At 42.7% G+C, this 135,864-nt stretch overlaps 3 protein-coding genes, 2 long non-coding RNA genes, 1 other non-coding gene and 1 pseudogene across 13 annotated transcripts in view; 4 read left to right on the top strand and 3 right to left on the bottom strand.

The window, feature by feature from the left end:
- The first annotated feature begins 2,836 nt into the window (after window positions 1–2,836).
- On the top strand, window positions 2,837–3,054 carry LOC118145845 (small nucleolar RNA U3). The gene has a single exon (XR_004731347.3). It is a non-coding gene; the product is annotated as a small nucleolar RNA U3 (small nucleolar RNA).
- A 13,379-nt stretch (window positions 3,055–16,433) lies between these two features.
- On the top strand, window positions 16,434–26,036 carry LOC118145746 (uncharacterized). The gene is made up of 3 exons (XR_004731123.3): window positions 16,434–21,917; window positions 23,381–23,517; window positions 23,722–26,036. It is a non-coding gene; the product is annotated as an uncharacterized LOC118145746 (long non-coding RNA).
- A 12,563-nt stretch (window positions 26,037–38,599) lies between these two features.
- Window positions 38,600–45,156, bottom strand: LOC118145635 (RNA exonuclease 1 homolog pseudogene; annotated as a pseudogene).
- On the bottom strand, window positions 45,153–68,564 carry LOC144576394 (uncharacterized). Of its 4 annotated transcripts, XM_078339225.1 has the most exons (7): window positions 68,163–68,564; window positions 66,408–66,536; window positions 64,314–64,375; window positions 63,806–63,889; window positions 62,272–62,345; window positions 60,394–60,519; window positions 45,153–59,724 (listed from the first exon to the last, which is right to left on the bottom strand). In XM_078339225.1, exons 2-6 carry the CDS (start codon window positions 66,497–66,499, stop codon window positions 60,487–60,489), a joined length of 345 nt encoding a protein of 114 aa, XP_078195351.1. In that variant the 5' UTR covers window positions 66,500–66,536; window positions 68,163–68,564; the 3' UTR covers window positions 45,153–59,724; window positions 60,394–60,486. The 4 variants fall into 4 exon arrangements, with proteins under 4 accessions (XP_078195351.1, XP_078195352.1, XP_078195350.1 ...); XM_078339226.1 differs by having other exon boundaries at window positions 45,153–60,519; window positions 62,272–62,342; XM_078339224.1 differs by lacking the exons at window positions 64,314–64,375; window positions 66,408–66,536; window positions 68,163–68,564 and having other exon boundaries at window positions 45,153–56,565; window positions 59,626–60,519; window positions 63,806–63,861.
- A 141-nt stretch (window positions 68,565–68,705) lies between these two features.
- On the bottom strand, window positions 68,706–92,952 carry LOC118145745 (uncharacterized). 3 transcript variants are annotated; one of them, XM_054241766.2, is made up of 11 exons: window positions 91,799–92,952; window positions 89,211–89,355; window positions 88,809–88,921; window positions 87,214–87,341; window positions 83,562–83,702; window positions 83,118–83,254; window positions 81,870–81,982; window positions 78,527–78,643; window positions 77,582–77,833; window positions 73,393–73,513; window positions 68,706–68,834 (listed from the first exon to the last, which is right to left on the bottom strand). In XM_054241766.2, the coding sequence occupies exons 4-7, from the start codon at window positions 87,236–87,238 to the stop codon at window positions 81,911–81,913; spliced, it is 375 nt and encodes a 124-aa protein (XP_054097741.2). In that variant the 5' UTR covers window positions 87,239–87,341; window positions 88,809–88,921; window positions 89,211–89,355; window positions 91,799–92,952; the 3' UTR covers window positions 68,706–68,834; window positions 73,393–73,513; window positions 77,582–77,833; window positions 78,527–78,643; window positions 81,870–81,910. The 3 variants fall into 3 exon arrangements, with proteins under 3 accessions (XP_054097741.2, XP_078195353.1, XP_078195354.1); XM_078339227.1 differs by having other exon boundaries at window positions 89,211–92,952; XM_078339228.1 differs by lacking the exon at window positions 78,527–78,643.
- A 2,906-nt stretch (window positions 92,953–95,858) lies between these two features.
- On the top strand, window positions 95,859–120,203 carry LOC144577974 (uncharacterized). Of its 3 annotated transcripts, none has more exons than XM_078339221.1 (4): window positions 95,859–98,234; window positions 114,717–114,877; window positions 115,132–115,306; window positions 119,156–120,203. In XM_078339221.1, the coding sequence occupies exon 1, from the start codon at window positions 96,647–96,649 to the stop codon at window positions 97,067–97,069; it is 423 nt and encodes a 140-aa protein (XP_078195347.1). In that variant the 5' UTR covers window positions 95,859–96,646; the 3' UTR covers window positions 97,070–98,234; window positions 114,717–114,877; window positions 115,132–115,306; window positions 119,156–120,203. The 3 variants fall into 3 exon arrangements, 2 of the variants coding, with proteins under 2 accessions (XP_078195347.1, XP_078195348.1); XR_013522845.1 differs by lacking the exon at window positions 95,859–98,234 and adding an exon at window positions 109,149–109,206 and having other exon boundaries at window positions 119,156–120,200; XM_078339222.1 differs by lacking the exon at window positions 119,156–120,203 and having other exon boundaries at window positions 115,132–116,414.
- An 8,794-nt stretch (window positions 120,204–128,997) lies between these two features.
- The window catches only part of LOC118145634 (uncharacterized), a 7,695-nt gene continuing 828 nt past the window's right edge, over window positions 128,998–135,864 (top strand). Inside the window, exons 1-2 of the long non-coding RNA XR_004730918.3 lie at window positions 128,998–129,047; window positions 129,158–129,262. This is a non-coding gene — a long non-coding RNA (uncharacterized LOC118145634). The remainder of the gene's footprint in view (window positions 129,048–129,157; window positions 129,263–135,864) is intronic.

Below are 135,864 nucleotides of genomic sequence, written 5' to 3'. Positions count from 1 at the left end.
TAAACTCCAACTTGGCTTCCCCCTCCTTACCACAGCCCTTTTGGGTACATAACTGGGTCATGCTGCACTTAAAAGCATTGAAGCTACTGTTCGTAACACTTGTAACCACTGTAACTGCATCCTGCTTCCCTCCCCCCTGCTACTGTATGGAAACCACCTGTGCCAGCAGCCCCTTCCTCTAACCTGCTTTTCTGCTTCTGTAAAATTCCACTTCAGCTAGGTATTCCACCCCCCACCAACCTAAATCAAGGTATAAAAGATAATCAGGCCCCTTCATCAGGGCTGAGAGAATTTTGAGCATTAGCGGGTTCTCGGTCACTGGCAAATTAATAAAGGACTCTTAATGTGGAACTCAGAGCATGGTGCGTTCTTTGGACTTGCTGAGTTACAACACATTTTTCAAATAATTATAAGATGGTTCTCATCTATAAAATCCTGATGTGACAATTAAAGATTTTCTTCTTCCTAGGTTTTCTCAAAAAAATGTATCACCAGAAGTCAAAATTTTAGTTAATATGTGATGTTACATATAAAACGTGCCAAAATAAGAAGTATTCTTATGAAAAAAGAAAAATTGTAAGAAATTAAAATGAAAATAATCATTCATTTCAAAGATTATTAAAAGATTACTTATGAAACAAGGTAAAGGAAACTAGTAAGTAAGAGATTTAAAGAAAGATATAAAGAGGTATTTTTGGAAAGAAAGATTACAAGGAAAATAACTTTGTATAAAAAAAACTCTTGTGTGATTGAGTTTTATCCTAAAATGAAATGGCTGGTTATTTAAGAAAGAGGATGTTTAGGACAAAACAGAAACTCCAAGCATGCTGTAATTGGTTTGTGTAATAATGAGCTTCATTTAAAGAAATAATTTTTTAAAATTTTTGTATGTAATTTAGTTGGCTAGAATGGAAAGAAAATTATTCACAATAGCCTTTCTAAAAGATTGGGCTTTGATTTTTAAACTACACTAAAAGAAAACCAAAAATTGGTTAGAACAACGAGATGTTATTAAGCATTGATTTAATGACGTTTTAAGCTGTTTTTAATGTTTAATTCTTTAATCTGTTTCTAAAAAGTTTCTCATATTAATATCTCAAAAGTTCACTTTCTGCTGTTACCTCACTTCTTCCAGCTTGCTCAGCTTATTCTTCCTTTGAAAAAGCCTAGGGTAATAACTCTCTTCTTTAACTTTTGTTGGCTCTAGTAGCATTTGTTTTTCATCCCTGTAATTCTAAATCAGTTCTTATGGCCTGATGATGAAATGTTTTATCTTGAAAGGTTTTTTTTTTATTTTTTTTATTTAAAGGCAATGTTTTCATCCAGTATAACTTAATTCTATACTCTTGGCTTTCCTTAATATGTTTAGGGGTCATGGGCCCCTTGAAGGTTTGCTTAAAAATCAACTCTCAAAAGACCAATTGATTAAAGACAAGATATGCAGATTTGTTTGGAATATATACATAAGAGTTTTCAAAACAAAGGCCCAATATATAGCAGAAATTGTCTGTTTTTAATTACTTAGGTTTAACAAAGTATGGACAGTCATGTAAAAAATATGCTTGAAAAAAAGTGTATAATGTAGTTCTGGTAGACTTTGAGGGACTAGTCAACAAGGCCTGTCTGTCTAGATTCTTCTTAACCTTACTGAGTAAGCATTTTGTTCCTTTTAGCTATGGGACACCTATAACCTACAGTACAACAAGAAAGGTCAGATAATTTCTTTATTGTCAGTTCTTAGAAAGAAATGTGGAGAAAAAATCAGATTAATACTTTTAAAGTTTTATGGATATTTCTAAACAAAAAGATATAGATTCTAGGGCCTACCTGGAAAAGGAAGATTTTGATTTCTATGGCCAGACTTGAGGGAGAATGGAACTGAGGAACACAAGGGCAGGAAAAGGCCAAATAAAAAGCTTTATTTCTGAGGGTGCTTCTGAGGCTTTTATTTTGGGGTATTATCGTTTTCAGCCCCAATATATGTTCAAAGTCTTCAGTATAATTAGGCAACTTCCCATACTGCGGCTAAGAGTCACATGTTCTCCTGCTCAAGACCTCTGTGATATAGTGTTCACATTACACTGGGGGTATTCTTTCTGTATCTGACTAGTTAGAGGTTTTTTTTAAAATCAGATTTGACTGTCAGGTTATCCAAATAGGCTTCCCATAAGGAAAAACAGTCACTGAAGAAGGTTCCTTTTTTTGGTCATTGATAACTAGAATAATCCACAAACATTTTAAGATAATTCCTGTCTTGTTTTAGTTAGTTTTTAAATATTATGACAAAACTGAACTTTAAAAGGTAAGGTTTGTATATCCACGTGACTTCCTATGTTGTTAAGGTCTTTTTATTTCACTCTGGTAAAATGAGGAACTTTTGTAATGGCCTGTGATTCTTTTGTAATCAAAGATTTTGAGCTTTCTAACATCTTTTGATGGACAGCCTCAAAAGTCAAATACTGAATAAAGTCTCTGACTTAGACTTATAGCTGGGGGCTTATCAGCACTATAAAAACTAAGCTCTGCAAGGTTGTAAAATCTTCCAGCTTCCAGGTAAGTCATGAACTTCAATATTACCCTCTCCAGATTGGTTATTGCACATCAGCTGAGAGACCCCTCCAGCCACATCCAAAAGGGTCTTTATCAAATAGTGTAAGTTAACCCTTGTGCTGTTAAGTTGCAGGGGTTTGACTCCTGAGTACTCCTATCTCATCTAAAAGATAGCACTGGCTCCTGATGAATTTTAAATGTTAATGCTGATATCTGGCACCAAATTCTAGTTAATGAAAGCCCCACCTTCACATCTGGGAGAAGATGACAGTCAAAACAAATTGGTAAGACTATACTTTTAGGGATTATTTCTATAGTGTGTTACTAGAGAAGTTTCTCTGAACGTGTAGAGCACCAGAAACCACTGAATGATGCAGCATTCACTCCTGAATGGGAAACCAGCTTGTGGTGTTGCTTTGCCTTGCCACAACTGCCGTTTGCTGTTGATGATAATTCCTCTCTTCCTCTGGGAGTATAAGAGGGAGAGGATGCATTTAGAGTGGTTTTTAAATTAAAAAAAGGAAAAAAAAAACCTGAGCTGGGCATGGTAGATCACACCTGAGAGCTCAGTAGTTCAAGATCAGCCTGTGGGCAACATGGCAAAAACCCATCTCTACAAATAATCCAAATTAGCTGGGTATGTTGGCATGTACCTGTAGTCCCAGTTACTTGGGGGGCCTTGCAGTAGGATTGCTTTATCCCAGAAGGTCGACGCTGCAGTGAGTGGATATGGCACCACTGCTCTCCAGCCTGGGTGACAAAGTGAGATCCTGTTTCAAAAAAAAAAAATGCCTTCATGTGACATTGGGCTAGGCCTGTATACAGACATAAAGACTACATACATTATTTATCCTCTCTTCTTAAAATAATTTATTCTATGCCGTAATACTAGATAATTTAAGTGTTAGTTACCTTAGAGTTCTTTTTCTGTCATTGTCAGAGCTAGGCAGGGCTTATGTCCTTTGTGTTTAAACACTTTTAATTCTGGGCTGGGCACGATAGCTCACATCTGCACCCCTTTGGGAGACCAAGGCAGGTGGACTGCTTGAGGCCAGGAGTTGAGACCAGCCTGGCCAAGGTGGTAAAACCCTGTCTCTACTAAAAAAAGAAAAATTAGTTGTGCATAGTGGCACATCCATGTAGCCCCAGCTACTTGGAAGGCAGAGGTAGGAAGATCACTTGAACTTGGGAGGTGGAAGTTGCAGGCAGCTGAGATTATGTCACTGCATTCCAGCCTAGGCAAAAAAGACATGGTTCCAAAAAATGCTATTTTTTTATATTGCTTATAAAATTGGGTAAAACAACTAAAATTACCTTTCTCTATTGGTATCTCCAAAATTTAAAGCTATTTTAAATCCCGCTGGTGCCAATCTGTTCTTGTGGCTAATATCCTACTGGTAAAGTTATATAAACACCTTTTCTCACAGGTGCAAGCACTCATGTAGAAAAGTTGAGCATGCGGGACTATAAGGGCAAATTTTGAGGGATAAAATTAGTTAAGCCTCTTCGATTAAGGAGAGGCACACATCCCCAGACAGCTGACAAAATAAGAAACTTTGCCTTCTGGGTTATTTCCATCCATCCCAACTATAAAGAATTTTCTACTCTCCATAAACTTAAAAGAAAATTACTGAGACGATATTAAGATACTTTAGTGACAAAGCCACCTGGGTAGAGTGCTCCAACTTCTGAAATATATACAGATAAATATAGAAAGCTGTTTTAAATCAGACAGTACAAATTACTAAAAAGACCACACAAAAAAAAAAACTTTGTGAAATAACAAGTCTCTAAATCGATTAGCTTAAATGGTTTCACGTAGCTATGCACTAGAGTCTGTAACTGAAAGCACAATTATGCTGGCTCAACAATAAAAGTTGTTTAAGAAAAACTTAAGCTAAATTAACTTAAAAGAATTCAATTGAGCAATGAATGTTTGCAAATTGGTCTGCCTCCTGAGCCAGAGTAGACTCAGAGACTCAGTGCAGCGATGTGGTGGAAGAAGGTTTATGGACAGAAAAAGGAAAGTGATATACAGAAAATTGAAGGGAGGTACAGAAACAGTTGGATTGGTTACAGTTCAACATTTTTCTTATTTGAACATGGTTTCTACATTTAGCCAAATCTCAGTGATTGGCAAAAATGTAGGCTACAGTCTGTTTACACATTTACTTGTTATAGTTCAAGGGAAACATTTGTAAGGAGGGAGCTTTAGGCTAAACTCTATTTAACAATTTTCCCCTTTTGGTCATCCTCTCCATTTTGAGGGATTGGCCAAACTAGTCTTTGATGTCCCTATTACTATGTACTTGTTTGGTCTTGAAACCCACTGGGACGTAGCAGAACAGTTGGTTTTATAAGTTGGGAACAACTTCAGATTATTTTAGTTTTGTAAGGGTTAGAGTAAAGGATACCTTCTTATGCCGGAACATCCTTTTTATAGGAGAAAAAAGCAAAACCTGGTCTGTTCAAGGATCTGTGTGTTTCCTTGAAGATCGTGTCACATTTAGCATGAGTGACTCCATTTTGGTTTGGTGTGGTCTCTTGGGCCTAGTGTATGAGATCAGTGTAAAACAGTGGCCTCTCATAATTTTGTTTAAAAATTCCCCCCTTTTGGTCAGGTTCTCACTTAGGTGATTGAGACTGTGGCCAAAATTTAGAGTCTTAGTGCCACTCTCGGTTACCATGACTTTGGGTTTCCAGTCTCAGCATGTCATTTATAGGTTACAGTGTATCATGATCACAGTTTTTTTTTTTTCCAGCTCTGTGATTCCAGCTAAAGAGAGACCATTTGACATTCCAGAGATGTCTGCATGGAAACATTTAAAATTTTAAAGAGAATACAGTGTACCAGGAAGACTATGATTACTATCAGGAAGATAATAACAAGACTTTGGAGTAGTTCCTTACTTAGTGTCCTCGTGAACCGTACCATCTAAAATCAAAAGAATGAGCTAAATAGTCTGCTCACTTAATTAAGCAGTCTTTTCATTAATGCAGTACAACTGTATATACTTGATGTGATGTATTTATCCATAGGCCACACATGTCAGCAACTGTCATCTAGTTTTATGTCCTCGGCAGCTTGACCTTATTACCACATGGTAGTACTTTCTCTTGGTCTCCACCATTTAGAGGATAGGACTTTTGGAGTTTGTGTCAGAGTTCTAAAATTTATCGTGAGCAGTTAAAAAGCCTTCACATGTTCGAAATCGGCTCCTCTAGGCTCCTTCTGGGAAGAGCAATGGAAACTGCTCAGTACTGTGGCCTAGTGGCTAAGGTTTTGCCTTTTTACAGTGGCAGCCTGGTTTCAATTCTTGGCTCAAAGAATGAGCTCTTTCTGATTTGATATCTGTGACCTTTGTCATCTGTTGATTCTCTTTGCCGCTATCAACAACTTCTGACTGCCATCGTGAAATTTTTTTCCTCTGGGCTAACTTTGGAGGTTCTAGATTTTGTAAAAATTGCTTACTACCTCTGAAATTATCCCATACACTAGTGGTTAAGTCATAACCTTAGTTAGGGCTTTTTAATTTCACCTGGGAGATTACTTTTGTAAAAGTTCAAAAGCCAGAAATATTGGCTATTTGGCCTAGCTAAAGTCAGTTAACAAGAGATTTAAATCACTTTTTTAAAAACAGTACTATAGTTAAAAGTCAGCTGATGTAAAATAGGATATCCAAGATATAGTTATATTTAAAACTCCATCATTTTTTTTCTCTTCTTGGATTGTATTTTTCTGGAAAAAAAAGTTTTCTTTTTCTCTCTTCAGTCAACTCAATTATTTTTCTCCATTTTGTCTTGCCATTCTTAATGCACACACGAGGGGACCTAAGATAACTTCTAACAGCCTGGGGCTCATTGGGTAAAACAGACAAGGCACCACAGACCCCGTTTTGGGAAAAACCTGTTTTCCTCATGAAACCCCAGGATTTGAAAGCAGGCAGATTCCTCGCTTGGCCATCTATGTTGTAACATGTATCAGTACTCAGTTTCCTCTGAAAGCTGAGTAATATTCCTGGGGGTTGTTAGAAGCTCTACTTCAGTTCCCACTTATGATGCCATCTGTTAAAAGAAAAACTTTAGCCAAATCAAATTTACAAAAATTTAATTAAGCAATGAATGATTCATGAATCAAGCAGCCTCTTGAGCCAGAGTAGGCTCAGAGAATCCAGCACAGCCACACGGTGGAAGATTTATGGATATAAAAAGTGACATGCTAAATACATAAGTGAGGTACAGTAACAGCTGGATTGGTTGCAGCTAGGCATTTGCCTTATTTGAACATGGCTTGAACAGTAGGCTATATTTGGCCAAAACCTGATGGTTGGCACAGGTGTAGGCTGTGGTCTGTTTACACTTCCACTTGTTGTAGTTCACAATGTACAGAGAGACTTTCAGGCTGAACTTAAAATATGTAAGGAGGCAGCTTTAGGATAAAATCTGATTTAACAAAGTAAAGTCAATTTTTTACCTCATCTTTGTATATCCAAAGTAGAGGATTAAGAAACGTATCTAGATCCTGCCATAGAAACAACTGTATCAATGTAGAATACAAATACGGTACAGTTGAACCATTTAAAATGTGCAATCATGGTCTCTTAGTATATGCATAGACTTGTATAGCCATCACCACCATCAATTTTAGAAGATTTTTATGATCCTGGAAAGAAAGTCTACATCATTTAGCCATTATCCACCAGTTTGCCCTTCCTCAGGTCTAGGGAAGCACCAGCCTACTTTGATTTTTTGTTTTGAGATGGAGTTTCGCTCTTGTTGCCTAGGTTGGAGTGAAGTGGCATGATCTCAGCTCACTCTAACCTTCATTTCCCGGGTTCAAGCAGTTCTTCTGCCTCAGCCTCTCGAGTAGCTGGGATTACAGGCATGTGCCATCACGGCCAGCTAGTTTTGTATTTTTAGTAGAGATGGGGTTTCTCCTTGTTGGTAAGGCTGGTCTCAAACACTCAACTTCAGGTGATCCACCTCCATTTGCCTCCGAAAGCACTGGGATTACAGACCTGAGTTACCCGACCCAGCCTCCTACTTTGTTTATATAGAGTTGCCTATTCTGGACATTTCATGTCACTGGAACCACACAACATGTGATGGTCTTTTGTGATTGGTTTATTTCACTTAGTATAACAGTTTCAGGCCCATCTTTGTTATAACATGTATCAGTACTCCATTTTCTCTCATTACTGAGTAATATTCCACTGTCTGAATATACCACTCATTTTATTTACCCATTCATCGGTTGTGGACCTTTGAGTTGTTTTTATTCTTTGGCTATTAATTATGTCCATTTTTGTGTTTTCATTTCTCTTGGGTGTATATTTACAAGTGGAATTGCTGGGTCATATCGTGACTCTATGTAACCTTTTGAGGAGGTGCCAATCTGTTTTCAAGAGTGACTGCACCATTTTACATCCCATCAGAATTGTAGAGGGTTCTGATTTCTTTGTATCTTTGCCAACATTTTTCACATTTTTTTATTTTAAAAAGATTTCATTTCTGGTAGTGTGAAGTGATACCTTATTCTGGTTCTATTTGCATTTCCCTAATGAGTAATTAAACATTTTTTTATATACTTAGGAGTGACTTGTGTATCTTCTTTGGAGAAATGTCTATTAAAATGCAGCCAATTTTTAAATGTGATTGGCTTTTTGCTTCTGAATTTTAAGGGTTCTTTATCTTAGGTGTAAGATTCTTAGCAGATCTAATTCTCAAATATTTTCTTTCACTTAATGTGTTGTTTTTTCATCTTGATGGTGTCTGTTCAAGTGCAGACATTTCAAATTTTGATAAAGTCTTGTTAATGTATTTTTTGCAACCACAAAGATTTATGTCTGTCTTTAAAATTTTTTATAGTTTTAGCTCATACATTTAGAGATTCTATTTTGAGTTAATTTTAGATATGACATATTCTCAGAGTCTATCTTTATTCTTTTGCATGTTGATCCAGTTGTCCCAGTGCCATTTGTTGAAAAAAACTATTCTTTTAAACAAATTAATATTCTAATTTAATTGTTGTTCTTTTTGGTACGCTTTCTAAAAAATCAGTTGACCATAAATGTTTATTTTTGGATTCTCAATTTTAATATGTTGGTTTATGTCTTCTGTTAGGCCAGTACCAAAGCAAATTTTAGAATCATTTTTCAGTCATGTTACTTACTAGTACCAGTTGTTTAAAGTAATAGAAGTTCAAGTACTAAGTTGCCCTTAATTTCACTGTTTGCTTCTTGAAGAAACATGTAATGAGCTTATATTATGGTAGCTTCATGCTTAACTTTTTGAGGAGCTGCCAGTTCATTTTTCAAAGTGGCTACAGCACTTTATAATCCCAGCAGCATTGTATAATGGTTTTAATTTCTTTACATTTTTGCTAATACTTATTTTTTGTCTTTTTTATAGAACAAAGATTTCATCCTATGGTGTAAAGTGGTTTTGATCTATATTTTCCTAATGACTAATTACATTAAGCATCTATGAATATACTTATTATTCATCTTTATATCTTCTTTGTGGAAAAGGTTATTCACAATTTTTGCCCATATTTTAATTGGCTTATCTTATTTATGAATTTTAAGGGTTCTTTATATATCCTAGATATAAGTTTCTTATCAGATCAGATATATGCTTTTCAAATATTTTCTTGTACTCAATGGCTTGCCTTTTTATTTTCTTAATACTGTCTTCTCACACATAGCGGTTTTCACTTTTGAAGTCCATTGAGTCTACTTTTTCCTTTGGAATCGCAGCTAAGAAAATACTGTCAAATGCAGCCACAAAGATGTTTGCCAATGTTTTCTTCTGATAAATGTATAGTTTTAGCTGTTATAGTTAGTTGTTTGAGTTAATTTTTGACTATGGTATTTGGTCAGAGTTTAACTTTATTTTTTGCATATGGATACTCAGATGTCCCAGCATCATTTGTTGAAAACACTGTTTTTCCCCATTTTGCTGTTTTGTTAACCTTGTAAAAAATCGGTTGCCTATAAATGTGCAGGTTTATTTTTTGATGATCAATTCTTAGCTTGTTTATCTCTAGTCTTATTTCAGGCCCAAACTGAATTCAGTGGGAGAGGTTTTTAAAATTATGTTGCATATTACCAGTTTACTAATGTCATAATAAAAATGAAATGTAGTGGAACATCTTTAACTTCATCTTTTGCATCTCGAAAGAGTCTGTGGCCTGCTTATATCTTACTCTAAGGCATGATGGGAAGTTAGGCTTACAAGACACAGTTCAATTTTTTTTTTCTGTTCAAACCTTTAGTCTTTTATTCGGTGCCTCCTTGTATAGTTTTATTTTCAGTCACTTTTGGTTGTACGATCTGCTGACATTGTCTGATATTTAGTGCATTATGTCCTATTGACTCATTATGTTTACCATCCAGGAAGGAGAAGTTTCAGCATTAGCTTTTGGGTGTTCTCAGTGGAAATCAGGTGAAGTCATCTTTCGGTTCACAGATTCTTTTTCCACTGGTAGCTGGTTCTCTAGGTGCAGATCCTGCATTCTCAGAAACCACAGTTCCCTGTACTAACCTTTTACTTAAATGGAGATGCATAGTTCTGCTTTTCAGCTCAGTAGAAGGTTCTTGGAATAAAAAGATTAACTCCTTTCAAGGAAAAGTTTTAGGAGTGCAGCACTTAAAAACCAGGTAATGTTCAGGCAATTTGCAAGAGACAAATAGTAGGTTAGCATTTTGAATTTCAAAATTTCAGAGCCAACTTGTGTGCTATAGAGAAGCAGTGTGATATAACAGAGATGGAATGGTCTTAACTTCTCCATACAAACAAGCTTGAAGTAAAGGAGAGATTGCATTTGATTTTTTAGCACTCAAAGCACACCTTAAGTTTTAAGTTTTTTTACTTCTGTGAAGATTAAAAATAATTCCATAATGTTCTCCTTATTTCTGATTTGAGAAAAGGAAAATCAAAATTAAATACTAGATTGATTAATAAATACTCAAAGCTGCTTATTTTTGTTTTAGAATTTTAGTTAATTGAAATCAAGTAAATCTCTGGTTTTGATTACTTAACCACGTATTTCGAATTGTTTTTCAAATCATATGTCTTCTTGCTTTTCAGTCTTATTTCCTAACCTGAGAAGAAATTCTAAAAAGACATTTACCTTGTTATCAGAGTTCATAATTGAAGGGAGTTGTAGGCAATGTTTTTCTTTTGAAACTAGTGTCTCTCTCTCAGTTATCTGCTGCTTCTCAATAATGTTTGTCATCAATAAATTAATGTCAACATTCATTAGAGTCTGCTTTAAGGGAGACTGTTTTCTGCTGCATAAGTTATGTTTCCTGTTGTCTCTTTTTAAAACTCACTTTTTCTAACAATTAACCAGAGTTTAATGGCTTAAAAGAACAACATTTATTTTGTTCATTAATCTGTTGTTTGGAAAAAGCTTGGCCAGGACAGCTTTTCTCTGCTCCCCTCAGCTTCCTAGGAACTGCTGGATGATCATCTGAAGCTTGGCTCACCCATGCCTTCAATGGTTGATGCTGGTTATTGGTTGGAACCTTGGTTAGAACAGGCAGTGTGAACACTGACACTAGCACTCCCAGGCTCTCTTTGTGACCCGAGCACTCTCAGAGTCTGGGAGCTGGGTTTGAAGGGAAAGCAGTCTGAGATAGAGAAGCCAAATGGTATCTTATTTACTGCATTCTATTGGTTAGAAGAAAGTTAGTAAGTCTAGCCCATATTCTGTTCTCTTAACGGAATGAATGCATCTTCTCTTTTTTTTTAATTGACATCTCTATACATAATTATGGGCTATAGAGTGATATTTTGGAACTCGTATATAGTGTGTAATGATCAAGCTAACTAGCATATTTAGTTCTTCAACCATGTTTCATTTCTTTGCATTATGAACATTCAGAATCTTCTAGCAGTTGGAAAATATGCAACAAATCATAGTTAAGAATTTTTACCCTACAATGGCACAGAACACCAGAACTCATTCCTCTTATCTAACTTTAATTTTGTATCCATTAACCAGCCTCTCCTCCCTTACTTCCATGAGCTTTTTTGTTGTTTTAAAGAGACTCAGTCTTGCTAGTCTAGTCTGGGCTCTGGGTAACTGTAGTCATCCAGACTAGAGACAGTGGTTTGATTATAGCTCACTGCAGCCTCAAACTCCTGGGCTCATGTGATCCTCCCACCTCAGTCTCCTGAGCAGCTAGGATTATGGGTGTACACCACTGCACCTGTTTGATTTTTCACTTTGTAGAGATGAGGTCTCACAGTGTTGCCCAGGCTGGTCCAGAACATTTGGCCTCAAATAATTCTCCTGCCTTGGCCTTTCAAAGTGCTGAAAAATTACAGGCATGAACCATAATGTCCAGCACTCAATTTTTCTTTAGGTCCCACACATGAGTGACATTGTGCAGTATTTATCTCTCTGTGTCTGCACTTATCCTCCAGACTCATCCACATGGCCGCAAATAACAGGATTTCATGCCGTTGTATGGTGAATGGTATTTCATTATGTGTGTGTACCAAGTTTTTTATTCATTTATTTATTGATGGACATGTAGGTTGATTCCATACGTTAGCTATTGTGAATAGTGCTGCAATAAACATATGAGTACAGGTATTCTTTGATCTATTGTTTTCTATTGCCTCAGTACCCAGTGGGGGGGTTGCTGGATCTCTCAGCAGTTCCATTACTATTTTTCTGAGAAAACCTCATGTTTTCTGTAGTGGCTACACTAATTTATCTTCCCAACAGCAGCATATAAGAGTTTACTCTTCTCTGAAACCTCACCAGTATTTGTTATTTCTTGTTTTTTTCAATGACAGCCATTTATTTGAATTGGAGTGAGATTAGATCACATTGTAGGTATGATTCATATTTCCCTGATGAATAATAACACTGAGCATTTTAAAATGTATTTATTGGCCACTTGAATTTCTTTTTTTAAAAAAATCTAATCAGATATTTCCCCCAATTTTAAACTCAGATTATTTTTTCACTGTCAAGTGGTTTGAATTCCTTGTATATTTTGAATATTAGTCCCTTATTGGATGAATAGCTTAACAGTATTTTCTCCCATTCTACAGGTTTTCTCTTCACTCAGTTGTCAGTTGTTTGCTGGGCAGAAGCTCTTTAGCTTAATATAGTGCCATGCGTCTATCATTTTTTTTCTGCCTCTGCTTATGTCTTTTCCATAAAAATCCTTGTGCGGACTAATGTTCTGAAGCATGTTCCCTATGTTTACTTCTGGTAGTTTGATAGTTTTGGGCCTTCCATTTCAGTCTTCAGTTGCATCTGAGTTTATTTTGCTATATGGTATTAGATAGAAATCTAGTATCATTCTTTTCCATATGGATATTTAGTTTTCCCAGTGCCATTGCTTTGAAGAGGGTTTCCTTTCCCCAGTGTGTGTTCTTGGCACCTTAGTCCAAAATCAGTTGGCTATAAATAGGTGTATTTATTTCTGGGTGATGTGTTCTATGACCTTTACCCCAAACATCATTACTTATTAAAATGCAATTTAAATTAGCATAAAATATTTGCAGCTTAGGGAAAGGCTTGTGGTATTAGAATCCTTATTTATAGGATTCATTATTTTGTGTATTTTTTTTTTTTTTTTGAGATATGGTCTGTGTCTGTCATCCAGGCGGAAATTCAGTGGTGTGGTTATAATTCACTGTAGCCCTGAACTCTGAGGTCAAGCCATCTTTTTGCCTTAGTCTCTCAACTAGCTGGGTCTACAGGCATGAGCCACCATACCTGGCTAATTTTTTTAATTTTTTTTTTTTCCTGGAGATGGAGGTCTCACTGTGCTATTCTGTCTAGTCTCAAATTTCTGGCTTCAAGTGATATTTCTAAAGTGCTTGGATTTCAAGCCAGAGCCACCATGCCTTGCATAGTGTATTATATTATTTTCAAAGTCTTATTCTGAGAGCCATTTATTGACTTTGGCCTAAATAACTCAATATAATATCTCTGAAACTTTTTTGTTGACAAATTTTGGGAAATGATGATGAGAAAATGGGGTTTGCAACTTTGTAGTAACAGGTAACTTAGAGCTATTTAAGGAAGAACAAAAATAAATTATCAGAAAAATAAAGTAAGATAAAGTGCAAAAATTCTGTAGCAAACATGATAGTCAAAAATGTATTTTTGTGACTCATTCTGCTTCCATTTTGTTCTGGAATTTCTGAGTAATTTGAGGGTTTAATATTGGAAAAATCTACACTATAGATAACATTTTCTTGCAAATAAATTTACCTCAAATTTTGTTATTAGTTTGTATGAGATTATTCTCAGCCTACTTCATTTCAAGCTATATTATTTTATTGATGTAGTTTGATGGTCTTACAGTGGAGCTGGAAGCTATATCTTCAAAATGTGTCTATTTGACTAAAAACAATCAAGTTATTCAACAGGAGTTATCATCTTTGAAAGAAGTACAACAGGAATGTGAAAAAATTGAGGAGGATAAAAAGATGTTGGAAAAAGAAATATCAAATCTTACGACACATGGAAAAATATGGTGGAACTTCAAGTACAAGAATATAATTGGAGCTAGAAGAAAGGGTAATGCAGGCAATAGGAAAATTAGAAGAAATCTATTTACAGGTTAGTTTAAAATCAGGTAAGTTTATCTATAATGTGCCTTCATTTATTTCACTGAAAATTGTATTTTGGTATGTATGTTGTGTTTCCTCTGCCTCTCTTAGAGTTGTAGATAAAAGGCAGCATCTGTTTTTTCCTTTAAATATTTAAATTTTTATTATTATGGTAACAAAATAGATCTTTCAGAGTAATGAGCATACTATGGAGCATTTGATCATTAAGACCTATTGACATAAGATTATTAGGAAAAGAGAAAATCATGCTTTAAAAATTATGTAATATTTTTGAATTGATCTTAAGCTGCATTGTTCAATTTTTACAATTATAAATGGATTCTGTTACTTTTAAATGATCAAATTACATTAATACTAACAATGATTTCAAACTTTTATAAGTCAGACAATTCTGAATTCAGTTATTAGTTTCATATTGCTGATAAATATTTTAAGCTTCAGCTTTTTTTTAAACACATTTAAAATTGCTCTCTGAATCACTGACTCAAAATCAAATGCAACATCTATATGATAATTAGGTTATAATTGTTTTAGAAGTACATTATTTTCATTTGTTTTAGGAACAAAAAAATATGAAAAACAATTAGAGTATTTAAAGAAGGGTAATATAGCTTCACTAAGTAAGATGAAACTCACACTTAAAGATATGGAATGTAAATTATCCAAAATAAAAAGTGCCTATGAAGAGATTAGAACCCAATTAGAAGAATATAAGGAAGTCTTTTCAGTAGCATTGAAAGCTAACAATTCCATGTCAAAATAATTAAGGAAGTAAGACAAAACATACACAAATAGAAAATGAATTAAGCTCCTTAATTCGTTTTGAAAGCATAATTTTTAGTGAGATGGCTTTAGGAGATTAGTAGGAAGTGAATGCTGACTTGATAAATTAATTTGGGGGACAATAATGTCAGTAAATAAGCTAACTTTTAAACTGTTAGTCAAGGACAGTCTCTCTCTCTCTCTCTCTCTCTCTCTCTCTCTCTCTCTCTCTCTCTCTTTCTCCCTCTCTCTTTTGCTTTTATATGAATTTTTGTTCCCTAAAAGTTCTCATGTAGTTAACCCGATCTATTAGTTTTTTACTAAGTATTGTTGAAGCTTTATAACTAATAAAATGATCTTGTTACAAAAATGCTTGTCAGAATTTCCCTACATAGAGATATTAATGAGTTTAATTTATCTTTTGATGGATCACAACTTAAACCCAAATTGTCAAGAGCTACTCTGGGTACATCCTGGCACTCAGGCACAGAACTGTCCTTGATTGTGATCTTTAGTATTACCGCTAGAGGATGCCTCTGGACAGACTACTTTTTCAGACTACAGAAAGGCATCTTTGAGAAATGGGGAATAATTATCACAGAAATGAAAAAGTCTAATTTACAAAGTGGTTTAAAAATAACACCTTATTCACGTTGAAGGAGTTGTGGGGAAGGCAGAAACAACAAGCCCTACCTCCAGTGCCTCCGTCACAGTGTTAGGGGCTGATTGCCTTCAGAGATGCTTTAGTTCTTTTTGATGACCAGCCCAGCCATCTAGTTCTCCCCTAGGAATTGCTGGTCTGAATTATCCATCAGTGCCAAATGCTTATTGTTCTTAGCTAATGGCTAAAAGGTACAAGGGTGAAACCTGAAGCTGGTTTTCTAAACATAAGTATTTCTAGCTTTTTTGGGGAGTTCATTTTAGTTTTCTTAATTGTGTATTATTTAAGGAGTACAACATGATGTTTTCATATAATGATTTACAATTAAGTGGTTCTTATATTCAAGCAAATCAACATATTCATTTCCCTATATAGTTACACTTTAAATACAAGTATTTCTTTTTTTTTTTTTAATTTTTTATTGGATTATAGGTTTTGGGGTACATGAGCAGAGCATGCAAGACAGTTGCGTAGGTACACACATGGCAGTGTGCTTTGCTTTTCTTCTCCCCTTCACCCACATTTGGCATTTCTCCCCAGGCTATCTCTCCCCACCTCCCCCTCCCACTGGCCCTCCCCTTTTCCCCCCAATAGACCCCACTGTTTAGTAGTCCCCTTTCTGTGTCCATGTGTTCTCATTTTTCATTACCCACCTATGAGTGAGAATATGCGGTGTTTCATTTTCTGTTCTTGTGTCAGTTTGCTGAGGATGATGTTTTCCAGATTCATCCATGTCCCTACAAACGACACAAACTCATCATTTCTGATTGCTGCATAATATTCCATGGTGTATATGTGCCACATTTTTCCAATCCAGTCTATTATCAATGGGCATTTGGGTTGATTCCAGGTCTTTGCTATTGTAAACAGTGCTGCAATGAACATTTGTGTACATGTGTCCTTATAGTAGAACGATTTATAGTCTTTTGGATATATACCCAGTAATGGGATTGCTGGGTCCAGATGGATTAAAGACTTAAACATAAGACCTGGCACCATAAAAACCCTAGAAGGAAATCTAGGCAAAACCATCCAGGACATAGGAGTAGGCAAGGACTTCATGAACAAAACACTTAAAGCATTGGCAACAAAAGCCAAAATAGATAAATGGGACCTAATGAAACTCCACAGCTTCTGCACGGCAAAAGAAACAGTCACTAGAGTGGATCGGCAACCAACAGAATGGGAAAAAATTGTTGCAGTCTACCCATCTGACAAAGGGCTGATATCCAGAATTTACAAAGAACTCAAACAGATTTACAGGAAAAAAACAAGCCCATTCAAAAGTGGGCAAAGGATATGAACAGATACTTTACGAAAGAAGACATATATGAGGCCAACAATCATATGAAAAAATGTTCATCGTCACTGGTCATCAGAGAGATGCAAATCAAAACCACATTGAGATACCATCTCACGCCAGTTAGAATGGCGATCATTAAATACAAGTATTTCTAATGGAATCTTCAGACCCTTACAAGTAAAGTCATTTTAGAAGGCAGCAAGTGTTACCTGCTGAGCCACACATCACTGATAGTTATTTCTCTTTCCTCTCTACTGTGTTTGAATTGCTTGTTCAGTAGAAATCACCTTAGAAGCACATGCACTCTTTAGAACAATTTGAAAATTATAATTGTTTACAACAGGTATGTGTTAAGGATAGGCGGCCCTAGAAAACCCCCTCCATGCAGCAGCTGACAGCCCCTTCTGATTGCACTGTAGCTACATTTCTAAACTCTTATCTAGGCACCACAGCAAGACTTCCAGACATGCTATGACTGAGCAAAGCCTGATTACAGCCAGCTGGGCAGCATAGGAGAGGTCATGGGAAACAAACTTTTGTTATACTTACTTGTAAATTTCTGTTTTACACATACCTGTAAAATCCTTTTTTTAAACTGTTGCCATGAAAGTCACAGGATGACATATTGTAAGTCTGTCACAGGCCAACAAACTATCTTTGTGCTTGTTACAAGCTGATAAATTATCTCAGTCCTGAAACTTCACTTATGCCTCTCTCACCCATATAAACCCATAGTTTTGTAAGCTCAGGGCTGCCTCCTCTGATTGTTATGGAGTAACCTTGCAGGTTAATAAAACTTGCTTACCTAACTTTGGGTCTATTCATTCTTTCTCTCTACTGACTTTACATTTTGGTGCCAAAACACAGGAAGGGGTAGGCTCTGGCTGGACATCCTTAAGGGACTCTCTCTTTCTCTCTTCCTCCCTCTCCTATCACCTCTCTTCCAGCCAACACACTGACAATGAATTTACGGTTAAGTCCTCAAAAGCAATTGCAAGAAAAATAAAAATTGACAGGTATGATTTAATTAAAGAGCTTCTGCATAACCTGAGAAACTATCAAGGTATTGAACAGACAGCCTACAGAATGGAAGAAAATATTCACAAACTATACATACAGCCAAGGCCTATTATCCAGAATTCATATGGGACCTAGACAAATCAACAAGCAAAAAGTAAATAACCCCGTTAAAAAATGGGCAAAGGAAATGAACAGACACTTTTCAAAAGAACACATATTTGGCCACCAAACATGTTAATAAATCCATACTATCACTAATCATCAGAGAAATGGAAAAGAAACATCAATGAGATACCATCTCACACCAGTTAGAAGGACTTCTGTTAAAACGTAAAAGCAAAGCAATTGTTGGGGAGGCTGTGGAGAAGAGGAACACTTACACACCATTGGTGGCAATGTAAATTCATTCAGCTGCTGTGGAGTGCAGTTTTGAAATTAAGGACTAAGAGTGACCATTGGATGCAGCAAGCCCATTACTATACTAGGTGTATACCTAAAGGCAAATAAATCATTGTAACAGGCCGGGCGTGGTGCCTCACACCTGTAATCCAAGCACTTTGGAGGCCAGTGCGGGCAGATCACCTGAGGTTGGGAGTTCAAGACAAGCCTGACCAGCATGGTGAAACCCTGTCTTTAAAAAAAAAAAAAATTCATTGTAACAAAAAGATGTGTGCACATGTATGTTCATTACAGCACTATTCACAATAGCAAAGACATGGAGTCAACCCAGGTACATCCAAGGTAGATTGAAAATCCAAGATAGATTGGAAAATGCCATGGACCGTGGAAAACTAAGCTGCTGTAAAAACGACAAAATCACGTCCTTTGCTGCAACATGGATATGGCTGCAATCCATTGTGCTAAGCAAACTAACACAGAAACAGAAAACCAAATATCTCTTGTTCTCACTCATGTGGGAGCTACACATCGGATGCACATTGTCATAAATATGGGCATAGTAGACACTGGAAAATAAGAACAGGGAGGGACAGAGTGGGGCAGGGTTGAAAAACTCCTTATTGGGTCCTATGATGACCAGCTAGGCAATGACTTTAAACCTCAGCATCCCTCAGTGTATCTTTGGAAAAAACCTACACAGGTATCACCTTAATTTAGAATGCAAACCAGAAAAAAAAAAGTTTACTGCAAGTGGAGAATAGAACTTTCCTTTTAAGGAGAACTTTACTGAAGTAAAAAATAGATGAAACTTTAATGAAGGGCAAAGTTTTGCTAAGAATTTCAAAACAATGCACTTATTGCAAATTTAATTGTTTAACCTTAGTACTAATAAAACACCTTTCTAAAGTTATATAATGCAATAGACCAATATTAATTGTATTTTTACCAGATTAATCTAGACAGCATTACACAGATACATATTCGTCTAAATTTAAAATACGTAGAAATTGTATTTTATGTGATTATTTTTCTATTTAAACAACTTCAAGTTATGTGTAGTTACTAAAAATACTAAAAGCTGCATTTTGTAAGTGATGCATTATTCTCATGATAATGTCTCATTTAAATTAAGCATTTTTAACTTATTTTAGATGGAGTTGGACTGTGTAGATGAAATAATTAGAGAAACAAGGAAAAATATGTTGTCAAAATTTATTAATTAAATTGAGGTTTATTTTAGAAATAAACCATAAATAGCAGATAGCATTTCTTTTCATTGTTGGGTTAGTAGATTCTACTACTTTTTTCTTACATCGAATGTGTGTATTTTTTCTTACACACATCTAATGAAAGATGTGAAAACAAAAGCTTTCACAATAAAGAGTGTACTTATGCACCATTAATTCATCAAGTTCCATAGCGTAAAACATTCCCAAGAAGTCATCAAGTTCTCAGGGTTTTGGTAGAGATTGAAGGCCAGCAGACCTCAGACTCATTTAAAATACTTAGCTAAGCAATAACTGATCATAAGCAGTCACTTCACAGGTGACATTTTAAATAATCTGTCATTTACTTTGTCATTGGTTTGCTTTTGTTTCAGAAAACGTTCCAAATTTTTCCTTATGGAATAAAAACACCCAGGTCAATGTGATTCTTGTCCAGTTATTCAGCCTTGTCTCTCACCACTTACCACACTCTGCCCTTTGCTCTAGCCCCATAGTGGGCAGAGTGGAACTCTGCGGGGCTCTTCCTCACCTCAGGGTCTTTGTCTTGGCCTCTTCCCTCTATCTGGCAAGCTTTTCCTTGTCCTTCAGGTCTCAATCTGTATATCTCCTCCACCAGAAAGCCTACAATACTGACACAAAACTGAGATATAGATGTCTCTTCTGTGTGTTCCAATTGTGCCCTGTTATATTCCTGTCAGAGTGTCTATAACTCTATATGGACATTGGCTGCTTCTCTGTTTTTTTTAGGTTATAGCATATTTGTTATGTTTGATTGTTGAGAGGTAGACCATACCATATTCATCTTGTAATTCCAGTACTGGTTCTAGTATCTTAAAATATGGCTGTTGAGTATATGAATGAAGAATGGAAAAAGCTCTGATATTTAACCACAATTATAATTAATGCCTGGTGTAAATAGAAGCACATTCTATTTAATATTAATTTTGTATTGTAATGGTACATACATAATTCTCATTCTTATTAACTCTGATAAAGTTCTCAACTTTTTAGTTTTTAAACTCACTGTTAGTTAACAGAAATGTTTTATGTAAAGAACATAATTCTTTTTCTTTTCAGCTGTTTCTGTGTTGGACATTTGCTCCCATCTACCTTCTTCTCTAGGGTCCACTGATGAGCCACATCTAATGAAGAGAATATCTAAACCAAAAAGTTTAAGGAAAAAGTTTATGATTTAAAAGATTATCAAACTTTATTACTGGGCTATTTACACGATGTTTTAATTGTTTCTCTTAAAATATATAACATCACAGTCTTTACTAAAGTAGAATATTTTTGTATCATATGTATGATGAAAATTTATTTGGTCTTTTAAATGATGTTATTTAGACTCTTTAATTTTTAAGTGGCTCTTGTAAAGGAAAACTAGTGTTACTGAATTTACATATCAAATTGCCCAAGTGTCAGCTGTTTAAACAGCCAAACAAGCAAATCATCATTGGTAGTTTAGTAGAGATCATTGATGGCTTATCTGCAATTTGCATGTTATTGTTATTAGTGTATGCAGTAGGAGACTTAAGGAGTAGCTACCCATTTTTCATGTGTATATTACTATTTCCTTTATTTAATTTAATCAATTTATTTATTTATGAGGTAGAGTTTTGCTCCTCATCCACGCTGGAGAACAATGATGCGGTCTCAGCTCACTGCAACCTCTGCCTCCTGGGTTCAGGTGTTCTCCTGCCTCAGCTTTCTAAGTAGCTGGGATTGCAGTTGCCTGCCACCACACCCAGCTAATTTTTGATAGAGATGGGGTTTCAGCATGTTGGTCCAGCTGGTCTTGAACTCCTGACCTCAGGTGATCTACCTGCCTTGGCCTGGCAAAGTGCTGGGATTACAGGTGTGAGCCACTGCATCTGACCACTAATGTTACTATTTCCTTTTTGCAGTTCAGCAGTTATTTTGTGAGAAGATACGTTGAGGCTTTGTAACTATCTTGTTACCCCTCAAAACCTACTAGATTTAGCATTTCATTGGTGATTTGTGTTTGAACAATTATTACTATGATGGTTGCCAAAAGATTACTTTCTGATTCTCTTTTTTGTTCCACATGGAAAAATAAAACCAATAAATAAGGGAGAAGGAAAAGCTCATGATTTTGGTGCTCAGATGCCCCAAGATTAGGCCAGTGGTAGACATTTCAAGCTGACTTTATGTCTTTTTAATTTGGCCCTTTTACTCTGTGAGTACTTTTTTACTTTCTGGCACATGATGTTACATGCTAATCTTGTATTTTCTCTCCCCCAGCCCTGGAGTGAGTAATTTTTCTTAGAAGCAGAGGTGGAGCCACCAAGGAATCGCAAGACAAGCCCTCCCAGCACACATTCACTGGTCTCCAACAGAAAGAACCACTGCCGCATGCACTGAGGTACCAAGAAACTAGCAAAAGGCCTTCTGTCTGTCTGGGAACAGTCTTCATGTGGTCTCTGGCTCAGCCTCAAACGTTCTGGATTAGTCTCTCTGCAGCCTCTGTGCTGTGTCTCTAGATTGGGGCTCTGCTGGAAGGGCTCTGGGAGACCCAGCAGCACAGGGTGTCTCCTCTGCCAAATGTTCCTCCCTTCCTCCCACTCTGACACTCAGGAATAGGCTAGATGGCATGTCCAGGCAGTGCCAGGCCACCTCAGTGTCTCCTTTGAGATGGACCCAGAGTGTGAAGCTGGCCACCTGGAGCCTGAGGCTGAGTATCCCTCCCTGTGTCTTGGAGGAGAAGTCTTGTCCCAAGAAAACTCCCAGGGCCTGACCTTTGGGCATACATGCAGGGCGGGAAGGTCTGTGGACTGAGGGGCTATTAGAATGAGACTTCCAGCACCGCTGCTCAGGGGCCTGGTCAGTGGACCATGGTTAGCGATGACCTGGTTCATGGAACCTGGCCAGTGGACCATGGTTAGCGATGACCTGGTTCATGGTACCTGGCCAGTTGGAACCTGATCAGCAGGGACCTGCTCACTGGCGGCCTCCTCAGTGAAGGCCTCATCAGGGGGACCTGGAGACCTAGTCATTGGAAGCCTGAGCAGTGGGGACCTGGTCAATGGTGGCCTTATTAGTGAAGCTTGATTGGGTGGAATATAAACAATGAAAAGCTTGAGTGGGTGGAACATAAACGATGTTTGGTGGGGTGTATACAGTATACTTGGGGCCTGGCCAGTGTGGAAACTTAATGGCCTGGGGCCTGGTCAGCTGGGAACAGAGTCATGGAGGATTGTTCAGTGGGGATGGGGTGGGTGGCAACATGGTAAATTGTGGTCTTATCAGTGGGGGGCCTGGCCAGTGGGATATTTATTAATCAGTGAGGTTTTGTCTGTGGAGCCTCTTAAGTGGGAGCCTACTTAACCAGGGTCAGTGGGCACTTGATGAATAGGACCTGGTCAGTAGAAATCCGGCCAGCTGGCCGCTTGGGCAAGGAGTTTGTCTGTGGAGTCTTTTTGCCTCCCATCTGTAGGGAAGGTGAGTCAGGGAACTCTGGAGGGTGGCAGGGAAGAGGACGTAGGAAGATGTGGTGAATCCAGCATTGCTGGGCATATCTAGGGCTTTACAATCTGGGTTTCACCTAGAGAGGGTGACAGCCCTCTCTGCCTTGCCTGGTGCCCTTTCTCTGTCTGCATCCCTTGGACCATTCTGGGTGCGGAAGGCAGAGATTTGGGAGCACCTGTGGAGGCTCAAATGCTGACCCTGGGCCCTGGTGGTAGCAGTGAGGACACAGGTGTACCCATGTGTGGAGGAGCTAGACCTGGTCAGAGAGGAACAAACACATGCATACACAAACACACTGCATGCACACATGTCAGTTCACGGGTAGAGGACACTGACTCTGGGCCCTGTTGACCCAAGCAGGTTCCTGTTGTGATGGGTTGTGTCACACATGATGTCATCCTTGCTGAGCCCTCCATTGTCTGTGTTGTGAAGCAGTTAGAGACGTACAACAGTGTCTGTCAGTGGCTCTGCCTGCAGGACTGTTTTCTTCATGAGAGGTACGTCTCAGCATGGCTGACTGATCAGACTCAAGTTAGTGGAACCTGCTATCTTGTCCTCCTCCTGGCTTGGGAACTGTTGCTACAGATGGGTGGTTTTGGCCTCTGGGCAGCTTCTGAGGGTAGTCCCTGAGCACTCACCAGGTGCCTGTTCTGGCTGACAGTCATTCATTCTCACAGCAATTTCCTTCTGCATCTCCTCAGATCATCCCCAGAACTGCCCATGACAACTCCATCAGGGCTCTGACACCAGGCTTAGTCCAACTCCATGGTAATCAAGATGAAGGTCCAGAGTCAAACCCCCAGCATGGTGCCTGCATCTGACCACCCTTGGTGGGTAGTGACCAGCTCAACATGGAAGAAGCCAGGGAAGCATGCAGCCAGCTGCCCTGCAGCCCCAGGGGCTCCTAGGCCTTGGGAAGTCATTCTCAAAGAAGAAACTGGCCACTTAGAGGTCCCGGAATGGAAGCGTGAACATAGCATCCCTACAACCCTGGTAGCCAGCAGCAGGCCATACATCTTCCCACCCAACCTGTAGGACAGAAGTTCCCTCCTAGGGCACAAGTTCTGTACCTTAAGGGTGCTGGCCCAGTTGGGCTTCATACTGAGCCCGGGGAAAGGAGGGGAACCATTGCAAGCCCACCAAGCAGCAGCCAGGATTACCACACATGGGATTCAGCCTTCTGCGGCCCTGGCCAAACTTTTTGCCCCAAGAGAACAAGCTCACTCAAAGTGGTGTGTCAGTACTGAGGGCCTGTGCATGCCAGGCAAGGTGCAGCTGGCTCAAAGAGCAATCATCCACCTCTGCAAGGGTATGCCAGGAGCAAGTGGGCCAGCCACCAACCTCACCCACTCAAGGAGGCAGGGATGGTTAGGTTCCCACAGCCTGAGTGGCTGCCACCTGACAGCTTATGGAGTGGAGACCTGCGAAAAAGCACATGGTACTCGGCTCTACCTTTAGGGCAGAATAACTTGTTTACCCTGACTGGCAGCAAGTGAGGTTGGTGGCTGGTCCACTGGTTCCTGGCACATGCTTGCAGAGGTGACTGGTTGCTCTTTGACCCAGCTTGGCCTTGCCCAGCATGCACAGACCTTAGTACAACAATTGCCACAAATGGAGTCACATTGAGGAAATGAGCAGCAAGGTCGGGAGCAGGGTATGTGCTGCCTTTGCGGTTCCAGTCCATGCATCAGGGCTCGTATGGGACTGAGGGCCTTTTGGGTGCCAAGAGGCAGATCACAGGCCATCTTGAGGAGGACTTTATGTTTAAGTGCAGAAAGGACACAATCTGGTGAATGAACCACGTGGCAAGTTTCTACATGAGGGCACAGTGCCACATCTTCTGCCACTTTATGATGTGTCTTATTAGCACTGAAGAGACAGCCTGGAGACAGGACAAGAGGAGGGCTGACAAGGATGAGATGGTGAGTTCCAGCTTCTTTCTGACCCTGAGCTCACCCCCAGGTAGTGGTTCTCATCCTTTAGGAGTAGGAGAGCAAGACTGATGGCTTTGAGTGCTTCACCAAGAAGGTGGACAACAGGGCACTCAGCTCAACTTCATAGCCAGTGAGTTGGTGACAGGCTTTAAGATGGTGGTGACAGGCTTTAAGAAGAAGGATCAGAAGGTGGCCAGTTATTCTTCAGCCTCAGCCAGCTCTTGGAGCTGGAACGGGCTCCCACTTCACCAGAGATGCCTGCAACACTGTCGGAGAGCTCTTTGCCAATCAGCTGAGGCAGAACCTGGACCCACTCATGGACATGTTAGTGCTGCTCAGGGCCACCAGACCAACATCCTGGACATCATCCACACACACAGGGAAGCTCTTTCCAGTGACACGGTGAGCAGGCAACATGTGGCGGAAAGGATGACATCAGGATCACAGGAATAGGATTTCTTTGGCCACTTTGATTGAAATTCAACACTTCCATCCAATTTGAGTGAGAGACTTAAAATCACAGATGCAGCATTTCTTGCAACAAGAGATACTATTTTTTAAAATGTCACCTAGGAATTGATAGTGTTGAATGACTAGATACTTGATTGTGGACTTTTTCTAGTTTAAGGACACCTTCTACAGCAGAATAATAACACCATCAGAGAGCTAGTGCCAGCTATCAGGGGTAGTACAGTGATGGCTTTGTGCTCAGCTGGAACCAAGCTGAATATAGAATTGTGTAGGAAACAGTTCATATGGTGATAGAATAGAAACAGTACCAAACGAACTAAATCATCCTACGAATGCCTACACGACCATTCGTATTGGAATAATAGTAATATTGGAATATTGGAAGAATAGTAATAGCATTTATTTTATTGCTTTTTGAAGTATAAATAGTTTAGTGTATGTGCTGTAGACCTCAAACCCTGTAAATAGTCTCGAAGCAGCTGGCTGGATAAAGCCTGCTGTGGATGTCTTTATACGGACACAAGAACAGAAAATGAAACACCGCATATTCTCACTCATAGGCGGGTGATGAAAAATGAGAACACATGGACACAGAAAGGGGAGTACTAAACACTGGGGTCTATTGGGGGGAAAAGGGGAGGGCCAGTGGGAGGGGGAGGTGGGGAGGGATAGCCTGGGGAGAAATGCCAAATGTGGGTGAAGGGGAGAAGGAAAGAAAAGCACACTGCCATGTGTGTTCCTACGCAACTGTCTTACATGCTCTGCTCATGTACCCCAAAACCTAAAATCCAATTAAAAAAAAAAAAAAGATTAATGCTACGATTCAAATATGTCCCCACCAAATCTCGTTACGGTCGTGGCCACCAGGGGGCAGAGGAGGTTCATGCAGATGCGGGGGGTGGGGTGGGGCGGGGTACAGGCGGGGATGGGGGTGCAGGAGGTGCAGGTGGGGACAGGTGTGGTGATGGGGGTGCAGGTGGGTGCAGGTGGGGACAGGTGCTGGCCATGTGTGTTCCTACGCAACTGTCTTACATGCTCTGCTCATGTACCCCAAAACCTAAAATCCAATAAAAAATTAAAAAAAAAAAAAGAACTCTAAAAAAAAAAACAAAACATATGACTTCATCCCAAATGTCTTCAATCCTGAGCCCCTCTTTGAGCTCTGCCACTACAGCCACCGCAGTTAGCTTGATACCTTCCTGCTTCAACACTGAGCACCAACCCCAGGTGAACCTGGGTGGTTAGCCATGCCCTGGGGCCCCCTGTGCACACACCTGGAGCCTCTCTATCCAAAACCAGAGGCGGTTCCTGGGCGTTGTGCCTGGGACGAGGCAGGAGGCACTGGCTCTGCTCCCCAGGAGTGGCCTTGAGGCAGTCAAGGAACTGCACCCCCAGAACACACCCCACCCTCGGGCATGCAGGTGTTGCAGAGCAGAGCTTGGACCAGAGAATAGAAGGCATAGTGTCCCTGCTGGGGTGGGTGGCCCTGGGGGAGTACATGGCCCTGCCATGGGAATCAGACCCTGCCCTGTCCCTACCATCAGGTCTTGGGGTGCCTGTCATTCCCCTCCCAGATGTCCCGCACCTCGGGGTGAAGCCTGGCTGTGGACTTGGGGCTGCCACTCCCCAGCTCTGGGAGGGGTCACTGTCCTGGCGGGCAGAGGGCCTGAATCCTCACCTGTGAGTTAAAGACTTGGGCGCCTCTTTTCTGGGTGGCAGCAGGTGAGAGCTTGCTCAGTTTGGCCAGAGGAGAGTCCCATCCACCTGCTGAGCAGGAGGGAGAGAGGTGAATCCCAGGAGGTGGGGTCCCTCTGGTTTATGCCGTCTGCCCCATTGGGAGTTTATTCTGGTGTCTGGTGTGAGCAGGAAGCAGAATCCATTTCTTTCCCAAATAACACATGGTCTCCCTCCAGCCCCTCTGCCCCTGTGGACATCAGGGCCACATGGTTCTCTGGGGTGGGGCCATTCTGGGCACTGCAGGGTCTGAGCAGCATCTCTGGCCTCCACCCACTCCATAGCAGAAGCATCCCCAGTTGTGACAATCACAAATGTCCCCAAATATCAGTGTTCCTTAGGGGACAGAATCACCCCAAGTTGGCTGGGTATGGTGGCTCACACCTGTAATCCCAGCACTTTTGGAGGCCGAGGTGGGTGGATCACTTGAGGTCAGGAGTTCAAGACCAGCCTGGCCAACATGGTAAAACCCGATCTCTACTAAAAATACCAAAATTAGCCGGTTGTGGTGGTGGGCACCTGTAATGCCATCTACTTGGGAGGCTGAGGCAGAAGAACCTGGGAGGCAGAGGTTGCAGTGAGCCGAGATCGTGTCATTGCAGCCTGATTGACAGCGAGGCTGTGTCTCAAAAAATCGCCCCAAGTTGAGAGTCCCCTGGGTTAGGGGATTCCATGGACCACCAAAAAGACTCTGCGTCCCATGATCATATGGACTTCTGAGGTCCCAGGAGGTGGCACACATTGAAATCTACACAGAGTGAGGAGGGAGAGAGGAGGCAAATCCCAGGAGCTGGGGTTCCCCTGGCTTACACCATCTGCCCTATTGGGGGTTTATCATGATGTCTGATGTGAGTGGGGAACAGACTTTTTTTTTTGAGATGGAGTTTCTCTCTCTTTGCCCAAGCTGGAGTACAGTGGCATGATCTTGGCTCACTGCAACCTCCACCTCCCGGGTTCAAGTGATTCTCGTGCCTCAGCCTCCCAAGTCGCTAGGATTACAGGCTTGTGCCACCACATCTGGGTAATTTTTGTATTATCAGTAGAGATGGGTTTCTCCATGTTGGTCAGGCTGATCTGGAACTCCTGACCCCAGATGATCTTCCTGCCTCAGCCTCCCAAAATGCTGGAATTATAGGCACGAGCCACTGCACTCAGCGATTATTATTATTGAGACAGAGTCTCACTCTGTCACCCAGGCTGGAGAGCAGTGATGCGATCTCAGCTCACTGCAACCTCTGCCACCTGCGTTCAAGCAATTCTCCTTCCTCAGTCTCCCGAGTAGCTGGGATCACAGGCATGTGCCATCATGCCCAGCTAATTTTTGTATTTTTAGGAGAGACAGTGTTTTGCCATATTGGTGAGGCTGGTCTCAAACTGCTGACCTCAGGTAATCCATCTGCCTCAGCTGACCTCAGGTGTTTCACCCTCTTCAGCCTCCTAGAGTGTTGAGATTACAAGCATGAACCACTGGGCCTGGCCTATTTTTTTTTTCTCACAAATTAAGGTAGGGTCTCTCATGTTCAGCACTGCAGACTTTCTACCTGCTTAGGAGACATGGGGCTGGAGGTGCGGTTGAGGATGCAGCGGGTACAGGTGGAGATGAGTTCACGGGGTACCTGGGCCCAGTTGCACCCACCTGCACCCATCTACATCCACCTGCACCCACCTACACCCACCTGCAACTCCATCCTCACTCATCTAGGGCAATGTCTGAGGACATTTGTGGTTACACAACTGGGGGGTGCCCCTGCCATGGAGTGGGTGGAGGCCAGGGACGCTGCTCAGCACCCTACAGTGCCCAGGATAGCCCCACCCCAGAGAATGATCCAGCTCCCACATCCACAGAAGCCCAGTGGAAACCCCTGTTCCAGGACAAGCATTTCTACAGCCTTTTTGCTTTTTGCCACGTGGAGTACAAAAGTCCCTGACCTCCACATTGCAGTGCATGTTTTTCTGATAGCTCTTTGTTCATCCAAGGAGTTTTTTTGGTTGCATTTCTGCTGAGAGTTTTACCAGAGACTTTTATCTCAATAACGACTTGTGCAGTGAGCAAACTCTAGTCCCTGCTGCCAGTTAAGGCAGATTTATTTCCCCTGGTTGGCCATCAGCTTTCATCGTGTTCCAGGCATGTCGGCATTCACATTATTTTCAGTTCTTTTCATGGACAAGTTGTTCCCTTGAAAGAATTGCCAAGAAATACACCAGAACCTGAAAACGTTTGCTCTTGGGTCACATAGCCCTCCGCTGCCACCCCCTAGAAAATGCGTGCAACCCACAAGGGGTGCTGTGTTGAAATCAGGGGCTCTGCCTCAGCCTCCAGGGCCCAGAAGCCTATACCCTGCAGCCTCCGCATCTATAGCCCAGAACAAGGTGGTGCTTCCTGGTGGCAGGGGAGCTTGAATGTGACCTTGACCTTGAATAGCAGGGGATCACCTGGAGTGATCCTGACCCCACCTCCAGGGACACTGAGCAATTTCTGGGACATCTGTGGTTTTCATGACTTGGGGGAAAACCCTGACAGGGAGTGGGTGGAGGCCAGGGGCGCTGCTCATCACCCCAAAGTGCCCAGGTCGGCCCCACTGCAAGGAATGATCTGGCCTCAGATGTCCACAGTGCTGACTGGGAGAAACTCTGGGTTCATTATCTGGGGGGAAATATCGAGTTATCTTCCTGCTCACAGTGGGAACCAGAATAAACTCCCGACATGACAGACAATGTAAACCAGGGTACCCCTAGCTCCTGGGATTCTCCTCTCTCTCTCCTCACTTAGGGTGTGGATTTCAACACATGCAGCCTCCTGGAAACTCAGCAGGGTAGAGGATCATGGAATGCAGAGTCTGTTGGGGGTCCGTGGAATCACCTATCATGGGGGGTCTCAATCGGGGGCGATTTTGCACCCAGGAGACAATTGTGGCTGCCTCAATTGACAGATGCCAGGGGTCGGAGGTCAGGAGTGCCACTCAGCACCCTGCAGCACCTGGGGCAGCCCCTCAACTAAGGAGGATTCAGCCCCAAATGCCCACAGTGCCAAGTGGGAGAAACCCGGGTGCAGAAGCTGCCTCCCAGGTGAGTTGAGGGTAGGCTCTTGTTGTCTTCTCCGCCAGACTACTACAGCCCCCACTCAGGCCCTGGTACACAGACCCATGTTTTCAGGCCCACAGATGTCCTCTCAGCGAATCCCTGTTTCAAATCTATGATTGCAACCACCTGACGTTACTGATTGGAGTCTCCCTACCCAGAGAGGCTCACGTCTACGATCACCGAGGCCAGAAATCTATCAGTGGGGCGCATGTATCTGGGCACCCCGAGCCAGTGTGCAGCCCACAACTGCCTCTCGTGTGTGTGTATGTGTGTGTGTGTCTGTTGTTAAGCAACCTCCTGAACAGTCAGCCTCCCACAGAGCGAGGGATAAAGCACCGATTCTGTCACCCTGTCATCAGCGATTCACCAAGCCTTGGCCGCTTTTGGCTCAAAGCACACAAGGCAGGGACAGTCACCTACAGTAAGACGCTGGGGGGCAGGGGTCATGGTGGAACCAAGTGGAGGCCACAGAGGATGTCTCTGCCAACCCGTGGCTTGACCTTGACCCTCCCATGACCATCTGTAGCAGGGGTTGGAGTACGTTGCCTAGGACAGTGATGATGCGGGCCCTTGAATGTGAATTTTCCTTCTGTCTGCGTCATGGTTTTAGTGATCGAGCACCCATGGACAGGGCCCTGCTGGGCTAACACCCTTGGATCTGTGCACACACCCGGCGCTGCGTGGGGACGCCTGATATAGACGGCTAAGGTGCAACCTGGGGAAGCCCAAGGTAGGGTCTGTTGGAAGTTAGGGGCCTGTTAGAGGGGTCCCCTGTCCCACCAGCAGGGTTTGAGGGGCTGAGGGCTCCTGAGTGGAGGTGGGCCAGGTGGATGCCCCAGTGCAAAGCCCACTGTGACTGGATGAGCCTCATGTTAGAGCTTCAGCTTTACTTACTTATTATTTTTACAAATGAATTTTTTTTTTTGAGACATAGTATCACACTGTTGCCCAGGCTGGAGTGCAATGGAGCGATATTGGCTCACTGCAACCTCTGCCTCCCAGGTTCAAGTGGTTCTCCTGCTTCAGCCTCCCTAGCAGCTGGGATTACGGGCACCTGCCACCATGTCCAGTTAATTTTTGTATTTTTAGTGGAGACGGGGTTTCACCACGTTCACCAAGCTGGTCTTAAACTCCTGACCTCATGATCCACCTGCATCAGCCTCCCAAAGTGCTGGGATTACAGATGTAAGCCACCACTCGTGGCTCTGAATTATGATTCTTATATTCTTATTATTTTTATTTTAGAGTCAGAGTCTCACTCTGTTGCACAGGCTGGAGTGCAGTGGGGTGATCATAGCTCAGTGTGACTGGGGGTGGTGCCCCTGGCAGGGAGTGAGTGGAGGCCAGGGATGCTGCTCAGCATCCAGCAGTGCTCAGGATGGCCCCACCCCAGAGAGGGATCCAGTCCTGATGTCCACAGTTATGAGTGGGAGAAACTTTCCTGTAGAGTGTAAAGTCTCTCTTTGTCAGCTGTTTTTAAAATACCCAGTCTGGTGTGTGTGTGTGTGTGTGTATGTGTGTGTGTGTGTGTGTGTGTGTGTGTGTTTCTTTTAGTTTTGTTTATAGCAAGATTTTTTGTTTGTTTGTTTGTTTTGAGATGGATTTTCACTCTTGCCACCCAGGCTGGAATGCAGTGGTGTGATCTCAGCTCACTGCAACCTCTGCCTCCCAGATTCAAGTGATTCTCCTGCCTCAGCCTCCCAAGTAGCTGGAATTACAGGTGCACATCACCACACCCAGCTAATTTTTGTATTTTTAGTAGAGACGAAGTTTCACCATGTTGACCAGGCTGCTGTCGATCTTCTGACCTCATGATCTGCCCACCTTGGCCTCCCAAAGTGCCGGGATTAAAGGCATGAGCCACCACACCCTCCCGATTTGTCCTTATTTGTCTGGCTTCTCTCACTGAGTAAAGAAGCACCTTGACATCCTCAAGGTGCATCCTTGTTGCAGCCTGTGTGGGGATTCCCTTTCTTTTCATGGCTGAGCAATATTCCATCATACAGATGCACAGTGCTGTGTTTATCTGTCCATCTCTTGATGGACGCTCAGGTCGCTTTCACTTTTTGGCTGCTGTAGACATGAGTGAACAATACAAGTATCTGTCCAAGACCTTGCTTTCGATTCCTTTTTGTAAGGAACACCTTGTTTGTTTTCTTAAGACCTGGTCTCGCCCTGTTGCCCAGCCTGGAGTGCAGTGACTCAGTGACAGCTCACTGTAGCCTCAAACTCCTGGGCTCAAGTGATCCTCCCTTCTCAGCCTCCTGAGTCTCTGGTACCACCACAACCAGGTACAATGTGTGCACCACCACAATCAGGTACAATGTAAAAGGGTTTTTATTGTTGTTGTTGCTGTTGTTAGTTTATTTTTTTTTTGAGATGGAGTTCTGCTCTTTTTGCCCAGGCTGGAGTTCAGTGGCATGATCTCAGCTCACTGTGACCTCTGCCTACCGTGTTCAAGCAATTCTCCTGCCTCAGCCTCCCAAGTAGCGGGGATTACATGCATGCGCCATCACGCCCAGCTAATTTTGTATGTTTAGTAAAGACTGAGTTTCTCCACATTGACCAGGCTGGTCTTGAACTCCTAACCTCAGGTGATCTGCCCACCTCAGCCTCCCAAAGTGCTGGGATTACAGGCGTGAGCCACTGCGACCAGTCTCAATGTAAGTTTTAAGCAAATGCACTTAGTCTGTGACAGTCATTTTCCGAGGTTCCTGGTGGACAAGAATTTTGAGGTGACACCACTAAAGCCATTGCAAGGGAAGTGAGCATTACTGAGGTCTCAGTAAGCTACTGGGGTGTGCAGGAGGGGGAGAGGTCACCCAGGAGGAAGGCACTGTGGTAAGAAAAGGTGACCGGTGGTGGGGCCCCTGTTTGCGGAAGCCTGTACGAGTCACACCACCTCTGTGTAAGCTGTGACCTTCAGAGCACCTGCAGGAAGGAGCCACATCACCCCTTTTATAAATAAAACTGGGGCCAGGTGTAGTGGCTCACGCCTGTAATCACAGCTCTTTGGGAGGTGGAGGCAGGTGGATCACAAGGTCAGGAGTTTGAGACCAGCTTGGCCAAGATGGTGAAACCCTGTCCTTACTAAAAATTTAAAAAAAGCAGCCAGGCATTGTGACATTCACCTGTAGTCCTAGTTACTTGAGAGGCTGAGGCAAGAGAATTGGTTAAACCTAGGAGGTGGAGGTTGCAGTTAGCTGAGATTTCCCCACACCACTCCTGCCTGGGCGACAGAGTGGGACTCTGTCTCAAAATAAATAAATAAATTAAATTAAATTAAATTAAAAATAAATGAAACTGGAAGCTCAGGCTGGGAGGCTACCCAAGATCACAACTCAGCCTTGAAGGGAGCCAGCATTTCCACTGCAGGAGTCTGTTCTCTGCACCACGGCCAAGGGTGCTGATGGCATGTGTGCACACCCAGGTCCATCCAGGGTGGCCACCGAGGGGACCCTAAGAAACCCACCCCCAGCTGGGACGTTTTGTTGAAAATCTTTTCTTTTGCCTTTAATTGTTTGAAAATGTTGAACTCCTACCCAAGTGCTTCCATTCTTTCTTTCTCTTTTATTTATTTATTTTTTTTTGAGATGGCATCTTGCTCTGTCGCCCAACCTGGAGTGCAGTGGCGCGATCTCGGCTCACTGCAACCTCTGCCTCCCAGGTTCAAGCAATTCTCCTGCCTCATCCTCCTGAGTAACTGGGACTACAGGCACATGCCACCATACCTGACTAATTTTGGTATTTTTGTAAAGTTGGGGTTTCCCCATATTGGCCAGGCTGATCTGAACTCCTGACTGTGATCTGCCCATCTTGACCTCCCAAAGTGCTGGGATTATAGGTGTGAGCCACTGTGCCTGGCCCCCAGGTGCTTTCTAATTCATTTTGATATGAAATGTTTCTGAGGCTTTGCCATTTTTTTTTGTTGGTTTTTGTTTGTTTTTTTTAAAGATGGCATTTCACCATGTTGGCCAGGATGGTCTTGATCTCTTACCTCGTGATCTGCCCAAGGTGCTGAGATTATAGGCATAAGCCACCCTGCCTGGTGGGCTTTGCCTTTTTTTTAGATCCTATCGGTCTGAGGCTGGATCGGCCCCTAGAGTGGCAGGTTTCCTGGCACATGGGCACAGCTCTGGGGTGTGTGGGGGCGATCAGGGCAGAGGTTTGTGAGAGGGCAGTGACCTGCCTGCAGAGAGAGGAGGCGGGATGGTGCCCTGTAGCCAGAGTGCAGGGGAGTCCACCTTTCTTTCATTCTGTGTTTTTTTTAAAAATAGCTTTATTAAGATATAATTTATGCACCATAAAATTCACCCTTTAAAAATGTGCAACTTGGCTGGGTGTGCTGGCTTACGCCTGTAATCCCAGCACTTTGGGAGGCTCAGTAGGGCAGATCGCCTGAGGTCAGGAGTTCAAGAGCAGCCTGGCCAATGTCGAGAAACCCCATCTCTACAAAAAATGCAAAAATTAGCCAGGCGTGGTAGTGGGTGCCTGTAATCACAGCTATTCCGGAGGCCGAGGCAGGAGAATTGCTTGAACCCAGGAGACAGAGGTTGCAGTGAGTTGAGATTGCGCTACTGCACTCCAGCCCAGGCAACAGAGTGAGACTACATCTCAAAAAACAAAAGCGCAACTCAGTGGTTTTTAGCACATCCACATAATTGTGAAACCATCACCTTTGTCTAATTTTAGAACATCCTATCACCCCCAAAAGAAGCCCCATATTGCCCATAGGCAGTCACTGCCCATCTCCCTCCTGCAGCCCTGCCACCCATGCATCCCCTTCTGTGTATGGGCCTGTCCCGGACATTTCATAGAGATGCAATCACACACCACATGGCCTTCTGTGTCTGGGTCCTTTCACAGAGCATGACGTCCTCAAGGTGCATCCACGCTGTGTCCCCTGGCAAAGCCTCATTCCTTTTCAAGGCTGAATCATGCTCCATGGTGGCATTTGCTGTAACAGGCAGGACAGGATGGACATTTCAATGGTCCTCTAATGTCTGACAATGCTCTTCACCCTGATTAGGGCTCAGCCTAATTATTAACAAATGCTTCATGTGGACTTGCTGTGTGCAAGGCCTGGGTTAGCAAACTTCTCCGTAGAGATCCAGAGGGCAAATGTTTTAGCCTTTGCAGGCCAGACAGTCTGACATTATAGAGGGAAAGCCACCATAGGCAATATATAAATAAGTGGGTGTTGCTGTGTGCCAATAAAACTTTATTTACAAAAATAGCTCCATGTGGCCCAGGGCCATAGTTTGCTAACCCTGGCTTAGGATAAAAGTGTGCAAACTCTCTGGTCCTGATGATTATTCCAAAGAGCTTTGGTTTACATGCCTTATGTTTATCAATATTTGTTGAATTTGAAATCAAAACTGAGAAAATGTCAAGAAGGTATTAATTCATTTTAAAAGAGCAATAATAAGGCCGGGCTTGGTGGCTCACACTTGTAATCCCAGCACTTTGGGAGGCTGAGGCAGGTGGATCACATGAGGTCTTGAACCGGAGTTCAAGACCAGTCTGACCAACATGGAGAAACCCCATCTCTGCTAAAATTACAAAATTAGCCAGGTGTGGTAGCGCATGCTTGTAATTCCAGCCACTGGGGAGGCTAAGGCAGGAGAATCACTTGAATCTGGGAAACAAAGGTTTTGGTGAGTGGAGATGATGCCATTGCCCTCCAACATGGGCAACAAGAGTGAAACTGCATCTCAAAAATAATAAAATAGCAATAATAAACTCTCAGGTGGCCAGAATGACATTTTTTTTTTTCATGGATAGTAACCGTTTTCTAAACAGACAAACAAAAATGTTCATGAAAATGCCAAAGAGAGACCCAGAAACTATCAGAGCCCGGAGGAACCCGGGGAGATGTGACAGTAAAATGCCATGTAGACTCCTGGATGGGGTCAGGATGGCACGGGAAAGGCCATGAGGGGCAAACTGAGGGGAACCTGAGTCGAGTGTGGTGGTGTTCGGTGAATAGAAAGGTACTGGGTTACCCGGCTGTGAGCAATGTCCTGTGGTTATGGAGGACAGCCCCCTTAAGAGGAAGCTGGTGAGGTATGGGCAAGGACTCTCTTTGCACCTTTCCTGTAAATCTGAAATTACACCAAATAAAACTGTTTATTAAAAAAAAAGAACAGGCCAGGGACAGTGGTTCACACCTGTCATTCCAGCACTTTGGGAGGCCGAGGAGGGGTAGATCATTTGAGGTCTGGAGTTCAAGACCAGCCTGGCCAACATGGCAAAATCCCTTCTCTACTAACAACTCAAAAAATTAGGTGGGTGTGGTAATGCATGCCTGCAATTCCAGCTACTCCAGAGGCCGAGGCAGGAGAATCACTTAAACCCAGGAGGCGGAGGTTGCAGTGAGCTGAGATCACACCACTGCACTCCAGTCTGGGCACAGAGGGAGATCCTGCCCTGTCCCCACCCCAACACACACACACAGATTAAACAGAAAAACATCTGGCTGAGAGCTTTGCAAGTGTGGAGCAGTGAGGAGTGACCAGTGTCCTCAGTGTGCTGGGATCGGCAGGGATTTGTGTAAGATGGAGAAGCTGGTGGGCAGAAGAGTGGATGGGAGGCCAGCCCATCAGCAGGTCAGCAAATATTGACCTGACACTCACTGTGTGCCAGGGACAGCCTGAAGCAGGTGGAATCATGTCCTGTCCTCAGGCAGCATCTGTCACGCAGAGACAGCACACGCCCAGGCACACAGACAACCAAACAGAGGGTCTCAGAAGATAACAAAATGGTCATGCCTGTCATCCCAGCACTTTGGGAGGCCAAGACAGGAGGATTGCTTGAGGCCAGGAGTATGAGACTAGCCTGGGCAACATAGCAAGACCCCATCTCTACAAAAATTTTAAAAAATTAGCCTAGCATGGTGGTGCACACCTGTAGTTCCAGTTAGGAGGCTGAGGTGAGAGTATTCCTTGAGGCCAGGAGACTGAGGCCACAGGGAGCTGTGATTGCACCACTGCACTCCAGCCTGGGCAACAGAGCAAGACCCTGTCTCAAAAAAAAAAAAGGAAAATGAAAAGAAAATAGGATGAGGTGGCACCAAGAGGAGAGAGAGCCTGTGCCATGTGGTGTCCGGGAAGGTCTCTAAGGAGGGGACATTCTTGCTGACCACTGCAGGATGGGGAGGAGGATTGAAGGCAGGAGGAAGGGCATTCTGGAGGGCTCCTTGGAAGTGGCGGTCTGGGAGCCACAGGAGGGGGGCCAGGCCAGGTCTTTCAGGGCTGGAGATAGAGAAAAGGACAAGGAGGAGGACAGTCATGAAGCATCATGGCCCAGTGTCCTGTAGAATGTCCTTGGTCTCAATTGACCTAGTGTGGCTTCTTGGTCAGACTGACAGGGTCCTCAGGGCTCACAGCCCAAGGCAGGGTCAGAGCTGCAGGGCTAGGCCAGGCTCCATGCCTGGGCATCTGGTAAGCTCTGCCTCCCTGAAAGGCCCAGTTTCTTGTCCAGCCTAGCAGTTCTCAACCAGGACAGGTCTGCCTCCAGGAGACTCTGGGTGATGTCTGGGACATCTGTGGTTGTCACAACTGTAGATGCTCCTGGCATGGAGTGGATGGGGGTCAGGGATGCTGCTCAGCACCCTGCAGTGCCCAGGACGGCCCCTTCCCAGAGAACAATCCAGCCCTGGACATCAGAGGCCTTGGGTTAATGGAATGTAACTAGGCTGAAATAAGCTAACGTTTTCTGAGAGTCATGTGCTGAGCAGCATACTTGTGAAAGGTTAGTACAAAGCTTTTATGCCAGAACCTTCTGGTTCTAAGACCCTTTCATTCACAGCCACCTGCATGACCAGGGAGGCAGGGCTGCACTTATCCCCTGTTCCCAGATGAGAAAAGTCACAGGAAGAGGCTGGCAGAACCCAAGCCCACTGCTCTTGGCAGCTCCTGGAATCATCCTCCCCTAGGCCCTCTGGTCCCCAGCCTTGCCCAAGAGCCCACCAGCTATGTTTTGTCTGTCTGTTTTTTAATAGAGATGGAGTCAGTTGGGCACAGTGGCTCACCCCAGTAATCCCAGCACTTTGGGAGGCTGAGTCAGGAGAATTACTTGAGGTTAGGAGTTTGAGACCAGCATGGTCAACATGATGAAACCTCATCTCTACTAAAAATATGAAAATTATCCTAGTGTGGTAGTGTGTACCTATAATCCCAGCTACTCTGGAGGCTGAGGCAGGAGAATTGCAGGAACTAGGGAGGCAGAGGTAATAGTGAGCCAAGACTGTGCTCCAGCGTGGGCAACAGTGAGAGACTCTGGGTCAAAATAATAATAATAATAATAATAATAATAATAAAACTAGAGATGGGGTCTCACTGTGTTGTCCAGGCTAGTTTTGAACTCCTGAGATCAATAGATCCTCCCACCTCAGCCTCCCAAAGCACTGGGATCACATGCATGAGCCCCCATGCCTGGCCCACACCAGCAGTGTTTAATCAACACAGGGTAACCCTGCAGCTTGGTGACATCAGCAGACTGTTGGCAACTGGGTTATTTTTTTTATTCTGCCCCATTCCCTGCTGAAACTAGGGGAAGAAGATCCTTCTGGGACAGAAGAAGGAGTCTGTCCCAAGTCACCAGGTCCTGGAGTGGGCCATCCAGATTTGGAGGGGATGGAAGGTGCCCGTTTGCTGAGGGCCTTCACTGTGCCAGTCACATTCGTGGCCAAGCTGGGTGCATGATCTTGGGGATGACTCCTGCTTCATCTGCCTCGCTGCTTCCTTGCAATGAGAATTTCCCACTCAGGGCAACCCAATAACTCATTGGTGGCTCTTTTGAATCTCACAGATGGCACGTTGAGAGCAAACAGTGGCTGCCAAGTACCCGAAAGTGGCTTAGAAAGCTGGGCTGTTCCACACTTTGCCCAGCCACGCACTGAAGCCAGGAAAGGAGGCCTTGGGCTGGAGCCAAGGCACAAATCACACCTGCAAGTTCTGGGTCTGCTGACAGCTCCAGGGTGGTCTTGAACAAGCAGCAGCCCGCCTCCTGCCTCAGTGCCTTGTTTAGAAGCAAAAGAACTCATGAAATTGAGAACCCATGGGCATCGCGAGATGGGGCCGCTCCTGTGGAAGCCAGTCTGGCACTTCCTAAAAGGCTGAGCATGGAGGCGCCACGTGACCCAGCAATTCTCTCCTAGTCATGTACCCAGAGGAATTGGAAGCAGGTGTTCAAATAGAACCATGCCACAAATGTCCATACAGTTCATATGACTCACAATGGCGAAAACGTGGAAATGACCCAAGTGTCCATCAGTAACACAGCGTGGCCCTCCACACACTGGAACATGACTCAAAGCTGTTAAGAGTTTCTGATTTGCACCTTTTTTATTCAGGATCTACCTGCCACTGCAGTCTGAGTTTATTGGCATAGCCAGGGTCCCTTGATCTTTTTTTTCCCCACATAATTAAATCAGGGTCTCTTCTGCTCAACTCTGTGTACATTTGGGGCTAGATTGTTCTCTGGGCTGGGGCTGTCCTGGGCACTGCAGGGTGCTGAGTGGCATCCCTTGCCTCTACCCACTCCATGCTGGGAGCACCCCCAGTCCTGACAACCACAGATGTCCCCAGACATTGCCCAGTGTCCTCTGGGGGCAGGATTGCCCCTGCTTGACAACCCCCCCAGGTTAGGGGAATCTACAAACCCCCAAGAGACTCTTTGTCCCATGACCTTCTCTCCTACTGAGGTCCCAGGAGGCTGCACACATTAAAATCCACACCCTGAATGGGGAGAGAGAAGGAGGTGAATTCCAGGAGCTGGGGGTCCCCCTGGTTTTTGCCATGTGTCCCATTAGACATTTATTACTATGAGCAGGGAACAGACTGCATTTTTTCCAAAGCATAAATGCAGGTTCTCCCCCACTCCAGGCAGTGTAGACACCTGCTGGTCCATGAGGCAGTAGCTTGAGACAATGGACTTTAGGTGAGGGCCTGAGAGCCCAAGGCATGTTAATTCAACACCTAATTCAACATAATTCAAGCAAATTCAACTAATTCAACTTAGGCGCTGATTCAACAGGAGACAGCCTGTGCCAGGAAGGAGGCCGCAGCCAGCAGCAGGGTTCACCTGTCATCAGAAATTCCTTGTCTGAATTCCTTTTTCCCGGCCTTTAGACACCATCCCTTACCCTGGCTGGTTCTACTCAGCTACAGGGTCATGTTATGATGTTCATGGCCTGGGGCACATTTGCCCTCCTGGGCCACGTTCTTAACTCAAAAAAGTCCAAAGTTGGCCAGGTGTGGTGGTTCGCATCTATAATCCCAGCATTTTGGGAGGCCGAGGTGGGCGGATCACCTGAGGTCATGAGTTTAAGACCAGCCTGGCCAACATGGGGACACCCCATCTCTACTAAAAATACAAAAATTAGTCAGGTGTGGTGGCAGTTGCCTGTAGTCCCAGGTACTCGGGAGGCTGAGGCAGAAGAATTGCTTAAACTGGGAGGTGGAGGTTGCAGTGAGCCGAGAACACATCACTGTACTCCAGCGTGGGCAATGCAGAAAGATTCTGTCTCAATAAAAAGAAATCCAAAGCTGTATTCTACAATTGTCTCCACACAAAGACAAACAATCCAGACTGGAGTCATGATTATACACTCACAAGTATTTTATTCATCTGTTGTCAACTGGATTTTAAAAAACATCTCCAGGGGCCCTGGAACTGGGGCTTTTGTGCCATGGGAGGCTGGATCCTGCCTGGAGTAGGTTCTTGGCTTGAGTCATCTCATGAAGTCCTCCTCCCCTCACCCAGGCTGGGTCACCCTGATGTGAAACGCCCAGCTCTCAGACGCACCTGCTTTGCCGCCTGGGCTGCTACCCTGGAAGGGGGTGCTCCTGGCATGGAGTGGTGGAGGCCAGGGATGTTGCTCAGCACCCTGCAGTGCCCAGGATGGCCCCACTCCAGAGAAGAATTGGGCCCCAGGGGAGAACATAGACCAAAGTCAATCCAATTATTAAAAAGAGAGGCTGGGTGCAATGGCTCACCCCTGTAATCCCAGTATTTGGAGAGGCTGAGGCGGGTGGATCCTGAGGTCAGGAGTTCCAGATCAGCTTGACTAAGATGATGAAACCTGTCTCTACTAAAAATACAAAAATTAGCCAGGCATGGTGGTGGGAGCCTGTAATCCTAGCTCCTTGGGAGACCAAGGCAGAAGAATTGCTTGAATCCAGGAGGCAGAGGTCGCAGTGAGCCGTGATCTCTCCACTACACTCCAGCCTGGGCGACAGGGCAAGACTTCCTCTCAAAAAAAAAAAAAAAATTATTTTTATTTATTTTAAATTTTATTTTTTATTTTTTTAGAGTCATCCAGTCTGGAGTGTAGTGGTGTGATCCTGGCTCATTACAACCTTGACCTCCCAGGTTCAAGTGATTCTCTTGCCTCAGCCTCCCGAGTAGTTGGAATCACATGTTCCTGCCACACGCTCAGCTAATTTTTGATTTTTTTGTAGACACCTGGTGTTGCTCTATTGACCAGGCTGGTCTCAACTTCTAAGCCCAGGTGATCCTCTTATCTTGGCCTCCCCAGGTGCTGGGATTACAGGCATGAGCCATTGCACCTGGCCTAAGATATTTTTTTTTTCTTTTTTAATCCATGCAAACATTTATTCTGTCCCTGCTAGAGGTGAGGGAAAGGAGATCCAGAGAGCCTGTGAAAGAAGATGGGGCTCCGGTAGGAAGACTGTCTAGAGGCCGGTGGGCTCCATGGACGGTAGGCTCTGGGGCTAATGAGGGGCTGGCTGGGTTCTTAGATGTCACGGAGTGCAGAGGTGGGGCAGCGAATGGTAGAAGCCGGCTGCCCCAAAGGCAGGCCAGCCCCTGGAGTCCGGAGTCAGGTCCAGCCCATGCCGGGCTGTGTGGCCCTGTCCCCCACTGGAGTCTGTTCTGTCCCCACCCCCCAGGTGGGAAGGCAGCAGGCCCACCCTTCTCAGTGGGAAAGGGTTGTGCAAGTCATCAGGTTTAAATAAAAATAATAAAAATAACAGTACAAAATAAAAAAGACGGTCTCAAACAAACCCAGGACAAGCCCACCACGCACCCCGAGTGAGGAGCAGAGGTGTTGGCTGTCACCTGGGAAGGAGCGAGGGCCTGGCCGGAGGGGCAGGAAGGGCTGTGGGTCAGTTGGAGGTGGGCTCAGTCCTGGTCTCTGTCAGCAGCAGTTTATAGAGACGCCAGAGGTCTGGGGGGCAGAGGGTGGGGAGGAGTGTAAGGGGCTGTGGCAGGACGTGGGCTGGGATGGGCTGGGCGAGGCGTCCTCCAGCCACTGGCTCGTCCCACTGTTCTGGGCTGCCTCGCCAGGTGGATGGGTTACCGGAGATTTATTGCACTGTTTGGAAGAGGCCTGGGCTAAGGACAGGCCGGGGCGGCAGGAGAGGTGGGCAGGAGGAGGGCAGGCATCATCGCTTGGTCTTGGCATCTTCTCGGATTTTCCAAATCACCAGGTGCATGCAGGCGCCGGCATCCTGGGTGGAGCTGTGCCGGTCTGCATTGTCCTAGATATCTGTCTGAGGTAGTTGCCATGAGGTTCCGCAGGGACCACTTGGAGGAAAGGCCGAGGTGGTGGGGGAAGAGCACAGATGTGTCCACTATGGTGCTGTGTTTGACTTTCAGGGCCAGGAGGTCACTCTGCAGGCTGTGTCAGATGAGGATGGTGTTGGAGCTGCACATGCTCAGCAGGACGGCCTGGATGTCGTGCAGCGTGACACTCGTGTCCACGAGATCAGCCTTCGTTGTAGTCCACGATCACGTTGTCTGTCTTCCCGAAGGTGTTATAGACCACATGTACATCAGTGTCGACCACCGTGACATGCGTCAGCTCCAGGCCATACGTCGGTCAGGACATCTCACAGTCCAGGGCATAGATCCCTGGGTGGGCGTCTCTGGAGAGTTCTTTCTCAAAGGTCTTCACGAAGCCCTCTGGGCGCTCCTTCCAGCCTTCCTGCATGTGTCGCTTGGCAACCCAGCAGCTGACAGAGCCTTCAGCAGCAGAGCAGCTCATGTACTGGTTCTCCCAGCCTCCCGCTACCCGGCTCCGGCACAGCCATCCCCAGTGGTAGTAACACTCCTCATCACAAACACAGCGGCCCGAGGAGGATATGAAGTACTCGGTGCCACAGCGGCAACAGGTCCTGCAGGAAGAGTCCTTGTGCCTCTTCTCAGCTGTGAAGATGAGGGCATCCCCGGGCCGCTCTGGGTGTAGGAAAGGGTAGCCTTTCTCCTTGAGCTGGTCCTGCGTAAGCAGGTACTCCTTGAGGTGGCTGTACAGGGTGGCCCCTTTCAGGTCCTCCTCCCGGAGTCTGCTTGGGCGGCTGAGCGAGAAGCTGGTCTTGGTGGCCAACCTGCCCCCCAACACCACCTCATGGGACACAACCCTGCAGCCACTGGCTTTGCTGAGGCTGGACATGGCGCTGGGAGCCAGGCCCCTGTGCCTCTGGGAAGCCCAGGCTGGAGTACGAGTCAAAGTCTGAGTCCAAGCTGAGTCCCGGGAGGGTGGGGGGTGGCACACCCTTGGCACGCTTGGTTCCCCAGCCCTGTGGCCTTGTCCTCACTCTCATCCCCAAAGAGGTCAGCCTGGCTCAGGGCCCTCCTCTTCAGCTTGGGGGCATCCTGGGAGGCACCCTCGTCCAGTGAGTGGTCTTTGCGCTCCACCAGGCGCCCTTCCTGTCGGGGAGCTGGAGGTGGGCCGGGTGGAGCTCTGCTGGCTGTCAGTTGGGAGTACCCGCTTGTGGGGCTTGGTTGCTGAGCTGGCCAGTCAGGCCTCCCTTTCCCTGAGCTGGCCATGGGAGTGGCGGAAGATGGCTTCTTCTTGGTCCCTTCTGGCCGCTCTGCCTTGCACTGGGGGCTGCTGGCCTATGGGCCCTTCTTGTCCACACAGGGCCTCTCCCCCTGCCCTCGACACTTGTCCTTGGTCTTATTCTTCCTCTGGGCACCATCTTTACAGCTGGGGTCAGGTGGGGCCCTGCTTTTCTTCCTCTTGAGTTTCTCCTCCTTGGGGCAGCCCCCATCCTGCAAGGCCTGGGCTGGGGAGCTGGGTTTGGCCAGGGTCGCCTGGAGGTCCCCCACTTCGCATTGCACGGCAGTCTCCTTGGTCTCACGGAGGCTGACCCCTCGGCCTCCAGGCTCTCTTTGGAGGGTGACTGCCCCGAGGCCTTGCTCTCAGGGTCAGCCCTGGCTTTGAGAGTGCTGGCCATGGTGGGCTCATCACTGGGGACTATGGTGGCCTCATCTTCCGAGTCTGAGAACATTGCATCACAACTGCCAAAAGGGTCGCAGGGCTTCTTGGGGGCAGGCGTGAAAGGCTTGCTGCTTTGGGGTCCCCAGGGCTGCTTGACAGCATGCTTGTCTCGGTAGCTGGCCCTGCTGGGGTGCCGGGAGGAGTAGTTGGAGAGCGGATCGTACTCCAGGTCTGTGGGTGGCCACACCACATACTTGCCGCTGGGAATGGGGCTGGCTCACGGCCTTGGGGACATACTCCAGGGCACCACTTCCCCCTCTGCCTCTGCCCTGACCCCTGTCTGGGAACGCCAGCGAGTACTTGCTGGCTGGCTTGGCAGGGGTGGCCTGGTAGCTGGCATTGGGGCTTAACAGGCTGTGGCTGCCAGGGCTGTAGTGAAAGGCCAGTGGGAAGGCATCGTCATCCAGACCCATGATGGGGCCGCCGTCAGGGTTGCAGGGTGCCACGGCAGGGGCCTCGGCAGCGCGGTGCTCACGGGCCATCTCCAGCAGATCCCGGTAGCGCCACTGCTCAAGCTCCACCTTACTGCGCACAGCCTAGATGGCCGTGTTGACCAGCTCCAGCACCAGCACGTCAGTCCGTGCCTCCTCCCCCAGGCCAAGGGCGCCATTCTCCCTCTGCCCAGGGGGCTTGGGCAGCTTGGGGTTGTAGGGGTCGTAACCCAGCCCCAGGCCGAGGGAGGTTCAGGAAGCAACAGCCTTGAGGGGGCGATGCCCAGCAGCTGTAGGCCCAGGCATTCCTATCGAGCTCTGCTGCGGGGGGCTCCTCTCGGCCATCACCCGGTGTGCCGGGGACCCGGGTCCTGCAGTGCCAGAAGTGGCAGTAGGGCTGCTAGCAGGGACCCCCGGGCGCCCCAGACCAACAGGGGCAGTCAATGGCCCGGAAGAAGCCAGTGGAGCTTAGCATGGTCCATCCCGTGGGGGGCAGGGGGGGAGGTGGGGGGCCTGCCCGGAGCTGCCCGGACCCCTGGGCCCCCTCACTCCAGAGAATTTTAAGTGTTTTTTTTTTTTTTTTGACGGAGTCTTACTCTGTTGCCCAGGATGGAGTGCAGTGATGCCATCTCAGCTCAATGCAACCTCCACTTCCACGGTTCAAGCAATTCTCTGCCTCAGCCTCCTGAGTAGCTGGGGTTACAGGTACCCACTACCACGACCAGCTAATTTTTGTATTTTTAGTAGAGACGAGGTTTTACCATCTTGGCCAGGCTGGTCTTGAACTCCTGAGCTCATGATCTACCCACCTACGCCTCCCAAAGTGCTGGGATTACAGGCTTGAGCCACCACACCTGGCCTTTATTTTTTTACTTTATTTTATTTTTTGTTTTAAGACAGTCTCGCTCTGTCACACGTCACACAGGCTGGAACGCAGTGGCATGATCTTGGCTCACTGCAACTTCCACCTCCCTGATTCAAGGGATTCTCCTGCCTCAGTCTCCCAAGTAGCTGGGATTACAGGTACGTACCACCATGCCCAGCTAATTTTTGTATTTTTAGTAGAGACAGGGTTGCACCATATTGGCCATGCTGGTCTCGAACTCCTGACCTCAGGTAATCCACCCACCTCGGCCTCCCAAAGTGCTGGGATTACAGGCATGAGCCACCACACCCAGTCTTTAAATGGTATTTTTAAATGAGTCATTAAATAAATGCAGGCTGTGCACTGTCTTTCTCACCTGCCAGCAAGCCCCACGCAGGACGGGATCCCCACCTGCCACGGTCCTGGGACAGGGCATCTCCAGCCACCTCTGTGGTGATGGCGAGGCTGCTTGTTGGGCCATGACCAGAAGGTAGGAGCAAAGCCCACTTCCCGGGAGACCTAATGCTGACTTCAGGTCCCAGCTCCCAGAAGCACCGCAGTCCAGATGCTTGCCAGGCATAATTCCTCGCCCCTGAAGTCAGTCTGCGTGTAGACATTCACAATACTCACTCCCAGTCATCAGTTCCCACTCTGCGTCTCCCAGGCTGTCTCGCCAGGACCCTGGATGCCTGGGTTGAGCGGCTAAGGGTCTGTGTGTCGGGGAACCCTGGGCACCACACCCGGGGGCATGTGGGAGGGTGCCCACTTCTCAGAAAGCAGATAGGGAGACAGAAGCCACCCAGGGCGAGTGTTGGGTGTGGTCATTTCTGAGAATGTTAGGACGCTCCCCCAAGCGTGGCACGTGAACCAGGTCCCTCTCCCAGACCCCACTGCCTGATTGGAACCGAGAGTGTCAAGTTTAGTGTCGAGGAGATGGTGTCTGCATGCTGAGGCTGACTGAGTGCAAACCTGGCTTGGGAGAAATGTATCCCAGAGGCCACCTGGGTGCCTATGGCCAATTTGGCTCAAACCTCTTCTGAACCTGTCAGCATATTGCAAAAATGAAAGATGGTCTTTTGTGCCTGTCATCCCAGCACTTTGGGAGGCTGAGGCGGGAGGATCCTGTGAGCCCAGGAGTTTGAGACCAGCCTGGGCAAGACAGCAAGACCCCACCTCTCCTAAAAATGAAAAAATTATCCTGGTTTGGCAGTGCACATCTTTAAGTCTAAGCTATTTGGGAAACTGAGGTGGAAAGATTGCTTGAACCCAGGAGTCTCAGACCAGCCTGTACAAGATAGCAAGACCCCATCTCTAAAAATTAAAAAAAATGTAGTGGCCAGGCACAGTGGCTCATGCCTGCAATCCCAGCACTTTGGGAGGTGGATGGATCACCTGAGGTCAGGAGTTCGAGACCAGCCTGGCCAACATGGTGAAACATCATCTCTACTAAAAATATAAATATTAGTTGAGCATGGTGGTAGGTGCCTGTAATCTCCAGTTACTCAGGAGGCTGAGGCTGGAGAATTGCTTGAACCCGGGAGGTAGAGGTTGCAATAAACCAGGATAGCAACACTACACTCTAGCCTGGGTGACAGAGATAGACTCCATCTCAAAAATAATAACAATAATAATAAATAAAAATTTAAAAATTAGCCAGGTGTGGCAGTACACGCCTGAAGTCCAAGCTGTTCAGGAGGCTGAGGCAGGAGGATCACTTGAGTCCAGGAGGTTGAGGCTACAGTGAGCTAGATCATGCCACTGCACTCAAGCCCGGGCAACAGAGTGAGCAAGACCCTGTCTCAAATAATAATAATGATAAGTAATAAAGAAGTTCTTTGTCATGTTATTTGAGGCCACCTGAGCCATCCCCTGGGCAAGGCCCTTTCCAGAGACTTCCCCATGCTGTCATCATCTTGACCAGTGAGATCACTCCTTTAGGGGATAGGGGAAGGGGGGGCCTCTGTTTTTGGGAGCACTGGGCGGGGAGCCTGGCAGGTGCCCAGTGGTGGTGACAGGTCTTGGCTGTTGGTTTAATGTGCATGCTCACCTGCTTTTCCTGTACCATTCAACTTCCTTACTCATGGTCAAGGAGCTTCAGAAATGCTCTGAATTCACTGGCTCACCGAGGGTCCCCCAATAGGGCAGAGGCACCCCTGGGTCCCACTGGATAGTCCTGCAGTGGCCAGTCTGCAGCTATGAGATCTGGGGATGCATTCCCTTAACCCAATGTGATGGTTTGCTGGGGCTCTGTGACCTCGGGCCACAAAGCGGAGGGCTTCAGAGACTGAGATTTCTTCTCTCTCTCAGTTCTGGAGGCTGGAAGTCCAAGAGAGTAACAGATGGGGCCCTGTCTGCTCCAGCACTCAGGATTTGGTGAGTAAACATCACTGCAATCAACCCAGCTGTCCTGCACAATGGGGATTCCAGAAATGGCCTAAGTGAATCTCAGAGAAGGGAGCCTGAGGTCCTCCGGCAAGTGAGCAGCTAAACTGCAATTGTTACCCACACCTGTCGGGTCTCAAATCCCAGGGCACGAGCAGGCTCAGCAAAGCAAGGCACTCACACTGGGCACAAACTCGAAGGGAGCGTTGAGGTCAGATGGGTGGCTCACACCTGTAATCCCAGCACTTTGGGAGGCCGAAGAGGGGAGATCACTTGAGGTCAGGAGTTCAAGACCAGCCTGGCCAATATGGTGAAACTCTGTCTCTAATAAAAATACAAAAAAATAATAATAATAATTAGCCAGGTACGGTGGTTCCAGATGCTTGGGAGCCTGAAGCAGGAGAATTGCTTGAACAACAACAACAAAAAGGGGGGGGGGGGCTGAAAAACCTCAGTGACCGAGATGAAATAATACTTCAGTTCAAACCAAAAATTAGCAGGGTGGAGTGGAACGTGCCTGTAGTACCAGCTACACAGGACACTGAGGTGGGAGGATCCCTTGAGCCTAGGGGTTCAAGAACAGCCTCAGCAACATAGTGAGTCCCTGTCTCTACAAAAAATTAAAAATTAGCTGGGTGTGGTGATGTGTGCCTGTGGTCTCATCTACTCAGGAGGCTGAGGTGGGATCACTTGAGGCCAGGAGTTCGAGACATCCCTGGGCAACATAGGAAAAGCCCATAGCTAAAAAAAAAAAAAAAAAAAAATCCAGCCAAGCATGGTGGCTCACGCCTGTAATCGCAGCACTTTGGGAGGCTGAGGTAGGCGGATCACCTGAGGTCAGGAATTTGAGACCACCCTGGCCAACATGGTGAAATCCCATTTCTACTAAAAAAAAAAAAAAAATTAGCTGGTCGTGGTGGCACATGACTGTAATCCCAGCTACTCAGGAGGCTGAGGCAGGAGAATTTCTTGAACTCAGGAGGCCAAGGTTGCAGTGAGTGGAGATCACTTCAGTGCATTCCAGCCTGGGTGACAGAGTGAGACTCTGTCTCAAAAAAAAAAAAAAAAAAAATCAAAATCAATGCAAAAATCCACAATGGAGCCAGAATAATATTTTAAATCAAGATGGGGTCAGTAATTCTGATTTTTCCTTTTGCCTTGGCTCCAATGTGCCTCTCAGAGCACTGTGAATGATCCCACTTTGAGAGAAAATTCTGATCATTTGTTCATCGTAGCTTTTGCATATTTATTTTGAATTTTTATAAGAGTGCATTAAAATATTATTTATAGTCCAGGTGCAGTAGCTTATGCCTGTAATTTCAGCACTTTGGGAGGCCAAGACACGTGATCAGAGGTCAGGAGTTCAAGACCAGCCTGAACATGGTGAAACCCCATCTCTACTAAAAATACAAAAATTAGCTGGGCGTGGTGGCAGATGCCTGTAGTCCCAGCTACTCTGGAGGCTGAGGCAGAAGAATCGCTTGAACCCAAGAGGCTCAGGTTGCAGTGAGCTGAAATTGTGCCACTGCACTCCAGCCTGGGCAACAGAGTGGGACTTCATATCTCTCTCTCTCTCTCCCCACCTCTCCATATATATATATATATATGCTAACTTTTTGGCATCCCCTTAAATTTTGTGGTTTTCTCACCTGACCCTGGTCCCAATCCTGCAAAATGAACCCTCTCCCACTCCCTATAGTCCCTGGGCATGTGGACACATGTCAGATAGATGTGCACCTGCCCATTCTGAATAGTGACAATATTTGAAAGCCAGGCTTCGAGGTGCAATGGAGAGGCCTGACCTGGGCCATTTCAGGGGTCACCCAGCAATTCTGCTCCCGGGCATGAACCCAAAAGAATTGAAGGGAGTCCTCCAACAAATGCATGCACAGAAATTTTCACAGCAGCATGATATTCACAGCAGCCAAAAGGTTACTGCAAGAACCCAGGTGTGTATCGATGGATGGATCCACGCATGGTTCATCCTGACAGTGGAACACAACTCAGTGGAACACAACTCAGCCCTGAAAAGGAGCCAGGCTCTCGCACAGGCCACAGCATGGATGTACCTTGAGGACATCACACTCAGTGAGGAATGCCAGACACAAAAGGCCACACAGTGTGTGTGATCCCATTTCTATAAAATGTCCAAGACCAGCCCACCCACAGAGACAGGAAAAAGATGTGTGTGTTCCAGAAGCTTGGGGAGGGGTGGGGAGTGACAGCTGGTGGTGATAAGGTTTCTTTCTAAAGTGAGAATGTGCAAGAATTTGGCAAGGTGTTGTGGCACACACCTGTAATCCCAGCACTTTGAAAGGCTCAAGAGGGTAAGGAGTTCAAGACTGGCCAACATGGTGAAACCCCATCTCTACTAAAAACAAAAATTAGCTGGGCACCTCTAATCCCAGCCACTTAGGAGGCTAAGGCAGGAGACTCACTTGAACCCGAGAGGTGGAGATTGCAGTGAGCTGAGGTCATGCCACCGCACTTCAGCCTGGGCAACAGAGGAAGACCCTGTCCCCCCAAAAAATAAAAATATAAAGAGAGAGAGAATGTAAAAGAACTAGATAGGAGAGGCTGGGCATGGTGGCTCATGCCTTTAATCCCAGCACTTTGGGAATCTGAAGCAGGTGGATCACTTGAAGTCAGGAGTTTAAGACCAACCTGGCCAACCTGGTGAAACACCATCTCTACGAAAAATACAAAAATTAACTGTATGTAGTGATGGCACAGGCCTGTAATCCCAGCTACTTGGGAGGATGAAGCAGGAGAATCGCTTGAACCTGGGAGGCAGAGATTGCAGTGAGCTGAGATCGTGCCAGTGCACTCCAGCCTGGGGGACAGAGGGAGACCCCATCTCCAAAGAAATAAAAAAGAAAGAGAGAGAATGTACAGAAATTAGGTAGGAGTGATGGTCGCACAATGCTGTAAATGTATTGAATGCCACTGAACTGTTCACTTTAAAATGCTTAACTTTATGTTATGCGAACCTTACCTAAATTTATTTTAAAAGCCGGTCATGGCCAGGCATGGTGGCTTACACTTGTAATCCCAGCAGTTTAGGAGGCTGAGGCAGGAGAATCACCTGAGGTTGGGAGTTCAAGATCATCCTGACCAACATGGAAAAACCCTGTCTCTACTAAAAAAAAAAAAAAAAAAAAAATACAAAATTAGCTGGGCATGGTGGTGCATGCCTATAATCCTAGCTACTCCGAAGGCTGAGGTAGAAAAATCGCTTGAACCTGGGAGGCAGAGGTTGTGCTGAGCCCAGAGAGTGCCACTGTACTCCAGCCTGGGCAACAAAAACAAAACTTTGTCTCAAAAAATAAGAAAAAACAGGTGAGAAGATGGCTTTGGAGAAGGCACACCGATTTCAGCTGTGGTCACAGGTGTGCAGATGTCTGATGAGGGTCTCAGTGCCAGCAGATTGGGTTTACCTGAAAACCAGAGTGGGGAAACTGGCAGGCTCCCTGGCAGCCTCAGCGCAGGCCCTGGGGGAGTGTGTCCTCCATGTTTGCCCCATGCAGGGAAGGAAGGAAAGCCTTTGAGACTTTGCCATCCGAACCCTCTGCTGTAGGAGGGGGCTGCCAGGGAGGCACCTGGGACCTTGCCCTGGGGTGTCCGATGTACACCAGTGGAGCTCCTCCGGGTTCCTTGTCTCGTGACTCTGCAGGTGACTCAAGCAGCACAGGTGTGCCTGCATCTGGGCACACATGAGCCTTTGCCCCCCCATGTCTGGATTACTGACCTGTGTCATTTGTGGGTGCTGGGGAGCTGCACTGAGGTCATTGGTGTGCCTGTGGGGTCGCCCACCTGTAGAGATGGCCTCTGTCATCCCACGGGTGTGAAAAGCCCGTCCCTCCAGCCTATAAGCCTTGTGGTACCCGGGCTCTGGGGATTTCATTTTTCCCAGGGGCAGATCCCATGTGGGCGGAACCTCTTTGGCATCAGATCTTACTCTTGCCTTTTGGCTTTTCTGCTCCTCAGACCTCCCCACTCCTCTCCTCCACCCACTCTTCACCACCTGTGAGTGGCTCTGACTTTTAGGTGTTAAAACCGACATGGCATGCTTCTGTGTCATGGGTGGCAGGGCTAACCTTTATGATTTTTATCCCCTCCACCTTCCTTCTCACTTTGCTTAACCTTTTTATTTTCTCAAATACCATCTGATCTTCTGTTCTCCCTCCAAGAGCTGCGTCTCAGGTCCCAGGTGAACTTTCTGAATGGTGTGGTCTGCTTGCATGCCTGTGTGCGTCTGGCTGCCTATTAGGAGAAAACCGGTTTTGCTGCCCCATGTCACTGTCACCTGAAATATTGCTGTCCTGGCGAACTGCTCCCTAGAAAGCCTCTGCGTGCCGTGTGGAGGGTGAGCACCACTGGTCCAAGCTAACACCACAGACCACTTCAGAGATGCCACTGGCAGGTGACAGGGGGTTCCCAGTGTGGGGCTGAGCCTCATAAGGGAGGGACTCACAGATTGGCCCCAAGTAGGTTTTCTATGTTGTTAAAATACAGAACAATGTAGTTTAGCTTGCCCCATCCTAATATATATTTTCTTCTTTTTTTGATATGGAGTCTCACTCTGTTGCCCAGGCTGGAGTGCAGTGGTGCCATCTTGGCTCACTGCAACCTCCATTTCCTGGGTTCAAGCGATTCTCCTGCCTCAGCCTCCCGAGTAGCTGGGATTACAGGTGCCCACCACCACACCTGGCTCATTTTTTGAATTTTTAGTCAAGACTAAAAATTTTAGGGTTTCATCATGTTGGCCAGGCTACCTCCTGACCTCAGGTGATCCGTCCGCCTCTGCCTCCCAAAGTGCTGAAATTACATGGGTGAGCCACCACACCCGGCCTTCTTTTCTTTTTTTTTTTTTTGACACAGGGTCTTGCTCTATCACCCAGGCTGGAGTGCAGTTTTGCAATCATACCTCCAGGACTCAAGTGATCCTCCCACCTCAGCTTCTTGAGTAGCTGAGACTACAGACACACACTGCCATGCCCCGCTAATTTCTAAGTTTTTCATAGTGGTGCCATCATGGGTCACTGCAGCCTTGACCACCTGGGCTCAAGCAATCCTCCCGGCTCAGATTCCCAGGTAGGTGGGACCATAGGTGTGAGCCACTACACCCAGCTAATTTTTAATTTAATTTTTTTTTGGAAGAGATTTGGGTTTCACTATATTGCCCAGGCTGGCCTTCAACTCCTTGGCTCAAGTGATCCTCCTACCTCAGCATCTCAAAGTGCTGGGATTATAGGTATGAGCTACCATGCCTGGCCTTTTTGAAATTTAACTTTTTTTTTTTTTAAGTAGAGTCTCATTCTGTCACTCAGGCTGGAGTACAGGGGCGCAATCTTAATTCACTGTAACCTCTGCCCCCTGGGTTCAAGCGATTATCCTGCCTCAGCCCCCCAAGTAGCTGAAATTTACAGGCACCCACAACCACACCTGGCTAATTTTTATATTTTTAGTAGAGACAGGGTTTCACCATGTTGAGCAGGCTGGTCTCCAACTCCTGAACTCAAGTGATCTGCTTGCCCCGGTCTCCCAAAGTTGCTAGGATTACAGGTGTGAGTCACTGTGCCCGGCCTGAAGCAATGTTTGCTTAAAAAACAAAAAGAAAATATCTATGCACCTTTTCTCTTTTTAAAACTGGGTGTTTTGTTGTTGTTTACTTGAAGGAATTCTTTATATATTTTGGACATTAGCTCCTTATCAGATATATCATTTGCAAATATTTTGTCCCAATCTGTTGGCTGTTGATTCTATTTATTTGTTTTAGAGCAGGTCTCACTCTGTTGCTTAGGCTGGAGTGGAGTGAGATGTCATCACAGCTCGCTGCAGCCTCAACCTCTCCAGCTCAAGCGATCCTCCCACGTCAACCTCCCAAATAGCTGGGACTACAAGCACGTGCCACCATGCCCAGATAATTCTTGTGTAGTTTTTGTAGAGATGAGGTTTTGCTATGGTGCCCGGCCTGCTCTCAAACTCCTGTCCTGAAACAGTCCACCTGCCTCTGCCTCCCAAAGGGCTAGGATTACAGACATGAACCATCAGGCAGGGCCTCAAAAGGACATTTTTGAGATCATTATGGACAATAGGTGACAGACTGGTTATTGATGACAGGAAATTATTGATAATAACATATAGCAAGGTGATAACAAGACATTATTGTTAATTTGGTTGGGTGGTTCTTTGTTGGGAAATCGGGCTTCAATGATTAGAGAACATTCCCAAGTGTCTACAGGCAAAGTCATATGATGTGTTGGATTTGTGTGAAATCCCCGTGCAAAGCTGGAGAGAGGAGGTAAGAGCAGAGGAAGGGCAGAATGTTAGTTGCTATTGCAGGAGTGGTGGCACTGAGAGACCTCGTCCTGGCCTCTGCACTTCAAGCTGTGTTTGAAATTTTCCACCATATGTTATCTTTTAATTTGCAGTTTCTTTTCTTTCTTTTTTTTTTTTTAAGAGAGTCTCACTCTGTTGTCTAGGCTGGAGTGCAATGGTGCCATCTGGGCTCACTGCAACCTCCACCCCCCCGGTTCAAGAGATTCTCCTGCCTCAGCCTCCCCAGTAGCTGAGATTACAGGCATGTGCCACCACATCCAGCTAATTTTTGTATTTTTAGTAGAGATGGGGTTTCACGATATTCGCCAGGCTGGTCTCAAACTCCGACCTTCTGATCCACCCACCTCAACCTCTCAAAGTGTTGGGATTACAGGTGTGAGCCACCACACCTGACCTAATTTTTCATATTTTAAGTAGAGGCGGGGTTTTACCATGTTGGCCAGGCTGGTCTCAAACTCCTGAGCTCAGGTGATCCCCCCCACCTCGGCCTCCCAAAGTGCTGGGATTACAGGTGTGAGCCACTGTGCCCAGTCTTAATTTGTAGTTTCTGTAAATTACTTGTATAATAGAAAAGCAGAAAAATAAATTTCCCTCCCATTCAGATGCATCTCATGTTTGTTTTAAGGTAGAGTATTTAGGCTAGATTTGAGAAGCTTTGCGGTGAATAAGGTAAGAATTTTTTTTTTTTTGCATCGAATCTTTCTGCCTACCTCTGAGCCTGCTTTAGAAAATTTAAAAGATTACAATAGTAATCAAAACATATGTAGATTGAAACAGAAGGAAATGCTGTGGACCACAGAGCTCCAATAATTTTTTTTCTTTGACACAGAGTCTCAATGCCTTTTTTTTTTTTTTGAGAGAGTCTCACTCTGTCACCCAGGCTGAATGGAGTGCAGTGGCATGAGCTCAGCTCACTGCAACCTTCGCCTCTCAGGATCAAGTGATTCTTCTGCCTCAGCCTCCCAAGTAGCTGAGATTACAGGGGCACATTACCATGCCCAGCTAATATTTGTATTTTTAGAAGAGACAGGTTTCACCATGTTGGCCAAGCTGGTCTTGAACTCCTGACCTCAGGTGTTCTGCCCGCCTCCACCTTTCAAAGTGCTGGGATTACAGGCGTGAGCCACCATGCCCGGCCCTACTCAATACTTTTGAAATCTTTAGAGCAACTTGAAGGCTTTTAAATACATAGAACAAATATTTTTTTTTAAATGGACTCAATGTTATTGCTTTTCACTTTGAAAATATAAAGCATAAAATAAGACAAACATTGCAATTAAAAAAAATTTTTTTTTCCATTGTAAATGTTTAAGAGAGGCAGACATAAAGAACATCCGCCATTGGTGGCCAAGACCAGAGGCCTCTCTCCCTCAGCCTGTGCAGCCACAGGGTCACTTCTCACCACTCACAAGCTCTGTCCTTTTGAAGGTTTTAATCTATGCTGGATTTATTTTATTTTTTTTAATTTCACTTCTTTTATTTTTGGGGGGAAGTTTAAATTTTTTTATTTTTTGTGACCTCAGCTGTGACTTAAAAAGTATTTTCTTATTTTTCTCCCTCCTTCCTTTTCTCTCTTCTTGCTATCTTTCCCTCCTTCCTTCCTTCTTTTCCCTCCCTCTCATCCTTTTCTTTTACTTCCCTCTCATCCTTTTCTTTTACTTCTCTTCCTTTTTCCTTCCTTTTCCCCTCCCTTCCTTTCTTTCTTCCCATCTTTCTTCCTCATCCTTCCTTCCTTTCTCTCTCTGCCACCCAAGTAGCTGGGATTATAGGTACCCAAAACCCCGCCTGGCTAGTTTTTGTGTTTTCAGTAGAGATGGGGTTTCACCATGTTGGCTAGCTGTTCTTGAATTCCTGACCTCAGATGATCCACCTGCCTCAACCTTCCAAAGTGCTGGAATTACAGACAATAGCCACCATGCCCAGCCAGGTCTCACCTCTTAATGCCATCACAATGACAAACTGCAACATGAATTTTAGAGGAGGCATTCAAACCACAGCACTTACCTTGCTTTCTTCTTCCTGAATCTCTTGGGATGTCTTCCCAAAGTGTTTCATTTCTTCGTGGAAGGGGTAAAAGCAAATAGTTGCACTTTATCATCAAACATCAGAATTCAGAATGACTTCTTTCCTTTGTCTTTTCTTTTTGTCAAGAGGGTTTCTGCTTACTGAAACCTGAACTGATTTCACACAACACAGACTAACTCTAAACTAACCTAGGATTTAATTTGCTCATCTTTTCCTTTATCCTCCCTTCCATCAATGCTTGACACAACCACTCTTGAAACAGTCTTTCCTAACCCACTTGAGAGGCCCAACTAAGCATAGGAGGAGCCAGAGAGTATTTATATTTGACCCCAACACCTCTGAAGGTGCAATCTCGGCTCACTGCAACCTCCACCTTTCCAGGTGAAACAATTCTCCTGTCTCAGCCTCCTGAGTAGTTGGGATTACAGGTGTGTGCCATGACACCCAGCCAGTTTTTGTATTTTTAGTAGAGACATGGTTTCACCATGTTGGTCAGGCTGGTCTCGAACTCCTGACCTTGTGATCCACCTGCTTTGGCCTCCAAAAGTGCTGGGATTACAGGCATAAACCACCTTGCCTGGCCCTCTATTAATCTAAACATTTTAAATAAATAAAAGAAAATATTTGTTAGGTATATAGCAGCTAACACGAAGGTATCTGAGCATAAAACTAAGTAACAGCATATTGAATCCAGAAGTATATTTAAAAACACAAAATAAAGCAGCAAAATGGCCAGACCCCCTGGGTGGCGGAACTGGGTGTGGGATGGGTACCCTCCTCAACAAAAATCCAGGAGGAGTACCCAGACAGGATCATGAAAATGTTCACTGTGGTGCCCTCACCCAAGGTGTCAGATATGGTGGCGGGGCCCTATAATGCCACTCTCTCCATCCACCAGCTCATAGGAAATGCAAACAAGACCTGCTGCATCGATAATGAAGCTGTGACATCTGCTTCAGAACCCTAATGGTGCTATGCCCACCACGGTGACCTGAACCATCTGGTGTCTGCCACCATGAGCGTAGTCACTACCTGCCTGTGTTTCCCAGGCCAGCTCAATCCTGACCTGCAGAAGCTGGCCATAAATATGGTCCCATTCCCACACCGGCACATTTTCATGCCCAGCTTTGCCCTGCTGACCAGCCAGGTAAGCCAGCAGTCCTGGCCGACAGTGCCTGAGTTCATCCAGCAGATGTTGGATGCCAAGAACATGATGAGAGCCTGTGACCCCCTCCATGGCCGCTACCTGATGGTGGCCACCATGTTCAGGGGCTGCATGTCCATGAAGAAGGTGGATGCAAATGCTTAATGTCCAAAACTAGAACAGCAGCTACTTTGTTGAGTGGACCCCCAACAATGAGAAAATGGCTGTCTCTGACTTCCCACCCCAAGGGCTAAAAACATCTGCTACCTTCACTGGCAACAGCAGGACCATCCAGGAGCTGTGCTAGTGCATCTTGGAGCAGTTCACAGCCATGTTTCTGCACAAGACCTTCCTGCACTGCTACATGGGTGAGGGCCTGGATGAGATGGAGTTCACCAAGACCAAGAGCAACATGAATGACCTGGTGTTCAAATACCAACAGTACTAGAACACCACGATTGAGGAGGGTGAATTCGAGGAGGAGGTGGCCTAGAGCCTCCAGTCACCAGGAAAAGTAGGGAAGCCGTGTGAACTCTTTATGCACTCCCAGCCTGCCTTCTGGCCTGTGCCTGTGTGTGTGCACTTGCTGTTTTCCCTGTCCACATCCCATGCTGTACAGACAACGGTATTAAAGCATTTTCATAGTGAAAACAAAGTTCTTTCAGTTTATTTCCATGTGATCTTTTTGGCCCAATATACATTTTGTCTTACATAAAATACCTGTACACCTACTGAATGCTTCCGTGTGTGGCTGCATATGTCATGAATAATAATTATCTGCAGATCACAGATACAGCTCTCAGAGTTTAACTGTGTATGCATTCCTTTAATCTCTTCATCTCGTAAGAATCTGAGGCTATCACTTCTCTTTTGAAACGGAGATTGGAAATCCCGGGTTCTAAGCTGTTACACCCTAAGCTTAGTAAACATCAATGAACATCTTATGCTGATCTTCTGAGTGGGAATATTTTCATGAAACCAGTGGGAGGGAGGAGGTTCTCCCTTTTAGCAGCTATTTTGCAAGATGCTTTCCTTATGGGCTTAGTCTCCTTGTCCTCACCATGACCTCATAACCACATCAGTCCCAGCTCATTTCTGAGAAAGCTGGGGCTCTGAGCCCCACTGAGAATTTGTGTCTGGGCTCAGGCAGCAGGGACACAGTGAAGGGGGAGGATTTTGCAGGCCATGGTGGGGAGATGCAAAGCTGGGAGTTGCAAGGAAGAGAGAGGTTGCTGAGGATAGGGTGATGCGAGAACAGCTCAGTATTGGCCTTGAGTTCCCCACCAGAGTTGACCTGATTCTAGAGACCAAGGCCACAGCTAATAAGATCCATCCTGTTAGTCTCCTGGGGCCATAAAATCTAGGGTAATGAGGTGGATGGGGTCCTCCAGGACACACAGGATGATGAGGTGGATGGGGTCACCGAGGACACACATGGCAATGGGGTGGATGGGGTTCCACAGGACACACAGGGTGATGGGGTGGATGGGGTCCCCCAGGACACACAGGGTGATGAGGTGGATGGGGTCTCCCAGGACACACAAAAGGGATGAGGTGGATGGGGTCCCCCAGGACACACAGGGCAATGAAATGGATGGGGTCCCCCAGGACACACAGGACAATGAAGTGAACGGGGTCCCCCAGAACACACAGAACAATGAAATGGATGGGTTCCTCCAGGACACACAGGGCAATGAGGTGAATGGGGTCCACAAGGACACACAGGGTGATGGGGTGGATGGGGTCCCCCAGGACACACAGGGCAATAAGCTGAATGAGGTCCCCAAGGACACACAGGGCAATGAGGTGGATGGGGTCCCCTGGGACACTCAGGGGGAATGAGGTGGATGGGGTCCCCCAGGACAGATAGGATCAGGTGGCTGAGGTGTGTGTGGTCCCAGAAAATCTTCAGCTCGAGATGGTGGTAGAGGTAACAGAATACACTCACCTGGAGGTGGCCATGGTCTCCAAAGATTATCATGTGGAGCAGGTGGTACAGGTGCTAGAAGACACTCATGTGTCAGTGTCTGTGGTCTCGAAAACTCATCTGTAGGTGGTGGTAAAGGTGTCAGAAGACACTCGGGTGTTGTGTATGAACTCAGAAAATCATTGGCTAAGGGTGGTAGAGGTGCTAGAAGACACTGATGTGTCGGTGTCTGTAGTCTTGAAAACTCATCATCTGTAGATGGCGGTAGAGGTGTCAGAAGACACTCGGGTGGTGGTGTGTCTGGTCCTAGAAAATCTTCAGCTTGAGAAGGTGGCAGAGGTAAAAGAGTACACTTGGGTGGAGGTGACCATGGTCTCCAAAGATTATCATGTGGAGCAGGTGGTACAGGTACTAGAAGACACTCATGTGTCAGTGTCTGTGGTCTCAAAAACTCATCTGTAGGTGGTGGTAAAGGTGTCAGAAGACACTCGGGTGTTGTGTATGAACTCAGAAAATCATTGGCTAAGGGTGGTAGAGGTGCTAGAAGACACTGATGTGTCGGTGTCTGTGGTCTTGAAAACTCATCATCTGTAGATGGTGGTAGAGGTGTCAGAAGACACTCGGGTGGTGGTGTGTATGGACTCAAAAAATCATTGACTAAGGGCGGTAGAGGTAACAGAAGACACTGATGTGTTAGTGTCTGTGGTCCCCAAAATGTATCAACTGGAGACGTTGGCTGAGGTCCTAGAGGACACTGGAGTTGAGGGGTTTTCAGAGGTCCCAGAACACCTTTAGCTGATGAAAATGGTTGAGCTCCCAGGTGACATCCAGATGGAGGAGGTGGCTGGCAAGCCATGAGGTAGGGCAAGAGGGCAATGCTGATCAATGATGATGCTGTGCGGCAGCCATGTTAACCTGCAGGCAGAAGGAGGAAGTGTTTTGAAATGTATTAGTTTGATGGACAGAACCACCATCAACAACACAGGCTGAACCTTATGTTGCTGCTCATAGTTTTTTGCACCTTTCCATCCTCCAGGTTTCAAAAATAACACATCAGTATCATGAAGTCACCCTTCCACCAAGTACCACAGACAGCTGGGGAGTGAAGAAAAGTCATTGGGTCAAACTGTTTTCTCCACATGCCACTGTGTCTGTCTGCAAATGTAGGCAGGCTGGGTCCTGCCCCAGGGGAGACAGAGTCATAGCGCAGTAAGGAAGAAGTACGTTTCCCACACAGGAGTGTCTATGTCTATCTTCTTCCTCCCTCACCACCATCACCAGAGCATGCTCCTTGCATCAGATAAACAGCGAGTAAGAGAGGCATGAAAAGCCCATTGTCCACACGTGTTGCAGCTTCTTTTTGGAGAATGTTCTCCAGGCCTTTTACGTTGTCTCTGATTCTCAGAACTCTGCAAGTCAGTGTGACCACCTGCTCCAAATCTAAAAAAACAGAAGCTCCCCAAGGAAAAAGACCATGTGCCCAGGGTCACACAGCTTGCAGGAGGCACAGTGGGAATTGATTCCAGCTCTGCCTGTAGGACCCTCTCATTTCCCCTCTGCTTCCCTTCTTGACAAAGGGTCTTGTTCACTCTGGGGGTGCCCCCCGTGAGCACAAATAGCTCTGGGGAAATATGGATTCCTAAAGACATTCAGGGGAACTGGGAGAAGGTTTTCTGACAGAACAATCCGACATACAAACGTCAGTCAGGCACGGCTAGAATGTCTCTTTGAATTCCCAGGCGATACAAATGTTAAGTGCATTATGACATAAATAATACTTTTGTACATAGAAATGTACAAGGTATGAATTCTGAAAAAAGCAAGTTTTAGAAATGTGTTTAATTTCAAGTGTACAGTTCCCATCATGTGTAATCATAAGACTCAGCAGCTGTTGTAAGTAGAGAGGCCACATGAGAACCAGCATAGCTGAGCATCATTTAAGGCCTTCATTGGGAATCGTCGCTGTGGGTAATAGGTTACATTCACTTTCACTAACTCACAGTCGAGACATATTTTCTATTACAAGTACAGAAACTCTGAGACTTAGAATATTAGATCAGGGCACCACTGAAGCGGGGTGAAGGTGGGTTTTTGCACAACACAGTTAACAACAGGAATGGGACTGTGATGAAATATGGAATTGACCTTGTTGAAGAGCATTCAAAATCGCACAAAGCACATATTAATGTTGGATTAATGAGTTTTCACTTTTGTCACTTCTGGGAATACAGCAGATATTTCAAATGTTAATCACCTACCTTATACAAGAAAACAAAAATCACAGCAAAATAAAACCACACATATTTCTGAAATAGACCCCACAACACCTTGAGTAGAAGAGAGCAGTCAGAGTTCACTGGGCCATGAGACCTACAGAGGTGGAGGTCGGTGACATTCCTCATGTTATTTCTGGAAACAGAATAGTAAAAGCCCTTCAGCCCTCAGTGCCTAAGCATTTATGGCTTCTGGAGGTGCCACCCAAGATGACTAGCTGGGAATGGAGAAGCCAGAAAGCTTATGGGGAAGATGCTGCTTCTGAAAAAGTCCAGACAGAAAACATATCACAGAACCCACAGAGCAGAGGCCAGGCCAGGCCAGGAGAGGGTGATGGAGGAAAAGACTACAGTGTCCTGATACAGGCAGAGTGAAAATGACCCCAGTATTTACCTTTGTCTTCTCCACGTTTTCAGTTGGGTCACAGCTGCTGTTCCTCATGGGAACCGAATGAGGTCCTGAATCTGCTAAGGGCCGGAGAAGGGAATGGAACTAAATCTGGCTTGCATGTTCTGTGCCGAATAAGAAACCCTACATGTCCTCCACTGCCATCTCACTCTCTTTGCCACACTCATGTCCCTTACCAGAGGCACAGGGTTTATTGGCCAGATGCCTCAGAGGACCCTGGAGCCCTCTGGGCCTCAGCTCTGAGGAAGAAACTGCAGATCCCCGGTCCAGGGGTTTTCTTAACTCTCAATAGGCTGTGGACAGGTCAGGCTCTAACCAGCTAAAAGGAGCTTGAAATCAGAGGTTCCCAGTACACATCAATGGAAATCACCCATCATGTGATCACAGACTCCAAATTAAAATAGAAACAGCCATAGATGGGAGGAACATCTATAGGCCCAGGACAGGAGCAGCACTGCTCCTTTTCTTCAAGCTATAGGGGCATTTAAAATTCTGTGGATTCGTAGTGAATCTATCCTCCATATCTCACCAGGCATTGTCAACATTTATGAACAGAAATGAACATAGAGACTTACACTCATGAGAAAAGGTCAGAGTTTCAGAAATTAAATGGAGGCTGGGTGCCATGGCTCACCCTCATAATGCCAGCACTTTGGAAGGCCAAGGTGGGCAAAGTTAGAGGCAAGCCTGGCCAACATTGTGAAACTCTGTCTCTACTAAAAATACAAAATGAGAAAATTTGTCAGGCATGGTGGCAGACTCATGTAGTCCCAGCTACTTGGGAGCCTGAGGCAGGAGAATTGCTTAATTGTGGTGGTTGCAGTGAGCAAAAACCACACCACTGCACTCCAGCCTGGGTGACAGAGCAAGGTTTTCAAAAAGAAAAGAAAAACATTAACTGAAAGTTTTAGGGTCACACTTCAAATGTTAGAGGAGTAAGATTACATAGATATTTAGCTTACTAAAGGAGTTATATAATTCACAATCCACAATTTAAACAAGCAAAAAGAATGAAGGAAGGTCCAAAAAGTGCAAATAAATGATTCTTTTCTTAAAGCACACCTCATGATACTGCCTTATTGATCCATGAAGACATTGCCCAAAAATCTCTGCTCTCATCAGCACTTACAGCTTCTAAAATGTTATTGTTGTGACTTTTCTCAAATGAAAGAAAAAGCCTTCACACTGACTCAAGGTGGGAAGGGGAGCTGGCCCATTTGCCTTGCAGGCTTATCTTCGCAGTTAAAAGTAACTAAGACGTCAGGGTGGGGCAATGTCCACAGTCAGTGGAGGGGCCTGCACCATTCACAGGGGACCAGCCAAGAGCCATTCAGCTAGGGCACCTGAGAAAAATGGGGCCCTGCCACCCAATGGGGAAACTGTTCTCTTCAGAAGTGCTTGGAACTGTTTCCAGGAAATATGACAATTACCCCACCCGAGCCCTCACCCCAAAAAGGAGAAGCAGGGTGTGTGGATTGTGCAGCAGAAATTAAGCGGCTGCCTTCATGGGAGCTCCTACCTCTCCAGAAAGTGTTCTCAGTGCACAGGCGTTTCTGGGCTGGCTCCTCACTCGTGTCTCTCTGGCACTCTCTGCTTTCTCCTCCTTTCCCATATAGAAAACAGAGGAATAACTGACTTGAATTAAAACACCATGTTCTTTACTAGACACTCAAAGCTTCATCTTAAAACAAAAACGTCCTTAAAAGTGACCATCAAAACTGGGCACGGTGGCTCACTCCTGCAATCCCAGCACTTTTGGAGTCTGAGGTGGGCAGATTGCCTGAGGTCAGGAGTTCGAGACCAGCCTGACCAACATGTAGAAACTCTGTCTTTACTAAAATTACAAAACTAGTCAGGTGTAGTGGTGCATGCTTGTAATCCCAGCTACTGGGGAGCCTGAGGCAGAGAATTGCTTGAACCCAGGAATTGGAGGTTGCAGTGAGCTGAGACTGCACCACTGCACTCTTTCTGAGAGAAAGAGTAAGATTCTCACTCAAAAGGAAAAAAAATCCATTACAATGACCTACCTGTGCTGCTTGTAGGCAGGCTTCCTCTCAGCCATCTCCCTCTCCAAGGCTCCAGCATGGAGCTGTGGGGAGAAAAATACATCCACGTCCTGACCTGGCAGACTATGCCCAAAAGCAAGGAAAACAAACAAACAAAATTTACCCAGTTGTCAAACTTACCCTTTCTTGCAGAGGGACGATCTGAAAAAGCCACCATGCCCAGCCTGAAAGAACACCTTTTTCTTTGTAGAATTTTTTTCTGATTTTTAACTCCCAGATAATACAAATTTCTTGGAGTTAAAATCAGAACTGACACATTAAAAAAGATCCCCTCCCCAGGCATGGTGGCTCATGCTTGTAATCCCAGCACTGAGAGGCCAAGGTGAGTAAATCACCTGAGATTGGAAGTTTCAGACCAGCCTGGCAAACACAGTGAGACCCCATCCCTACTAAAAATACAAAAATTAGCTGGGTGTGGTGGCAACCGCCCAAAGTTCTAGCTGCTCAGGGGGGCTGAGGCAGGAGAATCACTTAAAGCCAGGAAGTAGAGGTTTCAGTCAGCCAAGATCACACCATTATACTCCAGTCTGGGTGACAGAGCCAGATTCTGTCAAAAAAAAAAAAAAAAAACTTCTCCCAATTTATATTGACAATTCTCTGTTCAGGACTAAGTGGGATAGAGACTGTTAAATGCGGCAGGGCATGGTGGCTCACACCAGTAATCCCAGCACTTTTGGAAGCTGAGGCAGGTGGAGCACCTGAGTTCACAGTTCAAGACCTGCCTGGCAAAAATGGTGAAATCCCATCTCTACCAAAAATACAAAAATTAGCCGGGAATGGTGGTGCACGCCTGTAATTCCAGCAACTTGGGAGGCTGGGGCAGGAAACTCACTGGAACCTGGAAGGCAGAGGTTGCAGTGAGCTGAGATTATGCCACTGCACTCAAGCCTTAGCCAGAGAGTGAGACTCTGTTTCAAAAAAAAAAAAAAAAAAAAAAAAGGAGAGACTGTTAAATGTGCCTAGATATCTTCATAACTCATCTATTTTCTGTTTTCTATGTATCTTGAAAGGCAGTCCCGAAGGGTAGGTGATTATCTAGATTGTAAAAATAAAACATACTTCCTCTTCCCTTGAATATAAAACAGCATTATGGGATTAGTGCTTTTTTTCTTGGATCATTGTTCATAAGGAGGGTCAGCTCCCAGACAACCACGTTTTGACTGTCATGAAAGGCAAGAGAAAATGCACAGCTCAATTTACCCAATGGACAAAAAAAGCGCAAATGATGGCACAACTTAGTGGCCAAATTCCTATCAAGTACAGACTTTGGACATACTGATCCCTCTCCACCTGCAACCGGGAACATGAACTTTGATTGTGTCATTTGAAATTACCCTGCCCAGACATACTTTTCATTGATTCTCTGAAAGGCAGTTGAAACAGATTCTCTGGGGCTTTCTCTGCACCATGAGATGCAGTGCAGCTCTGCCCTTCACCTTCCTACAGTTTGTTGCTTCGTCCCTACAATCTCAGAGGAACTTTGTCTCAGGCCAACCATTTGTTCCTTGGACTCTTTCATTTGCTGACCCTCTAAATTGCCCCCATCTCCATCTATCTCCCTCACCCCTGAAAAGAGGGTGCTCTTTAACCATCTGACCCTTCTTACAGTCTCATTTTTTTGCCTGGCTCCCATGTTTATACCTGTTCTATGCTTTTCTTCTCTTGTTAAGCTGTCTGTTGTTAGCTCTTTTCTGTAGTGAACCATTAGAGAGGACAATGAAAGCTTTCCTTCCAGCCATACAATAGAATCATAAAGCAGAAAAGTTTAGACAGAATTTCCTATTTAAATGCCAAAACTTCATACTCCATTTCTGATAAAGAGCACACAAAAAAACTTATTTTTGACCGAAAGCTCTGTTGGCATTCTATTAAACAAACATCAACCTATTTAATTTTCATAATGTAAATGGCAGATATTTTTATAATTCTTAGGCCAATAAATCATTTCCCTGATGTTTCTGAATATTCATAATAAAGTCCAGAACCATTGATTGTTTTAAATAATTTCTTCTTTGTGATTACAAGTATACCTCTACAGTAAGTTAGTATACTCACACAGAAGATAATTTTTCGGAGGAAAAGGCCAACTGTGGAAACTCCCAGAAACACAATAGGGATAGGCATCCACAGAACACCAAGAAGGTCATGCCCAGGATACAAATAATCAAGTAGAAACCTGATCGCCTGGAATAATAACAGTTGAAATAATGAAAAGGTCAATGACATTTATAATATTTCAGTAAATAATACTAATCTTTAGAAACCATCAACCTCCTCCAGGAGGAAACCACACCCCTCAGACATCACCAGGGAATTCCACTGCTTCAAAACAGATTGGAAGTTACCAGTCTCATTTTTTGCATGGCTGGTAGTGTTTTTAGGCATTCCAAATGTACGGTGTGATTTTTTCTTGATGTAAAGCAGGGATATCCAATTTTATGGCTTCCTTGGGCAATATTAAAAAAAGAAAAGTTGTCTTAGGCCGCACATAAAACACATTAACACTAATAACAGCTGATGATCTTAAGAAAAAAATCACAAAAAGGCCAGGCACAGAGGCCTACATCTGTAATCCTAGCACTGTGAGACTGCTAAAACCGGTGGATCACCTGAGTTCAGGAGTTCCAGACCAGCCTGGCCAACATGGTGAAACCTTGTCTCGACTAAAAATATAAACATTAGCCAGGTGTGGTGGTGAGGGCCTGAAGTCCCACCTACTCAGGAGGCTGAGGCAGCAGAATCACTTGAACTAGAGAAGCAGAGGTTTCAGTGAGCTGAGATCGCACCATTGCACTCCAGCCCAGGAAACGAGAGGGAAGCTTTGTCTCAAGAAAAGAAAAATTACCAACAAAAAAAAAAAATTTTTTTTTTTTTTGAGACAGTGTCCCACTCAGTTGCCCAGGCTGGAGTGCAATGGCGCAATCTCAGCTTGCTGCAACCTCTGACACCTGGGTTCAAGCCATTCTCCTGCCTCAGCCTTTAGAGTAGCTGGGATAACAGTCACCTGCCACCATGCCCAGCTAATTTCTACATTTTTAGTAGAGACAGTGTTTCACCATGTTGGTCAGGCTGGTCTGGAACTCCTGACCTCAAGGAATCCACCAGCCTCAGCCTCCCAATTATAGGAGTGAGCCACTACACCAGGCCTGTCATTTCTTTATATCTGGATAACATAAGGACTTGAAGACCCTTTCTTCTTTGGGTCAATCAATGACCTGCACCATACACACTTTACAAAACAAAGGACAATACAGTCATTCACATCCTGGTCCTGTCACTCCTAGTGACTTCTGCATTGCAAACCTCCCAGCAGGCACAGCCCTTTCCATCGATGTGATGGGCTTCTCAGCTCCCATCACACTAACTGGACACAGACTCCCTAGAGACAGCCCCTAAGAGCAGAAGACAGGGATGACACAGAATTTCCTAAAAAGTCATAAAACCAGATGACACAAAACTCAAATGACATTTCACTTTGTTTTGGTTCCTTTTGTTTGAGACAAGAGTGCAGTAGGCAATCTTGGCTCACTGCAACCTCCAACTCCTGGGCCCAAGCGATCCTCCTACCTCAGCCTCTCCAGTAGCTGAGACTACAGCCATGAGCCACCAGGCCTGACTCAAATTTTTTGGAATCTTTTGTAGAGATGGGGTTGGCTATGATGCCCAGGCTAGTCGTGAACTCCTGGACTCAGGTGATCTGCCCACCTTAACCCCCCAAAGCGCTGAAATTACAGGCCTGCACTGTGTAATGTGCCACATGACACAGCCCAAGAACAAGGAAGAAACCCCAAGGGTCCAGTGTCTACTCACAAGGGTGGATTGATGGCTGGGAAACTCCAGCAGGAGGAGCCAAAAGAGTAGCCACTGCACTCGCATCTCCTGGTCTTCTCAGGGTGCCGTGAGGTGACCAGGACAGAGATAACAGTGGCTTAGGGCTGGGGGAAGGAAGGGGATGGGGATGGGGTGGGATCTGAGTTGGGGAGGGGGATGGGAGGGAAGGAGAGGGAGGGGAAGGGGTCTGTTGGGCACCCGGTGGTGGGGGGAGGAGAAAGCGGACTGAGAAAGGATCCGGTTTAAACTAAGTCTTCAAGCGAGAGTCAGGGAGAAAGTCTATCAGGGAAGCAACAGGATATGCAGGGCAAGAAAGCAGGACGCTCAGGAGCAATTAGATGGAGACCAGGGCTCTGGTTTCCACCAAACCTTCTCCTGTCTGGGCACTGCCTAAGCAACCCCGGGGCTTTAAACTCCCTCTCCACCAATCCCTAGCCCCGGAATGCGGTACCTCACAGTGGACATTCCACAGAGCACCTGTGTCCTCCAATGCCCCTCCCCCATCTCAGGCCCCCTACTTGACTCCCAAGGACAGGTCCTCTCTGGAACCTTCACAGACCTGACTTCTGGTCTTTCCCACCAGCTCCCGTCCCTGCTTCTGAGCGGCTCCTTCCTTCCTGAGCTCCCAGGGTTTCTCACAGTCAGTCTTGGCTGCAAAACATAAGAAACAAATGATGGCAGGAAAAACCTCACCCACAAGCAGAGTGGGAGGCTCCACAGCCCCCTCTCCGCCATTCATATTCTAAGCAACAAAACATCAGAAAGATGCAGAAGGTCCCAACAGTAAAGCATCTCCATTACATCCATGGAGCCATCGTCCATCATCCTGTATCTCGGATGATGGCAGATGAGGGTATGTGGAGCAACATTCATTTTAAGCATGTGTGGTACATTTATAAAAATTAAACTCAATTATCTTGTTCATCAAGCAAATCTCAGCATATTTCAGAGAAATCCAATCACACAGCATGTTTCTGATCACAGAACTGTGCTAGAAGTCAATGACTAAAAGCTATCCAAAAATTATTATATGCTTGGAAATTCAAAGCATATAAACATAAGAAACACAAACATTCTTAGAAACATAAAAAAGAATCCAAAATGAAACAAGACTGCTTTTATACTCAGTGATAAGATCATAACATGACAATCAAATGTCTTCCTCTGGGACAGGAATTCCACTTTGTGGCACAAGGTTGTGTGGTCTCAAATCACCCCTAATTCACCTAGCCATGTTAACATCTGTAACAGGGTGATGTTGTCACTTATCTATATTATCTTACTACCTGTGAAGGTGGACTTTTAATTCTGAACCCTAATGAGGGAGAGAAAACCAGGTTGACTCTCATGGTTGACTTCCCAGAAATGGCCATGGAATCTGTGCATTTCAAGAGACAAATTTCGTCAGTCTCTCTCCTGGGGGATTTGGCCACAATACCCAGAGGATTTGGCAGATCATGGGTGATGGGTGGGGAGTGCCAGGCAGGTGGGTAGGACCCAGGGGTCCAGTGGCCAGGTCAGACCCTCACTGTCCATCGTCTTTCCTGGCCCCATCCTCAGCTAAACTTTCCAAAGGCCTGCTTCTCCCTGATCACACAGTGTGTGCTCACACTCACTCAGGCCTCTTGCAGCTGAAAATCACTGCTTTCAGTGTTTTTACCCTTTACTATGATGTAAAGCTATTGTAAATTGCAAATATTCTATTCATGCTACAAATGCCTTTATCATAAATAAACAAACAACTGAGACACAAGCAAAATGAAACAGGGATAATACAACTATGCCATTCAATTCTATTAGTATGCTGTCACCTGCATGAGAGTAGCACCATGATGTCCATGAAGGGTTGCTGTGGTCACCTTGATTATAGCCCAAGCAGAGACTGGGCAAGGAAGGAGATGTGAGCAGTTTGGGGCCTCAAACAGGGGAGGTGATTCATGTAGCCCAGGAAAGGTTCCCCCAAGCCAGGGTCAACCTCCCTTGCAGGCAGGTCCCTTGTGGAGGCAGAGCCAGGCACCTTAGATTTGAGACCAGCTGTGTGACCCTGGGCTGGTTTCCTTCCAAACAATGGCTGTGTCAAAGGCTGTCTGAGGATAGGAGGAAACAACCTGTCAAGCATCTGTGTACCAAGTGTCATCACCTCCCAAGGACATCTTTCCTTCCAGAGCTGGCACCTTGGAAGGCCCTTGGCCACTAAAGGCAGTGATAATCACAGCAACAGCAAATCATCATTTATGGCCCTCTGGGCTCCCAGGTCCTTGATAAGAATGCAGGTCTGGGGACTCCTGGGGACAGCTGAGTGAGTCCTGTAAGTCTCCTGGGTCCCCAGGGGCCAGGTCTGTCTTCAGTGGCATTGGTCCTAGGCTGGGATGTGGGGGCAGCCACTGGAGCATCAGCAGGACAAACAGGCACAGAGGCAGTGGATCCATCAGAGGTGGCAGGTGTAGGATCATCTCTCCACCAAGTAGAGTCACCAGGCCTGGATGACCACTGTCCCCACAGACAATGCCCTGGTCCCTTGCCTCACACTTTGGCAGGGCAGTGGCTAGCACCTGGGGCCTCATGGAGCATCCCTCTAAGACCTCTGTGTCGTGGTCATTGAATGGGCACTTGAGTCACCCAGGGCCACTGGAACAAGGAGAAAGAATCAGGCCCCACGATGTTTTGGGACAGTGCTTAGCACAGGAAAGTGCACAGAATGCATGCAGGACACAGAGGAACTGTTGGTATAGAAGCCAATATTTCATGACCTCTGGCCCTAATCTGAGCACTCTCACCTGTGCAATCTGAAAGAAACAGGGGACTTGCAGGAAAGATAGTGCCTGATTGAACTTAAAGGAACTAAAATGCTGAATGTTCACACTCCTGATATCCTTCCAAATCAACTCTCGCAATGCTCCCATCTTCACTACTATCTTATGGGGTAACTGAGGCAGTCAGAGATTTACTGACGCAGTGCCACTCAGCTGATTCTGAGTTCCCTTGCTGATCACAACTGAACAAACTCCTTTTTCTGAGGTTTACCCTGTTTGATCATGCTGCTGCTGATTTTGTGTAGCTCTGGGACAAACTCCACCTGGTTGAGGATAAAGCAAATCTGAGGTGACTCAGTCCTGCTGTGATTTCCCATCAATTCCCAACTCTCCTCCTCTGCCCCTCCAGAGTCTCCCACACAGGCTGACACTGTATGGTGGCCTTAATGGAGTCCACTGAGTATTTCAGGTTCTACTCTGGGCCCCTTGAAGGTGGATGTAGTTAAGGGATTTGCTTTGACTCGGGAGATGTGAGTGGAAGTGAAGTGTGTCACCTTGGGGCAAAAGAGTTGGAAGCCATTCAGACTGGCCACCCTTTCCTTCATCTCTTAGAGCCACTGATAGATCCCATATAGAAGCTGCTCCTTTATTTTGGTGGCAGATGAGGGAATGTGGAGCACAGGGCCCAGGAGAGCCATGGAGGATGTGCAGCATGAGTGGGAAAAGAGCCTTCAGTGTTGTAAATTTCCATTTTTGGGGGCTGCTTATTACCTACAGTGATACCTGGTCCATCCTAGCAGGCACGCACCATCTATTCCATGCTCTGTGAAGCAGACTAGCCTACCATTAGAACATAAACTGGTTGTGAGACACATATAAACTTCAGTTCCCGCTCTGCCTCTTATTAACTGCAACCTCAGGCATTTAACTTTCAGGCTCTGAGCCTCAGTTTCAATTCTGTAAAATGGGTTGGTTATACTACTTGAGGTTATGAAGAGAATGAAATGAAATAAAAATACATGTAGAGCATTGAGCCCAGGGTCTGTCGCACACAGTGAGTACTTTATATTAGCCATGTAACTTCATAATGCATATTGATTGTCAATATTCAAAAAATGCAGCAAAGTATTACCAAAATAATGTCAACTTATTTGCATATGTATTCTTTCAATCATTTTTAAACAGATAAGATAAAACTATGAATATTCTTTCATATCCAGTGTTTGTCTCTTAATAGCACATTGTTAAAATTTTTTTATCTTGTGCCCATCACAGTGGTTCATGCCTGTACTCCCAGAACTTTGGGAGGCCAAGATGGTTGGATCATGAAATCAGGAGTTCAAGACCAGCTTGGCCATTATGTTGAAACCCTAGTCTCTACTAAAAATACAAAGATTAGCCAGATGTGGTGGCATACACTTGTAGTCTCAGCTACTTGGGAGGCTGAGGCAGAAGAATCGCTTGAACCTGGGAGGTGGGGGCTGCAGTGAGCCAAGACTGTGCCACTGCACTCCAGCCTGGGTGACAGAGTGAGACACTCTTTCAAAAGGAAAAAAAAATGCAATAAAAAAATATATACACATATATAATCTCAAAAACAAAAGATCATTTATGAAATCATTTTAAATGACAAGACAATGTTTAATTTAGTGAATAATTATTACTACTGGACTTTTTGTAGATTGAACAAAGCATTCAAAACAAATGAAGGAGAACAAAAAAGTATTACTTGTAAAATACATGATTTTATTATTTTACTCAAATATGTAGAACTATATATAATATAAAATCTATTTCTAATTATGAATCATGTTAAAAATAATTTAGAAGCTGCTGAGTTTGATTTCTGTTTCAAATTTTGCAAAATATTTTTTTTTTTTTTTAAGACAGACTCTCCCTTTGTCACCCAGGCTGGAGTGCTGTGGTGCAATCTCGGCTCACTTCAACCTCCGACTGCCATGTCCAAGTGAGTCTCCTGCCTCAGCCTCCTGAGTAGCTGAGACTACAGCCAAGTGCCACCATGCCTGGTTAATTTTGTGTTTTTAGTAGAGACATGGTTTCTCCATGTTGGTCAGGCTGGTCTTGAACTCCTGACCTCAGGTGACTCAGCCTTCCAAAGTGCTAGGATTACAGGCATGAGTCACAACCCCTGCCTAAATTTTGCAGGATAATAAATAGCTTTCTGAAGTACCACTGGGCACTGTCTGGTTGTTTTTCTTTAGGTTAACATAACAGCAATGATTCTTTTTGACTTTCTGACCAAGATAACAGTTTTTATCCAAATAATTCAACCACTCTACTCTATCCCTAAGCCACTTGCATGGAAGAAAAAAAAAGGAAAAAGCCAGTACTGTGACTGCCTACACTTCCCCCAGCATGGCCCCTGTGAGACGTGGGGCAGCCGAGACCAGGAGCTGTTCAAGAGCGCCAGGCCCCGTCTGTCTGCACTCACTCACCTTCCTCAGGTACTCGCATGAGGGATGGCACTGACTTTATGTGCTACTGCAGCTCCTTGGTGAGCTGGCCCTGGTCATGGGACAGGAACTGTGGGGTCAGGACAATAGAGGGCTTCACCACCTACAGAATGGGAACAGAAGATCATGATGAGGGCTAATTTATTAGATAATTAAATTTTTAAAAAGTGTCTTGAATGAGTGGAAAAACAAGGTGATGCTTGAGTCTATAGTGGTCAAGAGCATGGGGGCCTCAGAAAAGGTCAGAACCAAGTTCAAATTCCTGTACTTTGAATTTCCACTTCATGCCATGCAATATTACTTTACCCCTCTTCACCTCAGTTTCCTCTTGTGTGAAATGGAAACAATTTCATTCCTCATTCAATTTCAGTCAAGGATTCTAAAACACCCAACTCATTTAAATGTATCATCATTTCTGTCATAACTAGTGGAATCAATTTCAGTATTATTGGATACACAGTTCTGTGCCTGAAACCTACAAAAAAGAAAATGTTACGTCTAAAAAGTGTCAGTGATTTGCCATTGTTATATTATTAATCATAACTGTATTTAATCCACAAGGCCTTGCGCATGGCAGGTGCTCAATAAACACTTGTTCAATCAATGCATGTAGGCTCTGCAGCCACACTGTTTAGGTTCTCACCACTTATTAGCTGAGCAATGTGAGCAAGATAAGTCATGTCTTTACGTCTCCGTGTCCTTCTCTATAAAAGATATATAATAAGTATCCCCAGCTCCTTAGGTTGTTGCCAGGGGTGAGTGATTTGGCAAATAGTAGGTGCTTGTTAAATATTAGCTGTGATGAACTCCTTCCAAATCGTCCTTTTCAGAGCCACAGACAAGGTCATAGTGCCACCTGGTGACCGTAGAGTGTAAGTACACATGATCACCAACATGCTCTCTCTCTACCATAGGTCCAAGACTGGGTAATTATCTCCTGGAGGTTTCTGCTGCATCTGCCGTCTCAGTGCTCACATAAAGACCTTTGTATTTTCCTCCTCACATTCCCACAGATGGGGTTCAGGTTGCCCAACACAGAGGGTGATCCACACAGGGCAGTGACCGCCTGTGTCAGCCCTGTGACGTCACTGGAGGACCACTGTTCTTTCCTTCTCATGTTCTGGGTAGATGCCAAGGCTGGGGTGACCCATGCCCTTAAGTTTCTTGCTTTGGAGAGTCACATTTTCTTTTGGTCAAGGAAGGCAAAGGTCAAGGAAGCCAGAGACCCATAATCTCTCTATGTCGCAGGTTCAAACTATAAAGACCTGAACACTCTATGCTAAATGCCCAAGGCTCCCCAGGGCTTCTCACCTCATGGCCTCTGCTGAGGGAGGATGAATACTATGTCCTCCCAGAGATTTGGGAGCTTGTAGGAAGCAGCCTCCCTAGCACAAAATCTTTCAGACACCTCAAACTGTGTCTAAAACATTCCTGCACATTTTGCATCCTATTTCCCATATGTTAGCATGTTTTAGTAAAAAAAACTCAATTTCCTAAATATGCATGAGAAATGAATATTGTGGGACAATGTGACTTTTAAAAACATGTTATTTAGGCTGAGCATGGTGGCTCATGCCTGTAATCTCAGCTCTCTGGGAGGCTAAGGTGAGTGGATCACCTGAGGTCAGGAGTTAGAGACCAGCCTGACCAACAAGGAAAAACCCTGTCTCTACTAAAAATACAAAATTGGCCGGGCATGGTGGCACATCACTGCAATGCCAGCTACTCAAGAGGTTGAGGCAGGAGAATCACTTAAACCTGGGAGGTTGCAGTGAGCTGAGATCATGCCATTGCACTCCAACCTGGGCAACAAGAGCAAGATGGCCTGCCTGCCACTAAGTAAATAAATGAGTAATTAAGTAAATAAATAAATAAAGGCTGGGTGCGGTGGCTAAAGCCTGTAATCCCAGCACCTTGGGAGGCCAAGATGGGTGGATCATGAGGTCAAGAGTTTGAGACCAGCCTGGCCGACATGGTGAAACCCCGTCTCTACTAAAAATACAAAAATAGGAGAGAGATCCAAGATGGCTGATCACTAACAGCTCAGGATTGTAGCTTCCAGTGAAAGCTCAGAGAACGAGAGGATGCCACACTTTCAGACGAATTTTTGTCGCTCATGGACCAGCAGATTTCTAGTGGAGGAGCCCCACGGGTCGCCAGCGTGACTCTTGTGGCCAGCACAGCGGTCTTGCCAGCACCTTGGTGCGGCAGCTCTTCATGCAGAGTAAACGGGACTGGTTCCCTTACTGATGGGTGTTTGGAGCTCTGGGAAGGCAGAGCTGCTTGTTGTGGACTCAAGAAGGAAGCCAGACCAGAGATTCCCGGGCAGAAGAGCACCATCAGTCTTATCGCTGCTATTTTGGCCAGCGCAGTGGGTTGCTTGAATCCCAGCACTGGGAATCAATAAATTGGACATTGACTCAGAAACCTAATTAGAAAGGCAGTGATTGTAAAGACGACAGATGGATAAATTTATAATAAAGGAAAAAAACCAGCCTAAGAAGGCCGAGCATACCCAAAATCAGAACCCCTCTCCCTCTACAGGGGATTGCAGTTCCTCATCAGCAATGGAACAAGCCCTGATGGAAAGGGACTGTGTTCCATTATCTGAAGTAGGCTTCAGAGGTGGATAATAAGAAACTTCTGGGAATTAAAAGAACTTGTTCTAACCCAATGTAAAGAAACTAAGAACTTTGAAAAAAGGTTTGACGAAATGCTGAAAAGAATAGACAATATAGAGAGGAATATAAATGAACTAAAGGAGTTGAAAAATACAACACGAGAACTTAGTGAAATATGCACAAGTTTAAATAACAGAATGGATCAAGCAGAAGAAAGGATATCAGAGGTCAAAGACCAACTTAATGAAATAAAACGACAAGACAAGAATAGAGAAAAAAGGATGAAAAGGAATGAGCAATGTCTCCAAGAAATATGGGACTATGTGAAAAGACCCAATCTACGTTTGATTGGTATACCTAAATGTGATGGAGAGAATGAATCTAAGCTGGAAAATACTTTTCAGGATATTATCCAGGAAAATTTTCCCAATCTAGCAAAGCAGGACACTATTCAACCCCAGGTAATACAGAGAACACCACAAAGATATTCCTCAAGAAGAGCAACCCCAAGGCACATAATCCTTAGATTCACCAGGATTGAAATGAAGGAGAAAATACTAAGGGCAGCCAGAGAGAAAGGCCAGGTTACCCATAAAGGGAAGCCTATTAGACTTACAGCAGATCTCTCAGCAGAAACCCTACAAGCCAAAAGAGAGTGGGGGCCAATATTCAACATACTTAAAGAACAGAACTTTCAGCCTAGAATCTCATCCTGCCAAACTAAGCTTCACAATTGAAGGTAAAATAAAATCTTTTATGAACAAGCAAGTACTCAGAGATTTTATTACCACCAGGCCTGCTTTACAAGAACTTCTGAAAGAAGCATTATACATAGAAAGGAACAACCAGTATAAGCCTTTCTAAAAATATACCAAAAAGTAAAGAGCATCAACATAAAGAAGAATTTACATCAACGAATGGATAAAATAGCCAGCTAACATCAAATGGCAGTAACCCTAAATTTAAAACGACTAAATCCCCCAATCAAAAGATACAGCCAAAACCTAACAGTATATCCAAAGATACACAAAGACTCAAAACAAAGGGTTGGAGAAAAATTTACCAACCAAATGGAGAGCAAAAACAAATAAATAAACAAAAAGCAGGAGTTGCAATTCTCACATTTGATAAAATAGATTTCAAAGCAACAAAGATACAGTGGTAAAAGGATCAATGCAACAATAAGAGATCTTAATGCCCAGATACATAAGGCCCATAACGAGATTTAGACTCAACGAGACAGAAAACTAATAAGGATATCCAGGACTTCAACTCAGATCCAGAACAAGTAAACTCAATAAATATTTATAGAGTTCTCCATTTTAAATACACAAAATATTGATCGGCCATTATTAATACCCATTTTTAGAATGAAGCAATATTCCTGTTCTCTCTCCCTCTTTTTCTTCCTCTTTCTTCCTCTCCTTCTCTCCTTTTTTCACTTTTCAACATCCTAGTTCCTCACCTCTACTCAATACATTCCTCTGAACACCTAAAAAAACAAACAAACAAAAAAACCAAAAATATTAGTCAGGCAAGGTGGCACTCACCTGTGGTCCCAGATACTCCGAGGCTGAGGAGGAAGAATCGCTTGAACTCAGGAGGCAGAGGTTGCAGTAAGCCAAGATTGGGCCAGTGCACTGCAGCCTGGTGACAGAGCAAGACTCCGTATAAAATAAATAAACATATGGGCCAGGCGTAGTGGCTCATGCCTGTAATCCAAGCACTTTGGAGGCCAAGGCGGGCAGATCACTTGAGGGCAGGAGTTCAAGACCTGCCTGACCAACATGGTTAAACCCCATCTTTAAAAGAAAAGAAAAAAGGTAAATAAGTAAATAAATAAATAATGCAAGACTGCCTCTAAATCATTATACAGAGAGTTAAGAAAATGAATAAATGCAAGCCTGCACACAAATGTGTAAGTATAAAAATAATGTTGTGAGCCTGCCTCTAAATAATTAGATAGCTAGATAGATAAATACATAAATCCAAGCCTGCCTCCAAATAAATAAATAAATCTGACCTACTTCTCCATAAGTACCCCAGCAAATAAATAAATAAATGCAAGTCTGCCTCTAAATAAATCAGTTAGTAGATAAATAAATCAATAAATAAGCAGCCTCACTTGGTGGCTCATGTTTTTAATCCTCTGCCCATTGGGAACCTGAGCCAGCTATATCACTTAAGGTCAGGACATCGAGACATCCCAGTCTCTATTTAAAAAAATAATAAGGTGAAAATAATTAAATAAATAAATAGAAATATAAATAAATAAATGCAAGCCTGCCTTCCTGCCTCTAAGTAAATAAATCAGTAATTATGTAAATAAATAAATAATGGTCGGGCGAGATGGCTCAGTCCTGTAATCCCAGCACTTTGGGAGGCCAAGACAGGCGGATCAGGAGGTCAAGAGATCGAGACCATCCTGGCCGATATGGTGAAACCCCGTCTCTACTAAAAATACAAAAATATTAGCCAGACACGATGGCATTCACCTGTGGTCCCAGATACACTGGAGGCAGAGGAGGAAGAATCGCTTGAACTCAGAAAGCAGAGGTTGGAGTAAGCCAAGATTGGGCTAAGGCACTCCAGCCTGGTGACAGAGCAAGACTCTAAGATAAATAAACAAATAAAAAAACAAATAATTATATAAATGTGAGACTGCCTCTAAATCATCATAGAGACAGTTAACAAAATCAAGCCCACATACAAATACGTAAGCATAAAAATAATGTTGTGAGAGTGGGTCTAAATAAAATAAATGAATAAATGTGAGCCGGCCTCTAAATAATTAGATAGCTAGATAAATAAATACATAAATCCAAGACTGCCTCCAAATATGTAAATAAATAAATTAGAACTGCTTCTCCATAAGAACCTCAGCAAATAAATGAATGAATGCAAGTCTGCCTCTAAATAAATCAATTAATAGATAGATAAATCAATAAATAAGCACCCCACTTGGTGGCTCATGTTTTTAATCCCCCCACCCATTGGGAGCCTGAGCCGGCTATATCACCTGAGGTCAGGACATCGAGGCCAGCCTGGCTAAGATGGTGAAAGAATCCCTGTCTCTAAAAAAATAAGGTAAAAATAATTAATTAAATAAATAAAAATATAAATACATAAATGCAAGCCAGCCTTCCTGCCTCTAAGTAAATAAATCAGTAATTATGTAAACAAATAAAGGCTGGGTAAGATGGCTCAGTCCTATAATTCCAGCACTTTGGGAGGCCGAGACGGGCGGATCACGAGGTCAAAAGATCGAGACCAGCCTGGCCAACATGGTGAAACCCCGTCTCTACTAAAAATACAAAAATAGCCAGGCAAGGTGGCACACACCTGTGGTCCCAGATACTCTGAGGCCGAGGAGGAAGAATCGCTTGAACTCAGGAGGTGGAGGCTGCAGTAAGCCAAGATTGGGCCAGTGCACTGCAGCCTGGTGACAGAGCAAGACTCCGTCTAAAATAAATAAACAAATCAGCCAGGCATAGGTGGCTCACGCCTGTAATCCAAGCACGTTAGAGGCAAAGGCGGGCAGATCACTTGAGGGTGGGAGTTCAAGACCTGCCTGACCAACATAGTGAAACCCCGTCCTTAAAAGAAAAGAAAAATAAGTAAATAAATAAATCAATAAATAAGGGAATAAATGCAAGACTGCCTCTAAATCATTATTCGGATAGTTAATAAAATAAATAAATGCAAGCTCACACACAAATACATAAGTATAAAAATATTGTTGTGAGCCTGGGTCTAAATAAGATAAATGGGTAAATGTGATCCTGCCTCTAAGTAATTAGATAGCTAGATAGATAAATACATAAATCCAAGCCTGCCTCCAAATATGTAAATAAATAAGAGCTGCTTCTCCATAAGTACATCAGGAAATAAATAAATGCAAGTCTGCCTCTAAATAAGTCAACTAATAGATAAATAAATCAATAAATAAGTAGCCCCACTTGGTGGCTCATGTTTTTAATCCCCTGCTCACTGGGAGCCTGAGCCGGCTATATCACCTGAGGTCAGGAAGGACATCAAGACCAGCCTGGCCAAGATGCCGAAAGAATCCCTGTCTCTATTTAAAAAAAAATAAGATGAAAATAAATAAATAAATGGAAAAATAAATAAATAAATGCCAGTCAGCCTTCCTGCCTCTAAGTAAATAAATCAGTAACTATGTAAATAAATAAATCAAGGCCAGGCAAGACGGCTCACCCTGATAATCCCGGCACTTTGGGAGGCCGAGAGGTTGGAACACGAGGTCAAGAGATCGAGACCCATTCTGGCCAACATGGAGAAACCTGGTCTCTACTAAAAGTACAAAAATATTAGCCAGGCGTGGTGGCACGCACCTGGGGTCCCAGCTACGAAGGAGGCTGGGGTGGAAGAATCACTTGAACCAAAGAGGTGGAGGTTGCTGGGAGCCAAAATTGCACCACTGCACTCCAGCCTGGTGAGAGAGCAAGAATCCATCTAAAATCAATCAATCAATCAAGAAATGCAAGCCAGCCTCTATGTCATCATATAGTCAGTTAAGAAAATGAATAAATGCAAGCCTGCACACACGTACATAAGTATATAAATAAATGTTGCCAGCCTGGGTCTAAATAAATAAATGAGTAAATGTGAGCCTGCCTCTAAATAATTAGATAGCTAGATAAATACATAAATACAAGCCTGTCTTAAATATGCAAATAAATGAAGTAAATAAATATAAATACAAACATTAGCCAGGAATGGTGGCATGCACCTGTAATCCCAGCTACTCAGGAGGCTGAGCCAGGAGAAGCACTTGAACCTAGGAGGCAGTGATTGCAGTGAGCCGACATTGTACTACCGGACTCCAGCATCAGCAAAAGAGCAAGACTCCATCTCAAAAATACCCCAAACTTATCTGGAAACTCTGTCTCTCTTTTTAATAAACTGCTTTTCTGAAAAAAAAAAGTCACAAAATCAACTGTGACTTTCCTCTGCCTTCATTCTCCTGGTACAAAGAAAACACTGTTAAAGCCCAGAAATAAATTAGAAAAAAGTTGAATAGTAAAAAATAAATAGAAAACAAAAAAGAATAAAAGGCGCTAAAATAGAAGGCAAAATGAGGAAAAGAAATGAAAAGAATATAAAATGATCCAGAAAGGTATCATATATATGATCAAAATCAAGAGGTAGAAGAAAATGTATTTGTCATGATGGCTATCGGTGGTCTCGGGGTGATATTAGCCATCCAAATTAATATATGTTTTTCAATAATGTTAAATAAATATCAGTGCCCTTTATAGCCTGACTTTTTTTTCTTTTTGAGACAGAGTGTCTCTCTGTCGCCAGGCTGGAGTGCAGTGGCATGATTTTGTCTCACTGCAACCTCCACCTCCTGGGTTCAAGTGATTCTCATGCCTCAGCCTTCCAAGTAGCTGGGACTACAGGCGCACACTACCATGCCCTGCGAATTTTTGTATTTTCAGTAGAGACAGGGTGTAGCCTTACTTTTATAATAGAACAGCCTTTAACAGGACATGGATCATAAAAGGAAAGGAACATACTTGAGTGCTGATTACATGCAAGGCATTCTTTTAGACACCAACGCTGTCTTCTCATTTAATCTCTGCCATCGCTGTGTGAAACAGGCACTATTCCTAACTTAAGATTTTGACACTGAGGCTCAGAGCAATCCATAAAACAAATGACGTGGGTGGCCCCAGTCATTATCCCTGTTTTTTATCCCCTGTTCAGTATCATAAGCATCTACACTTCATGAAGAAGAAAATGCATACAAAATACAATAGTAAAAGAAATAAAAATTTCAACAAAGAATAAAAGAAAAAACAGCCATTATCTTACCTCTCTGGATGGGCATGGAACTTCACCAGACTGCTAGAGAGCTATCTCTTTGTTTCTAAGTCCTCACTGAGCTGACTCTGTTCATCTACTAGTCCTTCTAGCATCAGCAGCAACTGAGAAAAGAAGAGAGAAGCAATACCAATATGGCACAGTGAGACATGAAGCCACAGTTCATCCTGCGAAACAAGAAAATGCATTGGCATGTACTATGACTTAAAAACTCTGCTATCTTAGTACTTAAGCTTTTCAGAGTATTGCATAGTTTTCAAATCAGTATCATATTCATTATTTTTTTAAAATCTTTAAAACCCTGTAAGGTGGAATTCAAACATGGGAGCAAATAGGAGAAAAAGGAGCAGCTAAGAGAAAGGAGTAAGAGGGAAATGGGACAGGCAAGAGGGAAACATATGTAATAGGAGTTACCAGTAGTCATTCATTCAATAAATATTTATTGAACACCTTCTGTGGGAAAGACTGTTTCATGTTCTAAGGGAAAGCCTGCTATCTAGTGGAGGAAAAAGACATTCATTAATCACAGATGTGTGCCATTGTGAGTGTTCATAGTGCTTAAAGATAACAAGAGCTATGATCATGTATAACCAACAGACAGCTGTTTAAGGTGGAGTGAAAGCCAGAATTGAGTGGGGTGAATAGTAATTAGTGAGAGAGATGCTAATGGAGACAGGGAGTACAGGCAAGTAAGTCTGTCGGAAAAGAAAGGTTAGATGGGGCTGTAGCTACAAAGAAAGTTGGGGCAAAGGCAGGGGTTTCTTTCTCTTTTTTTAAACTGGGAGAGATGTGAACATGTCTAAATGCAGATAGAGGAGAAAGATTCAGTTGAGAGAAAGATGACTTATGTATGAGTGTGAGGGATAACTACTAGTATGTGTTCGCTCCTCTTTACAGAACCTCATGTCAGAAAGAGGCATCTATAGCTGCTACTGATCAAAGTAGGAAACTTTAGAGCAGTTTCCCAATGAAATACCATTTATGAAAAACCAATATCACAGTTTATTTCACAGTAGAAAACCAAGGTTTGTGCCGGGTGTGGTGGTATGCACCTGCAGCTTCAGCTACTCAGGAGGCTGAGGCAGGAAGATGCCTTGAGCCCCAGAGTTTGAGGCTACAGTGAGCCATGGTCATACCACTGCACTCGAGCTTGGGTAAGACTCCATGTACGTATGTATGTATGTATGCATATATAGAGAGAGAGAGGGAGGAGAGAGGGAGAATATTCCAGTGGCTTACCTGTTGTCTTTGGTTTCCTGAAATTTCTTGACCCTGGGATTCCACTGAAGTAAATTTTTCCCAAAGAAGTAATACTTTCTGGGTCAGGCGTTCCACTGCTGGTATGTCTTCAGGATAACCAGTTGTATTTTCAGGTCCTAGAAGTCAAAACGTAAGTGTAAACATGGAAATAATAATAAAAGTATTATTCAGTTGAGGAGCAGAGGAACAAATGCTCTTGAGACAGTCTGCCTATACGTTCAATTGGGATACTGATAAGCACTGGGCAAGGGATTCAATGTGTGCATAGTGTCTGAAGATGCCCTACAGGTAATCTGAGATGTGAACATTTCCAGTGATCTGTAAAAAGTTTTGAAGGACCTTCATGAGGTCTTCTTTAATCTGTATTTTCCTGGTCAGAGGCTCCATATCAGCAGCCTGCACCTGCAGCTCTTCTTCCCACACCTGTGGCGGCTCCTCTTCCCGTAGCTGCGGCTCTTCTTCCCGCAATTGCGGCTCTTCTTCCCGCACCTGCGGCTCTTCCTCCCGCACCTGCAGCTCTTCTTCTTGCACAGTCATCATGGACTGTAGAGCAGAAAGTTCCAACTGTGAATAGAGGAAACAATATCTTCCATGTTTACGTTTTAACACGGAGGCAAATGCTTTTGCATATCATATCACTATCAGCCAGTAATGCAAGAGAAAATGAGACAAGAATAGGGCTCTGCAAGGGCTGTTCCAGAGCCCTTGCAAGTTGAAGAAGATAATGAAGGACATTTCAGGCAGGTGAGAAGTGTCTCCTCAGTGTTACCAACCCAAATTCTGAGAGAAAAAAGATGGTAAAATACTTAACTCCCAGCCACATGGTGGCTCACACATGTAATTCCAGCACTTTGGGAGGCTAAGGTGGGTGAATCACCTGAGGTTGAGAGCTCCAGACCAGCCTGACCAACATGGAAAAACTCTGTCTCTACAAAAAATACAAAATTAGCTGGGCATGGTGGTGCATGCCTGTAATCCCAGCAACTCGAAAGGCTGAAGCACAAGAATCACTTGAACCCTAGAGCTAAAAGTTGCAGTGAGCTGAGATTGCACATAGCACTCCAGCACGGTGGTTCACACCTGCAATCCCAACACTTTGGGAGGCCGAGGCGGGCAGATCAACTGAAGTTGGGAGTTCAAGACCAGCCTGACCAACATGGAGAAACCCCATCTCTATTAAAAATACAAAATTAGCTTGGCATAGTGGTGCATGTCTATAATTCCAGCTACTTGGGAGGCTAAGGCAGGACAATTGTTTGAACCCAGGAGTCAGAGGTTGCAGTGAGCTGAGGTCACACCACTGCACTCCAGCCTGGTGCCTGGTGATGGAGTGAAACTCTGTCTCAAAAATAAATAAATAAATAAATAAACAAACAAATAAATAAATAAATTTAAGTCGGCATAGCATTATCTGCAAATTCATCATCTGCATTTCTAATAGATTTTCTTTTAGCTCTTTCATTTATGCTCACCAGACAAGGATTGATAGCAACTATCTGTAACCAACATAGATGAACAAATTCAAGCAGAGCAATAAACGGGACTATTAAGTTCCCCCAAAGAAAGTTCCTAGAATAAAATATCTCCTCTGGTTGCCACAAGAGTAAGACAATGGTCCATTACATAAAATTCCAATCTAACAAAAGCTTAAATTTAATGTTGTCTGTTTTCCAAATGTTTATTTTGTTCAGGCTCTGTCGTGGTGACCAGGGATTAAAAAATGACTGCACAGAGGTTCTGCGGAATCTGGGGAGGTAAGATATGTATTCTAAGAGGGAACTGAGGTGATGGCTGCAAAATTCTTTTTTTATATATATATGTATTTTTTAAAGATGAGGTTTCACCATGTTGGTCAGGCTGTTCTTGAACTCCTAACCTCAGGTGATCCACCCACCTTGGCCTCCAAAGTGCTTGGATTACAGGCGTGAGCCACCACACCCTGCCAATGGCTGCAGAATTCTATATATCTACTTAAATTATTCAAGTCTACATTTGAGATTAGTGACTTCCATTACAAGTAACTTGTTCAACGAAATTTCTGGTTTCTACTCCAACTTGTAAGGAGCCAGGATGTCACCACTTGTCCTCACAACAAGAAAGAAGCTGAACAAACTGAACATTATCAAACCTTATTAGAGGGCCTAGATGAGAGGTCACAGGGCAAGTTGCCACGCTGAAAACAAGAAAGACATGCAAATACGGCAAACAGAAGCTGCTGAAGCCAGCAACTGGGAGGAGCACTTAAATGGTACTGACAGATTACCAGACGCCCAGAAGCTGAGGGTGGCCTGGCTTGAGCATTAAAATCTCCTTGGGGACCAGATTTAGTGGGGATCTCACACTTTTCTAAGTTTTACCACCAGGAGCACAACCAGGTTCTCATAGTAAAAATCAGAATAATCCCCACAGGACTGACACTGTCAACTTCAGTACTAATTATAAAGCTACAATAACCAAACAGTGTGGAAATTGGTGAAGAAACAAACAAAAAAAGACAAATAGGTCACTAGAAAAGAATACAGAGCTCATAAATACATTGACATAAATCCTCAACTGATCTTTGAGAAAGGCACAAAGGCAACTGAACAAGAAAAGATAGTCTTTTCAACAAATGGTGCTAGAATGACTATATATCCATATGTGAAAAATCAATAAATCTAGGCACAGATTTTACACCTTTCACAAAATGGACCTTACACCTACCCGGATGACCAAATACGGAAATATCTGGGTGACTTTGGGTTTGGTGGTGATTTCTCAGATACAATGCCAAAAGCACAATCCAGGAAAGAAAAAATTGGTAAGTTGAACTTCATTAAAATTAAAAACTTCTGCTTTGTGAAAGACATTGTTAAGAAAATGAAGAAACAAGTGATAAACTGGGAAAAAAATATTGGCAAAATACAGATCTGATGAAAGACTGGTGTCCAAAAATATAAAGGATTCTTAAAAGTCAATCATAAAAAAGCAAACAACCCAATTTAGAAATGGGCAAAAGATCTGAATACTTTACGAAAAGATATATGGATAGTAAATAGGCATATGGAAAAGATGCTCAAAACCATGTGTCACTAGGAAATTGCATATTAAACCAATGAGATGCCACTACACTATAATATACACCTAATAGGAAGGCTCAAATCCAAACAAGTGACAATACCAAAGGCTGTCAAAGATGCAGAGCAATGGGAACTCTCATTCGCTGCTAGTGGAAATGCAAAATGCTAGTCACTTTGGAAAACAGTTTGGCAGGTTTTTTTTTTTTACAAAGTTAAACACAGCCTTGCCACAAAATCCTGCAAATAGCAGTTTTAGATATTTACCAAAGGAATGTGAAAACATGTTCACTCAAAAACTTGCATCCAAGTATTTACAGAGTAAAACTCATACTTGTCAAAAACTGAAAGTAACCAAACTGTCCTTCACTAAGTGAATGGCTAAACAAAGTGTGGTATATATATCTGTACAACAGAATAGGATTCAGTGATAGAAAGAAATGAGCTATTAGGACATAAGAAGACATGGAGGAACTTTAAATACATAATGCTAGGAAGAAAGTAGTCTAAAGACTCTACACACTGTATGATTCCCACACTAGGACATTCCAGGAAAGTCAAAGTGGTAGAGAGAGTGAAATGATCAGTGATTGCCAAGCGTGGAGGAGGGATGAACACAAGGAGGTTTTCAGCAGTGAAACTCTTCTGTGTGATACTGTCCTAGGGATTCATGACATGGTAATTGTCAAGCCCCATAGAACTGTAAAACTCAAAGAATGAACCCTAATGTAAACTCTGGAGTTTAGTGAATAATAACGTATCAATATTGGTTAATCAATTGTAAACATGTATCACACTAATGGAAGATACTAATGATAGAGAAAATTGTGTGCTAAGGGACAAGAGAGAATAGGGAATTCCCTGTACCAATGGCTCAATTTATCTGTAAACCTAGAATTATTCTAAAAAAAATAATGTCTATTAAATGTTATTAAAGTTAGGATGCAACAGCCCCAAATCAAAATGTTGGTGGCATTCTGTTACTGTGTGGTTAATACTGGGTGCTGAGGTGCACCAACCTGGAGTCAGAACGGTCAGAGACATCAACACTTGTGCCTTCAACCTCCAGCTCTGCGGGTGTCCCCGGAATCCAGAGAGCAGATCAGTTAGCTTGAGACAGCCTCGGTGCTCCAGATAGTGCAGGCTTCTGGTAGGAAAGGGAGAAATCATCTCAGGGCAGTGATATGGCCGATATATATTTTATTTTGGACGTGGGTGAATCCTGAAGTCTAAAAAGTATTTAACTTAGAAGACAGATACTCTCTGCTCATTATTTTAAGAACAAATTTAGAATCATTGTTAAACTTACATCTATTTCCCTAGCTGGCCAGGACCTCATCAGTAGCTACTGTTGTCACTAATGTCCTCTGATCACTTTGGCAGTATTAACTGTTTTGACCCAACAGGAAAATGAGGTGTTGCTTGTACCTAAGATGCAGACACCTGGCAGAAGTCCAGGCTCACTGGCTCAAAACAAGTCAGCCAGCTGTCGATAACAACCAGAAGGAGGACCAGGCTATCCACTGAGGTCATCTCAATGCAGCATGAGTCACTTGCTCTAATGAAGCCACCATCACTACACTTCTCGTAACTCGCTATTCACTAGACTGAGTTCTGTAAAAGCTGAGATCTTATTTTCCTCATCTCTGTGTTCATGATTCCCAGCTTAGGGTCTGGCACTAAGAAGTTCTCAGCAGTGTTCACTCTAGATAGGATAAAACTGACTAGAGATATCCAATCCAATCACCAACATTCCTCTCCAAAATGTCCTACTAGGGATGCTATAATTTCTCCCAAGATGCAGCAAGCCCCCTTCCTACACACCTGTAGGGCCCTGCTCTACACTACACCAATCATGTGCCAAGATCTTCTGTGGGACAATGGAGGAAAAAATGGGACTACTCTGAAGAATTCCTCTTATGGTTCCCCCATCATTAAGAGCAATGTCTTCACCTACACTCCCATCCTCTGTGCTGCTGTGACACCCCACTTTCAGAGAACTACAGTATTTTCTTAAAATCATGTCTTTGTGTTCTTTCTCTCATGGGCTTCAGTTCCTTGGGAAACATTATTATTTGAACCCCAAGTGCTTAACACAGTATAGAGAAAATTAAACACCCAGTAAATACTCATATCACATAGAGACCTTCCTTAACACAAGTGCAGAGGAATGGTATAAGCAGCACTGCCTCATATACTGGCAAGAAACACTTACTCTGGCACCTGACCTAGGTCAGAACTGTTTCATTTAAGAACAGACATCTCTAACCCTTCTGCAAGCACGGTTATTCCCTCTAACCCACATGAACCTGAAGAGCATCCACTGCTATGGCAGCCCAAAGGTCAAGGCTCTGAGGTCTGGGGTGGGGGCTCACGGTCGCATCCTCCCCCTCTTGGAGTTGGTGCTGCCCCCTCACTATAAACCAGCTCTGATCCTCCCTGTGGCTCTCCCTGGCCAGAGTCAGGAGACTCCTGTGGAGCAAGCTTCTCTCTCGGTCCCCACCGTTCAGCTTGCACTGCTCCTAGAGTGCTTGAATGATCATAGGCCCATTGCCCATTTCCCCTGAGGCTTCTGGCCCAGTTTGTCCTTATTCCCCCCTTCTTCAGTTTTCACCTGTTCTAGCATTGACTTGTCTTTGCAGGTTATTCTCTTTTCCAAAACCTGCTTTATTTCTTCCATCTGATCCCTTGCTTCTGGGCTTTCAGGGTGTGGACTCAGCTCAGGCTCTGCAGGAGAAACACAAGGGCCAGAGTCAGGAGTCAGACCCAGAGAGGTCAGAGGCAGGTTACAGGTCCAGGGAGTGTTAAAAACCATCATAGTCCCTCAAGGACTCAGAGAAAACTGAGCAGAAAGGGACCTCAGAGAGGTACAGTAAGCCCCTACTTTACTGGTGAGAAAACTCAAGTCCGGAAAGACTAAAACTCTCCTCACCACTTGGTGGCAGCGGATATACCACGCAAGCCTTGGCCTCACCCTCCCTGTGCAAAGCAGGTAACTCCCCCTCCAGAAACTCACTGCTGCCTTTCAGAAAACTTCCCAGTCTGGGCATTCAGCTCCTCCATTCTTCCTCAGGGAGTTTCTTCTGCTTGTAACTGCTGGAGAGTCCAGACCCTTAAGTGGGTCATTTCTCCATGAAGATCCCTGTTATTTTCTTCCTCTCCTGGAGACAGAGAGGGCAGAGATGGGTCCTGGGACTCCACAGTCTTAGAGCTGAAAGCAATCATGACTGAGAGAGGTCAGGTTAGTGAAGATGGTCCCAGAGGAGCAAGGGCTCACAAGGACAGCCCCTCGTGGAGACAGTCAGGACCGAAACATGAGCAATGTCTGACCAATTCTACTGGGGATGACAGACCAAGGATTAAGTGGAGGATGCTGCCCTGAGGAGAAAGGAGAGGACCCACAGGAGTGGGGAAAAAAAAACCAAGATAGATAATAATGGTTTCAAGAAATGCAGAGCAAAGATCCCAGAGGCAAAGTCCCACAGGATGCAGGGTCAGTCCCAGGCTGTGGATCCTACTTAAGAACCTCCTGCTGGATTTTGCCCAGTTCCATTTCCAAACTATTTTGGGTCAGTGACTTCCTTCTCCCTTCCATGTTCCTTCTTTTTGAACTAGAATCACTGTAATTGTTATTCTGTGTCTGTCCTGCCATTCCACATTAGGAGCAGATAAGGGGTTTGTTCAGTTTTCACAGGTCGATGGACGTAAGGAAATTATGTTAAGGATCTATACTTAATGGACACCCTCAGAAACCTCATCCACACCTGGTGTGGCTGTTTTAGATAAGATTTTAAACTTTGGATCTGATGTGGTCTATGTGACATTTTTCATGTTGAACTAATGCTTTAATGACATGAAATTTGGAAACTTTAGAGGAGAGGGTTGCATGTATTTTGTAGATGGGGGAATGTGAGTGTCCAACTGTGGTAGACGGAATTTCTGAAATGGTCCCCAAACATGCCATACCCTTGTCTCTGAAGCCTGTTAAGGTGATGAGACACCATTCCTGTGATTATGTTGTTGTATGACAGTTACATGACTTGAAGATGGTGAGGTTACCTGCATGAAATAGATTCGAATCACATCACTCCGTAGGTGACAGAACTTTCTGTGGCTGGTTGGAGAAGATGAAGTCAGAGAAGGAAGGAGCCTGAGAAGGACTCCATGAGTTGTGATTGGTTGAAAGATGAAAAAGACAGGTAAGGAAGAAAGCAGGGGGCCTCTGAAGTCAGAGTGTGTCATGACTGACAGCCAGCACAGGAAAAGGGCCCTCAGTCCTCCATGAACAAGAATAGAAACTCTTTCATTACATGTAGTGAACTCAGAAAAATAGCTTTAGTGCTAGACAAAAAGCTTTCCCAGGCCATTCCTGGATTTTAGCCTCACATGACCCTGATCAGAAAACTCAGGAAGAAAGGAAAAGAAGGAAAGAAGGGAGGGATGGGGGAAAAGACAAATTTATATGAAGATGAGAAGATCCAGGGGAACTTACACCACTGATATTTTCCAGTAACAGGAACACGCCAACTAGTTGAGTGAGAGAGAGAGAGGCACTACTATAAAACCATATACCGTGTCCGTGGTGTACAATTCTTCCTGCTTCTCTGGGACACTTCCTGTCTCTGGCCTGCTGTTGCTAGAGACACTGAGTCTTCCCTTTGGACAAGTTCTGGCAACCACAGGAATGAGATGAGACAGTGAACCCCAGAACACCAGGCCACGACCTTCCCTGCTGCTCCCTGTCCACTCCAGAAGTTACCCAGCTGCAGGTGGGGGTCTTAGCCCCTGGGTCTGACACCGTCCCTTTGCCTTTTTCACTGGGCTTCTCTCCTTGCACTGGCTCCTACTCCCCCAGGACCTGGCAGGAGACCGTATGAGAAGGACACAAACAGGCCATGTCACTTTCTTTCTCCCCCTCTCGATGCCTACAGTGGTGGGTTCCATGGGGTAGTGACCTGATATTTACTCCTTATGGTGCCCCAGCCCAAAGCAGGGCCTGGCATCTAATAGCCACCCTGTGAATGATCAGTGAAAGAAGGCATCCACCACAAGGTCCTGAGGAACCAAGCATTCCACAGTGGCCCATCAATTTTAAGACCTACACCATTCTAGTATGGGAGATTGAAAGACCTTCAAAAGTGGCCACTCTCTGAAACCATTATATTGTTAGCTAAGCCATGTTTCCCCATGCTGGACACAACTAGAGGGCACCACCTAAATCCAGACACATCTCCCCAGGCAGGACAGTGCAGGGGCCTTAGCCTAGGAAATGTGAGTGGATGGGAGAACCATGAAAACTGAACAGGGGAAAGCAGGTGAAAAGTAACAGCAAGGTGGAAACAGACAGACAAATGGGGATGGAGACTAGGGGGTGAGAGGGGAAGAGAGAGGAGAGGGTCATAGATATAGCCACTGAGAAAAAGGCCTGAAGAGAACACTGTCCTCTCCTGAAGTGAAATAACTTCCACCTGACCATACACTGCAGCTCATAGGTGGCACACACTGGTCATGCTGCGATGTTTAGGGCCTATGGAATCTTCCCTTCTCATCTGAATCCCAATAGAGAAAGGACCCATCCAGCTGGCAGTACCTCACGATTTTTACCTGTTGAATCTGGCAGCTCTTCATGTCAGCCCACACCGTGTGAGGCTGCTCTTGGTGCACTGAAGGTGGAAGATTCTGTATCAGTGCCTCGGAGAGTCTACTGGAAGCCCTGGACAGTGAGAGTCGATGGTGCCCCAGCATTGAGGCCCAAAGCACACAGCACTGAAGCTCCAGACACCCTCAGGACAGTAAAGGACAATGTGCCGGTGAGAGCCTGGGTCTGAACATGATTGGCCTTCATACTGGCTATGGCATAAAAGAAAAATCAAGGTTAACATAAGATTTGGGGCTTTGGCAACGTGAAGGATGAAACTGCCATTTGTTGAGACTCGGAAGACTGAGAAAAGAGCAGATTGAAAGGTGGCAGGAACTAGGGTTGGTTGGGTTTCTGTCGTATGTAATCAACAGTCCTGATCAGCCTGGGCAACATAGTAAGACCCGGTTTCTTAAAATAAAAAATTAGCCAAGCATGGTGGTGCATACGTGTAGTCTCAGCTACTTGGGAGACTGAGGCAGGAGGATTCCTTGAGCCTTGAGTTAGAGGTTACAGTGAGCTATGATGGCCCCACTGCACTCCAACCTGCAGGAGGAAAAAATAAAGGTCCTGATTAAATACTTGCATACCCAGATAGGTTTTCACAAAGTACTCGTTGAGACAGATCTTAGTGAATAGGAATTCCATTCTTTCTGTTAGGAAATTAAGAGAGTGTGGGTGTGGTTAGTTAATGCTGATTGAACTATCTTTGGAATCTCATCTACTGGTCTATCTGGTCTATTTATATATGTATATTCTATCTGCCATCTCACTGAGCTTTCCTAGTTTATGCTGCAGTAAAAGCCTTCAAATTTTAGCAGCTACACATACAAAGTTTGATTTTCATTGACATTTCCTTGTATGGCAGGTTAACTGTGACTCTACTCTAGACAAGCTCTTTTATTTGTTAGATGGTAAATGCTGTGATACTTGGAGAATTTTTGAACGTGGTTCATTCATTCATTTAACAACTATTTCTTCAATATCTGTTGCATACCAGGCAAGGTCAAGTACTGACAACACAGTAGTAAATAAGAGACAAGATCTCTAATTTCCAAGAACTTATACTCAAATGAGATTAAATACATATAAAATAATCATCATAATAATGATTATATTAATAAATTAAAGACTTAGTAAATATTCTAAGTTAGAAAAGTATAAAATTATTAAAACTAAAATGGCCAGGTGTGATGGCTCACACCTGCAATACGAACACTTTGGGACAACAAGGTGGGAGGATCATTTGAGCCCGGGGGTTTCAAACCAGTCTGGGCACCACAGGAAGACCCTGCATACAAAAGATACAAAATTAGCCAGGCATGGTGATGCATGCCTGTAGTCCCAGCTACTTAAGAAGGCTGAGGTGGGAGGCTGCTTGAGCCTAAGAGTGAGCCACTATCAAACCACTACACCACTGTACTCCAGCCTTGGCAAAAGAGCGAGACCCTGTCTCAAGAAAAAAAAAGAAGAAACAATTTAATCGATATACTCCTGAAACTATTATGTAATCCTATTGTCTACATTACATCACATCAGCCCTTTACTAAGTGGCTTATCGGTTAGATATGATCCATAAAATTTTCCTGGTAATTAAGTATACCTAAGAACAATTAAGTATAAAAGAGGTACTGCCTAAACAGGAAGATTGTAAACATTTTAAAAGACAAATATATAAATAAGAAAATAAAACCTGTAGCTCTGTGAGGTGCAAATAACATCTAATTGAAGTCACAACGAACATCCAGCAGTCATTCTGAACACCACAGAATTCACTTAATACATGTTGCCTGAACTCCAACAGATCTCACTTACCAACACCTGTATGTATCTAACAAATTGACAAACATTTATAAATTACCACCTATGACTCCATCTGCTCTACCCACTTAAAAAATTTCATGTATTTCTTTATGATTTATTATTTTTTGTAGAGATTGGATCTTGCTATGTTGCCCAGATTGGTCCAGAAACAGACCCACACTGATTTCGTCAATCAGATGACCATACAGCCACCCAATTGATGAAAAAAAGTGCTACGCAGCGCAGAAGGACAAAGACAGTCTTTTCCATACATGGTGCTGGATCAAGCAGTCACATCCATGTACTAAAAAGGAATCATGGGTGGGTGGGTTGGCTTGAACCTGTAATCCTAACACTCTGGGAGGCTGAAGCGGGCAGACTTACAGAGTTTGAGACCAACCTGGGAAAACGGTGAATCCCCACCTCTACAAAAAAAAAATACAAACTTAGCCAGGAACAGTGGCACAGGCCTATGGTCTCAGGTACTCAGGAGGCTGAGCGGGAAGGATCGCTTGAGCCAGAAGGTGGAGCTTGCAATGAGCTGAGATTATGCCACCGCCCTCCAGTCTAGGCAATCAAGTGAGAGCCTATCTTTTCACTTATGAGATTAAGTGTTCATATTCTTAGGTCAGGCATTGATTAACAGGATACAAAAAGCAGTCACCATAAAGGAAAAGATTGATCAAGTATAATTTCATTAAAATTAAGAAACTCAGGCTAGGTACACTGGCTCATGCCTGTAATCCCTACACTTTGGGAGGCCGAGGCAGGTGTGCCATTTGATCCCAGGAATTCCAGAACAGCCTATGCAACGTGTTAAAACCCAATCTCTACTAAAAATACAAAAGAGCTGAGCACAATGGTGCTCCCCTGTAGGTCCCAGCTACTTGGGGGCTCAGGCAGGAGGATCACTTGAGCCTTGGGAGGTGGAGGTTGCACTGAGCTGTGATTGTGCCACGGCATTGCAGCCTGAACAACAAAATGAGATCCAGGCTCAAAAAGAAAAAAAAAACTGGAGAATCTCCACTCACATAAAAACACCATTAAAAGAGTGAAAAGGCATGCTATAGTTTGAAAAATGAGAATGGTAATATATATCCTAGAAAGGATGCACATCCAGAATAAAGTATTACAAATCAACAGGAAAACAAGCATATCAATGAAAACAGGATACCAAGATGGAAGAGGCGCTTCACAAAAGAGGACATATAAATGGCAATAAAAAATGCTCAATCTCAATACCAGGAAAATGCCAAATGAAACCACACCGCGATATATTATTGCACCTCTACCAGAATGGCAAAATAATTTTTAATTGACAAGCATCAGCAAAGATGTGGGTAACCAGAATATTCCCTGCTAAATGGTACAACCACTTTGTGAAAATGATCAACAACAACTGATACCAAAGTTTTGTCATTCATATACCTCTAAAACCAACAATGCCACTCCTACATATATACACCAATCTAGTAATGTTCTATTTCTTGATTTCTGGTGAAATTTCGTTAATGTAAATTCATTATCTGTATTTTTTTTTTTTCGTTTCTTGAGACAGGCTCTCGCTCTGCCATCCAGGCCTGAGTGCACTAGGGCTCACTGTAATCTCAACCTCCCAGGCTTTGGTGATCCTCCCATCTCAGCCTGCTGCGTAGCTAGGACTACAGGCACACACCACCACACACAGCTGATTTTTGTCTTTTCAGTAGAGACGGGGTTTTGCCACGTTGCCTAGGCTGGTCTGGAACTCCTGAGTTCAACTGATCTGCTCACCTTGGCCTCCAGAAGTGCTGGGATTACAGCTGTGATCCACCGCCACGGGACCACCTGCACATTTAAAACTGTGAGCTTCTTCTGCAGACTTCAGGAACTTTTCCAAGATTTCTTTGACACAAATTTCTCAGAAATCTTAAAGCTAGCATTTTAGAAGAGAAAAAACGAGCTTCTGGGTCACAGGTGAAATTTTACCAAATTTAAAAACAAAAGAAAGCTACTAACGCATATCAGCTCAAAACACAGATTAAAAACTACCAGCAGATTACTTTTCTTTAACTTCGTTAAGCACTGAGAGTCAAAGAAAAGATAGCACTGCAAGAAAAGACTTCCTTTTGAAAGCAGCTTTACCAGCAAAAGACAGAAGGAAAGCCAGGAAATCATTCCAAAAGTCTTGCTTAACTCTTCTGAGAGGATGCCAAACGAGATGATCTGAGAAGCTCCCAAGGCAGGCAGACACAGGGAAACCACAGCAGCTCTTTGGAGCGCAAACAGCAGTACCACAATCCAACCTACTGGAAATGCTGTGGTTAATTTGAAGCTTGCCCCGCTAGTCCTGAGGCGATTCAGGGATGGCTACAAACGCTCCCCTACTGCATCCTGGATCTGGCACACCTGGCTTGCCCACCAGCAGGCTGGAGACAGAGCCAGGTACGGAATCCCGAAGACGAATAAAGACCCCAACTTTGCAAATTTGGGGCTTGAGATCTCTCGCCCCTCAGGTCCCCAGAGGGAACCGATTTCTGGCCTTGAAAGTGGGGCAAAGGGTCAATGTCCTCCACCAGATCTAGGAGGATGTGCCCCCGAAGCTGCTCCATCCCTCCACACCATGGGATGCCACAGGAAGATCCACCCGCAAATTTCTTCCCCAGAGCCCACGAGAGCAGGGCTGTGGTCGGCAGCGGCAAGCTAGGAATCCAACGCAGGGAACTTAAGTGCTCAGGAGCCCAGCCCGCCCTCTCCGCTAGCACAGCAAAAGCTGTTGAGGCCCCCAGCGCGCACACTGACCCAACTGTAGCCTCAGGTCCCGGACTCACAGCTCTCCCAGCTTGGCGCGGCGCTCTCACCTCGGAAAAGCTGGGTGGACTTCCCCCAAACCTTGACTTCCTACTAAATCTTTAATTTTCAGGAAAGATCCCGGCGGCCACCCCGCCGCGGCACTCACCTCGGAAACGCTGCGCGGACGTCCCGGTGAACCTTAACTCAGCGCCCCACCGACGCACTGGGCCACACCACCGATGGGTGGCCCAGCGACGCTGAAGCCCAGTGACCGCCGGCACACCGCAGACGCCGCCGACGCCATTAGTGCATGGGACACAGCCGTCGCGCCGCCGACGCCCCCTATGCGCGTACGCCGCAGACCCTCTGGACGCCCCCGACGCGCGGATCGCGTGGCCGACGCCATTGATGCTGTCAGCGCCTGGGTCGCAGCTGACCCTACCGCGCCACCTACACTCCAGACTCGCCGACAATTCCATCCGCGCCCCGGACGCCGCCGTCGGGCCACAGATCCTGTGGACGCCTCAGCGCCTGAGATGCCGCGGACGCCCACGGGTGCTGTCAGCTCCTGGGACGCCGCCGCCAAACCACTGACTGTGCCGCGGATGACCCTGACAAGTCTACCGCGCCACCGACGCTGTCAGCGGCTGGGAAGCCGCTGAAGCACTGACCGCACAGCTGATGCCATCCACACTTGGGACGTCGTCGAAGTGCCTCAAACGCTGCCGTCGCCTGCACACCCCGCGGACTCCGCTGACGCACCGTAGACGCTGCCAGCACATGGGACGCCGCAGTCGCGCTGCTGACGTCACCCACGCACCAACCTCAGCGCTTACGCCACAGACCCTCAGCTCGCAGCCAACGCCGACTGCTCAGTGGACACCACCCACACACCTTCCGCTCTACTGATGCCCAGTCGCTGCTAAAGCTCTCACCCTGGGTCTGCCGCTGCCATCGACCATGCCTGCGGACGCCAGACACCATCAGATGTCCCGGACATGCAGATGCGCTGCAGAGGTGCCAACCTCTCTGCAGACGTGCCACCGTGCAGTCCACGCCGCCAACACCCCTTCACCACAGATGACGGCACTCACCTCGGAAACAACATAGAGCACTGTCGCCGACGCACTGATCACCCCGCATACACCGCCAATGTACCGCAGACGCCGCCAACATCAACCGCACCCCCGAGGCGCCAACAGTGCCGCCGACGCCCCCAACCCGCTGACCTTTCCGCAGACGCCCTGGACTTGGCGGACCTCGCCGAAGGCCCGTAGCTGCAGATGACGGCACTCGCCTTGGAAACGCAGGGTGGACATACTGGTAAACCTCAATGTAGAGCGCCGCCCGACGCCGACAGCACCGCAGATGCCCCCAATTCGCCTAGCGCACTGCAGATGCCACCGACGCCGCCGACCTCTCAGCTGACACCCCGGACTTGCGGACCTAGCGAAGGTGCCGCGGACCTCGCCGAAGCTGCCGCGGACCTCGCCGAAGCTGCCGCAGATTTCGCCGAAGTTGCCGCAGACTCGCTGTCCATGCCTCCAATGTTCGGTCGCAGCAGATGACGGAACTCACCTAGGAAACACTGAGTGGGTATGGGTAAACCTTAACGTAGAGCGCCACTGCCGCCGCAACGTCAGTGCCGCAGGACATCCCGGATGTCGACCACTCATCGGCCTGACACTGCAGCTGCAAGAATAATTGCAGAATAAGAGCCAGCTACTTTAGTGCCCAGGAGGGTGAAGTATACAATGAGATTTAAAGCTGGAACGAAACATCCAGCAGCTAAACCGCAGTCCGAGTCACAAGGAGCAGTTGTTTCAGGTGAGTTTACATGATTTCAATGAAAACTAGGCTCATAGAAGTCTGAAATTTGTTTCTCTAATTTGAAGATATTAATCCACCTGTGTTGAGTATCTGGTGTATGGAAAAAATTGAGAGTAGGGAGTCAGGAGGATTTAAAATAAATAGAAAATATAAGTTGTGAATTAAGATGCTTACTAACAAGTGTAAGAAAGTACATATAACCCTGACTTAAGCAATCTTTTATGAAGTCTTTTATAAAACCTTAATATTCAGAAAATAGTTATTAAGCACCTCTGTGAGTCAAACACTTTTCTGGGTGTTGGGAAGACAAAAGATTAGGCTCCTGCTCTCAGTTTAAAAGGTAACAGCAAACCATATAGAACCTTAGAATGAGTTTGATGATGAATAAAAGTTTTAAGGGAAAATGGAGCATTAAGAAGAGACTGATCGGTTCTGCCGCCTACTCTAAGCTTCAGTCACATGGAATCCACTACATTTCACTGAATGTACACTTTTTTCATTGTATGCATAATGTGCATAATGTTTTTCTCTAACATAGCTTCCTCTCCGTTGTTCACCTGGGAAATCCTAGTGTTTTGATGAAGACTCGCTGTAAATGTTACCTCCTCTGTGAGGTCTTTACTGACACCTGGCAGAGTTAGCCAGTGCATCCTAGCCTGTGTTTTCAAAAAAATCCATATGAAAGCTACTGTGATAAATGGGCCAGCATAAAAACTGTTTTCTAAAAGAAAAAGTGTGACTGGTCTTATGAAGGTGAGTGGGTGGAGAAAGGAGTTAAGTAATACTGACCATAATTTAGTTAGGCTTGTAATCAAGACTAAATGGAGATCAGAAAGAAGGAAATAGGAATTTAGTCTTCACACAAAGAAAACTGCATGAAATTGAATAGTCTATAGAGAAGGGGTAAGAAACAGGTAGGAGTGGAGACAGTTGGGAATGGAAGTTATTCTTGCAAATAAACTACTGGCTCTCTGACAGGTATACTTGCTCTTTAGTTTTAAGTGAAACTTTAGGATTAGTTAAGTAGTAATGAGTTCAGAAGTGCTCAAGAAATTTAGTAAAAGATCAAAACAGTTTAAAAAAACCCAAATAGCTGAGAACTTGTAAATGCTATTTTTCCCTTAATTGTTACTATAACCTCCATCCTCATATATTGAATAAGTCTAAGTTCAACTTGACTTATTCAGTATATGATGATGGAGGTTATAGAAGCAATTATATTAGTCAAATATTATTTTCCAAATAAAAATTTTAGTACTATTAATTTCATGGATAAATTAGTTACATAAATATGACAAAGCCTTATCTTTTTAAAAATTTTTTATACAGATGTTTGACTATGTTAAAATTTTCAAACAATTCTTAAGGATGTAGAATGAAAAGGAGTGTATCCCAACACAGTACATTAGTACCCCACTGTCTTTTTCCCTAATAGCAAACTTAAAAGAATTTTACATTGAGCACATACATACTCACTATGTGAGTCTGTTGCTGACAGTTTACTATAATTTCTAAATCACGTATTTATCCATCTCTCCATTCTTCTCTGCAACTCTTGATCCATTTTGTTTCAGATGCATTTCAAAGTAAATTGAAGATGTCAATATATACCTCCCTATAAATATTTTAGAGTACTTAACTAGATTTTGATACTTATTTAGTTTTTCTTGATGTGTGATTTATATATGAGATAAACAATAGTAAGTATATACTTGCTAGGTTTTGACAAATGAATATATATAGTACCTATCAATCCAAACCTGTTTCTAGACACAAAACATTTGTAGCAGCCAGAATATTCCTCTATCACTTTCCAGTCAATCTTTACTCCTGCCCTCTTACACAACCACTTATTTCCTGTCATTATAGTTTTGCAATTCTAAAATTTCATATAAATAAAAGCATACAGAACCTTTTGCATATGGGTTTTTCTTTCCATCAGTATATTTTCATTAATTCGCATATTTGTTTCTTTTGAAAATTACGCATAATCAGTAATTTGTTTCTTTTGAATGCGTAGTGGTATTTTGATTTTTATTTGCATTTTGCTGATAACTAATGATGTTATTTTTTTCTATAGGCTTGTTGGCCATTCTTTCATCTTATTCTGAGTTGTTTATTTATTACTGAGTTCTAATCATTATTTATTTATACTGGATAAAACTCCTTTGATATTGAAAATGTTTGCAAAACATTTAACATTTTGAAGACTGGTCATTTTAAAATATGAGGAATTTAATTTATTGATTTTTTTTAGTGATTGTTCCTTTTTGTGACTTGTCTAAGAAACTTGTGGATTAAGCTCCAAGATACACAGAGATCCTTCTATGTCTCTTTCTAAAAGCATTTTGGTTTTTGATTGTCATTGTTTTACCTTTTATGCTTGGGTCTAAAATCTGTCTTGAATTATTTCTTGTATGGTGAGACAAAATCCCATCATATTTAACATGTTGATATTTACATAGATTTTACAATTGATATATTGTACTATATTGTGTGGTAAAAGAGCTCATTCTTTATTCCTTTCTCAATTATATACCGTGTTTTCTCCAACAGTCATTATCTCCTTCTGGAGATATACATCAATCTCTTATGACCTGTGAGACCAAATGATCATGCTTGAGAAAATTTTTCCATCTCACAAACAGTTATTAAGTAGCTACACTGTGAACTGTATTGTGACAAATGCTACAGATAAGAAAAAAAAAAGATCCCCTGCACTTGCCTCAGTAGAGCAAAGTCTACTGAGGACACAAATAAGTAAATGGATAATTACAGGAGAGATTTTCAAAAGGTGATGCAAACATGCACAAAGCTGTGAGGGCACAAACCAGGGACACCTAACACAGGATTTTAGAAGCAGTGAAAGAGAAATACAAGGAACGATCACATGAATAGAAGAACCAGAATGGCTAGTGTCCAGAAGGAATTGTTGGTCAATAGTCCATGATGCCACCAAGAGGCTGAGAAAGACGAAAACGGAAGCAAAACAACACAAACAGCATTAGAGTTGGCAGTCTGTCTGTACTTTAATGACCTTTGAAAGGACAGTTTCAGCAGAGTGATGAAGGCTGAAGTCAAATTTCAAGGAATTAACAATGGTTTAAGGGTGGAAGCTAAAAACATCACAAGTACAGTTTGGAAAAAATTGAATGGTAAAAATAAAAGTAAAGAAGGAATTATGATAGTAACTTGAAAGGATAGTAGTACTGAGCTTAGGATTTTTGGCATGCCAGTATTTTTACACTGCGTTAGGGGAAAGAGAGAAATTGTATTGCAAGTAGAGGAAAGATGTTCTAGAAAAAATCTAAAGCAGTGCAGTCTGGATAAAAAAGAATAAAGACATAAGTATAAGAGTTGCAAATGGAGAGACATTTTGTTCTCTATAACAGGAGCATGGAAACAAACACAAATGAAGAGAAAATAGAATAATAATTGTTCATGGAGTGAAAAGAATTTGAAGAAATTCAAAGAATAGACAACTTACCATAAAGTGGGAGGCAAGGCCATCCAGAGGGCAAAATTAGGTAGATATTCAGAGCCAAAGACATGGGAATGGCTTTGAAATAAATTCTATGGTAAATGTGTTAGGGAGGTGTATTAGTCTTCTATTGCTGAACTTAGTGGTTTAAAACAACCCCCGTTTATTGGCGTACAGTTAGCATGGGTCAGGAGTCCAGACATGGTTTCAGTGTGTCCTCTGCTCAGGGGCTCACAAGGCTGTTATCAAGATGTCACCAGGCTAAATTTTCAACTGGAGGCTTCACTAGGGAAGAACCCACTTCCAAGTTCACTCCAGTTGCTGGTAGAATTCCTTTCTTCGTGGTTGTGTGACTGAGGGCCTTGATGTTTACCAGCTACTTAAAAGAATGTAGCTGTAGCTTTTAAGGTAGCTTTATCACATTTTTAAGGTCCTGAGAGGCTAAAGGTTGCCTGCAGTTCTGTGGTCCCGTGACCGTCTTCACAGACAATTCACAAGACTGTTTCTCAAAGGCTTCCGGAGAATCTCGTAATCTCTTGCCTGCTAAGACAGAGTTTTATACAATGCAACATAATTATAGAAGTGACATCTGCCAGGTGCAGTGGCTCATGCCTGTAATCCCCACACTTCGGGAGGCTGAGGTGGGCGGATTACCTGAGGTCAGGAGTTTGAGACCAGACTGGCCAACCTGGTAAGACCCCATCTCTACTAAAAACAAAAAGTTACCCAGGTGTGGTGGTACACACCTGTAATCCCAGCACTCAGGAGACTGAGGCAGGAGAATTGCTTGGACCCAGGAGGCAGAGGTTGCAATGAGTGGAGATTGTGCCACTGCATTCCAACCGGGGCAACAGAGTGAAATTCCATCTTAAAAGAAAAAAAAGTGACATTCATTACCTTTGCCACAAATAAAATCTACTCAAGGGAATGACACCCTTTCACTTTTGCCATATTTCATTGGTTGGAAGCAAGTCACAGGTTGTGCCTATCCTGTAGGTGAGGGGATTACACACAGGTGTGACTCATTGGGCAGTGAAAGCAGGTGTGGAGGCCCCTTCAGGGTGTTATCACAGGAGACACTTCAGAGCAGTTCAGAATACATGATCCTTTAGAGTGGGCTGAGTGTGGCTGGGCCCAGGGAGTTGCTGGTACACACATGTACAACATTCAAAGTTCTAGAATAGAAGCAGAGATATCAGAAAATATGGTCCTCCCCTCATGGTGGAGTTGGCTATGAAAGTTCAGCAAAAAGACAAGAGTACAGAAATATCTGAACAGTGATGAAGAACGTCTTTGAATATTTTAGCATGTAACTCAGACTGTTAGGGAGGCAAAAGAGATCAGAAGGAAATTGGTTGTCTTAGATGATGAAAATTTATTAAAGTACTGCAGGTACCAAAGAGCCACAAGATTTTATTCATTAACTCACCAGGAACTTATTGTTGGGCACGCAGAGATGTGGCATAAAGATGTGATGGTGGTAACGTCTATCAACTTTGGCACCAGATTGTCTGAGTTTAAATCTTTTTATCTATTTACTAGCTGTGTAACAATGGGTAAGTTATAAAATCTAGGTGACTCAGTTTCCTCTTTCTAAAATGGGGGAAATAATATATATATATTTTAATTTTTTATTGCATTTTAGGTTTGGGGGTACATGTGCAGAACATGCAAGACAGTTGCATAGGTACCCACATGGCAGTGTGTTTTGCTTTCTTTCTCCCCTTCACCCACACTTGGCATTTCTCACCAGGCTATCCCTCCCCACCTCCCCCTCCCACTGGCCCTCCCCATTTCCCCCCAATAGACCCCAGTGTTTAGTACTCTTCTCTCTGTGTCCATGCATTCTCATTTTTCATCACCCACCTATGACTGAGAATATGCGGTGTTTCGTTTTCTGTTCTTGTGTCAGTTTGCTGAGGATGATGTTCTCCAGATTCAACCATGTCCCTACAAATGACACAAACTCATCATTTCTGATTGCTGCATAATATTCCATGGTGTATATGTGCCACATTTTTCCAATCCAGTCTATCATCAATGGGCATTTGGGTTGATTCCAAGTCTTTGCTATTGTAAACAGTGCTGCAATGAACATTCGTGTGCATGTGTCCTTATAGTAGAACGATTTATAGTCCTTTGGATATATACCCAGTAATGGGATTGCTGGGTCAAATGGAATTTCTATTTCTAAGGCCTTGAGGAATCGCCACACTGACTTCCACAGTGGTTGAACTAATTTACACTCCCACCAACAGTGTAAAAGTGTTCCTTTTTCTCCACATCCTCTCCAGCATCTGTTCTCTCCAGATTTTTTAATGATCGCCATTCTAACTGGCGTGAGATGGTATCTCAATGTGGTTTTGATTTGCATCTCTCTGATGACCAGTGACGATGAGCATTTTTTCATATGATTGTTGGCCTCATATATGTCTTCTTTCGTAAAGTGTCTGTTCATATCCTTTGCCCACTTTTGAATGGGCTTGTTTGTTTTTTTCCTGTAAATCTGTTTGAGTTCTTTGTAAATTCTGGATATCAGCCCTTTGTCAGATGGGTAAACTGCAACAATTTTTTCCCATTATGTTGGTTGCCGATTCACTCTATTGACAGTTTCTTTTGCCGTGCAGAAACTGTGGAGTTTCATTAGGTCCCATTTGTCTATTTTGGCTTTTGTTGCCAATGCTTTTGGTGTTTTGTTCATGAAGTCCTTGCCTACTCCTATGTCCTGGATAGTTTTGCCTAGATTTCCTTCTAGGGTTTTTATGGTGTTAGGTCTTATGTTTAAGTCTTTAATCCATCTGGAGTTAATTTTAGTGTAAGGTGTCAGGAAGGGGTCCAGTTTCTGCTTTCTGCACATGGCTAGCCAGTTTTCCCAACACCATTTGTTGAACAGGGAATTATTTCCCCATTGCTTGTTTTTGACAGGTTTATCAAAGATTGTGTGGTTGTAGATACGTAGTGTTGCCTCTGTTGCCTCTGTTCTGTTCCATTGGTCTATATCTCTGTTTTGGTACCAGTACCATGCTGTTTTGATTACTGTAGCCTTGTAGTATAGTTTGAAATCCGGTAGTGTGATGCCCCCCGCTGTGTTCTTTCTGCTTAGAATTGACTTAGCTATGCGGGCTCTCTTTTGGTTCCATATGAAGTTCATGGTGGTTTTCTCCAGTTCTGTGAAGAAAGTCGATGGTAGCTTGATGGGTATAGCATTGATTCTGTAAATTACTTTGGGCAGTATAGCCATTTTCACGATATTAATTCTTCCTAACCATGAACATGGAATGTTTCTCCATTTGTTTGTGTCCTCTCTGACTTCGTTGAGCAGTGGTTTGTAGTTTTCCTTGAAGAGGTCCCTTACGTTCCTTGTGAGTTGTATTCCAAGGTATTTTATTCTTTTCGTAGCAATTGTGAATGGCAGTTCGTTCTTGATTTGGCTTTCTTTAAGTCTGTTATTGGTGTAGAGGAAGGCTTGTGATTTTTGCACATTGATTTTATATCCTGAGACTTTGCTGAAGTTGCTTATCAGTTTCAGGAGTTTTTCGGCTGAGGTGATGGGGTCTTCTAGGTATACGATCATGTTGTCTGCAAATAGAGACAATTTGGCTTCCTCATTTCCTATTTGAATACCCTTTATTTCTTTTGCTTGCCTGATTGCTATGGCTAGAACTTCCAGTACTATATTGAATAGGAGTGGTGAAAGAGGGCATCCTTGTCTAGTGCTGGATTTCAAAGGGAATGCTTCCAGTTTTTGCCCATTCAGTATGATATTGGCTGTTGGTTTGTCATAAATAGCTTTTATTACTTCGAGATATGTTCCATCAATACCGAGTTTATTGAGGGTTTTTAGCATAAAGGGCTGTTGAATTTTGTTGAATGCCTTCTCTGCGTCAATCGAGATAATCATGTGGTTTTTGTTTATGGTTCTGTTTATGTGGTGAATTAAGTTGATAGACTTGCGTATGTTGAACCAGACTTGCGTATGTTGAACCAGCCTTGCATCCCCGGGATGAATCCTACTTGATCATGATGGATAAGTTTCTTGATTTGCTGTTGCAATCGGCTTGCCAATATTTTATTGAAGATTTTTGCATCTATGTTCATCATGGATATTGGCCTGAAGTTTTCTTTTCCTGTTGGGTCTCTGCCGGATTTTGGTATCAGGATGATATTGGTCTCATAGAATGATTTGGGAAGGATTCCTTCTTTTTGGATTATTTGGAATAGTTTCAGAAGGAATGGTACCAGCTCCTCCTTGTGTGTCTGGTAGAATTCGGCTGTGAACCCATCTGGACCTGGGCTTTTTTTGTGTGGTAGGCTCTTAATTGCTGCCTCGACTTCTGACCTTGTTATTGGTCTATTCATAGTTTCAGCTTCCTCCTGGTTTAGGCTGGGGAGGACACAGGAGTCCAGGAATTTATCCATTTTTTCCAGGTTTGCTAGCTTATGTGCGTAGAGTTGTTTGTAATATTCTCTGATGATGGTTTGAATTTCTGTGGAATCTGTGGTGATTTCCCCTTTATCATTTTTTATTGCATCTATTTGGTTGTTCTCTCTTTTCTTTTTAATCAATCTGGCTAGTGGTCTGTCTATTTTGTTGATCTTTTCAAAAAACCAGCTCTTGGATTTATTGATTTTTTGGAGGGTTTTTTGTGTCTCAATCTCCTTCAGTTCAGCTCTGATCTTAGTTATTTCTTGTCTTATGCTGGGTTTTGAGTTTTTTTGATCTTGCTCCTCTAGCTCTTTCAATTTTGACGATAGGGTGTCAATTTTGGATCTCTCCATTCTTCTCTGATGGGCACTTATTGCTATATACTTTCCTCTAGAGACTGCTTTAAATGTGTCCCAGAGATTCTGGCATGTTGTGTCTTCGTTCTCGTTGGTTTTGAAGAACTTCTTTATTTCTGCCTTCATTTCATTGTTTATCCAGTCAACATTCAAGAGCCAGTTGTTCAGTTTCCATGATGCTGTGCGGTTCTGGGTTGGTTTCTGAATTCTGAGTTCTAACTTGATTGCACTATGGTCTGAGAGGCTGTTTGTTATGATTTCAGTTGTTTTGCATTTGTTGAGCAGTGCTTTACTTCCTATTATGTGATCAATTTTAGAGTAGGCGTGATGTGGTGCTGAGAAGAATGTATATTCTGTGGATTTGGGGTGGAGAGTTCTGTAAATGTCTATCAGGTTTGCTTGCTCCAGGTCTGAGTTCAAGCCCTGGATATCCTTGTTGATTTTCTGTCTGGTTGATCTGTCTAATATTGACAGTGGGGTGTTAAAGTCTCCCACTATAATTGTGTGGGAGTCTAAGTCTCTTTGTAAGTCTTTAAGAACTTGCCTTATGTATCTGGGTGCTCCTGTGTTGGGTCCATATATGTTTAGGATCGTTAGCTCTTCTTGTTGTATCGATCCTTTTACCATTATGTAATGGCCTTCTTTGTCTCTTTTGATCTTTGTTGCTTTAAAGTCTATTTTATCAGAGATGAGAAGTGCAACTCCTGCTTTCTTTTGCTCTCCATTTGCTTGGTAAATCTTCCTCCATCCCTTTATTTTGAGCCTTTGTGTATCCTTGCATGTGAGATGGGTTTCCTGGATACAGCACACTGATGGGTTTTGGATTTTTATCCAATTTGCCAGTCTGTGTCTTTTGATTGGTGCATTTAGTCCGTTTACATTTAGGGTTAGTATTGTTATGTGTGAATTTGATACTGCCATTTTTTTGCTAGCTGGCTGTTTTGCCTGTTAGTTGTTGTAGATTCTTCATTATGTTGATGCTCTTTAGCAATTAGTGTGATTTTGAAATGGCTGGTACTGGTTGTTCCTTCCTATGTGTAGTGCCTCTTTCAGGAGCTCTTGTAAAGCAGGCCTGGTGGTGACAAAATCTCTGAGTACTTGCTTGTTCACAAAGGATTTTATTTTTCCTTCACTTCTGAAGCTCAGTTTGGCTGGATATGAAATTCTGGGTTGAAAGTTCTTTTCTTTAAGGATGTTGAATATTGGCCCTCACTCTCTTCTGGCTTGCAGAGTTTCTGCTGAGAGATCTGCTGTGAGTCTGATGGGCTTTCCTTTGTGGGTGACCCGACCTTTCTCTCTGGCTGCCCTTAGTATTTTCTCCTTTATTTCAACCTTGTTGAATCTGACGATTATGTGCCTTGGGGTTGCTCTTCTTGCAGAATATCTTTGTGGTGTTCTCTGTATTTCCTGCAGTTGAGTGTTGGCCTGTCTTGCCAGGTGGGGGAAATTTTCCTGGATAATGTCCTGAAGAGTATTTTCCAACTTGGATTCATTCTCTTCGTCACATTCTGGTACACCTATCAAACGTAGGTTAGGTCTCTTCACATAGTCCCACATTTCTTGGAGACTTTGTTCATTCCTTTTTGCGCTTTTTTCTCTGATCTTGGTTTCTTGTTTTATTTCATTGAGTTGATCTTCGACTTCTGATATTCTTTCTTCTGCTTGGTCAATTCGGCTATTGAAACTTGTGCATGCTTCGCGAAGTTCTCGTATTGTGTTTTTCATCTCCTTTAATTCATTCATATTCCTCTCTAAGTTATCCATTCTTGTTATCATTTCCTTGAATCTTTTTTCAAGGTTCTTAGTTTCTTTGGATTGATTTGAAACATGTTCTTTTAGCTCACAAAAGTTTCTCACTATCCACCTTCTGAAGTCTAATTCTGTCATTTCATCACAGTCATTCTCCATCCAGCTTTGTTCCCTTGCTGGTGAGGAGTTTTGGTCCTTTCTAGGAGGCGAGGTGTTCTGGTTTCGGGTGTTTTCCTCCTTTTTCGCTGGTTTCTTCCCATCTTTGTGGATTTATCCACCTGTCGTCTGTGTAGTTGCTTACTTTTCGATTGGGTCTCTAGGTGGACCCCCAGATTGTTGATGATGAAGTATTTCTGTTACTTGGTTTTCCTTCTACCAGTCTAGCCCCTTTGCTGTACGACTGTAGAGGTCCACTCCAGGCCCTGCTTGTCTGGGGTACACCTATAGCAGCTGCAGAACAGTAGGGATGCTACCAGTTTTTTTTTCTGCTATCTTTGTCCCAGAATGATGTCTGCCAAACGTCAGTCTTTTGTATATAGAGGGGTCAGGGAGCTGCTTGAGGAGACAGTCCGTACTTTATTGGAGCTCAAGTACTGAGCTGTGAGCTCTGATGTTCATTCAGGGCTGTTAAGCTGCTATGTTTAGTTCTGCTGCAACAGAACTCAAAAAAAGCCCTTTTTTTCTCAGCTGCTCTTTCTGAAGTGGTTGATGCTTTATTTTTGAGTGTCTGCCGGGTTGTCCTGCCCAGCTAGGAGGCAGTCTTGTCCTGCCGGGGCTCCGCCCTGCCGGTATGAGGTTTACCCTGCTTCTGCGGGCTCCGCCCTGAAGCGGAGTCCCTCTGTTGTACCAGGTTGCCTTGGCAACGGCAGGCTGTGTCAGCAATGGGCGTGTACCTCAGTAGGGGCTGATTGCCTCGGTAATGGCGGACGCCTTTCCTGCACGGAGCTGCACCTTAAGGTAACCTCCTAACAGTGAGCATTTGGAATCCCGTTTTGTTTGTCGCCCTGTGCTACCCCTAATGCTTTGTCCTGGGCTGGCTCACTGTTCAAGTCCTGTTCAGTCTCAAGTTCAGCCCTCTCAGGTCTCAGGTTGCCAGTTCAACTGGGCACCCGGAACAGTGCGCTTTTGTGCGGACCTCTGTGGAGCGCCTCTGCGCTCCGGCGCGGGCCACAGCTGCACTGGCTGCTGGCTACACTCATCAAGATCTCTGGCTGGCATCCCGCGTTTGTTTTATATCTGGGAATTTCCCCGTTCTGTGGGCAACAAAGGTCCGTCTGGAAATGAGTCCCTGACTCACCTACTCCGCGCATCCAGCGAGAGCCTCAATCCTGGGTTGTTCTCCGGGAAATAATATTTTACACTTGGGTATGTGAAGAATGGGCTCCTGGCACGTTGTAAGAAGCATGATAGCACTATATTTACATGTTGACAGTTACATTGATGAAATAAACAAGATAACAGTCTGTATACCTAGTTGATTATTGCCTTCTGAGAGAAAAATTCATAGAAAAAGTAATTATAATACCGTGTGGCAAAGAAAGTATATGCATCAGTGTAGATATGCAATGCTTTATTGCTGTAGAAAACAATCCCATATCATAGTGGCTTATGATTTATTTCTTATTTAAGTGACAAGTCCACTGAGGATTAGATAGGGGCTCTGTCCATTTACAGTCATTTAGAAATTCAGGTTTATTGTCTACCTCAAGAGATGCTTTCTCAATCATTGAGGCAGAGGAAGAGAATGTGGCAAATCACATACAGAATCCTAAAATGTCTACTTAGAAATAACATTGCCACTTTTGTTCATTTATTAAGTGACAAGTCACATGGTTACTCTAAGTGGGAAGAGGAAATGCAAGTTTACAATGTGACCCTCTGAAAGACTAGAAGTATTTGGTGGACTGAACTAATGTCTACCATAGTCTTTCCTCTAGTTCTCCATACATACACAAAACCCTCCTTCTCGAAGAAGATAATTTAAAAATCTTACCTAATAACTGCACCTAACTCAAAGCCCAGGATCGCTGAGTGGTTCCTGACTAGGACGCAGCTCCTGTTTCTCCAGATACCTTAACACTAAAATTACCACTTATGTGCTTCTCTGAAACTCCCAGTGTCTACAATGGTGTCTAGAAATAGAAAAACCACAATAAACTTACTCTACTATTCAGAAACAAACAGAATAGGAGACACACAGCAGGTGGACATACACAAGTAGCACTGTGAAATCCTATTGAATAGTTGTTGGGTGGGAGCTACTTACGTTAATAATGGAAAACGTTTCATAATTAGGCCCAGATTCTGCCTCTAGAAAGGAGTTTCCTATACATTGTTCTCTGTGGTTCTTAGGTGACCCCTCTGAAAGTTTCTTTCTTTTATCTTCTTTGGCCGCATCTAAAGTGCGCATTAGAAAATATGCCCTCCTTAGGGAATGAATTGCTTTCTCAGCCTAGTTGTTGTCTGTAGACTACTGGGAGACAATGAATGCTTTGTTTCTAATAGTTGCTTTCTCTCAGGATGGTGGTTCTTTTTGGCAGTACAACTCTCAAAAACTAGTTGTCTATTTGCTTCTGGTTAGCCCCATGTGTTAATTGCCACACTCAAAATTTATTTTCTAGATAAAGTTCTCACTTTGCTGAATTTCTCTGCTTCCTTCACAAGCCTCATTTTAGATTTAATTGCACGTAATCTGAGCCTAGCCAGCTTTGGTAGGATAGTCACACAATAAGCTATTTTTTTTTCTGATTAAAAAGACCCTTAGTTGGAATATTTGATCCACCCAGAAATTTGATTAGTGGGTAGGATGAATATTGCTTTGAGTTGACCCTTGCCAAATAGGGCTTAAATACTGTCTCGGTTTAGCTTCATATGTTACAGGTTGGATTAAAAAGTAGTCATTTCTGAATTTCTGTACTATATTCCTCTTCCATATTGCTTTCTGTTAGGCAGGAGAGGGTCACAGGCAGACTTTCTATCATCTAGAGCATTCTTTTCCACCTTTTATTTCTTCTTATCTCAGCAGTAACAGCTATTCTTTTTCCAAGTATAGAAACCAAATGTTTAAAATAAGAAAAGGAAATAAGTTAAGCTGATCTGCCTTTGTAGGAGTGAAGGAGGACATGTTCAGTTCTCAGGTGGAAAGGAGACGTCTCCACTGGACAGTTTAAGTGCCTAAACTGTCCAAGTGCCTAAGACAGCATATAAAAGCCCTCAAGAATATGTTACCTACCTTACCCTTTATGGACTTGTATATGATTATTTTGTGCCCCTAAACGTATAAGCTGACAACTGGAAGCTGTTTTTAGGGGCTCACATTTTGATTTCTCTCAGACTGCTTATTCAGTGTACCTGTCTGGAATTTTTTTTTTAGGATTTTTTAATATAAAATTTTTTAATTATAAATTTAATATAGGAATTTTAAAAATTATCCTATATACTACCTGTATTCCCAGAGTATGCAAATGTTCAGAGAGGAAACTCTGGAATTCCTAAAAATTGTTGGTAGTTTAGGGTTTAGTTAAGAGGTACAGAGAAGGATGGAGAAATGGATAAACGTGATTAAGAAAGATATACAAAACCCTCTAGAACAATATCCAAGAAAAGTTCTCAGTTAAATTAAAGCTTTTTTTTTTTTTGAGACAGAGTCTTACTCTGTCGCCCATGCTGGAGTGCAGTGGCGCAATCTCGGCTCATTGCAACCTCCACTTCCTGGGTTCAAGCAATTTTCCTGCCTCAGCCTCCCAAGTAGCTGAGATTACAGGTGTCTGCCACCTCAATCAGCTAATTTTTGTAATTTTAGTAGAGACAGGGTTTCACTATGTTGGCTAGGCTGGTCTTGAACTCCTGACCTCAAGTGATCCCCCTGTCTCGGCCTCCCAAAGTGCTGAGATTACAGATGTGAGCCACCACGGCCAGCAAGTTAAAGTTTTTTTGTTCTAATTTTGTATAAAGAGATCAGTGCTTGGTCAAATTCAGCAATATTAAGCTTTAATTCCTTTCTGACTTGAAAGTCAGTTGTAGTTGAGAATAAGATTATTTAACATCTTCGATATTCAGGAAACAGATCTAGATAAATAGAAGGATACTAACTCTTCCCATCTTTGCAAGCAAAGGCCCTTTCCTGAAACCACTTTTTCTTAAAGAAGTTCTGAAAATAGTAAAAGTACCTAAACTAAAACAATATGAAATCTTTTCTTAGTTTATCTGTGATAAGAAAACATAGTAAATGTTAAATGTTAAATCTAAATGGAGCCTGAATAACCACCTACTGCAGCGTTTCCTAAATATCTTTGTGTAGATCTCCCATTCAATAGGACTTTGTTTGGTGTGGTTCCCTGATTAAGTAAGATGGAAGGTGCTGGATTCAATCAAGTTCAAAACTAGAATAACTAGAGTTGATTTTAGTGATCTCTGAGAGAATAACTCATTTTTTCTACTGCTGTTTTTATTAACATTTGCAAAGACACGATATGATTAACCTAAATTGTGTGACTACAAAGTAGCAAAACTAGTGCTACCATATAGATCTCCTGATTCCAAGTCAAGAGCTATGTACACTACATCTCAATATATCCCATTAATTTAATTCTGTGGAATAAAAAATAATAAACATGTAATATGCATATTTCTGCAAAGGTTTGCAGAATATATTCCTCTAGCAATCTGACATTTTCTTTCTTTCTGTAAGATAAAAAAAATCAAATGTTTATTTCTTAGACTATTCCAGAATGTACTTCCCAAAATGTAGGCATTGTCAGAAAAAAAGCTAGTACAAATATTATTATTTTTCCTAATTCCCTGTTCTCTTTCTCAATCAAAAAACAAACAAGCCCAAGTAATTCAGCTCAGAAAGTCCCTGCAGGTAGAAAAGATCTTTCTTTAGCAAAAATAAAGATTTTAGAGGTAAGCCTTCAAAATAAACTTACTTAAAGGCAACAGTTGATCTAATTTCTCCCATTTCATATTACATACAAACAAATCTGGTTATTTTCTTAAATAAGTGGTTAACAAAAGATCACTCTTCAGCAATGTCTCTGATAAACATCTCAACAGGTAAATCCAAATGTAATATTGTCAATATCAAGCTGGCAGGAGTTATTCCTAAATAGCCCATGAGATAAAAGCCAAACCAGTAATGGTAGAAAAAGGAAATAATGTAAAAGAGAGTAATTGCTATAAAAGGTTCTCTATTTCATGTCTTCCAATTGTAAAATGAATATTATTTCTCAAATTATTTTATTTCAGTAAGAATTTTTATAATCTAGACCATCATCTAAACTCTTTGGCAAATAAATATCATCAGAAAGAATATTCTCCCAAAGATATCAATAAAATGAAATCAGTTTATTCCAGTCTTCTTATTTCTGAAAGGTGCCTTTCAAAATTTGCTCAATGTCCCAAACACTAACCATAAAAAATACAATTTTTTTTACCAAGTGTGTGCCCTCTAGCTAGAAGTAAATAGAACATGAGTAAAATGAAATCAGATTCATTCTGATCTTAAAAATCATTTAGTTGCAGTTGTCATTATTTGATCAAAAACAGATGCTGTGTCATTATAAACCTCATTGAAAAAATAGGAAAAACAATGTAGATACTTCTGTGATTGTTCTTCCCTTTTTTAAAAACATAATGTTCAAGTTCACGTTGACTTCAGTGATACCTCCAGGTATCTGACTAAAATTGGATTTTTGCTTAATCAACCAGGCTAATTAAGGCTGCTGTTCTGGTCTGTGAATGACAAGGCAGAGTATGGCTTCAATCAAATTGCCGGTTGACTCATTCATGGGCCTAAATCATACCCAGTAATGTAATCTAACCAGTTTGGCTAAATTACACACCATATATCAGTAAATGGCTTTTCTGGGTCACTAGCCTACACACAATCTGGCATTAAATTATAGCATATAAAAAGAAATGTTTTAATATTTAATGTTTACAAGAAACTCACATGTATTACTTAAGGTCTTAACTAATAAGAAACTATTAGAAGAAATAGAGACATGAAAGCCTAACAACATTGTGTCCATCCCAAATGTCATTAGCTGCAAACTTTAATCAGGCACTCATTTCAGTTACTGGCTGGTATCACCAACCTCCCAGAGGGAAGTCAGCCACAGACCAAGAATGAGAAAATGCATTTGGAAAAAAAAGAAAAAAAAAGAACCTGAATGGTAACTGAGCCCAGATGGGGAAAAGAAAGGTTAACTGTGGAACTGGTCTTATTTAAAGGCCACCAGTAAATTTGAACCACAGAGAAACTTGCCCAAACAGGGAAAATACTATGTTGCCCCCAAATAGTAAAAAGACAAATGAACATACTCAATTGGACCCACCAGCTGAGATGCTTCCCAAATTTTATTATGGAACATAAGGTCCATGAGCTGGAGTACAGGCTAAATACCGCACTGGGGTGGTGTTGGAAAGAAGCAGCTGGTTCTTATTTGTGTGTATTTTTCTTACAGGTAAATACGTGGGTGAAGTGCCATGGTGCACTACCGGGCAGACCTCCCCAAATGGCAAGGGCAGAGCACTGGCTTTCCTGTCACTATCAGGGATGTGGTCAACACAAGAATATTTTTCCAAAGAAACTCCAGCAAGAAGAGGACCTGTCACATGGCCATAGGCAAGCACCTCTGAGGAAGAAGAAATAAATGAGGGATAGCTTTTTAAAAGTACATTAAAAAATCTGATTAAATTATACCAAGAGAAACTAGATATAGATAAATATTAAACATTGTCTTTAGAAACCTGTATTAACTGCTTAAGATTTTAAATGGCATGATGTTCAGCTAACAGTAGAGACACTACCAGAATCGTGAGTTGGTAGAAGGACAGCAGAGGAGATAAAAACTCAAATCTCTCTCTCGTCTCCCTTAGATTTCCTCCAACTATCTCCCATTGCACACACCTAATTGGAAGTGGAAGTCAAGGCAGCTCCAGGGATGCCATGGCAGGCATCAGAGCAAAGTAGGAAAGAGCAGAGAATGGATTAGCAGGGGCAACCGAAGACTGGCCTGCATGCTCCCAGTTTATTCTCAACACAGCAGTGAGAGTGAGTCTTGTTAAACGTAGGTCAAAGGTGTCAACCTCACTTCTACTCAAGATCTCCTGTGGCTTCCCATCTCATCAAGAGGAAGACTAGACTCTTCACAAAATCTGCATGGCATCACCCCACCTTCTCCAACTTCTCCCCCTCAACCACCTTCCCTATAGTCACCACCAGTCACCTTCTATTCCTCAAGAATTCTAGGCTCGCTGCTTGCCCATGCTGTTTCTGGGAGCACTCTTCCTGCAGATTCAGAATAACTCATTTCCTTGCCTCTAGCAGGTCTTTGCTCAAATGTCCCTTTTCAGTTCGAGATACCATGACTGCCCTATTTAATATTTTAATCCCACCCCACCCCCGAATATCAATTCTTTTTTCATTATGTTTTTCTGATAGCACTTACCACCATCAGCCCAACTGGTTTTACTTTTTTGTTATGTGTTTTTCCTAACTAGAATATAAGCCCCCAGGTATACGCTGTCTATTTTGTTCTCAAATGTAACCCCAGAACACCTAGAATGATGTCAGGCCATAGTAGGCACTTAATATTTGTTGAATAAATAAGTGAAGGAAAGAATGCATTAATGGATATTTTAAGATATTTAATCTTAACATACATTTTGATTGTTAAATATTACTCATTTATGGACAAAAATCAACATCTTTTATAATACAACTTGGTAAAAATGAGTTTTTCAAGGTTTGATTAGATGCTTATTGTATGCATTGCAGGTGGAGGGACAAAAACCATTCCCATCACCCTTTCTTCACATTATTAAGCAGCATTAAAACTGAACAAATTGCTTTGGATAAGGGAAAATGATCTCTTTGATTTTAGGAACAAAACAAATTTTCTCCCTTTTTAATGTGAAGTTGTAGGTCTCAATGAATGACCTACTAATTACCAAATCCCACAAACACTCCTCAGTACTTATCTTTCTTCACTACTCTAGGTTATCTGACACTCTCGAGCACCCCTTTCTTCAGAACATTACTTAGAGATTTAATTTATTATGGCTGAACAAATGTATGGGAGACTGGTTCTTCAGTAAAATTAAATTATTTTGTTAAATGTCTTATGATCGAAGTAATAAAACTTGGAATTGAAAAATAAGATGTAAAGTGCTATTGGTTGACTATATAAGGATTCATGCTTGTTGTGAAAAAAAAATCAGAAAAATAAAGAAGAGAAGTCAGCCCACTCGAGATAGGCAATTCAAAAACTTGATGTGTATTTTGCATACATAAAAACAAAATTTTTAGATAGAAAGAAAACTCACAATATTTTTGTAAACTAATTTTTTATTTTAAAATATGTTATATTTATTCTTACTAGATTATATGCACACACATCTATATCAGAACTATAGAATATTTCATTGTTAGAATGCACCAAATTTCTTTTACCCATGGATTATTATGCACTTAGATTGTTTCCATTTTTCCAGTTTAATGCATCTTGATTAAACCTCCTTGAAGATATATTTTTATACAATTAGCTCATTATATATTCAAGAATAACACTTAGAAGTACAATTGTTGGGTTTTAACATCTGTAAAAACTAACACTTTCCCTTCCTTCCTTCTTTCCTTCCTGCCTTCTGGCCTTCTTACTTTCCTGCCTTCCCACCTTCTCTCCTTCCCTCCCTCCTTCCTTGCATTCTTGCTTTCTTATTTTACTTTTAGTTCTGGGATACATGTGCAGAATGTGCAGGTTTGTTATATAGGTGTACATGTGCCATGGTGGTTAGCTGCACCTATGAACCTGTCATCTAGGTTTTAAGCCCCACATGCATTAGATATTTGTCCTAATGCTCCCCCTCTCCTTGCCCACCACCTCCCAACAGGCCTCAGTGTGTGTTGTTCCCCCTCCCTGTGTCCATGTGTTCTCATTCTTTAAATTTCACTTATGAGTGAGAACATGTGGTGTTTGGTTTTCTGTTCCTGTGTTAGTTTTCTGAGAATGATGGTTTCCAGATTCATCCATGTGCCTGCAAAGGACATAAAGTCATTCTCTTTATGGCTGCATAGTATTCCATGGTATATATGTGCCACATTTTCTTTATCCAGTCTATCACTGATGGGCATTTGGGTTGGTTGATTCCAAGTATTTGCTATTGTAAATAGTGCTTCAATAAACATATGAGTGCATGTGTCTTTATAGTAGAATGATTTCTAATCCTTTGGATATATATCCTGTAATGGGATTGCTGGATCAAATGGTATTTCTGGTTCTATATCCTTGAGGAATCACCACACTGTCTTCCAAGATGATTGAACTAATTGACACTTCTACCTACAGGGTAAAAGTGTTCCTATTTCTCCACAGCCTCACCAGCATCTATTGTTCACTGACACTTTAATGATCACCGTTCTAACTGACATGAGATGGTATCTCAATGTGGACTTGATTTGCATTTCTCTAATGACCAGTGATGATGAGCTTTTTTTTCATGTTTGTTACCACATAAATGTCTTCTTTTGAGAAGTATCTGTTCATATCCTTTACCCACTTTTTGATGGGGTTATTTGGTTTTTTTCTTGTAAATTTGTCTAAGTTCCTTGTAGATTCTGGATATCAGCTCTTTTACCAATCTGTAGGTTACTTGTTTAATCCAATGATAGTTTGCTTTGCTGTACAGAAGCTCTTTAATTTAATCAGATCCAATTTGTCTGTTTTGACTTTTGTTGCAATTGCTTTTGGTGTTTTAGTCTTGAAGTCTCTACCCATGCCTATGTCCTGAATGGTGTTGTCTAGGTTTTCATTCATGTATTGCTTTGTTTCATAGATGTCCTTTTGACTAAATCTCCAGAATAATAGTGGAGTAAATGGATGTGCTTGGCTTACTCCTAACACTAGAAAAAAAAATCACTCTTGGTGTCTGCTATTTTTAACCAGCTATTTCGAAAGAACTGCTAGTAGATATACTGAATATATAACTAATGAATTGAATATTTTTCTCAAATACAGATTGAAAACCATTGGCCTCTCCACTGAATTTAGCATACTATTAGGACTTGCTTCCTGCAATTTTTTAAATTGAGCTAATAGTTAGGATTTAGGAGTTTTTACATCAAATTAAATTTCTATCTTTTGAAAAAGCAAATGATCAGTCAGTGTTAGGTCTGCATTCATTGGGGACAAAAATGGCTAGGACAGAATATCTCTTTGCCCCTTTAGATAGGATATGTGCATTCTAGTCAACCATAGTCCCCCAGATTCACATATTATATGCATATGTGCTTGAACTAAAATTATTGCACTGACATACATTTTCTGCCTGATTAATATAGATACTGGATTTTTGGAACTTAATCCAAAATATTAATTTTCAAAATTCCATAAAATTATTTCACAGACCCCACCATAACACACCACAGCCTCCAGCTCTTGGGTTTAAGCAAACATTCTGTCAGCCTTCAGAGTAGCCAGGACTATAGGAACATGCCACTGTGCCTTGTGTCCATGAACTACTGTTATATAAATGGACAGTAATTCTATTAACCAGTTGCCTATTTTTGAAAATTGAGGCTATTTTCCAGTATTTCAATTTTAAATCATATTCTTATGAATAACTGATTATTTACTTGGCAGAAAAATCTTAGTTGTAGAATTATTGGTATGCCTGTTTTGAAAGCTGTAAGTAAGCATTGACAAATAGCCTTCTAGAAAAGTTGTTGGTTTTATATGAGCACCAGTAGAGCCTGTATTCCATCAGCTTCCGAAAGTTAGGTATTATTATTTTTAAAATTTGTCAAAAATAAGTTTTTATTTTTCTATCAATTTATTTTAGTAATTTCTTTGGATATATTTCTTACTAGTAAAATGTGTCACTCAGTACCTTTTTGTTGCAGGTAACAGAGAACCACTCTACACTGCTAAAGCCAAAAAGGAGACAGATGTGTCTCCTGCAACCAAGGGCATAAGCACAGCAGAGCCTCAGGAAAGACTAGAATTGAGCCAGGGCCTGGGAGGTCCACGGTAATTCTGAAAGTGTTCTTCACAGCCTGTCAATTCTCAACGTTTGTGTGAATCTGTTTATTCTGTCTGTCTCTCTCTCCCTCTCTGAGGTAGATTCCTCACTGTCCAATCAGCATGGTGGCAGATAGTCTTTTCAATTTTCTGAGTTTTGATTTTGGGATCATACTTGTAGTAAGACTAAATCTTAATTTGTAGATGGAGGACTTTGGTTGGTTTAACTGTCCATTCATCACTGTCCCACTTGACTCTATATTGTTTAAACATTGTTGCAAGGGCAGAATGGAAGGAACTTTTAGGGGAGTTTGATGAAAAGTATGAAGACAACCAAAATAGTTATTACTATAGGAGACTGAATATGTTTCTGTGGGCTCATTGGTCATTTGAATTTCTACATGTTAGAATTACCAAAGTATATTCTTTTTCCATCTTACTATTGGTATGTTCATCAATTTCATACTAATTTGAAAGTGCTTTTATTTATTATAGTTATTATCCCCTTTCCACCTATATTTCAAATTACCTACTGGTTGTGATATAATTTTTCATTTTGTGTATAGTCCCTTTTCAGCCCCAAGGTTTCAAAGTCATATAAATATATCAACTCTGAAGTAAGATTCCATTAGTTCTTACTTACCTGCTCAGGTTCTGTAACTGCTGAGTGTCCATGGGCAAGTTTAATTTCTCTACACTTTGGAAAATGAATCTAATGCCCTACTACTGTAGAAGTTTCTTGTAGGGATTAAATAGGTTTTTACATATAAAATGTAAATGCTTGAAATAAAAAAACTGCAGAGTGAACAGCTGTCATTTTTTTGTTGTTATTGTTCTTACACTTAAAAGGGCCATCTAACCTCAGTATTTTTTTAAAAAAACTTTATTTAGATTGACTTTTTATCATTTCATTGCTTCATATTTTACATTCAACTCTTAAATTTATGTCCAATTATTTTTGTGTATGATAGAAGAGAGAGATTTTACCTCATTTTATATGATTATCCAAATGCTAACATTATAGATTAATTATTAATTATTTTTGTTCCACTAGTTTGAAATACCATTATTTTAACATTATTTATTAAGTGTCTGGGTCTGTCTTGGAAGGCATTTTATTATATTCTATTTTTTGGCATGTATTACTCTGTTTAAAACAGTATATTGAACTATTACCTTCTGCAGATGACATGATTCTATATCTAGGACATCATAGAGTCTTTTCTTCAGCTGATTAACAACTTCAGCAATGTTTCAGGATACAAAATCAGTAGCATTCCTTTACAACAACAACATCCTAGCCAAGAGTCAAATCTGGAACACAACCTTGTTCACAATTGCCACAAAAAGAATAAAATGCCTAGCAATATAGCTAACTAGGGAGCTGAAGGACCTCTATAAAAAGAAATAAAAAACGCTGCTCAAGAAATCAGAAATGACACAAACAAATGGAAGAACATGTTTATGCATAGGAAGACTCAATATTATGAAAATGGCCCTTCTGTCCAAAGCAGTTTATAAATTCAATGCTATTCCTATCAAACTACCAATGACATTATTCACAGAACTAGGAAAAAACTATTTTAAAGCTTCTGTGGAATCAAAAATGAGCTCAAATTGGTGAGCCAAGCCTAAGCAAAAAGAAGAAACCTAGAGGCATTACTTTACCCAACTTCAAACTATATTTCAGGGCCACAGTGACTAAAACAGGATGGTATTGATACAAAAACAGACAAATAGACAAGTGAAACAAAATAGAAAGCCTCAAAATAACATTACACACCTGCAACCATATGATCTGTGACAAAGTTGACAAAAATAAGCAATGAGGAAAGGACTCCCTATTCAATAATGGTGCCAACATAACTGGCTGGCCATATACAGATGATTGAAACTGGACCACTTCCTTACACCACATACAAAAATTAACTCAAGATGAAGGTATTAGTCTGTTTACACACTGCTATAAAGAACTGCCCAAGACTGGTTGATTTATAAAGAGTACTCAAAATAGCATGGTACTGGTACCAAAACAGAGATATAGACCAATGGAGCAGAACAGAGGCCTTGGAGGCAACGCCACACATCTACAACCATCTGATCTTTGACAAACCTCACAAAAACAAGCAATAGGGAAAACATTCCCTGTTTAATAGAAGGCATTGGGAAAACTGGCTAGATGTGTGCAGAAAGCAGAAACTGGACTGCTTCCTGACACCTTACACTAAAATTAACTTCAGATGGATTAAAGACTTAAACATAAGACCTAACACCATAAAAACCCTAGAAGAAAATCTAGGCAAAACTATTCAAGACATAGGCATAGGCAAGGACTTCATGACTAAAACACTAAAAGCATTGGCAACAAAAGCCAAAATAGACAGTTGGGATCTAATTAAACTCCAGAGCTTCTGTACAGCCAAAGAAACAATCATTAGAGTGAACTGGCCACCAACAGAATGGGAAAAAGTTTTGCAATCTACCCATCTGACAAAGGGCTAATATCCAGAATATAGAAGAACTAAAACAGATTTGCAAGAAAAAACAAAGAAACCCATCCAAAAGTGGGAGAAGGATATGAACAGACCCTTTTCAAAAGAAGACATATATGAGGTCAACAAACATATGAAAAATTGCTCATCATCACTGATTATTAGAGAAATGCAAATCAAAACCATCCATTGAGATACCACCCCATATCAGTTAGAATGGCAGTCATTAAAAATCTGGAGACAACAGATGCTGGAGAAGATGTGGAGAAATAGGAACAAGGAACACTTTTACAGTGTTGGTGGGAGTATAAATCAGTTCAACCATTGTGGAGGACTGTGGTGCTTCCTCAAGGGCCTAGAATAGAAATTCCATTTGACCCAACAATCCTATTACTGGGTATATACCCAAAGGATTATAAATTGTTCTATTATAAAGACACATGCACACATATGTTTATAGCAACATTGTTTACAATACAAAGACCTAGTACCAACCCAAATGCCCATCGACAATAGACTGGACAAGAAAAATGTGGTACATATACACCATGGAATACTATGCAGCCATAAGAAACAATGAGTTAGTGTCCTTTGTAGGGACAGGGATGAATCTGGAAACCATGATTCTCAGCAAACTGACACAAGAACGGAAAATCACACACCACATGTTCTCACTCATAGGCAGGTGTTGAACAATGAGAATACATGGATACAGGGAGGGGAGCATCACACACTGGGGTCAGTTGGGGGGGTCAAGGGTGGGACAGTGAGGGGGGTGGGGAGTTTGGGTAGGGATAACATGGGGAGAAATGCCAGATGTAAGTAACAGGGGGATGGAGGCAACAAACCACATTGCCACATATGTACCCATGCAACAATCCTGCATGGATCTGCACATGTACCCCAGAACCTAAAGTAAAATAAAAAATAAATAAATAAAAAATAAAAGTAAAAAAGAAATGAGATTTAATTGACTCACAGTTCAGCATGGCTGGGGAGGCCTCAGAAAACTTACAATCATGTCAGAAAGTGAAGGGGAAACAAGGAACTTTCTTCACAAGGTAGCAAAAAGGAGAATAAATGCAGGAGGAACTACCAAACACAAACAAAACCATCAAATCTCATGAGAATTTATTATCACAAGAACAGCATGGGTGAACCACCCCCATGATCCAATTATCTCCACCTGGTCTTTCTCTTGACACATGAGAATAATGGGGATTATAATTCAACATGAAATTTGAGTGGGGAAACAAAGCCTAACCATATTATTCTGCCACTGGCTCCTTCCAAATCTCAAGTCTCTCACATTTCAAAACTATTCCAGGCTTCTCAACAGATCTTAATTCATTCTAGTACTAACCCAGAAGTCAAAGTGCAAAGTCTCATCTGAGACAAGGCAAGTCCCTTCTGCCAGGAGCCTGGAAAAAAAAAGTTAATTACTTCCAACATAGAATGTAAGTACAAATTTTCAGGAATTGGGTAAATGTTTCCATTCCAAAGGAGAGAAATTATCCAAAACAAAAGGGCTAAAGGTCCCATGCAAGTCCAAAATCCAACTGGAAAGTCATTAAATCTTAAAGTTCCAGAATGATCTTTGATTTGAAGTCTCAAATCCAGGTTATGCTGATGCAAAAGGTAGGCTCCCACAGACTTGAGCAGCTCCACCCCTGTGGCTTTACAGAGTACAGTGCCCCTCCTGCCTGCTTTTATGAGCTAGAGTTGAGTGGCTGTTGCTTTTATAGGTACATGGTGCAAGCTGTCAGTAGATCTATCCTGGCATCTGGAGGACAGTGTCTCTCTTTTCACAGATCCGCTAGGTGTTGCCTGATTGGGAACTCTGTCTATGGGCTTCAATTCCATATTTCTCTTCTGCAGTTCCCTAGCAGACATTCTGCATGAGGGCTCCACCCCTGCAGGAAACTTCTGCCTGGCCATCCAGACATTTCTATGCATCCTCTGAAATCTATATGGAAGTTCCCAAATATCAATTCTTGGCTTCTGTGCACCTGCAGGACCAACACCACATGCAAACCACAAAGGCTTTGGTCTAGCACCTTCTGAAACAATGGCTTGAACTGTGTGTTGGCCCCTTTTAGCTATGGCTGCAATGCAGGACACCAAGTCTTGAAGCTGCACACAGCAGCAAGGCCCTTACCCTCACCCATGAAACCATTTTTCCCTCCTATGCCTCTGGGTCTGTGAAGGGAGAGGCTGTTGTGATGACCTCTGTCATGTACTGGAGACATTTTTTCCATCATCTTGGTGATTAACATTTCTGCAACTGGCTTGAATTTCTCCTTAGAAAAATGGGTTTTTCTTTTCTGTTACATTGTCGGTGGCAAATTTTCCAAACTTCTCTGCTCTGCTTCCCTTTTAAATAAAGGTTTCAATTCCAAACCATCTCTTTGAGAATGTATAAAACTACATGCTTTTTTTTTTTTTTTGGAGATTGAGTCTTGCTCTGTTTCCCAGGCTGGAGTGTAGTGGTGCAATCTCGGCTCACTGCAACCTCTGCCTCCTAGGTTCAAACAACTCTCTTGCCTCAGCCTCCCAAGTGGCTGTGACTACAGGCACCTGTCACCATGCCTGGCTAATGTTTTGTATTTTTAGTAGGGATGGGTTTCATCATTTTGGCCAGGCTGGTCTCAAACTCCTGAACTTCTGGTCTGCCCACCTCGGCCCCCCAGAGTGCTGGGATTACAGGAGTGAGCCACCACACCCAGCCCTAAATGCTTTTAAGAACACCTAAGTCACCTCTTGGATGTTTTGCCGCTTATAAATATTTTCTACCAGATACCCTACATTATCTCTCTCAAATTCTAAGTTCCACAAATTTTCAGGCAGCAGCAAAATGTTGCCAGTCTCTTTGCTAAGGCATAGCAAGAGTTACCTTTATTCTACTTACCAACAAGCTTCTCATATCCATCTAAGGTCACCTCAAGCTGGACTTCATTGTCCACATTACTGTCAGCATTTTGGTCAAAGCCATTCAAAAAGTCTCTAGGAATTTCCAAATATTCTCCCATCTCCCTGCCTTCTTCTGAGCCCTTCAAACTGTTCCAACCTCTGCCTGTTGTCCAGTTCCAAAGTCACTTCCATATTTTCAGTTATTGTTATAGCAGCACCCTACTACCTCAGTACCATTTACTGTATTAGTCTGTTTTCACACATTTGTAAAGAACTGCCTGAGACTGGGTAATTTATAATGAAAAGAAGTTTAATTGACTCATAGTTCAGCATGGCTGTGGAGGCCTCAGGAAACTTACAATTATGGCAGAAAATGAAGGGGAATGAATACATGAAAACTACCAAAAACTTATAAAACCATCAGAACTCATGATAACTCATGACTACAAGAAGAGAATAGAGGAAACTGCCTTCATGATCCAATTCCCTGCACTAGGTCTCTCCCTTGACACATGGGGATTATGGAGATTATAAATCAAGATGAGATTTGGGTGGGGACACAAAGCCTAATTATATTAATGGAGTAAAGACTTAAATGTAAAACCTAAAACTATAGAAAACAAAAAAAGCAAGAAACCCTTGATGATAACTGGACATAGGAACAGGCAAAGATTTCATACAAAGATGCCAAAAGCAATGGCAACAAAACAAACATTGACAAATGTGATCTAATTAAACTGAATAGCTTTTGCACAAAAAAAGAAACCATCAACAGAGTGAGTAGACAACCTACATAATCAGACAAAATTTTTGCAAACTATGCATCTGACAATGGCCTAATATCCAGAATCTGTAAGAAACTTAAGCAAATCAAAAAGTACAAAACAACCCCACTAAAAAAGTGGGTAAAGAACATGAACAGACACTTCCCAAAAGAAGACATATTTAAAAATGTCTTTTATGTTCAAAAAGCATATTTAAAAATTCTCAATGTCACTAATTATTAGACAAATGCAAATAAAAACCATAATGAGATGCTATCTCACACCAGTCAAAACGTCTTTTTTAAAAAGTCAAAAATAACAGATGCTGGCAAGGTTGTGGGGAAAAGAGAATGCTTATACATTGCTTTTGGGAGTGCAAATTAGTACAACAATTTGTGGAAAGCAGTGTGGCATTTCTTCAAAGAACTGAAAACAGAATTGCCATACAACCCAGCAATCCTATTATTGGGTACATCCAAAGAAATATAAATTGTTCTACCGTAAAGACACATGCACACAGATTCACTGTAGCACTATTTACAATAGCAAAGATATGGAATCAACTAAATGCCTGTCAATAATAGACTAGAATAAGATAATGTGGCACATATACACCATGAAATACAATGCAGACAAAAAAAAAAAAACAGACCAAAAGAACCCAACAAAATCATGTCCTTTTTAGGAACATGGATGCAGCTGGAGGCCATTTTCCTAAGCAAACTAATACAGGAACAGAAAAATACTACATGTTCTCACTTATAAGTTGGAGCCAAACAATGAGAACACATGAACACAAAGAGGGGAACAAGACACACTGGAGTCCACTTGAGGGTGGAGGGTGAAAGGAGGAAGAGGATCGGAAAAAGTAACCTATTGGGCACTATGATGAAATAAACTGCACACCAGACTCCCATAACTTAAGCTTATCTATCTAACAAACCTGCACATGTACCCATGAACCTTAAATAAAAGTTAATAGAAAAAATAATAAAATAAGCTAATAATTTTTGAAAACTAATTAATGGTCTTGTTTTAGAATATGATTGCACTATTTTTAATACATGTGATCACCTTTATCAAGATTGACATTAAAATCTATTTTAAGTATCTTTAATATAGTCAAAATATGTAATTGAAATGAGATGATGGTGAGAAATCATGAAATCAGACTAGTAAGAATATCAGAAGTGAAAACCAGGCTTTTTGTCTCTCATTAGTTTATAATATCAGCCTAACTAAAACTAGAGTTTTTCTGTTGCATTTCATGTGACAAATATTCTTATCTAAAAACTTAATATTTATAACTAAAATATAGATTTACCATTAAACCTATTAGGGGTTACTAGCAATATCTATAGTTAATTTGGATGTTTTTAAATGTGGACTATTACCATTGCTATATCTTTTATTTGGAATAATATAAATCCCATAAACATTTCTATTAAAGAAATTTAAACCTCAAAACCTGATTATTTTTATGTGATATTAAGGGGAAAAAATTGACTTAACAAACACCAAAACAATAAAACCTAATTTTATAGAGTTATGTTTGGCCTTGAATTTTATTATGTCAAGGAAAATAAGAAACTAAACAGACATTGTAATAAAATCTGAATGATTGCAGAGAAACATTTTGGCAAAAATTAATTGTGATTGTTTGCTTAGGTAACACAAACGGTATAGCAAAATTGTATCCCTATGGTCACCACCACCAATTAAATTTTTGTTAAAATCTGCCTTTTAAATAAAATAATTCTTTTATGTTAATGGAAAGTCCCTTGACCAAATCCTCATTCTTTTTGGTATATATAGCCAAAGCAGTTAGCCAAAATATGTTACCAAAACTTAAGTGAATGAATGTAAGAAAATTTTTAATAGTGCTACAAATAAAATTAACTCTCATTACCACTTGTTACTTTTGACTTTGATAATAGGGCCCTAAGAAATTATTTTCTATAGATGTAAAACTGGTGGCAATATTGTTAACACAAAAAATTACATATTGTACTAAATGGATTAGTTTATTAAAGGCACATCTAAAAAGGAAGTAAAATTTTTAAAACCAAACTTCAACCATAGAGTCCTGCAAATGCATTTCGATATGGGTTTGATGCATTGTACAACAAAATATGGGTGACTCTTTATCCTTAATCAATTTTTTTTAAAAAGATAATTTTAAGAAAATTATTTACAGATTACCACAAAAATCAGTGATCTCTGTACCTATAATGAATCTGTCAATAATATGAACTGCCTAATATAGAGAAGACACCCTGCTGCCTAAGCACTATCTTGCTGGCCATTGCCTTTGTTCTACAAAGTTCTAACGTTACTCACAAGCTGCAATAAAAAGAGACTTCTTGGGACATTAAGTCACACACAAGGCCCCTAGATACAACCTCAAAGGCTTTGGTAAGAAAAGGGCTGTATTTTTTTTTAATAGCTTTTATCATACTGTGCTCAATCCAATGCAGTGAACAATAGGATGATGTCCTTTCATGAGTTTCATGAGTTCTTCAGGGTAACAGTGAGTAAAATTAAGTTTTGAAATTTTTTTTGCTTCTTTAGTTTAATTTTAATAAATATGTTATTTTTAGAAGGAATTTTAAAACATGAGCCAATATTTTTTCATTTTAACTAATTTATTTTTCTTCTATAATGCAGCTATATGACAATTTTTATGTAGTATAAATGATACATTGTATAATAAGTGCCGCATTTACATACGAAAAGCATTTTATTATTAATAGGCTTTTGGAGGACTTGAATGAGGCAGATTCTAAGGTTCACTCTTACTCTCTAATTGTATTGCTATTAAAAGTTATTTTCAGTCAAAAAGTTAACTTCATAACACCAAACTTTTAGGTTTCTGCCTACTTTTACTCTAACATTCGAGATACTCACAGTTTCTCTGTCTTCTGGAAAGTAAGAGGTAATTGTTAGAGAGGAAATTCTTAACATTAACAACTCTCAAAGTCTAGACCTTGAGCCTAGATGTATGAAAGAATGCTGTTGCCAAATTGACACCAGTCACAAAAGACTTTGAAAATTAATTCAAAAAGAGTTTACACATGTTGTCAAATCCCTGAATAATGTTGCCTTGATCCAAGTGGGCCATTATGGAGGACTCACAAATCTCCTATAGAAAGCAAATAATTATGGGTGGAATAAGCTTAATTGATTAAAGTGGACACTTGACATCTGGTATATTTCCCCATGCCTTGAATAAAGAGATGTTTCATGTTTTCTGAAAGTTCATTTCTTGCCAAAACTTTTCCTTGTTACATTTGCTATAGGGGATGAGCAGTCTAAAACTATTTCATTTGGGAAAGTTACATGGTAAAAGTCACATTGTGGATGCTCCATATCAACATTTTTAAAAGTCTACATAGCGTCAATTGTAAAGGCAATCTGAAGATTAGAGGTCAGTTATATTCTTGCTTCTTCATTGTCTGCAAATTGATACCAATGGTTAATGTATTGAATAACTTTACATAAGATCAGATATCTTTTCAGCATCTACTAATTGAACCAACTCTTTTTCCTTTTCAACCACTCCTAGAAGATAGGAACAAAAGTGACCTTTGTCATCAGCCATAACCTAGGTTTGTTTCTGTTGCCAAATTTTACAATTTTTCATTGTTTTCTATATTACTCTACTGAAAAGGACAAAAGAATAAATGAAACCTTACTAAAATATATGGCAATCTCACAGTAACCAAGGTGCAGCCCTCACCTATGATCCTTGAACGATCAGTGAAGAGTACTGCAGTCAATAAGGCCAAGGAAAGAGCAAATAGGTCCTACGTTTGAAATTCAGGTAATGTAGTTTTGTGGTTTTAACTACTTTGTAGTACCTCTACAGATATAAATATAATCTTCATGTTTTAAGTGAACATCTGTCATAAATAACTTCAGTGCTTTTTCTTCTGTAAACTATACAATACATTCTATAAGTTCATGGAGTGTTATAATGCAGAATTTAATTTTATAATTCACTTAATCAAAGTTTTGCTGTTGCTCAGTACAGTTCATAGTTTCCCATTTTCACAAGAGAAGTAGTGGGAACCTGATACATAATGCCTCATGTGAATTTCAGATTAGAGAGAAAATCAATGGCATTTGTTCACCTTGTTTGGGTAAAAAAAAATAGAAAAAAACAAGTCATAAAGACTTTCTTTATCTTTTTCTCTAATCTAAAAACTACAAAGATCAAAGGTAGACAAATCGAAGAAGATGAGGGAAAATCAGCACAAACATGCTGAAAACTCCAAAAACCAGAAGGCCTCTTCTCCTCCAAAGGATTGCAACTCTTCTTCAGCAAGGGCACAAAACTGGATGTAGAATGAGACTGACAAGTGCCAGAAGTAGGCTTCAGAAGATGGGTAATAATGAACTCCTCTGAGCTAAAGGAGCATGTTCTAACCCAATACAAGGAATTTAAGAATATTGATAAAGGGTTACAGAAATGATTAACTAGAATAACCAGTTTAGAGAGGAACATAAATGACTTGATGGAGCTGAAAAACACAGCATGAGAACTTAATGAAGCATACACAAGTATCAATAGCTGAATTGATCAAGCAGAAAAAAGGATATCAGAGATTGAAGATCAACTTACTGAAATAAGGTGTTAGAGAAAAAAGAACGAAAAGGAACGAACAAATCCTCCAAGAAATATGGTACTCTGTGAAAAGATCAAACCTATAATTAATTGATATACCTTTAAGTGACAACAAGAATGGAACCATGTTTGAAAACACACTTCAGGATATCATCCAGGAGAACTTCCCTAACCTAGCAAGACAGACCTATGTTCAAATTCAGGAAATACAGGAAAAAGCCACCAAGATACTCCTCAAAAAGAGCAACATCAGGAAATGTAACTGTAAAATTCTCTAAGTTTGAAACAAAGGTAAAGGTGTTTAGGATAGCCAGAGAGAAAGGTCAGGTTACATACAAAAATAAGCCCATCAGACTAACAGTAGATCTCTCTGCAGAAACCCTATAAGCCAGAAAAGACTGGGGGCCAATATTAAACATTCCTAAAGAAAGGAATTTTCAACCCAAAATTTCATAACCAGCCAAACTAAGTTTTATAAGAGAAGGAGAAATAAAATTCTTTCCAGACAAGCAAATGCTGACAGATTTTGTCTTCACCAGGCGTGCCTTACAAGAGCTTCTGAAATTAGCACTAAATATGGAAACAAAAAACTGGTATCAGCGACTGCAAAAATGCACCAAGATATAAAAACATAATGATATGAAGAAACGACATCAACTAATGTGCAAAATAATCAGCCAGCATCATAATGACAGCATCAAATTAACACTTAACAATATTAACATTAAATGTAAATGGGCTAAATACCCCAATTAAAAGATGCAGAATGAAAAATTGAATAACATATTAAGACCCATCAGAGTACTGTATTCAGGAGACCCATCTCATTTGCAAAGACACACAAAGGCTCAAAATAAAGGGATGGAGGAATATTTATCAAACAAATAGAAAAAAAAGCATAGCTTGCAATCCTAGTCTCTAATAAAACAGAAATTAAGCTGAAAAAGATCAAAAAAGACAAAAGAGGTCAGAATGGTAAAGAGGTCAATGTAACAAGAAGAGCTATCTATTCTAAATATACATGAACCCAATACAGGAGCACACAGATACATAAAACCAGTTATCAGAGACCTACAAAGAGACTTAAACACCCACACAATAATAGTGGGAGATTTTAACACCCACTGTCAACATTAGACAGATCAACGTGACAGAAAATTAACAAGAACATTGAGGACTTGAACTCAGCTTTGGACCAAGCAGACCTAATAGACATCTACAGAACTCTCCGTCTCAAATCAACAGAATATACATTCTTCACAGTGCCACATCACACTTATTCTAAAATTGACCACTTCTCAGCAAATGCAAAAGAATGGAAATCATAACAAACAGCCTCTCAGACCACAGTGAAACCAAATTAGAACTCAGGATTAAGAAACTCATTCAAAACTGCACAACTACAAGGAAATTGAACAACTTGCTCCCAAATGATTACTGAGTAAATAACAAAATTAAAGCAGAAATAAAGAGATTATTGGAAACCAATGATAACAAAGAGACAATGTAACAGAATCTCTGGGACACAGCTAAAGCAGTGTTAAGAGAGAAATTTATAGCACTAAATGTTCACAACAGAAAGCTTGGAAGATCTAAAATCAACACCCCAACATCACAAAAGAACTAGAGAAGCAAGACAAAACACATTAAAAAGCTAGCAGAAGACAAGAAATAACTAAGGTCAGAGCAGAACTGAAGGAGATAGGGACACAGAAAACCCTTCAAAAAATTAACGAATATAGGAGCTGGTTTTTTTTTTAAAGATTAACAAAATAAATGGACCTCTAGCTAGACTAATAAAGAAGAAATGAGAAAAGAATCAAATAGACAAGTCAAATAAAAATGATAAAGGGGATATTACCACTGATCCCACAGAAATACAAACTACCATCAGAATACTAAAACACCCCCAGATAAACTAGAAAATGTAGAAGAAATGGATAAATTCCTGGACACATACACCCTGCCAAGACTAAACCAAGAAGAAGTTGAATCCCTGAATTGATCAATAACAAATTCTGAAATTGAGTCAGTAATTAACAGGCTAACAACCAAAAAAAAGCTTCAGACCAGATTGATTCACAGCTGAATTCTACCAGAGGTAAATAGAGGAGCTGGTTCCACTCCTTCTGAAATGATTCCAAACAATAGACAGAGAGGAACTTCTCCCTTGCTCATTTTATGAGACCAGCATCATACTGATACCAAAACCCAGCAGAGACACCACAACAAGAAAAATATCAGTCCAATATCCCCGATGTACATCAATACAAAAATCCTAAAGAAAAAAAAAAAAAGAAACAAAGAAACAAAAAAACTGGCACACAATCCAGCAGCATATCCAAAAGCTTATCAACCACATTAAAGTTGAAGTCATCCCTAGAATATAAGGCTGGTTTAAAATATTCAAATCAATAAGCATAATCCATCACATAAACAGAACCAATGACAGAAACCACATGATTATCTCAATAGATGCAGAAAAGACCTTCGAGAAAATTCAACATCCCTTCATGCTAAAATTCTCAATGAACTAGGTATTGATGGAACATATCTCAAAATGACAAGAGCTTTTTATAACAAATCCACAACCAATGTTATATTGAATGGGCAAAAGCTAGCAGCATTCCCTTGGAAAACTGGCACAAGAAAAGGATGCCTTCTCTCACCACTCCTATTCAACATAGTACTGGAAGTTCTGGGCAGGGCAATCAGACAAGAGAAAGAAATAAATGGTATTCAAACAGGAATACAGGAAATCAAATTGTCTCTTTTGTAGATGATGTGATAGTATATTTAGAAAACCTGATCATCTCAGCTGCTTATCTTAAGCTGATAAGCAGTTTTGGCAAAGTATCAGGATACAAAATTAATGTGCAAAAATTACAAGCATTCCTATACACCAACAATAGACAAGCAAAGAGCAAAATTATGAGTTAACCCCCATTCACAATGCTACAAAGGGAATAAAATACTGAGGATACAACTTAAAAGGGATGTGAAAGACCTCTTCAAGGATAAATACAAACCACCACTCAATGAAATAAGAGAGGACACAAACAAATGGAAAACCATTCCATACTCATGGATAGGAAGAATTAATATCGTGAAAATGGCCATACTACCCAAGTAATTTATAGATTTAATGCTATTCCCATCAAGCTACCAGTGACTTTTTTCACAGAATTAGAAAAAACTACTTTAAATTTCATATGGAACCACAAAAGAGCTGATATAGCCAAGACAAACCTAAACAAAAAGAACAAACCTGGAGGCATCACTCTACCTGACTTCAAACTATACTACAAGGCTACAGTAACCAAAACAGTATGGTACTGATACCAAAACAGATATATAAACCAATGGAACAGAACAGAGACCTCAGAAATAACACAACACATCTACAACCATCTGATCTTCAACAAACCTGACAAAAACAAGTAATGGGGAAAGGCTTTTCTATTTAATAAAGGGTGCTGGAAAACTGGCCAGCCATATGCAGAAAACAGAAACTGAATCCCTTCCTTATAGAAAAAATAATTCAAGATGGATTAAAGACTTAAGTGCAAAACCCAAAACCTTAAAAACTGTATACAGAAACCTAGGCAATACCATTCAAGACATAGGCATAAGCAAAGACTTCATGGCTAAAACACCAAAAGCAATGGCAACAAAAGCCAAAATTGACATATGGGATCTAATTAAACTAGAGAGCTTCTGAACAGCAAAAGAAACTATCATCAGAGTGAATAGGTATCCTACAGAATGGGAGAAAATTTTTGCAAGCTACCCATCTGACAAAGATCTAATATCCAGAATCTGCAAAGAACTTAAACAAATTTACAAAAATACAAAAATAATAAATCCTTCAAAAAGTGAGCAAAGGATAGGAACAGATGCTTCTTAAAAAAAAAAAAACTTTTATGAAGCCAACAAACATGAAAAAAAAGCTCAACCTTCCTCTAGCCCACCACCCCCAATAGACCCCAGTGTGCAATGTTCCCCTCCCTATGCTCATGTGTTCTCATTGTCTCACACCTGCCTATGAGTGAGAACATGTGGTATTTGGTTTTCTGTTCTTGTGTTAGTTTGCTGAAAATGATGGTTTCCAGATTCATCCATACCCAAACAAAGGACATGAACTCATCCTTTTGAAGGATGCATAGTATTCCATGATGTATATGTGTCACATTTTCTTTATCCAGTCTATCACTGATGGGCATTTGGGTTGGTTCCAGGTCTTTGCTGCTGTAAACAGTGTTGCAATGAACATACATGTGCATGTGTCTTTACAAGAGAAAGATTTATAATCCTTTGGGTATATACCCAGTAATAGGATTGCTGGGTCAAATGGAATTTCTATTTCTAGATCCTTGAGGAAATACCACATTGTCTTCCACAATGGTTGAACTAATTTACACTAGTTGAAAAAGTGTAAAAGTGTTTCTATTTCTCCACATCCTCTCCAGCATCTGTTGTCTCCAGATTTTTTTAATGATCACCATTCTGACTGGCATGAAGAGGTATCTTAATGTGGTTTTGATTTGCATTTCCCTTATAACTAGTGATGATGAGCATTTTTTATGTTTTTTGACCCCATATATGTCTTCCTTTGAAAAGTGCCTGTTCATATCCTTTGCCCACTTTTGAATTTGATTGTTTTTTTCTTGTAAATCTGTTTCAGTTCTTTGTAGATTCTGGATATTAGCCCTTTGTCAGACCGGTAAATTGCAATTTTTTCCCCATTCTGTTGGGTGCTGATTCACTCTATTGATTGTTTCTCTTGCTGTGCAGAAGCTCTTAAGTTCAACTAGATCCCATTTGTCTATTTTGGCTTTTGTTGCCATTGTTTTAGGTGTTTTAGTCATGAAGTCCTTGCCTATACCTATGTCCTAAAAGGTTTTGCCTAGGTTTTCTTCTAGGTTTTTTATGGTGTTAGGCCTTATGTTTAAGTCTTTAATCCATCTGGAGTTAATTTTGGTGTAACGTGTAAGGAAGGGGTTCAGTTTCAGGTTTTGCACATTGCTAGCCAGTTTTCCCAACACCATTTATTAAACAGGGAATTTTTCCCCATTGCTTGTTTTTGTCCAGTTTGTCAAAGATCAGATAGTTGAAGATGTGTGGCGTTTGTTCTAAGACCTCTGTTCTGTTCCACTGGTCTATATCTGTTTTGGTACCAGTACTACGCTGTTTTGATTACTGTAGCCTTGTAGTACAGTTTGAAGGCAGGTAGTGTGATGTCTCCAGCTTTGTTTTTTTGCTTAGGATTGTCTTGGCTATGCAGGCTCTCTTTTGGTTCCATATGAAGTTTAAAGTGTTTTTTTCCAGTTCTGTGAAGAAGGTAAGTGGTAGTTTGATGGGGATAACATTGATGCTATAAATTACTTTTGGCAGTATGGCCATTTTCAAGGTATTCATTCTTCCTAACCTGATGTAGGTGTTGCGGGGATGGAAAGAGCAAACCACTATGGCATGTGTGTACCTACACAACAATCCTTCCAGATCTGCACATGTACCCCAGAACTTAAGGTACAATTAAAAATAAATAAATAAAATTTATATGAGAAAAAAGGAAAGAAAAAAAGCTCATCATCAGTGATTATTAGAGAAATATAAATCAAAACCACAATAAGATACCATCTCACATCAGTAAGAATGGTAATTATTAAAAAGTCAGGAAACAACAGCTTTTGCTGAGGCTGTGGAGAAATAGAAAGCTTTTACTCTGTTGGTGGATGTATAGATTAGTTCAATCTTTATGGAAAATAGTGTGGCAATTCCTCAAGAAATCTCAGACC

The sequence above is a fragment of the Callithrix jacchus genome, chromosome 10 (genome assembly GCF_049354715.1).
Source record: "Callithrix jacchus isolate 240 chromosome 10, calJac240_pri, whole genome shotgun sequence".
In the NCBI taxonomy this organism is placed as follows: Eukaryota; Metazoa; Chordata; class Mammalia; order Primates; family Cebidae; genus Callithrix; species Callithrix jacchus.
The sequence above is the reverse complement of the archived record's forward strand: the minus strand, read 5'-3'. Positions and strand labels throughout refer to the sequence as shown.

Coding starts and splice junctions, on each gene's coding strand:
- LOC144576394 (XM_078339223.1), bottom strand. CDS start 60,460: ATGGCTTGCCAGCCACCTCCTCCATCTGGATGTCACCTGGGAGCTCAA.
- LOC144577974 (XM_078339221.1), top strand. CDS start 96,647: ATGGGTGGCCCAGCGACGCTGAAGCCCAGTGACCGCCGGCACACCGCA.
- LOC118145745 (XM_078339227.1), bottom strand. CDS start 87,238: ATGTCTCTGACCGTTCTGACTCCAG. Junction 83,703..87,213: donor TCTGACCGTTCTGACTCCAG/GTTGGTGCACCT, acceptor CTCTATTCACAG/TTGGAACTTTCTGCTCTACA. Junction 81,983..83,117: donor CAGGAAACCAAAGACAACAG/GTAAGCCACTGG, acceptor TTCTTTTCTCAG/TTGCTGCTGATGCTAGAAGG.